Source organism: Phyllobates terribilis, unplaced genomic scaffold (assembly GCF_046119375.1).
Source record: "Phyllobates terribilis strain yellow unplaced genomic scaffold, ASM4611937v1 Scaffold_7__3_contigs__length_470593459, whole genome shotgun sequence".
NCBI classification, from domain to species: domain Eukaryota; kingdom Metazoa; phylum Chordata; class Amphibia; order Anura; family Dendrobatidae; genus Phyllobates; species Phyllobates terribilis.
Genome location: NW_027362767.1, coordinates 218,595,156 through 218,720,326, shown reverse-complemented (window position 1 = coordinate 218,720,326; position 125,171 = coordinate 218,595,156). Strand labels below are relative to the sequence as shown.

At 46.2% G+C, this 125,171-nt stretch overlaps 1 protein-coding gene across 1 annotated transcript; it reads right to left on the bottom strand.

Annotated features, from left to right (window-relative positions):
• Positions 1–12,584: 12,584 nt before the first annotated feature.
• Positions 12,585–98,737, bottom strand: LOC141154193 (keratin, type I cytoskeletal 18-like). Its single transcript, XM_073639741.1, has 9 exons — positions 98,584–98,737; positions 79,721–80,055; positions 70,448–70,530; positions 67,965–68,121; positions 61,849–62,013; positions 61,592–61,717; positions 32,738–32,949; positions 14,392–14,420; positions 12,585–13,015 (listed from the first exon to the last, which is right to left on the bottom strand). Exons 2-9 carry the CDS (start codon positions 80,036–80,038, stop codon positions 12,894–12,896), a joined length of 1,212 nt encoding a protein of 403 aa, XP_073495842.1. The 5' UTR covers positions 80,039–80,055; positions 98,584–98,737; the 3' UTR covers positions 12,585–12,893.
• Positions 98,738–125,171: the final 26,434 nt, after the last annotated feature.

The following is a 125,171-nucleotide window of genomic DNA, read 5'->3' as shown; positions in this document are numbered from 1 at the left end:
CACAAATATCGGAATAAAAATAAACCCTTTCTTTCCTTGTAGGTTAATTCTACATGAAGGAAAACAACTAAGAATAATGTAGAATGTATTACATGAAAAGCCGGCAATTCAGCAGCAGCATACACCGGTACCCGACAATTTAGAACAGAAAGAATAGAGCATCACACATAGATTAGATAGATAGAAACATGTCAGTCACATATATAATAAGTACAGTGACAGTGTTGGTTACTGTACTTGTCATTTAGTGTTAAAGGATTTATTAAAAAAAATAATAGTGTTTTCATGCACCGTCTCTTAAAAAAAGCCGGCTGGCAATTTAGCAGCGGCATAGACCAGTACCCGACAATTTAGAATAGAAAGAATAGAGAATCACACATAGATTAGATAGATAGAAACATGTCAGTCACATATATAATAAGTACAGTGACAGTGTTGGTTACTGTACTTGTCATTTAGTGTTAAAATAAAGGATTTATTAAAAAAAAAATTGGCGTGGGGTTCCCCGTAATTTTAATCTCTAGCGGAGGTTAAGCAAACGGCTGGGGCAGATGTTTGAAACCTGGGAAGGGGGTAATACCCACGGAGCTTCCCAGGCTACTAATATCAGCCCCCAGCTGAATACCTAGCCTTTACTAGCTATTAAAAAGGGGGACCCCGAAAAAAATGACGTAGGGTCCTCCCTATTTTAATAGCTAGCAAAGACTAGGCAGACAGCTGGGGGCTGATATTAATAGCCCAGGAAGGGTGCCATGAATATTGGCCCCCTCCCAGGCTAGAAACACCAGCCGTCAGCCGCCCCAGAAATGGCGCATTCATAGGATGCGCCAATTCTGGCACTTAGCCTCGCTCTTCCCACTGCCCTGTAGCAGTGGCAGTGGGGTAATAGGGCTGGGGTTGATGTCAGCTTATAATGCCAGGTGACATCAAGCCCAGGTTAGTAATGGAGAGGCGTCTATAACACACCCCCATTACTAACCCCATAGTCAAAGTTAAAAAAAAACACAAACACCCAAAATAAAGTCCTTTGATTGAAATAAACACACAATTCTTTATTGTTCTAAATTAAACCATACCTACCATCACGCCCATTCCAGCTGAAGCCAACGATCTCCTGCAATAAAAGTAAAATAATAAAGCAACCTCATCCTTATCTTTCCATGGTTCCCACGACGGCTAAGGTTATAAGCTGTCATCAACCCCAACCCTATTACCCCACTGCCACCGCTACAGGGCAGTGGGAAGAGCGAGGCTAAGTGCCAGAATTGGCGCATCCTATGGATGCGCCATTTCTGGGGCGGCTGACGGCTGGTGTTTCTAGCCTGGGAGGGGGCCAATATTTATGGCACCCTTCCTGGGCTATTAATATCAGCCCCCAGCTGTCTGCCTAGCCTTTGCTAGCTATTAAAATAGGGGGGACCCCACGTCATTTTTTGGGGGGTCCCCCATTTTAATAGCTAGTAAAGGCTAGGTATTCAGCTGGGGGCTGATATTAGTAGCCTGGGAAGCTCCGTGGGTATTACCCCCTTCCCAGGCTTCAAACATCTGCCCCAGCCGTCTGCTTAACCTCCACTAGAGACTAAAATTACGGGGAACCCCACGCCAATTTTTTTTTTAATAAATCCTTTATTTTAACACTAAATGACAAGTACAGTAAGCAACACTGTCTCTGTACTTATTATATATGTGACTAACATGTTTCTATCTATCTAATCTATATGTGATGCCCTATTCTTTCTGTTCTAAATTGTCAGGTACCGGTGTATGCCGCTGCTGAATTGCCGGCCGGCTTTTTTAAAGAGATGGTGCATGAAAACACTATTATTTTTTTTAATAAATCCTTTAACACTAAATGACAAGTACAGTAAGCTGAGCGCTGCCATCCAGCTTGTCATCCTTCAGAGACACTGCAGAGCGTAGGCATTATGGGAACTTCCGATTCCGGTATTCGATATTATAAAAGTATCAGAACTCCGATACCGCGAATATCGGTCAATACCCGATATTTCAGTATCGGAATGCTCAACGCTATTCGTGACACCTGTGGTATGCGGCAAAAGGGAGCCGCCGCTGCGGAGCAGGTCCTCTGGAGTTGATGTTAGTTCAGCAGAGTTGGTTCAGCTCTCCACAGACAGAGCTTAGCTCCAGGGCAGGAAGTAGTGATTTTATAGATGTTGCTGTGCAGATTAGAGCAGGGGATGATGGCGCAGCAGTAATAATTCACAGAGACAGTGGGGAGCAGTCTTACGGATTTACTCACAGTTCTCACTTTGCTCCTGGCTACAACTGCAGATCATAACTTCCCACATCGTTCTGTGCTTACTCAGGGAGGGGTTCAGCCAACCCTCAGGTACCTCCAGAGTACATAACGGGACCCCCTTCTGTGTGTTCCTTCTGGCCGCTTCCCTGTACCTCACACCCAGTGTCCCAAGCCAGTGACCGTGGACCTTGTCGGGCGACGTCTTCTCTGTCCCCTGGGTCCTCTATGGCCACCTTTTCGGTGAGTTAGATGTGGCTTTTGGGCTGCAGCGCCTGAAATGCTGCACCCTCCGGTTTCTTAGTTGAATATTGTAATTCTCACTAGTTAGGGGCCGGTCCGCTCTGCGACCCGATCCCTCCACCGCCTGGCAGATTCGGGCGTACGGGTGGCCTCCAGCACTGCCCGTACCCCTGGGATCCTTTCTCCACTCCTGGTGCCTTCTCTCTGCTCCTGTTCCTTCCTTCTTTCTCTCCTTCTCCTGGGCCTCCTCACTCAGGCCCCTGCTTCCCTGAGCAGAGCTCCTACAGAGCTCCTGCTCCCACTACTTCTCCTCTCAGATTGATCTGTCCTTTCAAGATAGCTTCCCCTTTTTATACCACTTCTTACTGAGCTCCCCTGAACTTCTTCCTCCACCCACACCCACTACATGGTTCCCCCTACTTTGGTTCCCCCCCACTCCAGCCAGGGACAGGGCTTAGCAGAGGAGTAGTGCATCTTGCCCCTCCAGCCGGTCTGGAGTAGTGTAGTGTTGGATGCATGTGTTAGGGTCCCGGGCAGTACTCCCTCCTCACCTGAAAGTGAGATACCACACCTCTGGGTGAGATGCAGTACCTCTGTGGCGACTGAACCCTCAGGGGCGCCACACACATACCCTTATAAACACCCTGCCGCACATGTCGCAGGGTGGAACTCTGTAGTGAGTAATGCCACAGAGGATACACAATGTTAATGCACCATACTTTTCAGCACTCTGCATCCACGGTCTGTGAGTTTCCTAAACTTTTCCAGGAGGAAGCAGGGACCTAGACAGAAAAGGGCCCCTGCGTAAAAACTGTATATGGGCCCTATGCAGTTTAAAAGCTCCTAATAATGCATCCCTTCATGTGTCCATCACAGTGGCTCCTTGCTGCTTTGTTGGTGGAAGTGGGCCTCCTTAGCTCTGTGGCCGGTAACATGATTAAGGGGTTTACTACCTAAAACGTGTTGTTTTATCCATTACCATGGCATTTTAAACTCACCGACTGAAGTGTTTTCTATTTTACACCAATAAAGAAGAGTTTTGTATTTTCATGGAGCTGGATTCTTCTTCTTATGTAATTATCCACATCCAAGGCACGGACGCCTCTGCACCGGATCTTCAAACAGTGCATGCGGGTGAGCTGGACTCTCTCCTTCCCGCACCAATAGTGCGTGCGCCCCAAAATAGGAGGCCCCCATACATGTTACATAGTCGACTGTTATCTAATGCATATGGGGGTCTTTAGGGTTTTTTCATGTAAATTTTGAATGCAAAAGTCAAGAGTAGGTTTTTTTTTACGGGAGTCTGTCATTCATGATCCAATCCTGGCTCTGCCTTCAAAAACTGCATAAATAAATATTAACGTGAAAAGCCACTTTTCGGCGGAGGTCCCATTGATGCATGTAGTACTTTTCTAAGGTACATCTATTAAGAAGTCGCTTCTCTAAGCTACGGCTACACGCCGAAATGTGTCGCAGGGCACTCAATTCACAATGTCACATTGCGGTATGGCATCTGGTGATGTCCTGTGGGGTCGCATTGAGACCTCCTGCAACTTGCAAAGGTGTTTGATCCTGTGGTACACAAAACTCACTTGCTAGTCACATGCGAATGTGATTTGGCCATTTTTGTTCACAGCAAAATTTACACATGTAGCCACAGCCTGAAAGTTGCATTGGCTTTGCAAAAATTAATTGCAAATTGCTAGCACAGTGTAAATGCTTCATGGTTTTAGGCCATTAACCCTGCGCCTGACTCCAGCCTCTATGGAGATAACTGTGCTCCTGCTTGCAATGGGTGTGACGGAAACACCTAAGCGCAACAATTAAAAGGTATATCCGTGTTCTGTTGTCCATATACTGTCATGGGGGGGTTAATTTCTGGCCGCTGTTATTACCGCCATATGATGACCATATAGTGGTAGATACCAGCCATATGAGATTACAGTACAGTTATAGATGGTGACTTACACTTCCCGTCTTTTCCATCTGGCCCAGACCGACATGACGACTTCTCCAGCCACAACTCATCTGCAGAGATTACAACAAAGACACATCTGACTTCTTGCATTTCCAGTCCCGTCCCCATCTATCCCCAACCCACAAACTCCTCATCCTGCTGATACCCCAATACTGAGCCGCTGCTGCCATGTGTCCCTATTACTGATCCTCTTAGTGTCCCACATAATAATGCCCACCATTGAGTACCTTAAAAAGTAAAATGCCTCTTTTGTGCCCTGTGGATGGTAAAATTGCCCCCTAGAAAATATTAATGCCATGTGCAAATGTTCTAGAAAACCATGCCAATATTTTGTCCCTAGAAAGTAATAATGCCCCCAGTGTGCCCATTTGACATTCACAATACCGTGAGTGCCCCTATAACAATTATGTTTCTTAAGTGCCCACTTAACATTTAATAATGTCCCGAGTCCCCCCATATATAGTTATTCTCTAAACAGCATGTTGGGCCCACAGCTCCCTATACACAGCATGATGGGCCACACAGTAGCATCTCATATGACAGCTCTCAGTAGCCCCCACTGTATGATGGACCCCAGTAGGCCAATGTCACGCAAGGTGTAGAAAAGACTAAGTGACACAAAGGGAAGGGGGCCAAGACTCTAGGGAAAGGGGGGAGTGGAGACCTCCTAGGCTGACCTGATATCTCCCTGACTCCCCTAAACGCCCCTATATTGGTTCCGCACCAATCGCCGCACAGGAACCTAGCCCTGTCTTTCCCTGGCATTTGGACCTGGCTAGGGAAGGAGGGGATGAGCGCTAGTCGATCCCCACTAGCAACTAAAGGCAACAAGGGGGAACAAACAAGGGAAAACAGCTTAGCTTTAGTCAACTCCAGAGAGATGCGCACATGTCCTCCTAGCACCACAGAGGAAGAAGTACTGCTCTTGCTCAAGCCTTCACAAGGGGTCATGTGAGTAATGCCGGCACCTCCATCTAGCAAACAGCAGGTATTTAAACACCTAAGCCTGGTAGTCAATTAGCAGGAGGACGGTAGCCGCATAGTCCTCGAAAGAGACGGATCTAGGAAGATGTCTGCAATGTCAAACAATGATCTCCTGCAGGGTGACTGTCTGTCACATCTGACACACCCATGACAGCCATCTACTGTATCATGGCCTTCAGTAGCCCCACCACACTGCATAATAGCCCCTAGTAGTCCCACCACTGTATGATGGCCTTCATTAGCCCCCCCACACTGAATGATGGCCCACAGTAGTCCTCCTACACTGCATGATGGCCCCCAGTAGTCTCTCCACACTGTAAGATGGCCCCCAGTAGTCCTGCCATACTGTATTGGTGGCCCCCCAGTAGTCCCTCCACACTGTATGAATGGCCGCTGAGTAGTCACCCCACTGTATGATGCCCCTCAGTAGACCAGTAGCTCCCCCACACTGTATGGATGGCCCCCAGTAGTCGAGTAGCTCCCCCACACTGTATGGATGGCCCCCAAGAGTCCCCCAACGAGCACAATTAAAATTAAAAAAAACATCTTATACTCGCCTAACCATGGATCCTGAGGAGTCCACTGGCAGACAGGACCAAGTCGTGGGCAGACCAACACTGTGATGTCATCTCGCCGGGGCACCCATGTCTTCATCATGTCGCCCCGCCTCATCTGTGTGTCTCCATGCTTTTCTGTAGATTGCAGTCTTAAATCAACCTGCGGCCGACAGAACGTGGAGCGGTAGTGCAGGGAGACCATGCTGCCTGCTCCCCCGCAGAGTCTACCTGTATCGGTGCACTGCACATGTCGAAACAGTTGAGAGTGGCGATAGCTCTGAGTGGCTCCTCAGGGCCCGGGGCACGCACACCCTCTGCCCCCCTGTAGCTACGGTGCTGCTACAGATAAAAATTATTTTGTGATTTCTGTCTTGCCATATGCACTACCCATAATGTACTGCCGAGATATTTGTTGATGCTTTTGGTTAAAAGTATCCTCAACTCTCAGACCACCTTCCCACGGAAAGTATTTACTGCAGATTTCCCATCCCTCAACGAGATATCACAACACTATTTACTCCTACATATCAGATATCATTGTGAAGATGGTGCAAAATGAAACTTCATTTCTTTGTAGCTACTTAAACGGAATATGTCAGCGGGTTTTTGTTATGTAATCTGAGAGCAGCATAATGTAGGGGCAGAGATCCTGATTCCTGGGATGTGTCACTTACTGGGCAGTTTGTTTCAATAAAATCAGTTTTTTTATCAGCAGGAGATTATCACTGCAGGACTAGGTGTCTCATGCCATGTAGTCTTCCTGCTGTGTAACTCCGCCCCCATCACTGATTAGCAGCTTTCTGCCTATGCACATTGACAGCTTTCTGTGTACAATCAGTGGTGTGGGCGGGGTTATACACAGCTCAGCATTCAGAGAACTGCTGAATCTGCAGCAGAGGAAACATGGATTGTATCAAAACTACAGCAAACAGCAATGCAAGTGATATATTGCTGGAATCAGGGTCTCAGAATAATGGTGCTCTCATGTTACATAGCAAAATCCTGGTGGCAGATCCATTTAAGGGTAAGGAAACAGAGCTCCATTCACTTGTATTGCACTGCAATATAGCAGCAACATATAGCAACCTATGACCTCAGGCCTGTGAAGTCACCGTGTAGCCCTAATATAAGCCCAACCCGTCCTAAATATTTGTAGATGTCCCTATATGCAAATCGCCGCTTTTAAAGGGATGAAGAAATTAAGGTCTGCCGCTCTCACCTGGGTGGTGTGTGGTGCTGCCGCAGTGACTAGTCACAGTCTCCTCAATATTAGCATGCCCAATCTGTCTTGCCCGGCGAGTGAAATCAGCGCTAGTCATGCTGAGCGGGACGGCAATCAAAAGTCTTTTTATTGGATATTGTCTAGTTTGGAGTTGATTCCATCAGGAGCCTCGTGACAGTGACATGCACTTTTTTTTTCTGCTAGGAGCTTTTCAGAACTTTTTCAGGAAAAGAAAAGTTTAAAAAAAAATATCATATGATCTGCAAAGTGAATTTCCTATAGCAATAAATAGGAAGAGTTTTCCAAGTGTTTTTGAAGTGATTTAAAAAAAAAAAAATAAGGATTTGGGGGCAGATCCGCTTAAAATGAAATCCTCAAAAAACGCTCATTTTTCATGAGTTTTTGGACCAGAAATTTTCCAACTTTTGAATCAAAACTTGAGGTTTTTGAACTCTACGTGTTTTTTGGAGAGTTTCCGCTCCTAAAGCTCCTGAAAAAGCTCAGTGTGAATACATCCGAAGGTTAAGTTCCCACAATGAGTTTTTGATGCTGTGTATTTTCACTGTGCAAAAAATGCATCTTTTTACAGTTCCAGCAGAGTGGATGGGATTTATACAGCTCTCACGCTCACTCTGCTTTTTTTTATGCCGTGTAAACTGAGCTGTGGTGCCTGTTTGAAATTCGCAACATGTCAATTTCTCTTGCGGGTGCGCCGAGTTTTATGTTCTCCCCATAGAATTACATTAGATGGGGAAAATCCCCAGGTAAATAACGCATATGCATTGCAAAGAATGTAATAATGTTGTGGAAACCCCTTTCCTAGGAGAGCTAATTTGGGGTGAGATTCAAGGGGTCTCCAGATTCGCCGGCGCTGGTCAAATTAGGAGCGATGTATCGGAGACAGGTGAATACTAGGAGTCATCGGTCTGTGTTCAAAAGCTTTATCTGTCTCATATACCAAATTGGGGACTTTTAAAAATGGCATAACTAGAATCCGATGGGCCCCGATGCAAAATTTGGACCTGCTCCCCCTCACCCACCTCCCTGCAGATGTATGGGCCCTTGTAGAAACCTATAGACACGTTCACACGTACAGTATTTGGTCAGTATTTTACATCAGTATTTGTAAGCCAAAACCAGGAGTGGGTGATAAATACAAAAGTGGTGACGTGTTTCTATTATACTTTTCCTCTGATTGTTCCACTACTGGTTTTGGCTACAAATACTGATGTAAAATACTGACCAAATACCGAACGTGGATTAAATCTTATAAAGACATATGTGTTCGCCCCCATCTTCATCATGTAGTAATGTCCCCCATCCTGACCCCTTCCTGGTATATACAGTATGTGACGCGCCCCCTGGGCCGTGGGGTACTCGGCAGCCGGGTCTCTGGTTGCTGGGGGACATCACGGTGGCTGGCCCGGTCCGTGACCCAGGGCGGTCAGTAAAAAGGGGGGTATTTATAAGGGATTTAAAGTGTTCGTGATGCCACCTGTGGAATGCAGCCAAGGGGTGCCGCCGCTGCGGAGCAGTCCTCTGGAGCTGGTGTTACGGCAGCAGGGATGGTGTGGCTCTCCACAGGTAGAGCTGGCTCCAGGGCAGCGTAGGGTGTAATGGATGGTGGTGCAGGGGAGATGGGACCCAGCCGGGTCAGAGGAAGAACAGACACACACACCGGGGCTAGTTTCAGTACCTTTACTGATGATGGTAGTCAGGTACGGTCCGGGGTACTTGTAGGTGGTGTGCACTTCTGGTCCTGCTCCCCAGTGAGCGGGTGTAAGGCCTCCTCTCTGTATCTTCCTGTCTCTCTCCCTGGAGCTTCTGACCTGCCTGGAACAGGGTCTAGCTTCCTTGATGTTTCTCTCACCCGTCTTGCTTGGCGGCGAGGGCTTTCCCACTGGTTACCACGATCCCTGGACGCTGGGGCCTTCGTGGTACCTAGTCCTCTGAGTGTGCGCTATTCACGGGTGGACTGAGGAATATGAAATCCTCCTCAGTATGCCGGATTCCCTACTGGGCATAGAGATCTCAATAGGCTCGGGCCCGGTGCCCGGCTTGCAACAGGGGATGAACCCTCTGTGGTTCCTCTGTCCCTCATGGCTCTTCTCTTCCTTCTTGCCTTCTAGCCCACTCTAGGCTCTCACTAGCCAGACTAGCCCGCAGCTTGGGCCTAGCCTGGCTTTCAGCCACACAGACTTCAGCTTGTCTGGTGCTGCAGCATCGTGTCACACTGCTTCCCACTGACTGACTTCCTGAACTCCACCCCCCAGTATATATATACCTGACAGGGCACCATCTAGTGGACTTGGGTGGAGGTGTCTGCATGTATTGAGGCCACTGGGGAGAATCCCATCTGTGCAACACCAAGGAGTTCTGTGACAGCCTGCAGCCACAGGGCGTCACATATGTCCCACAACCTGGTATATATGTCCCCCTTCTTGGCATATATGTCCCTCATCCTGTTTCCCTTCCTGGTATATGTCCCCTGTTCTGCCTCTGCATAAAAAACAAAAAAATCCCAAACTATTCTACTCACCTTCCTCCGATCCCATGATGTGCGGCGTCCTCTTCTGTAGCTGGTTCAGAGGCTGGCAGCTGACATAGCCAATCCTGGGATGCCGATGTTAGCAGCTTGCCTCTGATTGGCCGGTGGTGACATAGGCAATCCTGGGATGCCGATGTTAGCAGCTTGCCTCTGATTGGCCAGTGGTGACATAGGCAATCCTGGGATGCCGATGTTAGCAGCTTGCCTCTGATTGGCCAGTGGTGACATAGGCAATCCTGGGATGCCGATGTTAGCAGCTTGCCTCTGATTGGCCGGTGGTGACATAGGCAATCCTGGGATGCCGATGTTAGCAGCTTGCCTCTGATTGGCCAGTGGTGACATAGGCAATCCTGGGTTGCCGATGTTAGCAGATTGCCTCTGATTGGCCGGTGGTGACATAGGCAATCCTGGGATGCCGATGTTAGCAGCTTGCCTCTGATTGGCCGGTGGTGACATAGGCAATCCTGGGATGCCGATGTTAGCAGCTTGCCTCTGATTGGCCGGTGGTGACATAGGCAATCCTGGGATGCCGATGTTAGCAGCTTGCCTCTGATTGGCCAGTGGTGACATAGGCAATCCTGGGATGCCGATGTTAGCAGCTTGCCTCTGATTGGCCGGTGGTGACATAGGCAATCCTGGGATGCCGATGTTAGCAGCTTGCCTCTGATTGGCCGGTGGTGACATAGGCAATCCTGGGATGCCGATGTTAGCAGCTTGCCTCTGATTGGCCGGTGGTGACATAGGCAATCCTGGGATGCCGATGTTAGCAGCTTGCCTCTGATTGGCCGGTGGTGACATAGGCAATCCTGGGATGCCGATGTTAGCAGCTTGCCTCTGATTGGCCGGTGGTGACATAGGCAATCCTGGGATGCCGATGTTAGCAGCTTGCCTCTGATTGGCCGGTGGTGACATAGGCAATCCTGGAATGCCGATGTTAGCAGCTTGCCTCTGATTGGCCGGTGGTGACATAGGCAATCCTGGAATGCCGATGTTAGCAGCTTGCCTCTGATTGGCCGGTGGTGACATAGGCAATCCTGGGATGCCGATGTTAGCAGCTTGCCTCTGATTGGCCGGTGGTGACATAGGCAATCCTGGGATGCCGATGTTAGCAGCTTGCCTCTGATTGGCCAGTGGTGACATAGGCAATCCTGGGATGCCGATTTTAGCAGCTTGCCTCTGATTGGCCGGTGGTGTATATTGCTGTGCAGGGAGTCCTTGGACTTACATCCAGCTGAAGTAGGCGCTGGCATCGGTTGTCCCTCCTCCCGCACAGGCGCTGTCGCAGTCGCTCCCTCTGTGACCGCGATTGTTACGCTCCTGCTCAGAGAAATAGGGGATTTTGAGTACATTACCTAAAAAGCATATATAAGTTAGCAGGTCAAAAGTTGTAAATCATGGATTCTGCTAACTATCCCAAGAACTATGCTGGGTCTACATGTCTTCAGCAGTTTTTCAACAAAGCCAACTCTCTGTCTTGTTGTTTTTATGAACAAGACTTACAAAGCTAATACATACATTTATCTATATACCAATAAGAGACAGGAACCGTCGCCTCAAAACCAAGTTAAAAATGTGCGTAAAAGAACACTCAAAAATAGTAACCTAATTTACCTTTTAGGTGCAGAAATGGTGCAGGAAATCTGTAACATAAAAAACTCACCAAATACTGATCTTGGGAACGTAGCCTAATGGTGGGTCCACGCGCCCGATTCCTCCACATTCGAGAAAAACAGTCCTATTATTCTGATCAGGCTTTGATCAAAGTTTGGTCAAAATGTCATCAGTTTTTCTTGGATGTGGAGAGAAAAATAAAAAAAAGTTTCTCCACTTTCTCCTTTCTTTCAGTCCATGAAAATCGGATTTATCTGAGGGTGGTCCGATTTGTTTCACGGACTCCTTGCCGAGTGTTGGATCAAAATTGGACATGTCTCTGACTTTTTTCATGGTCCGAAGATAAAAATCGGACATGTGCACGGCCTCCTAGAATATCATAGGTACAAGTGCTATCGGTGGTTTGCACTTGTCCAAGAAAATAAGTGCATGACCCCTTACAAACACATCGCCCAGATCTCCTTTGTGTCATCAGAATTGGGGTAAATGTATCACAGATCCGATTCTGATGCACCACAGGAGATGCGGGTGTCGTGTCCATAATATGGGAGCAAAAAGCACCAGCGCTACAGCAGTCTGAGAGCGGACTACGTCCATATTCACACACATTTGTTGCAATAACTTATTTGATTGTCACAATCATCTAAATGCAGCTTCCATAAATCCATGCACCTGCTCCAGGAACAACCCCATCCAAATGTATGAAATGGATTTACCAGATGCACAAATCTCTGCAGCGTATTTGCAATATGTGAACATCCTCCCAAACTAAACATTGCTCCCCAGCTCCAGAGTCATTTTTGATGCCGAACACCACACCGGTATTGATAAACGGCAGAAATTTTTTTTTTATAAGATATTTTTTTATTCGTATAAGACTAATAGATTTGTAAAGGCAGAAAAACAATCATTTTTTAAATTAATTCCGTTATAATTGTGGCCCAAGCAACCTGCTAATATGACATATTTCCACATACCCCAGGGGGCCAACAAATATCAGCATTTCAAAAGACACCGAAAATTATCTTAAAATTCTTCACTTCCCAGACGCTTTACTTTTACTTGGACAGTCAGACCCATTATCGCATTCTTTACACTTAACATGGACATGCAATATTCACATTTCATGTCTTGGATCCGGGTGTTATTTGCAGCACTTACAGGGGATTTGCCAGGGATTTAGATTGCATCACATATAAAAAAAAAAAAATAAGAGATTGGTCCAAAATAATTTCAGAGATATGTCCTGCTGGTGGGTCAGATGTAGAAATGCAAAACTTACTCCACCCGATCCGTAGAGAGCACTGATGGTGAAGTACTAATATTAATGCACATAATGAACCTTGCCGGTAATGAATATCACATTGTGTCACTGCATGTAACAATCCTGCGGAAAATAACCTATAGATCTCGTATTGCTCTGTGAGCAGTTAGTTGACATCAAAAGAAAATAAACCGACACATTTGCTTGGCATTGATGATGATGATGATGATCATTTCAAGTTTTTTTCGGCATGCTCGTATTCTTCCACCTCGCTGGATTCACCCACAATCTTTCCATCCACAAGAGTTTGTGTCACTGTCTTTACAATTTTTTTGGTTCTGATATCTGGTTCTGAAAAAGAGAAAGACAAGTTCAGACAAAGATCCGATCACTGACCGATGGATGTCAATGTTTGCCGAGAAATAGATCAATCATTGTTGACATCATTGTTGACAATGACAACTGTCTTTTGGGATGAAAGAGGATGGGGTTTATGTAAACCCTGCCCAAAAGTGGATATTCTGGGTAACCACCAATGGGCATTCCCCAATGATTGGCAACTCTGCATAGAGTATTGGAAATGTAGAAAAACATCTTCATTGGAAAATACCAGCAGTGTTGCCGAATGCTTCTGCTCTCGTGATATCGGCCATAGATTGGTCACAATTTAGGGTTAGAGAAGCTTCACGCATGCCAATCAGCTAATGGCCAGAGTGGCTATATTCTAGTGAGGGCCATTAGCGTTGATCAAGCACTCAAATACTAGAGTGCTCGGTACTCGAATCGAGCATGTTGGACGCTCGGACGGGCTCGACTCGCGAGCATCTTTGTCTCTCCGAGAATCGAGAAGTCGCCCATCACTAATGGCCATACACATGCAATAGCTTTCTGCTCAACACTTTCTCGCGGCTCCCCCATTCACATAAACGTTTGGCACGAATGAGTGTTCATGTGTTTTCAATGAGAAGAGCAGAGAAAGTAGCTTGTGAAAGCTCTGGCAGTGGCTTTTCTACCAAAGAACAAAAAGGGTTGGATGTCTAACCCCTTCCCAACATCTACCATATATGTATGGCTCACGTCAAGGGCGGGTGTATGGAGCTATACCCAGCATCTGCCTGTAACAGCAGCGATCGGAGCTAAGCTCTGGTTGCCGCTGTTGTCCTGTTAAATGTTGCTGTCAATAACTAACGGCAGCATTTAAGTCAAAATCAAAGGGGTGACATTTTGGGACCCTCCATGAGGCAATAGCAAGGTGCCCATGGGTTGGTACTTCTGTGAAACTCACAGACTGGGCTTCAAAGGAGATTGTGATTTTAGCTGTCTACTGCCGTATGGTAGTATATATACAGTAACAAGCAATCAGATGATCACAGGTTTAGGGCTCCTAAGGGGACTCAAAAAAAAGGAAAAAGTTTTATAAATATAAAAAAAATAAATAAAAAGAACATAAAAACTCAAATTACCCTCCTTTAAAAATAAAGATGTTAAAAAAATAATTAGCATGTGTAAAAATACAATCACTTATTGAAATCTAGAATTATTTAACCCATGCGGTAAATGTCATAAAGCAAAAGAAAAGATCAAACCAACAGAATTGTGATTTTTTTTTTTGCTCTGGTTTTGGCTTACAAATACCGATGTAAAATACTGACCAAATACTGAACGTGTGAACATGGCCTAATAGTTGGCGCTCATATCTAATACCATTCCATATATATTTTACTTACGTCTTGGCTCGGGTACGATGATTTTCTCACTGAAAAGTAATAAAAGCAGCTGTTAGAACAAACTAGACCAAACAGTCGCCAAAATTAAAAGTTTAAGCTACAATACCTGCTGAGCAGCAATGAAAGCCTTGTTCATAGGTATATGAACCCCTAATACTCATCTGGACTGAATTAACCCTTTTAACCCCAGGCCAATTTTTACAATTCTGACCAATGTGACTTTAGATTAGGTAATAACTCTGGAACGCTTGAGATCCCACTGATTCTGAGATTGTTTTTTCGTGACCTATTGTACTTCGTGATAGAGGTATAATTTATTTGATATGACTTTATTTTTGTTTGTGAAAAAATCGGAAATTTGGCAAAATTATGAAAATTTTGCAATTTTCAAACTTTTAATTTTTATGCCTTTAAATCAGAGAGATATGTCACACAAAATAGTTAATAAATAACATTTCCCACATGTCTACTTTACATCAGCACAATTTTGAAACATAATTTTTTGTTGTTAGGAAGTTATAAGAGTTAAAAGAAGTGTTGAACGAGCACTAAAATGCTCGGGTGCTCGAAGCTCGGGCCGAGCTCGCCGTGATACTCGGGTGCTCGACCCGAGCAACGAGCCCAATGTTAGCCTATGGGAGACCCGAGCATTTTTGCGGAGGCACCCCCGGCAGTCTGTAGAAAGCCTAAAAAGTGCCCAAAATGATAGTGACAGTGCTCAAAAGACATGGTGACAGCATGGGCATCGCCCCAGGAAGCATTTCTGACCCCCAGGTCACTGCTGTCAACAACGTGGTCAGAGGTATTAAGCCACTTTTACGGGCTCACAATAAAACGTTCAAAAACGAAACCGAAACTGTTTTCCTGTGAAATATGTTAAGGAACATCCTTTCCAGGGTAAAGACTTGTGTATAAGGTAAAATAAATAACCAAAAACAAAAATACTCATCTACACCTTGGGCTATGTTCACAAGTAGCATTTTTTATGCGTTTTTGCACTTTTGTATTGCTTTCAACCGTGACAAATGCATTCACCGGGAAATGTCATTTTAGCATTTTACAATCTTATCTGGCCATGTGCTGTGTGACACATGCATACAGTGCTGAAAAGACATGGGGACAGCATGGGGAAGACCCTTGGAAGCATCTCTGACTCCCAGGTCACTGCTTTAAAGTGTGCCCATCAGAAGTGGAAGAGATCAGAAGATACAGACTTGCAACTATCCCCGTGCAAGTCCTTGTCCCAGGGCAGTGTTCAATTGCACCTCCCCCATTCCTTGCAATGCAAGTGCAAGTATGCAGCCTGCCACCCACCCACCCCCAGGCTGCAATACCATACTGCTAGCTTGCACTTGAAATGGGGCCTTTTAGTTTGGAGGAAGCCGAAGCTGGCCACTACCTCATGGCTGCTTTGGCAGCGAGGTATCCATACTCAGTCCCCAGCCGCCCGGCAGCAGGGTGTCCACGCTCGGTCCCCAGCCGCCAGGGGGCGGCCGGGTGTCCATACTCGGTTCCCAGCCACCCCGCGGCCGGGTGTCCACACACGGTCCCCAGCCGCCTAGGGGCGGCCGGGTTTCCATAAACGGTCCCCAGCCGCCCCTATTTCTCCTTGGAACTTCCCCCCACACTTTTCTTAGCCCGGCCTGCCTTAGGGCAGCATTGGACAAGCCCACCAGAGAACCAGACTCCTCCAGTGGGCCCTGGCTTCTCCATCAGGGGAGTTGAGAGTGCCAAGGTGAGGAGCATGATGATGATGATAGAAGTTAGCATCTGCTTTGTTTTCTTGGAATGCAAGTGTGGCACCCCAGGGGTCTGGTTTTCCACAGTAATGTAATGTTATGTCTGAGAGCAGGTGGGAGGTCCTTTGGTCAGGGATCCTGTGCATGCCACACCTCCTGCCCAGTCTTGGGAGGGGAAGAACTTCCCCTGTATAAACCCTGGGCTGAGGCAGGGTTAGTCAGTCAAGGAGAGTAGAGACAAGAAACAGCAGAAGCAATACTACTACGAGTCAGGGGCTGGCAGCTGCAGAGCTCGCCCTGACTGAGAAGCTTTCTTACCGGACCCGGCGTCCGAGGCTGTGGGGACTAACTCTTACCCAGCAGCAGAAGCCGACCGGCAGGGGATTTCAGGTCCTCAGGCCCAGAAACCCGAAGGCACGGTCACACGCGTGGGACCAGCACCGCCATCGTGGAGCGGAAGCCATTAGAAGGCCCCGAGTCACCGGCCATACGGGTGAGCACCACACGGTACACTCAGGGACGTGGGCTACTTATATCCGCTTCTAGCAAGGTAGCCAGAAGAGTACAGTCAGTTTGGGAGGCCTACAACTCCGCCTGGCCAGGGGAGATCCCATCTGCTCAAGGACTGACCAGTCCCCATTCACTAGCAAGTACTCCGGGAGGGTCTATCGTTGTTACCAGTAAAGACCCTGAATTACACCGCACCGTCTCTGAGTGGTTCCTGCTACCCCCATCATCCACATCTGCTGCCCTGAGGCCATACCCCTCCCGTTGGGGGTTATACCATCTACGCTGCACCATCCATCCACCGGCCTCAGCGGACTGTCCTGCAGCGGCAGCTCCATAGCTGCATTCAACGGGTGGCGTAGTCGTCCTACATCTACCGCTGTTACATCGCCGCTCAGTTTGACTCCCTGGGCACGGACCGGGTCACCGCCACGAGACTACAACCCTCAAGAGATCCGGCTCTGGGTAAGCTCCCGCGTGCGCAACGCAGCGCGACACAGGCCCAGGGGCGCGTCAACTTTGGCGTAGTCGGCAGGATCTCGTGCCCGCAACACCCGGGTACTGCGTGCCTGAAGAAAAGAACAAGTTTACCTCAAAAAGAAGTCTCCCGCCGGTCCCGGAGGGTCCCCGCCATCGGACTCCATCACAGATCGATTCCCGCCGGTTGTCCGCCATTAACAGCTTTCTCCCGCCATCTGCAGAGTTTCCCGCCACTGGGAGACGATTCCCGCCATTTCCAAAGGTTTCCCGCCTTGGAAGAGCGGACGCCATTATGGGCGTGCCAGAGGGTGGCAAGAGGCCGCCTCCCATCGTGGGCCAGGACCGAACATGGCGCCAAAAGTGGAAACCGCCCCCACCAACAGAGACTGTGATGCTAGAGGTGTCTGTCAGCGTGAAAGAACTGCCCCTGGAGCTGACAATCACCAAGTGGCCCCGGGACCGCCCTCGAAGTGGGAGGACTGAGAACAAGAGAGCAAAGATGGGTGTCGCCTGGAGCAGTCTGGAGAGAGCGCACCCGGAGACAAGAAGCCTGGAGCAGAGTCCAGAGAGAGCCTACCCGGAGATGGAGGGAGAGCCAGGCAGCACCGACCCAGTGGTCAGGAGCCTGATGCGGGCCGCCACTCCAGGCAGCACCGACCCAGTGGTCAGGAGCCTGTTGCCGGTCGCCACTCCAGAAGGCCTGCTGGAGACAGCGGGAGGAGAGCAGAGCAGCACCGACCCGTTGGTCAGGAGCCTGCTAGAAGCAACGACCCCACTAGGCTTAGTGGAGGTCTTGGCACAGCTCCCCCGAGATCGGGAGTGTGCACAGACTGCGCTGGAGGGCCTCGCACGGAGGATGGCCCGGGTGCAGCGAGAGACGTTAGCAGAATGGAGCCGTGAGATGGCCCAGCAGACCGAGACTCGTCAGCGGAGCACGCCACCCGAGACGAGGAGACAGACCGCCTCTGAGGATGGCGCAGGAGGACTGAAGGCCGGAGACGGCGCCGAGAAGGGAGCCGAACGAAAGGAGGCAGGTAAAGGGGACGTCTCTACCCCAAACCGGGAAACCGCGTGCCTGCCCCAGCTCCCCGTCGCAGAGCCCGAAGTACCCCCTGCCGTGCCCGTCGCTGCAACGTCACCGCTGCAGACTAGGCCTCAAACGGGAGCCGCGACCCCTGTGACGTCACACGCCTCGACCCCGAGCGTGACCAAGCAGGAAGTACCTCCAGCCTGGTCGCAAGGCCTAGTACCCCCGGGCGCCGCAATACCAACAGCGCCCCCTACCTCCGCGGAGCCACCGGCCTGGCCGCAGGGCCGAGTAACCACGGGCGCCGCCGTTCTTACGGTGCCCTTTGCCTTTAGGGTGCCCCAAGCCTGGTCGCAAGGCCTGGTCGACCCGGGCGCCACTACCATCAACGCGCCCTCAGCATCTAGAGTGCAGCACCTGGGTGAAAATCTATTTGCCCAGCATACGTGCCCGGATGGGCAGCCCTTCATATGGCCCCAGGAGTACATTCAGCTGGAACTCCAGAGAGCAAGACCCCTAGACGAGCCCCTGATTCCGGCTCCGAAGCCTGTAAAGAGGACCTCGCCCCCGCTGGAGGAGGAGCTGCGGTGTGAGGAGGAGCAAGAGGACCCGGACGGGTCTGAAGCTAAAGTTAATCACAAAGAAAGAGCAGGAGGACGTCGTCGTTGAGTACAGCAGAGTAGAAGCTGTATATAGTTGCCCGTCGGGGCACAGTGAACTGTTGCTGCTAAAATAGTCCCCGTTGGGACCAGAGAATTGAACTGTTACCCGTATTTCCCTTAATCCCACTGACCGAGGACTGAGAGCGGTCGATCCTTCCTAATACCTGGCCGAGGACTGAGAGCGGCCATATCCCCTTGTATATAGTTGCGCTTCCTAAAGCGCCCCCTACCGGTTTTATAGGAAACCGTGTTTCTTCAAGAGACTGTCGCACTTTACCCGGTCACAAGTTGCACCGTGACCGGAGGTACCAGAAGACAAGAAAGTTTATATGAAAAGTTTATGCTGATATATATGATGTTTTATATGTTTTATATGTTTAAGTTTATGAAAAAAAAAATTGTATGTTTTGGATGTTGTTTATATCTTACAGCCCGAGGACGTGCTGTGATTTACCAGGGGGGAATGTAGCACCCTGAGGATTCGGCTGCTACAGGGGTATTGCACCTCAACCCAGAGGTGTGATATTCCACTCCCGGGTAAGGATGGAGTGTGGAACTGAGCTCAGTTAGCTGCATGCACTACACACATCCCATTTCCGGAGGGCAGACCAACGGTACTCCCACTTAGAAATGTGCAGGTACGATCGAGTCTGTCCTTGGCTGGAGTGGGAGGGGGGTGGTACATCCCAGTAGTGTAGGGGCAGATAGGGGGAGCAGCCTGGGTAAAGGTAGGAGCTCATTGGGTGCTGGTCACCTGAGCTCACACATAGAGGGAGTATATAAGGTGGGCACCATCTAAGATCAGGGTCAGTCTGAGAGAAGTCAGTCAGTAAGTCTTTGCAGAGCAGTGGAAGAGAGCAGAAGAGCAAAGCAGCCCCAGCCCAAGAGTGAGAGAGGAGAGCAAGAAAGACCCAGAGGGGGAGAAAGAAGGAACTCTGAGACCCCAAATACAATCACAGGTGAAGAGTTGGCAACAGGGTACCGGATCCCAAACTGGTGGGGGCTACAGCATACCTCAGCCAGAGACCGGAGGCCGTGGGCAGCATCTGCCACGGCCACCCACCAAATCCACCCGGAAGGCAGACCACGCATAGGGTCAGGGAACCCAGAGTCAAGGGTTACCAACAGAAGGCCCGAGGGAGCCGGACATAGGTGGATCCCTGGTGGGGAAGGCCAGAGACGAGGACAGGACAGAACGGGAGCTCAGAACCACGCTCCAGAACTACTTGGGGGTTGGCCGAGTCCAGGACCTGGTGGACGCAGCACGGCTCGGGTGGTCACTCAAGGCCGGAGTGACCGGAACATCTGCAGTAAGTAAAGAACCCTGAACTGCACAACCCGACTCTGACTCTCATTACCATCATCCCTGCACTTCCACAACCACCATCCTCTGCACCTGACCCCCTGAGGCTATACCCCTCCCGTTGGGGGTTATACTACCTAAGCTGCACAAACACCATCAGCCTCAGCGGACCCTGCTGCAGCGGCGGCCGTAGTGACCGCAATTCAACGGGTGGCGTAGTCGACATAAAGAACTTTAGTAACATCAGTAAGGACTGCCACACACTGAGCTTGACACCCTGGGCACGGACCGGGTCACAGCCACTCGGAGACTACAACCCCCATCTGATCCGACTCCGGGTATTCCCTTAAAGAATATGGCCCAGGGGGCGCGTCACAAGCGCATGTATGTAGTAGCGGCTAGGCCTGAGGTGGTCAGCGTTTTGGCGCATATCCTACCTCCTCCCATGATTGCTGGATGTTTTCCTGCTACTATCCCAGTTCTATGACTCCCGTTAAAACAAAGCTTCAGGTGATGAATGATGGATGAGGTGGTGGCAAAGGAGAAAGAGCAGGAGGAACAGGGACCATTCACATCAATATCAGGCCAGTCAACCACACATGTCTTGTAGGATATGTTTTCTGTACCAAAAGGAGCAGTTCGGCTACACAGTTATAGGGCATGCAGTGAGTGCAATGCCTACCAAAAATTTCGAGGCACTCCAATGCCCCTTGGAAGTGACATGGAGGTCAGAGGGCCTTAACTAAACCGTTTTTCCATTTATAGCAACTGGGTCTCCTGTACACTGTTGGCCTAAGCAGTGAATGGAAGGCTTTCCAAAAATTATGAGGAACTGTAATGCCCCTTGAAACAGACGAGGATTACAGCATACTAAAAACCTTCTACCCATTATTGGGGAGTGGGTCTCCCTTAGTGTTCGCCTATGCATTAAAAAGGAAAAGCTGACTAAAATTAGGAGGAAATGCAATGCCCGTTGGAAGAATGGTGGAGTTCGCAGTGGAATAAAAAGACAATATCAATGCCCCTTGAAAAAGTGGTGGAGGTCGCAGTAGCTTAACAAGACAGTTTTAATGCCCCTTGGAAGAGACGTGGAGGTCGCAGTGGACTAAAAAGACAATATCAATGCCCCTGGGAAAAGTGGTGGAGGTCGCAGTAGCTTAACAAGACGGTTTTAATGCCCCTTGGAAGAGACGTGGAGGTCGCAGTAGCTTAACAAGACGGTTTTAATGCTCCTTGGAAGAGACGTGGAGGTTGCAGTAGCTTAACAAGACGGTTTTAATGCCCCTTGAAAGAGACGTGGAGGTCGCAGTAGCTTAACAAGAAGGTTTTAATGCCCCTTGGAAGAGACGTGGAGGTCTCAGTAGCTTAACAAGACGGTTTTAATGCCCCTGGGAAAAATGGTGGAGGTTGCAGTAGCTTAACAAGACAGTTTTAATGCTCCTTGGAAGAATGGTGGAGGTCGCAATAGCTTAACAAGACGGTTTTAATGCCCCTTGGAAGAATGGTGGAGGTCGCAGTAGCTTAACAAGACGGTTTTAATGCCCCTGGGAAAAGAGGTGGAGGTCGCAGTGGAATAAAAAGACAATATCAATGCCCCTGGGAAAAGTGGTGGAGGTCAGAGTAGCTTAATAGACGGTTTTCATGCCCCTTGGAAAAATGGTGGAGGTCGCAGTGGAATAAAAAGACAATATCAATGCCCCTGGGAAAAGTGGTGGAGGTCACAGTAGCTTAACAAGACGGTTTTCATGCCCCTTACAAGAGCCATGCAGTACAGCATATTAAAAACATTATTCCCATTATTGGGGAGTGGGCTCCCATAGTCTTTGCCTATGCCTTCCAAGCAAAAGCTTCCAAAAATTAGGACGTAGGAACTTGCAATGCTGGCAACACGGACCACGGTCACCCTGGTGGTATAGTGGTGGTGGAGGCTGAGGATAAGGAGAAGAGCAAAATACAGCCAAAATGAGGAAGGGTATACCCATGTGTGGGTGTGAAGCGGTGCATGGGAATACACCTCCCGAAATAACACAGTGGATTTGACTTTATGTTACTCTGCTGTCATTTGGTGGTGATGAGAAGTCTGGCCCAATCCAGCCCTTGTTCATTTTGATAAGGGTCAGCTTGTCAGCATTGTCAGTTGACAGGCGAGTGCGCTTATCAGTTATAATTCCCCCAGCGGCACTAAAAACACGCTCCGATAACACGCTAGCGGCAGGGCAGACCAGGACCTACAAGGCGTACAGAGCGAGTTCATTCCAAGTGTCCAGCTTGGATACCCAATAATTAAAAGGCACAGAGGAATCATGGAGGACGCTAGTACGGTCGGCAAGGTACTCCCTCACCATCTTTTGAAACTTTCCACTCCTTGTGAGAGTACCCCGTGCCTCAGGGCCTGTAAGCTGGGAGGGTCTCAGAAAACTGTCCCAGAATGTTGACAGTGTTCCCCTGCCTCTGCTGGATTGGAGTTGCGTCTCTCTCGCCTGTACTCCTTGGTTGGTCAACGAACTGTGACCTCTGCCGCTAGCGTGTTCAGATGGGAATTTTTTAACAGTTCTGCAGCAAGGGCCTTCTGGTACTGCCCTATTTTTGTAGACCTCTGCACCTCAGGAATAAGAGAGTGAAAGTTCTCCTTGTAGCGGGGGTCTGAAAGGGTCACCAACCAGTAATGACTGTCACCCAACATTTTGACAACGCGAGGGTCACGGTTAAGGCAGCGTAACATAAAGTCAGCCATGCGTGCCAGACTGGTAACGGGCAAGACTTCCGTGTCCTCACCAAGATGACGACTGACCATGCTCTCCACCTCCTCCTCCTCCTCCCCCCTGTCCTCAGGCCACCCACGCTGAACCGACGGTATGACAGTTGTACAGGTACTACCGTCTACAGTGCATGATACCAGCTCCTGTTCTTTCTCCTCCTCCTCCTCCTCTCCCTCATTGTCCTCCAATGCTTGTTGGGATGAGATGAGGCTGGGCTGTGTGTAATCACCCATTATGGGTTCTTGATCCATCTCATCATGCTCTGGCTGCAATGCCTCCTCTTTAATTCTCTGCAGAGAGCGTTGCAAAAGACAGACAAGTGGGATGCTGACGCTAATGATGGCGTCATCGCCACTCACCATCTTGGTGGACTCCTCAGGATGGTACATATGTCAGACATCCAGGTCCACTCCTGAGGTCTTATGTGTGGAGTCTGACCTGAATATCAAAGGCCTTGTTGCAGCTGGTACTCCACAACTGCTCTCTTCTGCTCACAAATCCTTTGCAACATATGGAGGGTAGAGTTCCAACGAGTGGGGACATCACACACCAGTCGGTGTGCCGGAAGCTGCAAACGCTCCTGCAACACAGCAAGGGCAGCGGAAGCTGTAGCCCACTTCCGAAAATGACCTGACAGGCGGCGTACTTTGACGAGCAGATCTGGCAACTCAGGGTACGATTTAAGAAACCGCTGAACCACGAGGTTAAGCACATGAGCCAGTCATGGTACGTGTGTGATCTCGCCTCGCCTCAGAGCCGCCACCAGGTTACGGCCATTGTCACACACGACCATGCCTGGATGTAGGTTCAGCGGTCTCAGCCACAGATCTGCCTGCTCTTTCACAGCTGTCCACAACTCACAAGCAGTGTGAGGTTTATCACCTAAGCTTATGAGTTTCAGCACAGCCTGTTGCCGCTTGGCTGAGGCAGTACTGCAGTGCTTCCAGCTTGTAACTGATGTGGTGATATCTGAGATGGGGGCTGAACATGAGGAGGAGGATGATGCGCAGGAGCTGTACATTGTGAGGGCAACTCTGACTGACATAGGGCCCGCAATCCTAGGTGTGGGGAGGATGTGTTACGTCCCAAGGTCCGACTGGGTCCTGGCTTCCACTATGTTTACCCAGTGTGCCGTCAGGGAGATGTACTGTCTCTGCCCACAAGCACTTGTCCACGTGTCCGTTGTCAGGTGGACTCTCCCAGTAACTGCATTGTTGAGGGCACGGCAGATGTTTTGGGACACGTGCTTGTGTAGTGCGGGGATGGCACACTGGGCAAAATAGTGTCGGCTGGGGACCGAGTACCGAGGGACGGCCACCGCCATAAGGTTGCGGAAGGATTCCCTCTCCACCAGCCTAAAAGGCAGCATTTCCAACGCAAGCAGTCGTGAAATGTGTGAATTTAGGACTGTGGCCTGTGGGGCACTGGCTGCGAATTTGCGCTTTCGTTCAAAGCTCTGGGATATGGACAATTGAATGCTGCGGTGGGACGTGGACGTGGATGTTGATGCTGTTTCTTGAGAATCTGCCATAACAAGTGAAGACTGAGAGGAGGGGGCATCTTTGTATGCAGTATGGACAGGGGATTGCCTTGCACACACAACTGGGGGTTCTATTACACGCACAACAGTGGAAGAAGCAGTGGTGACACCCGCTGACACTGGTCGTGGACCCTGGGGTTCGCCCCATAAAGTCGTGTGCTTTGCTGCCATGTGCCTGATCATGCTGGTGGTGGTCAGGCTGGTAGTTTCGTCACCCCTGCTGATGCTGGCATGTCAGGTGCTACAAATGGCCTTTTTGGGGTTATCAGCAGAGTCTTTAAAAAAATTCCAGACTCTGGAAGACCTACCGCTTGTACTTGCAATGTCCCTCGTGTTGGTGTTACGGGGAACTGTTGCCCGCCTTCTGTGTGCGGCCACCACACTGCTTCTTCCTGCCTGTTGGGGTACTCTGCCTCCCTCCCCCTGTGTGCTGCTGGCCTCGCTCTGCGTGTCCTCCTGCCACGTTGGGTCAGTTACTAGATCATCCACCACCTCCTCCTCTTCCACTTCCGCACAACGGTCCTCCTCATTTCGTGGCAATTGTGTCTCGTCATCGTCCACCTCTTGTGACAAATTGCCAGCGTCGACTTCCTGTGGCCGTGGCTGTTCAAATATTTGAGCATCGCTACATGGGATCTCCTCTTCCACCACTTCAAGCGGAGCAGGCGAGGGGCACAAATATGGAAATGGACCAGTGAAAAGCTCTTCAGAGTGTTCAAGTGTGGGATCAGTTTCTGTCTGACGACACTCGGCATGGTGGGAGGAAGGAGCATCAGGGTGAGGAGGAGCATGCGGTCGAGACTCACGGCTACTAAAACTTGACCGTGTGGAAGACAGACCGGAGGTGGTGGTGCCCAGGTAACTGGAAGTATTATCTGCTATCTAATTAATAACCTGTTCACACTGATCAGTTCGCAGTACTGGTGTTGTAGTGTGCTTCCCTAGTAATTCGGTCAAGAAGTGGGAGTGAGAAGATGTGGCTGTTGGTTGTGGCACATTTTCACCTTGGCCACAGCCCTGTCCTCTACTCACATCATCACCAGAACGTCCAGTTCCACGTCCCTTGCCACGCGCCTTGCCCATTGTAAATGAAGTAAAATAGCTTACACTCGCACTATCAATGGAAAAAGGGTAATAAAAAGGAGATTAGAACCGTGGAAGAGGAAAACCACAGTTCTATTCCTCTGGCCTACACCAGACTCTTTTAAACAGATATATTGGTGTCTGACCAGTCAGGGAGACACTATTACAGTTTTTTTTTCGGCAAAAAATGCCAAAAGCAGGATAATACAGAGATTTGACCCGTGGAACTGCAAAACCACAGTTCTATTTTTATGGCCTTCACCAGACTCTTTTAAACAGATATATTGGTGTCTGACCAGTCAGGGAGACACTATTACAGTTTTTTTTACGGCAAAAAATGGCAAAAGCAGGATAATACAAAGATTTGAACCGTGGAACTGCAAAACCACAGTTATAGTTATGTGGCGTACACCAGAATCTTTTAAACAGATATATTGGTGTCTGACAAGTCAGGGAGACACTATTACAGGTTTTTTTTACGGCAAAAAATGCCAAAAGCAGGATAATACAGAGATTTGACCCGTGGAACTGCAAAACCACAGTTATAGTTATGTGGCGTACACCAGACTCTTTTAAACAGATATATTTGTGTCTGAACAGTCAGGGAGACACTATTACAGGTTTTTTTTTACGGCAAAAAATGCCAAAAGCAGGATAATACAGAGATTTAACCCGTGGAACTGCAAAACCACAGTTCTATTTTTCTGGCCTACACCAGACTCTTTTAAACAGATATATTGGTGTCTGAACAGTCACAGACACACTCAATTTTTTTTTTTGGGGGGGGGGATACCAAAAGGTTAATAAGACGCGTATTTGTACAGTCTGACTGAGGAAAAAAAAATACAGGATTTAGATGAAAAAAAAAAAAGTTTTTCCTGGCCCATGAGACCGGGGTGATAAGTCTAGCAATTTGACCTGCAGGAGCACACAGGACTGTAATGCAGCATTTGTTGGTATAACCACTGCGTCTCCTATACAGCCTGCCTGCCTGATATCTGGGATGGATATTAGTCCTGAGAAGGACTGTTTGTTTGATTTGGCAGGCTTTAGAGACCCTACACTAACTATTTCGCACTATATATCTCTCCTTAACTCAGCAACACTCTCCCTACACCGTCTGATCCGGAGCGACTGTGTCCAAGATGGCGGCGCCCGGTTTTAAATACTCGAGGTGACGCTGTGCGGCCAGCCAATCACTGTAATGCCCACAGCCAACATGGCTGCGGCATTACAGTGACTGGCTGGCAATCCCTGCATGTTTATTGGCTCTGTAAAGAGCGGCAAACTTGCAGGGCGGAGACCCGAGCTCCCGCCCGAGTAACCCGGAAATGCTCGGTGCTCGCCGAACATCCCAATTAGTGAGATGCTCGGGCGAGTAACGAGCAGTGTCGAGCATGCTCGCTCAACACTAGTTAAAAGTTGACCCGTGATTTCTCATTTTTACAACAAAATTTACAAAACCATTTTTTTAGGGACCACATCATATTTGAAGTGATTTTGAGGGGTCTATATTACAGAAAATACCCAAAAGTGACACCATTCTAAAAACTGCACCCCTCAAGGTGCTCAAAACCACATTCAAGAACTTTATTAACCCTTCAGGTGCTTCACAGGATTTAATGGAATGTGGAAGAAAACAGTGAACATTTAACTTTTTTTCACAAAATGTTTACTTTAGATCCAATTTTTTTTATTTTCACAAGGGTAACAGGAGAAAATAGACCCCAAAATTTGTTGTGCAATTTCTCCTGAGCATGTTGATACCCCATATTTTAGGGAAAACCACTGTTTGGGCGCAGGGCTTGGAATAGAAAGAGCGCCATTTGAATTCTTGAATGTAAAATTTGCTGGAATCATTAGCGGACGCCATATCGGGTTGGAAGCCCGCTATATTTCTGTTAACAAATGATGGACCTGAGTGGGGGCTTTTTTGTGGATTGAGTTGAAGCGTTTGTTGGGAACATTTTACATAACATTTTGGATCACATTTATCGGGCGTTCTATGCTGAGCACTTACATCGGGGTTTCCATCTAATTCTCCAAGTGACGTGATTCAGATGAAATCCCCGAAGGTTCTATTCACTATAATGAGGCAACAGAGTTACTCTGTACTCCATCTGGCCTCTTTTCAGTGTTGTCCTTCTTTTCAGAGGTGCACAAAACTGCAGTGGACGGCACTTTTATGTACGCCTAAAATGACACCACCGAATCATAGGCCAGACGGTGTCCACAGTGCCTCCATCTGCATCATTATACATTATAGGGAATCTTCCACTGGGGGTTCCGTCTGAATCACATATTTCAGAGATTTACATGGAAAACCCGATGTAAGCGCTCAGTGTAGAGCGCAGGATAAATGTGAGCAGAGCCTTACTGCGATCTTTGGGAGGCAGAATGAACAAATCAATAGCAAGTGAAGAATTGGTTTTATTTATTTTTTACGCCTTTCCTCGTGCGGTATAAGTGATTAGATGACTTTATTCTTTGGGTCGGTGCGATTACAGCGATACCAGATTTATATTGGGTTTTTATGTTTGACTGCTGTCACACACTAAAAAATGCTTTTTATTGCAAAAACAAGTTACCGTATATACTCGAGTATAAGCTGACCCGAATATAAGCCGAGGCACCTAATTTTACCACAAAAAACTGGGAAAACTTATTGACTAGAGTATAAGCCTAGGGTGGGAAATGCTGCAGCTACTGGTAAATCTCCCCATCCTGGTAAGTATTGCCCACTCATCACCAATCCTGGTATGCATGGCCCCCTCATCCCCAATCCTGGTATGCATGGTACCCCTCACCCCCAATCCTGGTATGCATGGCCCCATCATCCCCAATCCTGGTTTGTATGGCCCCATCATCGCCAATCCTGGTATGCATGGTACCCCTCATCCCCAATACTGGTATGCATGGCCCCATCATCCCCAACCCTGGTATGTATGGCCCCATCATCCCCAATCCTGGTATGCATGGCTCCCCTCATCCCCAATCCTGGTAATCATGACCTTATCATCCCCAATCCTCGTATGCAGTGCCCCATCATCCCCAATCCTGGTATGCATGGCTCCCCTCAACCCAATCCTGGTATGCATGGGCCCCTCATCCCCCAATCCTGGCATGTATCGCCCACTCATCCCCAATCCTGGTATGTGTGCCCCCTTCATCCCCAATCCTGGTATGCAAGACCTCATCATCCCCAATCCTGGTATGAATGGCCCCATCATCCCCACGCTGGGACTGTGTGCGTGGAGAAGAGTGAATATACCTGTTCTTTAATGGCCGCAGGGGCTCAGCTGTCTTGTGTGCCCGCTACTAAAGAGGATTTCAGGATTTAAAGCTAAGTTACAGAGTGAGGCATCATGTGTATTAAGTATTGATAAAAAAATACAATCCTGTGCTTATAGTTTTACAGAAAATGGATGTGGTGTAACCAGCCACTAGGACTACTAAGGCGTGGAGAAGGGTGAATATGCATTCTCTTTAGTAGCGGGCACAGAGGATCACTGAACTGCAGCGGTAGCCCTGTGCGCCCGATATTAAAGAAATGAATATTCACCCCTCTTTACTCCCCTGGGCGTGGAGAAGGGTGAATATTCATTCCCCTTTAGCAGTGGGCACACGTGGTAGCTGCTGCAGCCGGCTACTGCGTGTGCCCTGCTCCTCCACCGCTGCAACCCTGTCCCCTACACTATCCACCACCGGAATGTATTTACTCGAGTATATACCCGAGTATAAGCCGAGGGGGGCTTTTTCAGCCTAAAAAATGGGCTGAATAAGTCGGCATATACTTGAGTATATACGGTAATTATTTTTACATATTTTGGCCGACAGAGTCATGTGAGGGCTTGTTTTTTGCGAGACGAGTTGACGTTTTTATTGGTATCATTTTCGAGCGCATACATTTTTTTGATCGCTTTCTATTCCGATTCTTGGGAGGCAGAATGAACAAAAGCCAGCAATTCAAGAATTGTTTTTTTTTTGTTTTTTTTATCTTTCCGCGTGTGGTAGAATTGATAAGGCAGATTTATTCTTCGCGTCAGCATGATTACAATGATACAACATTTATATGATTTTTTTATGTTTTGTTGCTTTTACACAATAAAAACTATTTTATGGAAAAAATAATTATTTTTGTATCGCTTTATTCTGAGAACTATAACTTTATTATTTTTCTGCGGATGAAGCTGTATGGCGGCTTGTTTTTCGTGGGACAAGATGAAGTTTTCAGCGGATTTTTATTTACATTCATATTTTTGATTGCGTTTTATTGCACTTTTTGTTCGGCGGTATGATGGTAAAGCACAGTTTTTTGCCTCGTTTTTTTTTTTTTTCACATTTTACGGTGTTCACTAAAGGGGTTTACTACTGGGACAGTTTTATAAGTCGGGTCGTTACGGACGTGACGATACCAAATATGTAAAAAAAAAAAATAAATAGTTTTAGATAAATAAATGCATTTATTGGATTTATATTTTTTCTTTTTTTTTGGTCTTTATTTTGGAATTTTTTCAAAATATTTTTACAATTTTTAATAATTTTTTTAAACTTTTTTACATTGTCCCAGGATGGGACATCATCTTTACACTGACAGTTCGCTGATCTAATACTCTTCAATGCTTCTGCACTGCAGAGCATCAGAGCAGCGTCTGACAAGTAAGAGGAGACGTCTCAGCTCCTCCTCTGAGCATGAGCTGACAGGCCACCGTCCCTGAGTGACCCTGCGGCCATCTTTCGGCCCGGGTTCACCATGTAGACCGTTGGTACAATGCGATCACATTTGCGTTGTGCTAATGAGAGCAGACAGGGAGCGGTTTGTGGGAACGCAGCTCCCACAGTGCCATACATATATGGCTCATGTCGGGAAGGGGCTAAAGAGTAACCATCATTTTATTTCATAAATCAATAGTGCACATGAAAATAAGAAACTTTGTAATAAATTTATCAGAGAAATCTGTTTCTTTCTCCTCCTGGACGGATTTTTCTTTTTCAAAATTCTCGATTCTCAGGTAAAATCTGTCTTCAGTGAATATGTATTTTGCTATGACTGAGATAGGAGATGAGCAATTGGTGCTTGTAAAGTTTTATGGAGAAATGTATTTGTGGCATCCCTGCGGGTTCAGTCGCCACAGAGGTACTGCATCTCACCCAGAGGTGTGGTATCTCACTCTCAGGTAAGGATGAAGTGCTGCCCGGGACCCAACCACCTGCATTCATTACACTTCACTTCAGAGGGAAGGGCGAGATTGCTCCTAAGGGAGAGCACAGTCCCTGGTCCCTAGCTGGAGGGTGGAACCATGTAGTGGGTGTGGGTGGAGGAAGAGGAACAGGGGAGCACTTCAGCAGTGGTATAAAAAGGGGGAGCCATCTTGTAAGAACAGGTCAGACAATGAGAGGAGGAGTAGTGGGAGCAGGAGCTCTGCTCAGGAGGAGCGGGCCTGAGTGAGAGAGGCCCAGGAGGTGAGACTGACTGAAGAGAGGAGAGGAGCAGGAAGGAAGGCTTCAGAAGGAAAGAGGGGATCCTAGGGGTACGGGAAGTTCTGGGAATTGCAATATTCAGCTAGAAACTGGAGGCTTCTACATTTCCAGGGTGTAGTTGTCACAGCCGCAATTAATCACCAAAAAGGTAGCCACACAGGATCCAGGGAAGTCCAGGTTGCCCTCCAAGATCTGAGGTTACCGGCTTGGGACACTGTTTGCGAGGCGCAGGATAGGAGGGGGAGAGCCAGCGCAGGAAGACGACTGAGAAAGGCACACAGAAAGGGGTCCCGTTAAGTGCTCTTGAATTACCTGAGGGTTTGCTGAATCCCTCCCGTGGTGAACGCAGGACGACGTGGGTGGTTATAATCTGAAGTTGTAACCAGGAGCAACGTGATAATCGTGAGTAAACCCTGAAGACTGCACCCCACTGTCTCTGTGAATTATTGCTGCGCCATCATCCCCTGCACCACATTGCACAACAACAGCTACCTCAACATTAACCATCACAGCACCACCCTGGAGCTTAGCTCTGCCTGTGGAGAGCTGAACCAACTCAGCAACGTCATCATCAGCTCCAGAGGACCTGCTCCGCAGCGGCGGCCCCTTATAGCCGCATACCACAGGTGGCGTCACGAACATTAAATATAAAAACTATAAATCCCCTTTTATTGACCGCCCTGGGTCACGGAGCGGGTCACTGCCACAGTGACATCTCCCCTAGCAACGACCGGCCCGGCTACCGAGTACCCCACGGCCCAGGGGGCGCGTCATATTCCTGTAGAATGTCTAGCTCCTCCCTCCATAGAATTTTAAAAGCATGAATTGCCATCTAATATCTCACTCATGGGAAAATCTGTCTGACAGATTTTACCTGAGAACCAAAAAATATTTAGATTTGAGAGTCCTCAGTGGTTGATACCTTTTAATGGCTAACTGAAAAGATGGTAACTAGCAACAAGCTTTCGAGACTACTCAGGCCTCTTTTCGAAAGCTTGCAACTGGTTACCATCTTTTCAGTTACCCATTAAAAGGTATCAACCACCGAGGACTCTCAAATCTAAATATTTTTCTATCTATTGGCTAACATGGTACAAAATATATATATATATATATATATATATATATATATATATATATATTAATTTTTCTTTCCCTGTACCTGAGAATTGAGAATTTTTAAAATGACTGATCAGTCCTGATGGAGGAAGAAGCAGATTTGTCTGATAAGATATATTATAAAGTTGCTTATTTTCCTGTGTGCTATTGATGTATGAAGTAAAAATTAAAATGATGGTTATTCTTTAATTTGCCCTGTGGTGGTAAAGTAGGGGAATTGGGCACTAAGTTCATCCATATATTAAAGGTGATTACTGGGGGTCTCAGCAGGGGGACCGCTGGACGGGGAAGTCTTTCTTGGGTTCTACTGATCATTCATCAGTCAGTAGGACCAAGCCATGGGTCCTCGTGAAGAATTATGCTTCTCATTAGATAGGCATGTAGTGTGGATGCAATGTTCCACTATTAATTATTAGTAGTCACAATTGAATCTGAGCTGTGAATATACCCACAAGAAAGAACACTCAGAAGAATGTCAGCGTGGAGCGCCCAGACACCAAGGACAGGTCAGGAATGTGGGGCCGGTGTGTGCAGAGAGGGGGTCACATATTACACAGGCTTGTGACATTCTCAGAATGTCATAATTAATCACTGGCTTCATTCATCTGATAAAAAAACGCAATCCATCACCTCCACGAACACTTACTCTCCATCCAGCAGACGTCTGTACTCAGCGATTTCGGCTTCCAGAGTTTCCTTAATCTTCCACAGCGCCTCATATTCCAGTTTATTATTTTGTATGGTCTTTAATATCTCAGAAAGCTCCTGCTCCACTCCTCTTATATTGCCCTGAAGTCTTTCCAGTTCTTTCTTATACCGCAGCTCCGTTTCATCAAGGTCTCGCTTTAGTGCATTCACCTGCAATACAATGGGGTCATCTTAGCCTCGACTGTACATTATAGAAAGAGAAGACATCATAAACAGCAGCAAAAATAGGAAAGTGTAAACTCATCATTTGTGGAATAATCTCATATAAATTGCTGGAAATGATCAGGATTTTTGAGGTCACCAAAGAGTGCTGTCATTTTGACCCCTGAAGAATCACATAACAGTATCAGACACAAAGTATCTCCCTTCTGTCTAACTTGCTGTCCACTGCCTGTTGTCAAGTTAATCCATCTCAAGCAGAGACACAGATTGCGAGAAACAAGTTTTTCTCCCTCTACTCTTGCTCTCCTGTCTGCAGAACTGCATACAAGCAAAGCAGAGAAGTACAGGCAGAACATTCCAAGATGGCAGGAGCAATGTATGGTCGGATGTGAGGGAAGGGATGTTCCTGCACCTATAGTGCTGGTAGAATACTGATGATGAAGAAGAACAACTGACCAATTAAAAATGGGGGATTGTAAATTAGTATGTGCACCAAAATCAAGACAAGTCTTGGACATGTGAGACTAGAATGAGCACCAAAAGGCAATTTTTACTTGTGGAGTATGAGGAGAGCAAGATCATGCAGATTTTGTGTACAGTAGGTAAGGAAGTCATTGCACAATATCAGGTGCAATGCGTCTTAGAAAAGAAGTTCCACACCATACCCATTTTTTGAAGCCATGGACCATTCCAGGTCAATCAAGCAATGAATGACGCAGGAGGAGAAATTTCCTGCAAAAACTGCAAAAGGTGATGGGTAGCACCACTTATTTCTGTGTGATCATCAGGTGCCGATATCGGAATGATTGTAAGCTCTTGTGAATAGTAGAATAATGTGTTAATCTGTAGTACCCTCTGATTTGTAAAGAAGGTGTTTTATATATATATATATATATATACTGTATATAAAGTACAGACCAAAAGTTTGGACACACCTTCTCATTTAAAGATTTTTCTGTATTTTCATAACTATGAAAATTGTACATTTACACTGAAGGCATCAAAACTATGAATTAACACATGTGGAATTATATACTTAACAAAAAAGTGTGAAACAACTGAAAATATGTCTTATATTCTAGGTTCTTCAAAGTTGCCACCTTTTGCTTTGATGACTGCTTTGCACACTCTTGGTATTCTCTTGATGAGCTTCAAGAGGTAGTCACTGGAAATGGTTTTCACTTCACAGGTGTGCCCTGTCAGGTTTAATAAGTGGGATTTCTTGCCTTATAAATGGGGTTGGGACCATCAGTTGTGTTGTGCAGAAGTCTGGTGGATACACAGCTGATAGTCCTACTGAATAGACTGTTAGCTGCTTTTTTCTAGCCATAATACAAATTCTAAGTAAAGAAAAACGAGTGGCCATCATTACTTTAAGAAATTAAGGTCAGTCAGTGGGAAAAATTGGGAAAACTTTGAAAGTGTCCCCAAGTGCAGTTGCAAAAACCATCAAGTGCTACAAAGAAACTGGCTCACATGAGGACCGCCCCAGGAAAGGAAGACCAAGAGTCACCTCTGCTTCTGAGGATAAGTTTATCCGAGTCACCAGCCTCAGAAATCGCAGGTTAACAGCAGCTCAGAATAGAGACCAGGTCAATGCCACACAGAGTTCTAGCAGCAGACACATCTCTTCAACAACTGTTAAGAGGAGACTTTGTGCAGCAGGCCTTCATGGTAAAATAGCTGCTAGGAAACCACTGCTAAGGACAGGCAACAAGCAGAAGAGACTTGTTTGGGCTAAAGAACACAAGGAATGGACATTAGACCAGTGGAAATCTGTGCTTTGGTCTGATGAGTCCAAATTTGAGATCTTTGGTCCCACCCACCGTGTCTTTGTGCTACGCCGAAAAGGTGAATGGATGGACACTACATGCCTGGTTCCCACCGTGAAGCATGGAGGAGGAGGTGTGATGGTGTGGGGGTGCTTTGCTGGTGACACTTTTGGGGATTTATCCAAAATTGAAGGCATACTGAACCAGCATGGCTACCACAGCATCTTGCAGCGGCATGCTATTCCATCCGGTTTGCGTTTAGTTGGACTATCATTTATTTTTCAACAGGACAATGACCCCAAACACACCTCCAGGCTGTGTAAGGGCTATTTGACCAAGAACGAGAGTGATGGGGTGCTACGCCAGACGACCTGGCCTCCACAGTCACCAGACCTGAACCCAATCGAGATGGTTTGGGGTGAGCTGGACCGCAGAGTGAAGGCAAAAGGGCCAACAAGTGCTAAGCATCTCTTGGAACTCCTTCAAGATTGTTGGAAGACCATTTCCGGTTACTACCTCTTGAAGCTCATCAAGAGAATGCCAAGAGTGTGCAAAGCAATCATCAAAGCAAAAGGTGGCTACTTTGAAGAACCTAGAATATAAGACATATTTTCAGTTCTTTCACACTTTTTTGTTAACTATATAATTCCACATGTGTTAATTCATAGTTTTGATGCCTTCAGTGTGAATGTACAATTTTCATAGTTTTGAAAATACAGAAAAATCTTTAAATGAGAAGGTGTGTCCAAACTTTTGGTCTGTACTGTATACATACATGTGACGCCTCTTCTCGGAAGCCCTTTTGTTTACCCTGGGAGATGGGGGACACGGAGTCGGGTCCTGTGATGGAGAGATGGGGTGCAGCCGTACCCCGAACCCGACCCGTGCTCAGGGCCGTCACATTGAAAGGATCGTATGGGCTTATCCGGGTTGAGTGGCTGATTTACGACTACGCCACCTGTGGCACCTGGTGAAGGCCACCAGCGCCGCTGCAGTCCGCTGGGGCATGGTGTTATGACGGCCAGAGTTATTACTACTCCCCACAGGCGGAGCAGGGCCTCAGGGCAGAGGGACAGGATGGAGGGGGTAGTAGTAGAGGAGAACGGGCTCCGCGTCGCGCGGTGTAGCGCAGAACAAACAGTCCGGAGGCCATAGGGGTGAACTTCCAAGGCTTTACTCACATTAGAGATGGCAGAAGAAAGGCGACTCCCTGCTCCCCGTGGAATCCTGCGGTCACCAGGGACGGGGGTCCGACAACCTCCGAGCAAGTCCAGCGTTCAATCGGGACCTTGCAGCAGAGTGTTCCTGAACTACAGACCGAATCCTTTCCTGTCCGTGTGTGTGGATAGGCCGGGTCTCCCTCTGAACTCCTCTCAGAACAAGGGTACTGGTGGCAGCTCCGCTCCTTCCGATACCCGGTGGGATCCTCAGGGCCTACCGGGCTTTCCTGACCAGGACATGGAGTAGCAAGGTCGGGTGTCAGGGGCCAGTACCCCTCTTGCAGCCGGACTCCCTCTGAATATATCAGGTTGGCGAGGACAGGTGGCGTATACCGCTCCGTCTGCATCCTCCCTGGGATCCATTTGCTGTGGAGCTACACTCTTAAGTTCTGGGTCTTCTTGGTCGTGGTCCTCGACCAGGTTGAGACATTCCATGTCTGCAACTTGCCCCTCGTCCCAAGGCCGGGGTACGAGGGCTGTGTCCCCATCTGCTACAGGTCCACACAGGATCCACTTTCAGGGTAGGAGATCACAGTACATGACAGCCAGGTAAGTTGACTAACCAGGACCGTCAAAGAACTAAACTACAAGGACCAGACTAAGGACCAAGAACCAAGATGGCTCTTTATTAAATATGAAATTTACAGTGTCACAAGATTGTGAGTCCTCCACCCTCACCCACTAACTGGTTCCCCTAACTCTTGGTTCCCCAGTCTCCCTGTAACCAGGAGGGCAGCACCTAGTGCATACTAGCCCCCTCTGGTGGAGAAATGTGGTGTTGGATGCAAAGGTTGGATCCGACCATCACACTGTTCTTACCTCAGAGGAGGAACACTACACTCCATTAGAGAAGTGCAGCATCCCTGTGGCGGTCGAAACCTCAGGGGCGCCACATACACTGCTCAAAAAAATAAAGGGAACACTTAAACAACAGAATATAACTCCAAGTAAATCAAACTTCTGTGAAATCAAACTGTCCACTTAGGAAGCAACATTGATTGACAATCAATTTCACATGCTGTTGTGCAAATGGAATAGACAATAGATGGAAATTATTGGCAATTATCAAGACACCCTCAATAAAGGAGTGGTTCTGCAGGTGGGGACCACAGACCACATCTCAGTACCAATGCTTTCTGGCTGATGTTTTGGTCACTTTTGAATGTTGGTTGTGCTTTCACACTCATGATTAGTGTTGAGCCACCCCCGTAGTGTTCGAGTTCGGTTTGGTTCGTCGAACACCCGTGGGTTCGCCGAACTGTTCGTCGAACTGTTCGTCGAACACCTTCGAACACCGTTAAAACCAATGGCAGGCAAACAAAAACACATAGAAACACATAGAAAACACCTTCAAAGGTGTCCAAAAGCTGACAAACTGCTCAGAAGACACAACTAACACATGGAAAAGTGACAAGTACATATAGTCATGCGAAAAGAAAAGAGGTGGAGGAGTAAAAGGAGGGGGAGACACAGATATAGGCATGTCATGCCCTTCTAAAATCCAAAAAGTGAGAAGCCGACACGTTCAGTCCGCTCCTGCCCGTGCCACCTCCTTGTCGCCGGGTTTGTGCCAGAGCCGCGGTGAACCCTGACGGCCAGCCCCCCTCTCCCAATACTGGTGCCTGTCCGCTGGTGGGTCGAGCGAGACCCCCTGTGGTGGAGGCAGCTCTAAGCTTTTTAATTTAAATTGTCTCTCTAATTTGAATGAATACACTTTAAATCCATTTACAAGGATCTATTGGAGGGCAAGTCTCATGCCAGCAGCCGCGTAATTCCAGCTCCAGTAGCGTCCACTAAAGCTGCTGCAGTTAAAAAGCTTTTATAAGGATCGAGCTCGGCTGTCCACCGCAAGGCATCCTACTGCCAGTCCCAGCCCCTATGCCTTGGGGTGCCTCCTGATGCTCTTCACTGAGTATCCCGTGGTCCCGAAGCATTTCCTTTGAAAAAATTAAGTGTCCAAACTACAGGTGGTGTAGCTTGCTTAACAGCCGGGATAATCCACTGACTAGCAGACACTGCTACTAGGCACAAAGTATTTCCTGGGCTAGATGCAGTTAAAAATTTGTAATTAGATACTCTCGTTGGATGCTGAGAAAGCATTCCATAGAGTCTCCTGGCACGCTGTAACATACCTGGCGGCGTCCTTGCATGGTGGTCCATCTCCCACTGTGCAAGAGCGCGCACTTGATCTCCAGTCCAGAATGTCTCTCTGGCTTCCCTCCATGCTGTCTGTTTGTGTCTGTTTCTGCTGCTTAAGGGCGGCGCCCGATCACTTCCTGCTTTATGTACCTGCTGTGGGTCACACCCCTTGTGCGTCCTCAGCCTATTGCTGTCTGTCACCTGGTATATAGCTCAGCTGCTCCCATCTATCCCTGCCTGAGCATAGTGTTTCATTCAGTGTGTGCTTTCACTCTGAAGGTGCCAGGTCCCGTTCTTTGTCTCCTGTCTTGCGGTATCAGTTCCTGTGTCTGAACTGAGTCCTGTCTATGTCTCCTGCCTTGCGGTATCAGTTCCCGTGTCTGAACTGAGTCCTGTCTATGTCTCCTGCCTTGCGGTATCAGTTCCCGTGTCTGAGCTGAGTCCTGTCTTTGTCTCCTGCCTTGCGGTATCAGTTCCCGTGTCTGAACTGAGTCCTGTCTGTGTACTGTTGCCTGCTGCCTTTCCTGGAGGCTGTATTTCCAGTCCTGTCTGAACACGCTCCTAGCCTGTTCCTCCCGCCTTCTAGGGGCCGATTACCTAGATCCGTTCCTGTATCTTGTCTGTCCTGTCTGAATACGCTCCTTGCCTGTTCGTCCCGCCTCTCTGGGGGCCGATTACCCAGACCTGCTCCTGTATCTTGTCTGTCCTGTCTGAACACGCTCCTTGCCTGTTCGTCCCGCCTCTCTGGGGGCTGTATTCCCAGACCTGCTCCTGTGTCCCGCTCCTGTGTCGGTCTCGTCCGTACACTCAGTTCCAGTCTGTACTCTCTCCTATCTTTCATCTGTCTTTTCTCTATGTCTGTTCCTTTCCTTTTTCTGCAGAGTCTGAACTCGTACCTAACTCCTGCCTGTTGTCTCTGTACTCCCGTTTGTGAGTTTGTGGTCCACTCGCTACTTCACTGCAAGTACCCTGTGGGTGTCTGGCTCTGCCTTTCCCTTCCGGTCTGTTCCGTGGGAACAGAGCCCTGTCCCCCCTACTCAGCCTTGCCTGCTCTGACTCCTTTGCTCACCGCTCCGGCGGTTCTAGCCTGCTCTGACTCCTTTGCTCACCACTCCGGCGGTTCTAGCCTGCTCTGACTCCTTTGCTCACCGCTCCGGCGGTTCTAGTCTGTTCTGACTCCTTTGCTTACCGCTCCGGCGGTTCTAGCCTGCTCTGACTCCTTTGCTCGCTGCTCCGGCAGCCTTGCTCCGCTCTGACCCTTTTGCTCGCGGCTCCGGCAGTCTCGCTCCACTCTTGCTCACCACTCCAGGCGGCCTCGTCCTGCTTTACTCTTGCTCACTGCTCCAGCAGTCTCGCTCAGCTCTGATCCTTTGTTCACCGCTCCTGGTGGCCTTGTCCTGCTCTACTCTTGCTCACCGCTCCAGGCGGCCTTGTCCTGCCGTGTTCTCGCTCACCTCTCTGGGCGGCCTCACTCTGCTGTGTTTGTCCGCCACATCTGTGGTTCTGTTCCTGAGTCCCAGTGTGTACTGGGTCCTATCCCGCCAGTGTCCCTACCTGCTAGTGCCTCCCTGTCTGCACTCTAGCTGTGCTTGCCAGTACCCCTCTGCCTGTATTGTTCCTGAGTCCCAGTGTGTACTGGGTCCTATCCCGCCTGTGTTCCTACCTGCTAGTGCCTCCCTGTCTGCACTCTAGCTGTGCTTGCCTGTACCCCCCTGCCTGCATACCCGCCTGCCTGCATACCAGTCGTGCCTGCCTATACCCACCAGTCTGTGTGCCAGCCTACCAGTCTGTTCCTGTATTCCCCTGTGTGGGTCAACAGCCGTGTCCGGGGTCTGTCCTGGAGTAGCACCTGGTCCCTCTGCTCGGTTCCTCCTTGGTGCACTGGCGTCGTATGCCGTCGTGCGACCCTGGTCGGATCGGGTGAATACCTAGTTAAGCCCCTCCAGGCATTCACTCTCCGGCACGGTCCAGTGGAATCACTACAATCACACGCACACGCCGCTCAGCCCGGGCGTGTGCATAACACACGCCATATATGATTCTCTTAAAAAGCTTGGGGTAGGGGTCTAGGGGACCCTTTTATAGCCAAAATCACGGCCCTGTATCACAATACGTCACCTAGGCTGAAGATAAATGGAACTGTAGCACCCTGAGGGCTCGGTTGCTACAGAGGTATTGCACCTCACCCAGAGGTGTGATATCTCACTCTCAGGTAAGGATGGAGTGTGGATCAGGACCCGACACCTGCATGCATTACACCACATTGCCGTGGGGCAGGGCGACCAATATGCCTCTGAGATGGGCACGACAGTCCCTGTCCCTGGCTGGAGTGGGGGGAGGGAACACTGAGGAAGGGGAACCCTGTAGTGCAGGAGCAGGGAGGAAGCAGTTCCTGGGTGCATTGAGAAGGGAGTATAAAAGGTGGGCACCATCTTAGTTCAGTGCAGAGAAGTCTGAGCAGAAGTGGCAGGGAGCAGGGGCTCTGCATGAGCTCTGCTCCGGAGGCGGGCCTAGTAACAGAGGCCCAGGCCTGGAAGAGGGAATAGGAAGGAAGAGGAGCGGAGAAGGCTCCAGGAACGAGGAATGAAGGGATCCCAGGGGTGCGGACGGGCAAGTCGCCACCGCACGCCCGAATCCACCTACGTGGAGGGGTCAGGCCAAAGGGGGAGACCGGTCCCCGAAACTAGTGGAGGCAGGAAACGACCCTCAGCTAGAAACCGGAGGCTGTGACATTTTATGTGGCGCAGCCCCTCGCTACACCCGCTAGGAAGGCACTACATAGGGTCAGGGAAACTGGCGCCAAGTTTACCAAGAGGAGGCCCGAGGCAGCCGGACAGAAGGGTTGGTAAGAAAGGCCAGACAAAGGACACACAAAGGGGGTCCTGTGAAGCGCTCCAAAGTTATCTGGGAGTTGTCTGAGCCCCTCACCTGGTGAGCACAGTACGACGTGGGCAGCCGTTACCTGCAGACGTGGTCTGGATAATAAGAACTGTGAGAAAAGGCCCTGGACTGCATCACTGACTCCGTGTCGTTACTGCTGCTGCCCTGCACCATCACCCCCATCCTCCGCATACACTGCCCTGAGGCTATACTCCTCCCGTGGGGAGTTATGCTACGCTCTGCTGCACCCACAACACCAGCCTCAGCGGTCTGCCCTGCAGCGGCGGTTCACTCTGACCGCAATCCACGGGTGGCGTAGTCGGACATTTAAACATCAAAACCACATAAATAGTTCCGCCACTGGTTTGACCACCCTGAGCCACGGAACCGGGCCGCCGCCACGAAGACTACAACCACCAGCATCCACCAAAAAGGGTCCGGCTCCGGGTGTCCCAAGGCCCAGGGGGTGCATCAGAACATTTTCATCACCTTTCACAATCACCAATGGGACAAGGCAGGGATGTCCTCTGTCCCCTCTCTTATACATCCTAGTGACGGAGCACCTGCTCTCATCAATTCGCCATAACCCCAATATTAGGTGGATTGAGGTGGGAGGCACCGAGTACAAGTGCTCTCTATTTGCTGATGATGTCCTAGTATATATCACTCAATCACATATATCCATCCATGCTGTTATGGCTGAAATAGATCACTTTGTTACATGGTCAAATTTTAAAATCAATGCAGCGAAGTCTGAGGCCCTCGATGTCTCCCTCCCCAAATCCATATAGGATTCCATCCAGTCCAACTTTCCCTTTGCCTGGCCCTCACAGGGTATCAAATACTTAGGAATTCCTATTCATAGAGACCTGTCCCATCTATGTTATCTTAATTTTGGGCCCTTTATTGAACAACTCCATACAGACCACGGTTGGAAAGTTAGAACTGTAAGATTCACTACGTGAACCACTGGTGTTTTGTGGAAAACCACATGTACACTGTGTTCCAAATTATTATGCAAAAAGTGTTTAGGAGTGATAAGGGAAGAATTTGTTTGTCAGTTAAACTCATTGATGGTGATGTGTGTCAGGGCTCTTTATATCACTGTAAGCAATTGCAGACACCTGTGCTAATTAGTTTGGCAGGTGTGTCCAATGAAAGGCAAGACTACTTAAGAAGGCTGTCTCACATTATTAAGCAGCCTACATTTTCTGCCAAAATGGGAAAGAAAAAGGATGTGTCGGCTGCTGAGAAGCAACAAATTGTGGAGTGTTTAGGTCAAGGCATGACTACAATCAACATTGTGCGATGATCAGGATGAAGTGTCTTGGCAATCAAGAAGTATGTAGCTGATTCACAGTACACACGTGTGCGTGCTGATAAGGGCAAATTGAGGACTCTTTCCTACAGGCAATTACGTCAGGTTAAAAGAGCAGCGGCAAAAAAGACTTGTCATAGCAGCAGACAAGTTTTTGAAGCTGCTGGTGCCTCCAACGTCCCCCGAACAACAAGATGCAGGGTCCTTCAGAGGTTTGCAGCTGTGCATACGCCATCCTGTCGACCTCCTCTATCCACTTCACACAAGCAGAAACGGCTCCAGTGAGCCAAACATTACATGAAGACTGATTTCAAAACTGTTTTGTTCACGGATGAGTGCCGTGCAGCGCTCGATGGTCCAGATGGATGGAGTGGAGGATGGCTGGTTGATGGACACCCCACGCAAACACGGCTACAGCGCCAACAAGGAGGAGGTGGAGTAATGTTTTGGGCTGGAATCATGGGGAGAGAGATTGTCGGCCCCTTTAGGATCCCTGAAGGCGCTAAAGATGAACTCCATAATGTATGTGGATTTTCTCAAACAGCACTTCCTGCCATGGTTCAAGAAGAAGAACCGTGTATTTCACAGCAAGATCATTTTTTTTGCATGATAATGCAACATCTCATGCTGCACATAAAACATCTGCATCTCTGGCTGATATGGGCATAAAAGGGGACAAACTTATAGTGTGACCCCCATGCTCCCCTGACCTCTACCCCATTCAGAACCTCTGGAGCATCATCAAAAGGAGTGTCTATGATGGCGGGAGGCAGTTCACATCTAAGCAACAGCTCTGGGAGGGTATTCTGTCCTCATGCAAAACAATTGAAGCAGAAACCATCCAAAACCTGACAAATTCAATGGACGAGAGAGTTCAGAAGCTCCTTTCAAACAAGGGGTCCTATGTGAAAATGTAACATCACCTAGAATAAAGTTTTGAGTTGAAAACTGTTTGATTTCAGTTTCTAATAACCTGCTAATGCTTATAATTTCAAAAATGACCATTTTTTTGGTCTTTATTAAAATGAAAAGGTTGATCGTAAAGTTTGGGGGATCTAAGAGTGTGGCAACCCAGTAGTCATGATTACTTCGAATTCTGACAATATGAGGGTCATGTTGCAGGTAGTGCAGCAAGAAGGCACTTATGTGTCTTGCGCATCTCGGAGCCCCAAAATTATTTTCCGGGCTAGATGCAGCTAAAAATTATTATTAATTTTAAATCTGGTGGAGCTTAGTATAGATGGCCTAATAGGATCAGTGCTGCACACTGCTACAAAGCCCAAATTATTTTCCAGTCAAGATACAGATAAACATGATTAGTAATTTTAAATCTGGTGGAGCTTATTATAGATGGCCTAATAGAATCAGTGCTGCACACTGCTACAAAGCCCAAATTATTTTCCAGCCAAGATACAGATAAACATGATTAGTAATTTGAAAGCTTAAAACGGTTGGTAGGGTGATTTTAACCAATCATCAAGCTTTTACTCTCCCCAGGATGACACGGGGTAGAAAAGTCGTTTCGGATCCATGATTTGTTCATCTTTATGAACGTGAGTCTGTCTACATTATCAGTGGAGAGCCGCGTGCGCTTATCTGTCAGCACACCACCAGCAGCGCTGAACACACGTTCAGACAGAACGCTGGCTGCGGGGCATGACAAGATCTCCAAGGCGTAAGTGGCTAGCTCCGGCCATTTATCCAGATTGGAAGCCCAAAAAGAGAAAGGGTCCAGTGACACAGTCATGGCTTCAATGTTTACTTGGAGATACTCCTGTACCATCGTCTCTAGGCGTTGACTATGTGTCAGACTTCTTGTCTCCTGTGGCCTTGCAAAGGATGGGCTAAAAAAGTGGTGAAATGATTCCGCAAAATTGATGTTACCAGCAGATACTGTGGTTCTGTTACGGTTTGAGTGCTGAACACTTGACGGTCCCACGGTTGGCAAGTTGGAACTGTGAGATTCACTACGTGCACCACTGGTGTTTTGTGGAAAAGCACATGTAAGATTCTGCAACAGTCTCTGCTGATACTCCTGCATGCGTGCATCCCTTTCTATGGCAGGAATAATTTCTGCAAATTTACTTTTGTACCGGGGATCTAACAGTGTGGCAACCCAGTAGTCAGGATTATTTCTAATTCTCACAATTCGAGGGTCATGTTGCAGGTAGTGCAGCAAGAAGGCACTCATGTGTGTTGCGCATCCAGGAGCACCAAGTCCCTGTTGTGTTGGTGGCGAGGTAACAATCATGCTTCCTTCCTCTGTCCTCTCCCCCCAACCTCGCACAACAGAAATGTGATCAAGGTCTCCCTCATCTGATGAGTCTTCCATCAGTTCGTCCTCCACTTCTTCCTGGGCTCCTGCACCTTCCTCACTAGTTTGGCTGCTACCATGCGCCCTGGTAAAACCATCTCCCCCACCCTCACATGCCTGCCGCCTTGGTGCTGCCGACCGTCTGGACCTTGCAGATGTTAGCCCTTCCGCATACAACTCCTCCTCCTCTACTTCCTCCACCTCCTCTTGTGCCACCACCTGACTCCGAATTCTGTTTAACATGTGCTCCAGCATGTAAATCACCGGAATAGTCATGCTGATAATGGCATCGTCAGCACTAAACATCTTCGTCGCCATTTCAAAACTGTGCAGAAGGGTGCATAGGTCCCTGATCTGAGACCACTCCTCCAGCGTGATTTGCCCCACCTCTGGATCTCGTTGGCCCAGGCTATACGTCAGAACGTATTGCACCAGGGCTTGTCGGTGTTGCCACAGTCGCTGCAACATGTGCAGAGTTGAATTCCACCGGGTAGGCACATCGCATTTTAGCCGGTGAAGTGGCAGGCCCAACGACTTCTGTAGAGATGTAAGTCGCTGAGCTGCGGGATGCGAACGGCGGAAGTGAGCACACAGCGACCGTGCCCTCTGCAGAAGGCCATCTAGTCTGGGATAGTGGGCTAAAAATTGCTGGACAAGCAGGTTCAACACGTGAGCCATACAAGGCACGTGTGTGACATTGCCCCGGCAAAGGGCCGCACCCAGGTTTGCAGCATTGTCGCACACGGCCTTCCCTGGTTTCAGGTCCAGTGGAGACAACCATTCATGAAATTGGTTCTCCAGAGCTGACCACAACTCCTCAGCTGTGTGACTCACATTTCCCAGACATTTCAAAGTAAAAACCGCCTGATGACGTTGAGCCCTACTGCCAGCATAGTAAGGAAGTGTGCAGGATCCCTTCTGCGCAGTTAGAAAGCTTGTGGCATGACCAGACAGGCTTTGGGTGCAGGTGGAAGACCGAGAGGAGGTTGAGGAGGCAGAAGCAGTGGAGGAACTTTGACATAAAGAGGATTGACGCACAACTCGTGGGGACGGCAAGACTTGGACAGCAGCCCCTTGTCCTGCTGTCACCATAGTTACCCAGTGCCCAGTCAGCGACATGTAACGCCCCTGTCCATGCCTACTCGTCCAAGTGTCTGTGGTGAAATGCACCCTGTCACACACAGAGTTTCTCAAAGAAGCGGTGATGTTGTGTGCGACATGCTGGTGGAGCGCAGGCACACCTTTCTTTGAGAAGTAGTGCCGACTGGGCATCTGGTACTGGGGCACTGCGACGGACATAAGGTCTCGAAAATCCTCTGTGTCCACCAGGCGGAAAGGCAGCATTTCTGTAGCCAAGAGCTTGCAGATGGTGAAATTCAACCTCTTAGCTTTCTCATGGCTAGGAGGAAATGGTCTTTTACTTGTCCACATCTGAGGGACCGAGGGCTGGCTATTGTGCTTAGACCGGGTTGATAAGGGTGTCCCCGGCAAACTGCCGGTCTGTGAGGAAGATGCAGGCGGACATGTTAGGTTGCCTTGATCCAAAGGTGGTGCTATCGATGTCGGACAGCGCTCAACACCAGCTGGTGTTACCACCTCCAAAGAAAATGATGACCTGCCAATCACGCTGGCTGTTGCGGGTAAAGAGGTGGCAGGTCTGCGCCCCAAAACAGGTGTGACTGCTGTCCCCCCAGTCACAGAGGATGAAGAGGCCGCGGATGCACAAGATATGGCAGACGGTGGTTGGCCCGGCCGGCTAGGCCGCATTGTAGCACACTGAGCTTCCCACTGCAACTTATGCTTCATGTCCATGTGCCGGTTCATGCATGAAGTACTCAAACTATGTATTTTTTGGCCTCTACTTAGCTTTTGCTGACAAATGTTACAGATAACACGAGTTGGGTCATCTTTATCGATCTGAAAAAATGCCCAGGCTATGCAAGGCTTAGCACCCATGCGACCTGAAGAGCCACCACGACTTGTGGTGAGAGGCAGAGTTGTGTTTGAGGATGCAGTTGTTGACGTGCTTCCAGTACTACGTCTCTGTCCAGGAAGGCGCAACCTGACCTCGTCGTCACTAGCATCTTCCTCCACCTCCTCTGCTGACCTCATCTCTTGGCTGACTGTGGGTTGACAGTAAGTGGGATCTCCAACCTCATCATCATCACCCTGTGCGTTATCACACCCGTCGTCCTCAGAGCCAACCTGTTCCTGCCCTGACAAAAAACTAAAGTTGTCGCTCCAATCAGGTATTTGAGTCTCATCATCGTCTTCCTCATTGTCTCCACCAACAGGAGTTACAGTTTGGGAATGAGGGTCTACATTATGGTCAGAACCTTCTGCGTCTGGTCCTGGATCCGACTCATAAAGATTCTGGGCATCAGTGCAGATCATTTCCTCGTCTGGATTCACAGAAGCGCTGGAGCCGACCTCTGATTCCCAGGCTATAGTATGAGTAAACAGCTCTGCAGACTCAACCATCTGTTCTACCTCATACTCAGACGGGCAGCTGGAGATTTGGGAGCTGTGAGGAAGCAAGTGCGATTGGGGTGACACCTTTGAGGACTGGAGTATTTGTGATGTTGAAGTTGATGTGGAGGAGAGCCCACTTAAAGGAGCACTTGATATCCGTTGAAGCACCTGCTGTTTTTGTGCCTCATCTGGAATTTGTAGCGATTGGCGTGGCCGTAAGAAAGGGATCTTATCACATTGTCCGCTAAAAGAAGTAGACATTTTAGTTTGGCTGGAAGATGGTCTTTCTTCTGCAGATGTTACTGTTGCTTTAACACCTACCCCACGGACACAACCTTTTTTCCCCTTCCCAACACGCCTATTCCCCTTTCCACCAGCAGCAGGCCTTTTTCCACTCATTTTGGTGGTTAACTAATTCACAACTCTGGAGTTGTTTGCACAAAAAAACAATGGATGGGAACCGAGCACAGCTGAGTGGCCAAACTGTGGTATTAGGCCAAAACTATTGGCTGGGTTAGATGCAGAAAAAATTATATTCAATTTGCAACCTGATGGAGGTCAGTATAGGTGGACTAATAGAACAAGTCCCACACACAGCTAGAAGCCCAAATATTTTTTCAGAGGTAGATGCAGAAAAAAAATGTATTCAGTTTGCAACCTGATGGAGGTCAGTATAGATGGACTAATAGAACAAGTCCTACACACAGCTAGAAGCCCAAATATTTTTTCAGAGGTAGATGCAGAAAAAAAATATATTCAGTTTGCAACCTGATGGAGGTCAGTATAGATGGACTAATGGAGAAAGTCCCACACACTGCTAGAAGGCCAAATATTTTTTCAGAGCTAGATGCAGAAAAAAATTATATTCAGTTTGCAACCTGATGGAGGTCAGTATAGATGGACTAATAGAACAAGTCCCACACACAGCTAGAAGGCCAAATATTTTTTCAGAGGTAGATGCAGATAAAAATTATTTTTAATTTGCAACCTGATGGAGGTCAGTATAGATGGACTAATAGAGAAAGTCCCACACACTGCTAGAAGGCCAAATATTTTTTCAGAGGTAGATGCAGATAAAAATTATTTTTAATTTGCAACCTGATGGAGGTCAGTATAGATGGACTAATAGAGAAAGTCCCACACACTGCTAGAAGGCCAAATATTTTTTCAGAGCTAGATGCAGAAAAAAATTATATTCAGTTTGCAACCTGATGGAGGTCAGTATAGATGGACTAATAGAACAAGTCCCACACACAGCTAGAAGGCCAAATATTTTTTTCAGAGCTAGATGCAGACAAAAAATTATTTTGAATTTGCAACCTGATGGAGGTCAGTATAGATGGACTAATAGAGAAAGTCCCACACACTGCTAGAAGGCCAAATATTTTTTCAGAGCTAGATGCAGAAAAAAATTATATTCAGTTTGCAACCTGATGGAGGTCAGTATAGATGGACTAATAGAACAAGTCCCACACACAGCTAGAAGGCCAAATATTTTTTCAGAGGTAGATGCAGATAAAAATTATTTTTAATTTGCAACCTGATGGAGGTCAGTATAGATGGACTAATAGAGAAAGTCCCACACACTGCTAGAAGGCCAAATATTTTTTCAGAGGTAGATGCAGATAAAAATTATTTTTAATTTGCAACCTGATGGAGGTCAGTATAGATGGACTAATAGAGAAAGTCCCACACACTGCTAGAAGGCCAAATATTTTTTCAGAGCTAGATGCAGAAAAAAATTATATTCAGTTTGCAACCTGATGGAGGTCAGTATAGATGGACTAATAGAACAAGTCCCACACACAGCTAGAAGGCCAAATATTTTTTTCAGAGCTAGATGCAGACAAAAAATTATTTTGAATTTGCAACCTGATGGAGGTCAGTATAGATGGACTAATAGAGAAAGTCCCACACACTGCTAGAAGGCCAAATATTTTTTCAGAGCTAGATGCAGACAAAAAATTATTTTGAATTTGCAACCTGATGGAGGTCAGTATAGATGGACTAATAGAGAAAGTCCCACACACTGCTAGAAGGCCAAATATTTTTTCAGAGCTAGATGCAGAAAAAAATTATATTCAGTTTGCAACCTGATGGAGGTCAGTATAGATAGACTAATAGAACAAGTCCCACACACTGCTAGAAGCCCAAATATTTTTTCAGAGGTAGATGCAGATAAAAATTATTTTTAATTTGCAACCTGATGGAGGTCAGTATAGATGGACTAATAGAGAAAGTCCCACACACTGCTAGAAGGCCAAATATTTTTTCAGAGCTAGATGCAGACAAAAAATTATTTTGAATTTGCAGCGTGATGGAGGTCAGTATAGATGGACTAATAGAGAAAGTCCCACACACAGCTAGGAGCCCAAATATTTTTTCAGAGGTAGATGCAGATAAAAATTATTTTTAATTTGCAACCTGATGGAGGTCAGTATAGATGGACTAATAGAGAAAGTCCCACACACTGCTAGAAGGCCAAATATTTTTTCAGAGCTAGATGCAGAAAAAAATTATATTCAATTTGCAACCTGCTGGAGGTCAGTATAGATGGACTAATAGAATGATGCTATGCCCAAAAGATTTTACTTCACTAGGTGCAGTAAAAAAATTGGTATTCTATACACAGGTGGTATATCTTGCAACACAGATAGGCTACTCCACTGATTAACACACTCTGCAATAGGCCAAAAAGGATTAGCTTTGCTAGATTCAGCCAAATGCTGTGAAAAAAACTTGCACAGCACTGGCACAGACCTGCCTGGAAAAAACTGATAGGAACTGATGTAACCTAGTCCTGAAAAGGACTGCAATTACAATTAGTCTTTACTCCCACAATCTATTTAAGAGCACAGACCTGCCTGATAAAAGTCGTAGGAAATGCTGTAACCTAGTCCTTAAAAGGACTGCAATCACAACTATTCCCTACTCCCAAGCTATCTGTAGATTTGTGCGAAAATTGGCTTGAAATTAACAAGGTATATCGCACACAGCAACAGCGGTGCCGTCTAACACGCAGCTGCAGCAGTGAGAAAATGGTGGCACGGGGAAAATGGCTTGGTCTTATAGGGCAAGGACATGTGACATACACTGCCAATGACACATGCCCTTGCTTGTGTGAAAAAAAGCACTTCGCTCCGTGTGTGCGCTGCTGATAGGCTGACAGATTGCCCATTGTGTTGGATTGTCAATGCAACCCTCTTCTCCCACTCATGACACACTGATAGCAACACCGCAGAAGAAATGCTAGCACAGGCTTCCAGTATCCGTTGTTTCAGATGCTGCACATCTCGTATCTTGATGGTATGGTGTGGTATATGGGGTACAAAGATAGTGGGGCCATTCTTCATCAATGGAAACCTCAATGCCACTGGATATCTGAAATTGCTTCATGATCACATATTGCCCTCTTTATGCACTGAAGATGGCACGTTCCCTGAGTTTTTCCAACAAGATGGTGCACCCCCACATTATGGGTGTTGGGTCCAAGCATTCCTACATGAACAGTTTCCTGGAAAGTGGATTGGTCGTCGTGGGCCAGTTGAATGGCCACCAAGGTCTCCCGATCTGACCCCCTTAGACTTTTATCTTTGGGGTCATCTGAATGCAATTGTATATGCTGTGAAGATACGAGATGTGCAGCATCTGAAAGAACGGATACTGGAAGACTGAGCTAGCATTTCTTCTGCGGTGTTGCTATCAGTGTGTCAAGAGTGGGAGAAGAGGGTTGCATTGACAATCCAACACAATGGGCAGCACTTTGAAAACATTTTATAAGTGGTCATAAACTTGTAAATAACTCATGAAAGAATAAAGCTACATTAAAACCAAGCACACCATTGTTTTTCTTATGAAATTCTCAATAAGTTTGATGTGTCACATGACCCTCTTCTCATTGAAAAAAATAAAGTTGGATCCAAAATGGCCGACTTCAAAATGGCCACCATTGTCACCACCCATCTGGAAAAGTTTTCCCCCTCCCATATACTAATGTGCCACAAACAGGAAGTTGATATCACCAACCATTCCCATTTTATTTAGGTGTATCCAGATAAATGGCCCACCCTATATATATATATATATACACAGTGCCTACAAGTAGTATTCAACCCCCTGCAGATTTAGCTGGTTTGATAAGATGCAAATAAGTTAGAGCCTTCAAACTGCAAACGAGAGTAGGTTTTATGAACAGAAGCATAAATCTTACAAACCAAAAAGTTATGTTGCTCAGTTGAATTTTATTAAATTTTAAACATAGAAGTGTGGGTCAATTATTATACAACCCCTATGTTTAATATTTTGTGGAATAACCCTTGTTTGCAATTACAGCTAATAATCGTCTTTTATAAGACCTGATCAGGCCGGCACAGGTCTGTGGAGTTATCTTGGCCCACTCCTCCATGCAGATCTTCTCCAAGTTATCTAGGTTCTTTGGGTGTCTCATGTGGACTTTATTCTTGAGCTCCTTCCACAAGTTTTCAATTGGGTTAAGGTCAGGAGACTGACTAGGCCACTCCAACACCTTGACTTTTTCCCTTTTGAACCAGGCCTTGGTTTTCTTGGCTGTGTGCTTTGGGTCGTTGTCTTGTTGGAAGATGAAATTACGACCCATCTTAAGATCCTTGATGGAGGAGCGGAGGTTCTTGGCCAAAATCTCCAGGTAGGCCGTGCTATCCATCTTCCCATGGATGCGGACCAGATGGCCAGGCCCCTTGGCTGAGAAACAGCCCCACAGCATGATGCTGCCACCACCATGCTTGACTGTAGGGATAGTATTCTTGGGGTCGTATGCAGTGCCATCCAGTCTCCAAACGTCACGTGTGTGGTTGGCACCAAAGATCTCGATCTTGGTCTCATCAGACCATAGAACCTTGAACCAGTCTGTCTCAGAGTCCTCCAAGTGATCATGAGCAAACTGTAGACGAGCCTTGACATGACGCTTTGAAAGTAAAGGTACCTTACGGGCTCGTCTGGAACGGAGACCATTGCGGTGGAGTACGTTACTTATGGTATTGACTAAAACCAATGTCCCCACTGCCATGATATCTTCCCGGAGCTCCTTCCTTGTTGTCCTTGGGTTAGCCTTGACTCTTCGGACAAGCCTGGCCTCGGCACGGGAGGACACTTTCAAAGGCTGTCCAGGCCGTGGAAGGCTAACAGTAGTTCCATAAGCCTTCCACTTACGGATGATGCTCCCAACAGTGGAGACAGGTAGGCCCAACTCCTTGGAAAGGGTTTTGTACCCCTTGCCAGCCTTGTGACCCTCCACGATCTTGTCTCTGATGGCCTTGGAATGCTCCTTTGTCTTTCCCATGTTGACCATGTCTGAGTGCTGTTCACAAGTTTGGGGAGGGTCTTAAATAGTCAGAAAAGGCTGGCAAAAGAGATCTTTAATCCACACATGTGAAGCTCATTATTCTTGGTGCCTGAACTACTTCTTAATACTTTAGGGGGACCAAACAGAATTCTTGTGGTTTGAGGGGTTGAATAATAAATGACACTCTGAAATAACTTTAAACGTTTTTAAAAAAAAAAAAAAAAAAAAAAATTTGCTGCAGTGCATTTCCCACTTCCAGGCTGATCTACAGTACAAATGTCACAATGCCAAGTTAATTCCGCATGTGTCAACCAGATAAATCTGCAGGGGGTTGAATACTACTTGTAGGCACTGTATATATATATATATATATATATATATATATATATATATATATATATATATATATATATATATATATAGTACAGACCAAAGGTTTGGACACACCTTCTAATTTAAAGATTTTTCTGTATTTTCATGACTATGAAAATTGTACATTCACACTGAAGGCATCAAAACTATGAATTAACACATGTGGAATTATATACTTAACAAAAAAGTGTGAAACAAATGAAAATATGTCTAATATTCTAGGTTCTTCAAAGTAGCCATGCTTTGCTTTGATGACTGCTTTGCACACTCTTGGCATTCTCTTGATGAGCTTCAAGAGGTAGTCACCGGAAATGGTCTTCCAACAATCTTGAAAGAGTTCCCAGAGATGCTTAGCACTTGTTGGCCATTTTGCCTTCACTCTGCGGTCCAGCTCACCCCAAACCATCTCGATTGGGTTCAGGTCTGGTGACTGTGGAGGCCAGGTCATCTGGCGTAGCACCCCATCACTCTTCCTCTTGGTCAAATAGCCCTTACACAGCCTGGGGGTGTGTTTGGGGTCATTGTCCTGTTGAAAAATAAATGATGGTCCAACTAAACGCAAACCGGATGGAATAGCATGCCGCTGCAAGATGCTGTGGTAGCCATGCTGGTTCAGTATGCCTTCAATTTTGAACAAATCCCCAAAAGTGTCACCAGTCCAGTCCAGTCCGTTCACCTTTTCTGCGTCGCACAAAGACACGGTGGTTGCAACCAAAGATCTCAAATTTGGATTCATCAGACCAAAGCACAGATTTCCACTGGTCTAATGTCCATTCCTTGTGTTCTTTAGCCCAAACAAGTCTCTTCTGCTGGTTGCCTGTCCTTAGCAGTGGTTTCCTAGCAGCTATTTTACCATGAAGGCCTGCTGCACAAAGTCTCCTCTTAACAGTTGTTGTAGAGATGTGTCTGCTGCTAGAACTCTGTGTGGCATTGACCTGGTCTCTAATCTGAGCTGCTGTTAACCTGCGATTTCTGAGGCTGGTGACTCGGATAAACTTATCCTCAGAAGCAGAGGTGACTCTTGGTCTTCCTTTCCTGGGGCGGTCCTCATGTGAACCAGTTTCTTTGTAGCGCTTGATGGTTTTTGCAACTGCACTTGGGGACACTTTCAAAGTTTTCCCAATTTTTCGGACTAACTGACCTTCATTTCTTAAAGTAATGATGGCCACTCATTTTTCTTTACTTAGCTGCTTTTTTCTTGCCATAATACAAATTCTAACAGTCTATTCAGTAGGACTATCAGCTGTGTATCCACCTAACTTCTGCACAACACAACTGATGGTCCCAACCCCATTTATAAGGCAAGAAGTCCCACTTATTAAACCTGACAGGGCACACCTGTGAAGTGAAAACCATTTCCGGTGACTACCTCTTGAAGCTCAACAAGAGAATGCCAGGAGTGTGCAAAGCAGTCATCAAAGCAAAAGGTGGCTACTTTGAAGAACCAAGAATATAAGAGATATTTTCAGTTGTTTCACACTTTTTTGTTAAGTATATAATTCCACATGTGTTAATTTATAGTTTGATGCCTTCAGTGTTTTATGTACAATTTTCATAGTCATGAAAATACAGAAAAATCTTTAAATGAGAAGGTGTGTCCAAACTTTTGGTCTGTACTGTATATATATATATATATTACAGTACAGACCAAAAGTTTGGACACACCTCATTTAAAGATTTTTCTGTATTTTCTTGAATATGAAAATTGTACGTTCACATTGAAGGCATCAAAACTATGAATTAACACATGTGGAATTATATACTTAACAAAAAAGTGTGAAACAACTGAAAATATGTTTTATATTCTAGGTTCTTCAAAGTAGCCACCTTTTGCTTTGATGACTGCTTTCTGCGGTCCAGCTCACCCCAAACCATCTCGATTGGGTTCAGGTCTGGTGACTGTGGAGGCCCAGTCATCTGGCGTAGCACCCAATCACTCTCCTCCTTGGTCAAATCGCCCTTACACAGCCTGGAGGTGTGTTTGGGGTCATTGTCCTGTTGAAAAAGAAATGATGGTCGAACTAAACGCAAACCGGATGGAATTGCATGCCGCTGCAAGATGCTGTGGTAGCCATTCTGGTTCAGTATGCTTTCAATTTTGAATAAATCCCCAACAGTGTCACCAGCAAAGCACCCCCACACCATCACACCTCCTCCTCCATGCTTCATGGTGGGCACCAGGCATGTAGAGTCCATCCGATCACCTTTTCTGCGTTGCACAAAGACACGGTGGGTGGAACCAAAGATCTCAAATTTGGACTCATCAGACCAAAGCACAGATTTCCACTGGTCTAATGTCCATTCCTTGTGTTCTTTAGCCCAAACAAGTCTCTTCTGCTTGTTGCCTGTCCTTAGCAGTGGTTTCCTAGCAGCTATTTTACCATGAAGGCCTGCTGCACAAAGTCTCCTCTTAAAAGTTGTTGAAGAGATGTGTCTGTTGCTAGAACTCTGTGTGGCATTGACTAGGTCTCTAATCTGAGCTGCTGTTAACCTGCGATTTCTGAGGCTGGTGACTCGGATAAACTTATCCTCAGAAGCAGAGGTGACTCTTGGTCTTCCTTTCCTGGGGCGGTCCTCATGTGAGCCAGTTTCTTTATAGCGCTTGATGGTTTTTGCAACTGCACTTGGGGACACTTTCAAAGTTTTCCCAATTTTTCGGACTGACTGACCTTCATTTCTTAAAGCAATGATTTGCCACTCGTTTTTCTTTACTTAGCTGTTTTTTTCTTGCCATAATACAAATTCTAACAGTCTATTCAGTAGGACTATCAGCTGTGTATCTGACACACCCCCTGGGCCGTGGGGTACTCGGTACCGGACCGGTTGTCGTTTAGGAAGATGTCACAGTGGCGGTGACCTGGTCCGTGACCCAGGGCGGTCATTCAACAGGGGAATATTTACAGGGGATTTATGTACAAAGTTCGTGACGCCACCTGTGGTATGCGGCTATGTGGAGCCGCCACTGCGGAGCAGGTCCTCTGGAGCTGATGTCAGTGCAGCAAAGCTGGTGTGGCTCTCCACAGGTAGAGCTTAGCTCCAGGGCAGTGTAGATGGGATAGGTTGTGCTGGGCGTTGTAGTGCAGGGTTTGATGGCGCAGCAATAATCACAGAGACAATGGGGTGCAGTCCTCAGGGTCTTTACTCACGGTTGTTGCAGTCCAAGTTACAGGTACCAGCGTAACTTCCCTCATCGTGCTGCGCTTACTCAGGGAGGGGTTCAGTCCACCCTCAGATATCTCTGGAGTACTTAACGGGACCCCCTTCTGTGTCATCTCTCTGGCCGTCTCCCAGCACCTCATACCAAGTGTCCCAATCCGGTACCTGCGGGCCTTGTCGGGCGACGTCTGTTCCATCCCCTGGGTCCTCTATAGCTACCTTCTTGGTGAGACTGATATGGACTGTTGGCTGCAGGACTTGAAATACTGCAGCCTCCGGTTTCTAGTTGAGACATAGAGTGCTCTGCTAGTTGAGGGACCGGTCCCCTTTGTGTGGCCTGACCCCTCCACCTCCTGGTAGATTCGGGCGTACGGGTGGCCTCCAGCACTGCCCGTACCCCTGGGGTTCCTTCTTCATTCCTGGAGCCCTTCCTGCTCCTCTCTCTTCAGTCCTGGGCCTCTCCTCAGACCCTCTGCCTGAGCAGAGCCCCTGCAGAGCCCTGCTCCATTCCTCTCACTGTAGACTGTTCTCTCTCACTGCTCTGACTGGACTGAACTCTCAAGATGGTTCCCTCTTTTATATCACTCCCTGACAAGTGCTCCCCTGATCTACGTCCTCCACCCACACCCACTACATGGTTACCCCTCACTAGGTTCCCCTCCACTCCAGCCAGGGACCAGGGACTGTGCTCTCCCTTAGGAGCAATCTCGCCCTGCCCTACTGAAGTGGATGTGTTGGATGCAGGTGTTAGAGTTCTGGGCAGCACTCTATCCTTACCTGAGAGTGGGATACCACATCTCTGGGTGAGATGCAGTACCTCTGTGGCGACTGAACCCGCAGGGGCGCCACATACCCCCTTGGTAAAACACAGCACGTCCACGGGCTGTAACAGACTAAAAACAGGGTATATTACAGACATGCAAATTTTTAGAATGCATTCACATATAAGTTTAATCAGCAAAACTTTTTCTTCCCTTTATGGGAGGCACATTACTTGAAAGTTACTGGTTACGCTTTTATCAAAACATTGTAAGAATTTTTTTTAAATAACATTTTTCTTCACATATAAAACATTTTCCAACAGGTTACAGTACGCTCTGCAACCGGGTGTCCATTCTCTTTATCAAGGTGCTAACTAGCAAACATGAGCATGAGGGACCCGTCCCAAAACCCTCAACGTAGGCCCTGGGCGTCGCTGCAGGGCATAGATGAACCAGGTGTTGGACCACATCTTCGGCCATGCCAAACGGGTTTTTGTTCTGAGGTAATTCGTTGTTACATAAAACCAATAAGGGGCACTTTAAGAAGTGCAATTATTTACAATGGAGAGTTTTGGGCTGCTCACAGTCCTCAGCCTACAAGTTCTGGTACCCTTACCGGGTAACTAAATTAACAAAACTTTCTGTACCTTTCCAGGTAACTATGTACAGTTCTGTAAAACAAACAGTTTAAAAGTGAGGCTTCCTCCGGGGAGGAAACTCCTGATTTTTACAGGCTGACCCAGCCGGGTCTTCAGCATGGGGCTGCAGGGACATGTCTCTTCTTCTTGCCACCTGGTATACCTGGAAGGCATACCACCCGCGCTCGCCCTTGTGGCGGGTAAATGTGACATGGTCGCCGGAGTATAGGTCCCGGCCAGGATGCCCCTGTTGGAGGTGGGGTTCTACATCCCGCCGGTTGACAAACACGTCCCTATCAGTTTGGGGCTCCCTTACAAAGCCCCACCCAGCGTCCAAGTCAAACTTAACCACTATCCCCTCCAGACAGGGACTGGGTGTGGTGGACTTTACCTGGCGGGCCCGGGCCTTGGCTGCCATGTTTCGGGCCTCCATATGCTCCCACTGCACCTGCCGGTCATAACGCTCCTTTTCCAACTGCAGGAGCTCCCTCCTGCAGTGCTTTTCCCTCTGGAGGGCCTGCGTCTCCCTCGGGAACCCCATGAGGTCCCCTTCCCGGTCGTCCCACCGGAACTCCTCTCCTCCTGGGCAGGCGACCGGGGGTGCAGGGGTGGGCGTCAAGCCGCACCCAGTGTCCAAGTCAAACTTAACCACTATCCCCTCCAGACGGGGACTGGGTGTGGTGGACTTTACCTGGCGGGCCCGGGCCTTGGCTGCCATGTTTCGGGCCTCCATATGCTCCCACTGCACCTGCCGGTTATAACGCTCCTTTTCCAACTGCAGGAGCTCCCTCCTGCAGTGCTTTTCCCTCCGGAGGGCCTGGGCCTGCGTCTCCCTCGGGAACCCCATGAGGTCCCCTTCCCGGTCGTCCCACCGGAATTCCTCTCCTCCTGGGCAGGCGACCGGGGGTGCAGGCGTGGGCGTCAGATGGAGTCCCCCCTGGACGGCATTCCTGGCGGACCAGTCATAGGTGGGGCCTCCGTATGCCCACTCAGGTGCGAGGGCTGGTGGCTCCGGTAGGGGGCCCAGGAGCAGGTCAGCTGAGCAGGCGCCCGGGTATGGGGATTCCGCCAGGGGGTTGAGGAGTGGATCGGCGGAGCAGGCCAGGTGGTATGGGGATTCCGCCAGGGGATCGCGGAGCTGGTCGGCGGAGCAAGCGCCCAGGTACAGAGATTCCTCCAGGGGCTCCAGGAACTGGTCGGCGGAGCAGGCACCCGATGTAGTAGACTCTGGGCTTAGGAGCAAGTCGGGAGCGTGCGCGCCCGGGTATGGAGGCGCCGCCAGGGGGCCCAGGAGCAAGTCAGCGCGGTCTGCGCCCGGGACAGGGAAACTCTTCCTACCTGCTCCTGCGGCCGCTCCTGGACTGCTCTCCTCCTCCTGGTCCTGGTTAGGCTCCGCCGGGGCTGAGGCGCTGCCGGTGGACTATATGTGGTTGCTGTCGTCTCGCTTTCATCTTTTCCAGCACCTCTCTCTTCCAGCTGGCGATGGCTGCTTGCTGGGCCTCTCCCACCCGCCGACTTAGCTCACACATTTCGGCGTGGAGGAACTCTGCGTCCTCCAGGGACAGTTTACTGATCACCTCTCCCAAGGTAAGAGGTGTCTCGTCTTGCTGCAGGCCGCAGGCTGGAGTTCCAGGCTCACCTCTTTCCATCTTGCCTGCCAGGTGTGGTCTGTCTGGTCTACTTAAGACCACACCCTGTCTCCCAGTCTTCTTCTTTTTTCCTCTCCCCTTTCGGGGGCGGTCCCATGGCTGCTTGCTGTCGGCCACACCTGGGGGCAGCTCCCCCACCTTGATGGACACATCCACGTTCATGCTCACTGCTGCTTGGGGCGTGCTCCATTTTTGGCGCCATTCTGGGACACGGCCCACGATGGGAGGCAGTCTCTTGTTGTCTTTTGGTTCGCACATAATGGCTCCCGTTCTTCTGGGGCGGGCGCCACATTCAGTATGAAAAACACAGTCTCTAGGCGCACAATACCCAGTGATAATGAGTGGGTTCATATCCTGTTCATGACGCCAAGTATGACGCGCCCCCTGGGCCGTGGGGTACTCGGTGCCGGGCCGGTGGTGCTAGGGGAGATGTCACAGTGGCGGTGACCCGGTCCGTTACCCAGGGCAGTCAGTAAAAAGGGGATTTTATAGTTTTTATGTACAAAGTTCATGACGTCACCTGTGGTATGCGGCTATGTGGAGCCGCCGCTGCGGAGCAGGTCCTCTGGAGCTGATGTCAATGCAGCAAAGCTGGTGTGGCTTTCCACAGGTAGAGCTTAGCTCCAGGGCAGTGTAGATGGGATAGGTTGTGCTGGGTGTTGTAGTGCAGGGTTTGATGGCGCAGCAATAATCACAGAGACAATGGGGTGCAGTCCTCAGGGTCTTTACTCACGGTTGTTGCAGTCCAAGTTACAGGTACCAGCGTAACTTCCCTCATCGTGCTGCGCTTACTCAGGGAGGGGTTCAGTCCACCCTCAGATATCTCCGGAGTACTTAACGGGACCCCCTTCTGTGTCCTCTCTCTGGCCGTCTCCCTGCACCTCATACCTAGTGTCCCAATCCGGTACCTGCGGGCCTTGGCGGGTGACGTCTGTTCCATCCCCTGGGTCCTCTATAGCTACCTTCTTGGTGAGACTGATATGGACTGTTGGCTGCAGGACTTGAAATACTGCAGCCTCCGGTTTCTAGTTGAGACATAGAGTGCTCTGCTAGTTGAGGGACCGGTCCCCTTTGTGTGGCCTGACCCCTCCACCTCCTGGTAGATTCGGGCGTACGGTGGCCTTCAGCACTGCCCGTACCCCTGGGGTCCCTTCTTCATTCCTGGAGCCCTTCCTGCTCCTCTCTCTTCAGTCCTGGGCCTCTCCTCAGGCCCTCTGCCTGAGCAGAGCCCCTGCAGAGCCCTGCTCCATTCCTCTCACTGTAGACTGTTCTCTCTCACTGCTCTGACTGGACTGAACTCTCAAGATGGTTTCCTCTTTTATATCACTCCCTGACAAGTGCTCACCCTGATCTACGTCCTCCACCCACACCCACTACATGGTTCCCCCTCACTAGGTTCCCCTCCACTCCAGCCAGGGACCAGGGACTGTGCTCTCCCTTAGGAGCAATCTCGCCCTGCCCTACTGAAGTGGATGTGTTGGATGCAGGTGTTAGAGTTCTGGGCAGCACTCTATCCTTACCTGAGAGTGGGATACCACATCTCTGGGTGAGATGCAGTACCTCTGTGGCGACTGAACCCGCAGGGGCGCCACATATCCACCAGACTTCTGCACAACACAACTGATGGTCCCAACCCCATTTATAAGGCAAGAAATCCCACTTATTAAACCTGACAGGGCACACCTGTGAAGTGAAAACCATTTCCAGTGACTACCTCTTGAAGCTCATCAAGAGAATGCCAAGAGTGTGCAAAGCAGTCATCAAAGCAAAAGGTGGCTACTTTGAAGAACCTAGAATATAAGACATATTTTCAGTTGTTTCACACTTTTTTGTTAAGTATATAATTCCACATGTGTTAATTCATAGTTTTGATGCCTTCAGTGCGAATGTACAATTTTCAAAGTCATGAAAATACAGAAAAATCTTTAAATGAGAAGGTGTGTCCAAACTTTTGGTCTGTACTGTATATATATATATATATATATATATATATATATATAGTAGGGATTCACACTCTCAGGTAAGCATTAGGCATCGTTCACACAGGCAGTGCAGTTTGGTCTAAACAGGTGCAGTTTTTTTGCTTTCATAAAACTCCAAGGGATCCAAAACCAGCCTCTTCTGGGCACAAAGGTATCACAGCTAATAAACAGTTCATTCAGCATAAACATATATGTCAGTGCGGGCTGGAGAAGTACAGTCCTACCAGTCTCAGTATCACCTTCAGCCTGAGCTCCAGCAACTTCCAGCGCCAAACAGAAGTGTTCAACTCCATGCACAGTTGACACTGAACAGGCTGCAGCTTCCTCACATTACTCTACAGTTCCAACACACAGACTGCTCAGTTTTTTTAGCTGACCCGTTCAGTCTCCAATTGGAGAGAGATACCTTGGCTTGTCTCTCTCCATCTACAGCTCACATTTTGGCTGGTCACTCACCAGCTCCAACACACTAGACTCTGCTCAACATCCAGCAGACTGACACAAGATGAACCCATTTCCTGGTTCTTAGGCAAAGCTAGCCAGGTGCTTCTAATCAAGACATCAAGACCTGCAGTGCTAGGATTTAATCCAGTCTTACCTTGCTCTGCTACAGTATATACACACCCCTGATAATCACCTGACTTCCGGCAGTCTCTAGTTCCAGCTGCAGTCCTTGTAACACAGTTCTCTTCTCTCGTACTTCATCTTGTGCTCTCCTAATGTCTTCATCGTCTTTTGCGATTTGTATGTTTACCGCTTCATACTGCAAAATAAATGACAGACTTACATTCCACAGGAGCCGCACGATGACGTGTTGTATTAGGCACATGGCCATTCACATGCTGCACTGGTGGGCTGCCGTCCATTCTGACCCCATATGTGTATAAATCCTACCTGGGTCTGGAACAGGGCATCTGATTCCTCCTTATTTTTCTTTATTATAGCCTCATACTGTGCACGGACTTCAGACAAGACGGACGTGAGATCAGGTCCCTGAACCGCATCAACAGCAACTTCAACTTTTCCTCTTTCGAGTTTCTCTCTGAGAGCAGCAAGATCCTGCGTGGCACAATGTATGTCAGGTCATATGCAACATAAGTCAATTCAAGCCTTTCATTCTAGAAATCTTACCCAATGCAAATGCATCAAAAGCCCGTGTCTTTTATACATCCAGTGCATTATGCTAAATTATAATTACTGTCTCATAAATCATTTCTAACCATTTTTCTGATACAGAGGTCCAAGTCCCCTGCATGGCTATAGAGATAAAGGGAACTTGTCTGCCATTTCAGGCTGGCAAAACCACTGGCAGCATGAAATCTAGACAGGTTGTATTATTACAGAAAGAGGTTGTTTTTTTCTTAAACACAAACACAGATGAAACACAAGCCAGCCGGCAAGCGGGAGAAAAGTCTGCTTCTCCACTTTTGGCTCAACTTGATTGACAGGTCTCTTCTAGTGTTGAGCGAGTATGTCTCATTAACCCTTTCGGCGAGCATGCTCGGGTACTCGCCGAGTATTTTGGCGTGCTCGGCATTTCTTTTACTGTCTCCGCGGCTCAAAGTGTCACGGCTGTTAGACAGCTGTGACACATGCAGGGATTGCCTGTTTGACAGGCAATCCCTGCATGTGTCACAGCTGTCAAACAGGCAATCCCTGCATGTGTCACAGCTGTCTAACAGCCATGACACTTTGAGCCGCGGCGACAGTAAAAGAAATGCCGAGCATGCCAAAATACTCGGTGAGCACCCGAGCATGCTCGCTGAAAGGGTTAATGAGACATACTCGCTCAACACTAGTCTCTTCCCATTTACTGCCTCTTTTGTAATGACAGAGCCTTCTTAGTTTTTTATTATGAGTGGTGTTCAAAAAGTATAAAATGTCAGTCGGGTACCCATTAACTGCTAAAACTGGAGATGTCTGACCTGCCATTAGGGAGATTTAGAAGCTTATTGCAAACCAGACAACTCAGTCTCATTCCATAGATAATGTGATAAGTATCTGATCAGCAAATAATTTTATTTAAAATTATGTTTTACCCCTCAAAAAACACTCCAAAGTGTTGTCCAGTAGGCATCTCACTTTTATCTAACTTGCTGCACACTGCCTGTCAAGTGTGATCCGTCTGAAGGAAATGAGGGTGGGTCTTTATCTCTCTGCTCTTGCTCTCCTATCTGTAAAACTACATATAGCCAAAACAGAGAGATGGGCTTTCAGTTCAGATCAGGCAGAACATTGAACAACGGAAGGAATAATGCATGCTGGGATGTGAGGGAAGGGATGTTCCTGCAACTATAGTGCTGGTAGAATACTAATGAAGTAGAATGGCCCACTCAAAAAGAGGGGATGGCAAGTCGGAAAGCATAAAGAACAGGACAGTTGCCGGACATGTTAAACAAAGCTCCATTGTAGTCCACCTTACCCTATTCTGTCTCTGGTATCTGTGAATAGCAGTAAAGTGACCGCTATTCACAGGCGCCGGGTACTCACGACAATGCTCATCATCGTCGCTGGCTCCCACTGCTCTCAGTGAGACCCGGCCACTCTGATGAGCGTCAGTCGCTACTTGCTGCCTGTGAATAGCGGTCACTTCACTGCTATTCACAGACGTCTGAGACAGAATCAGGGAACGTGGTCTACGGTGAAGCTCCTTGGGAACATTTTGGGTAATAAATTGGTGTTTTTTTTCTGTGTGTGTGTTTTAATTTTTGATTACCAGGTTAGTAATAGGGGTGTCTGATAGACACCTCTCCATTACTAACCCCAGGGCTTGATGCCAGATGTGATTTTTGACAAAGCACAGCTGTCATCAACTCCAACTACCATTACCACGATTGCCGCCGCACCAGGGCAATTGGGAAGAGATGGGCAAAGTGCCACAATTGGCGCATCTCATGTGATTCTGAGATGACTGCGGGCTGGCATTTTTAGGCTGGGAAGGGCCCAGATCACCAGGGACCTTCCCAGCCTGATAATATCAGCTCGCAGCTGTCTGCTTTACCTTGGCTGGTTATAAAAAATAGGAAGGAGATATGTCACACAAAATAGTTAATAAATAACATTTCCCACATGTCTACTTTACATTAGCACAATTTTAGAACCAAATTTTTTTTTGTTACGAAGTTATAATGGTTAAAAGTTGACCAGCGATTTCTCATTCTTCCAACAAAATTTACAAAACCATTTTTTTAGGGACCACATCACATTTGAAGTGACTTTGATGGGTCTGTCTATGACAGAAAATCCCCAAAAGTGGAAACATTCTAAAATCTGCACCCCTCAAGGTGCTCAAAACCATATTCAAGAAGTTTATTAACCCTTCAGGTGCTTCACAGGAATAAAAATGAACATTTAACTTTTTTTCAGAAAAGTTTTAATTTAGACCCAAATTTTTTATTTTTGCAAGGGTAAGAGGAAAATAAGGACCCCAAAAATTTGTTGTGCAATTTCTCCTGGGGGGGAAAAAACACTATTTGGGCTCATGGCAGGGCCCGGAAGGGAAGGAGCCCCATTTGACTTTTTGAATGTAAAATTTGTTTGAATAATTAGCGGACACCATGTCGCGTTTGGGGAGCCCCTGAATGCCTAAACTGTGGAAGCCCCCCACAAGTGACAACATTTTGGAAACTAGACCCCCTCAGGGAACTTATCCAGAGTTGTAGTGAGCACCTTGAACCCCCAGGTGCTTCACAGAAAATTATAACGTTGACTTGTAAAAATAAAAAAATCACATTTTTTACACAAAAATGTTATTTTAGCCCAAAAAAAATATTTTCACAAGGGTAACAAGAGAAAGTGGACCCTAAAATTAGTTGTGCAATTTCTCCAGAGCACACAGATACCCTATATGTGGTCGAAAACTACTTTTTAGGCACAGTGCAAAGCTCAGAAGGGAAGAAGCGCCATATTGGAGTTTATATTTTGCTGGGCTGTCACATTGGCAGAGTACCTAAGGTGCCAGAACAACAGAACTCCCTATAAGAGAGCCCATTTTACAAACTACACCTCTCAATGAATTTATCTAGGGGTGCAGTGATCATATTGACACCACATGTGCCTCACAGAATTTTATACCATTGGGCGGTGAAGAAAGAATAATTAAATTTTTACCACCAAAGTTTTGTTTTAGCCCCAGATTTTACATTTTCACATTGGGAAATGGCACCAAAATTTGTCACACGATTTCTGCTGAATGTAGTTATACCTCATATGTGGCTGCACAGTACTGCTTAGCCACACAGTGAGACTCGGGAGGGACGGAGCGCTATCTGCCTCCTGGAGCTCAGATTTTTCTAGAATAGTTTGCGGACTCCATATACAGAGATCCTAAGTGCTAGAAAAGCAGAATCCCCCCTTTAAGTGACCCCATTTTGGAAATTATACCCCTTTGGGAATTTATCTACAGGTGTAGTGAGGATTTTAACTACATGGGTGTTTTCTAGAAACAAGCAACAGTGGATGTTGCTAAGTGAAGATTGCAAACTGCCGTTGTAGTGACCAGTACGCTGTAGTGACCAGTACGCTGTAGTGATCAGTACATTGTAGTGACCAGTACATTATGCCCAGCTCGTTCTTTTGGAGACATGCACCCGTAAATTAGGCAGGCTCTCATCGCTACAGGAATGCCAAACATGTGGATGCTAACTGCAGTTTAGACACACACTGGAGCTCAGAAGAGAGGGGGGCATTTGGATTTGGGAGCGCAGAATTTGCTGGATTTCTTTTGGAGGGCGAGGAGCCATTTCAGTTTTCCAGAGCCTTTGTGCTACCAGTAATGTGGAAGCTCCTATATTTTTGTTAACAGATTACAGACCTGAGTGGGGACTAGCTTTTTTTATGAATGGAGTTGAAGCTTTATTGGGAACATTTTACATAACATTTTGGATCACGTTTATCCTGCGCTCTACGCTGAGCACTTATATCAGGGTTTCCATCTAAATCTCCGAGTGACGTGATTCAGATGAAACCCCAAGGGATCCATTCATTATAATGAGGCAGCAGAGTTACTCTGGACTTCATTTGTCCTCTGTTTAGTGGTGTCCTTTTTTTCAGAGGTTCACAAAACTGTGGCCAACGGCACTTTTATGCACGCCTAATAAAAAGACTGACACCTCCGGATCATAGGTCATACAGCGTCCACAGTGCCTCCATCTGCCTCACTATAGGGAATCTTCCACCGTGGGTTCTGTGTGAATCATGTATTTCACAGATTTACACGGAAACCCTGGTGCAAGTGCTCAGGGCAGAGCGCAGGATAAGTGGGAGCTGAGCCTTACCGCTATCTTTGGGAGGCAGAAAGAACCAATCAACAGCATGTAAAGAATTGGTTTAATTTATTTTTTACACCATTCCTCTTGCAGTATAAGTGATTAGACGACTTTATTATTTGGGTCGGTGCGATTACAGAGATACCAGATTCATATCAGGTTTTTATGTTTGACAGCTGTCACACACTAAAAGATGCTTTTTATTGTGAAAACAAGTTTTTGCATCGCCATATTTTGAGAACTATAATTTTTCCATATTTCGGCCGACAGAGTCATGTGAGGGCTTGTTTTTTGCGGGACGAGTTGACATTTCTATTGGTTCCATTTTCGGGCACGTGGCATTTTTTGATCGCTTTCTATTCCATTTTTTGGGAGGCAAAATGAACAATAACTTACAATTCAGGAATTGTTTTTTGGGGATTTTTTTATGCCATTCTGCGTATGGTGAAATTGATAAGGCGGCGTTGTTCTTCGGGTCAGTACGATTACAGCGATACTACATTTATATTGTTTTTTTTATGTTTTGCCGCTTTTACACAATAAAAACTATTTATAGAAAAAATTATTATTTTGGCATCGCTTTATTCTGAGAGCTGTAACTTTACTTTTTGCGGGACAAGATGACGTTTTCAGCGGTACCATATTTATTTACATTTGTCTTTTTGATCGCGTTTTGTTCCACTTTTTGTTTGGCGGTATGATGATAAAGCATTGTTTTTTACCTAGTTTTTCATTTATTTTTTTACAGTGTTTACTGAAGGAGTTAACTAGTGGGACAGTTTTATAGGTTGGGTCCTTACGGACCAAATAGGTGTACTTTTTGTTTATTTTTTTTTTACATAGATCAGTTTATTTATTGGATCTGAATTATCTATGGAGACGATGTGTTATGCCGATGAAAGCAAACAGGGAGCCCACTCCCTCTGCAATGCCCTGCGATGTCGCTGTCACTGTTGACAGCGGCATCAGAGGGGTTAAATGCCCGTGATCAGTGCTAGCACAGATCGTGAGCATTGCTGTGGGGTGTCAGCTCTCACATAGAGCTGACACCTGCATGTGATCGCGGCGGCGCTCGGCGTGAGCCCGCGCGATAACTGCGCCGTACATATACTGCTCTTTGCAGGAACACAGCTCCCGCAGAGCAGTACATGTACGGCGCATGTCGGGAAGGGGTTAAAAGAGTAACCGTTGTTTTAATTTTTCTTTCACAAATCAATGTAAAGTGCTGCGGAATATGTTGGCGTTATAGAAATAAAAATTATTATTATTATCATAGTACATGTGAAAATAAGCAACTCTGTAATGTATCTTATCAGAGAAGTCAGCTTCTTTCTCCTCCTGGATTTATCTTTCATTCTCAGTTCATGGATAAAATCGGAAATAGGAAATGACAGTTGGTGCTTATAACATTGTATGGAGGGGGAAGTAGAAGGGAGGAGCTAGATGCAGACACCTCCCCTCATCATAGAATCTTATAAGCACCAACTGTCTCATCTCAAAAATAGGATAATCCGTCTTCTTCACGGATTTTACAGTTTTTACCCCTGAATTGAGATTGTAAGACAAGTCCAAGAGGATAAAGAAGCAGATTTCTCTGATAAGACATATTACAAAGTTTCTTATTTTCATGAGTTCAGTTGATTTATGAAATAAAAATTCAAACGGCTTTCACTTTTTAACAATTCTACCCCCAGTTAGCTATAGTAGAAGATGGAATGCTTCTTAGTAAATGATTAACGGTACCTGCGTGTGGTCGTTCTTTAAGGTCAGCAGCTCGCTCTGCAGGCTCTCTACATCCACTCTCAGGCCGTCATTTATAACTACATGATCTTCCTTTGCTTTTCGCAGCGAGTTCATATCTCGTTCCGCAGACTGACGTAAGGCCGATTCTGTGCCCCACCTAATAAAAGTACAATGTCCGTATTCATTGTGAAGGTACAATACATAGCTGTGCAGATTATCACCACTTCAAGGCATACCTGATGGGGATTAAAACGAATTTGCCTTAATAAAGCAGGTCCGCTTACTTTATAGCTTGGTATGGGGTTCATTTACTTTCGATACAGTTATTAAAAGAAGCTTAGTCCCAGTGCTTCTGCTGTGAGCTAATAAAATATTCTGCTGTAGAAAGCAGAAAATGATTGGAGAATTGCAAAATGAGTACTTGTCATAGATTCATTCTGTGTATATATATATACATTGTGTCTGTGACATTTCTCCAATTCATTTCCGTTTTCTACACGTGTGAAAAAAATGCTGCAAAAAAAAAAGATTATTTAAAAAATACAAGTGTTAGGGTATGTGCACAAGTTAAATATTTGGCGCATAAATTTCTGAATCTCGTGTTTTTGCTGCGTTTTTTTACTTGCGTTTTTTGGTGCAGATTTTTCCTCACTTATTAGTTTGGGTGAAATCTGCAGCAAAAATGCTGAAAGAATTGACATTATGCAGATATAAATCTGCACCAAATCCGCAGGTCACAAATAAGCAACGTGGTGGGCATGAGACTTCAGGAATCTCATTCATTTTGCTGGCATCAGGAAATCCTGCACTGAAAAAAAATGATGCAAAAACGCAACGTGTGCACACAGCCTTAATGGTTTATTTTTATCAATTAACAAAATAAAGTAAATGTAGTGTCAGTGAACAAAAGAGAAATCTAAGTCGCAACAATATTTGGTGACCGCCCTTTGCCTTCAAACAGCAACATTTCTACTAGGTACACTTGTACTTGCACACAATTTTTGAAGGATCTCGGCAGGAGGTTGTTCCAAACATCTTGGAGAACTGACCACAGATCTTCTGTGGATGTCGCTTGTGCAAATCCTTCTGCCTCTTCATGAGATCCCAGACAGACTGAATGATGTGAGATCAGGTCTCTGTGGGGCCGGATCATCACTTCCAGGACTCCTAGATCTTAATGACATTGGCTGTATGGTTGGAGTCGTTGTCTGGCAGCAGAATACATTTGGAGCCAATCAGATGTTTCCTTCATGGCATTGCATGATATGATATTGCCCTGTATTTATCAGCATTGAAGATGTGGTAGTGATGCGACCCCCACAGAGCCCTGATCTTATATCATTCAGTCTGTCTGGGATTACATGAAAAGACAGAAGAATTTGCACAAGCGACATCCACAGAAGATCTGTGGTTAGTTCTCTAAGATGTTTGAAACAACCTCCCAGTAGACTTCTTTTCAAAACTTTGTGCAAGTGCCTAAGAGAATGTGTGATGTTTAGAAGGCAAAGGGCGGTCATGGCAAATATTGATGTGATTAAAATTTCTTTTTGTTCATTCACTTTTAATTTTATTGATAAAAATAAAATATTAACACTTGTATTTTGAAAGCACTCCTACTTTGCAGCATTTTTTCTACACCTGCCTGAAACTTTTGCACAGTACTGTATATATGTGAATACACTGTATATGGAGCGCATTAAAGATTCTCCTTGCATCTTTACAGATTCTCAGAGAAAACTGGGAGGACCATAGGATGCCACTTGTGTCTGTGAACCATCTTACAGTGCATAGCCTCTAGGGCTGAGTTTAGGGTGCGCACAACTAGGCCATTGCATAGGGCCTTCATTGTCTATGGGGATTTCTGAGGACAAGATTCCCAGGAGCAATCTAAAGCCATCAAACATATTTAATTGTGGATGATGGTAATATGGAAGTTGAATCGTAGTATTATACAGGATCTACAGGGGCATCTCACTAAATTAGAATATCATCAAAAAGTTAATTTATTTCAGTTCTTCAATACAAAAAGTGAAACTCCTATATTATATAGAGTCATTACACACAGAGGGATCTATTATATAGAGTCATTACACACGGAGGGATCTATTATATAGAGTCATTACACACATAGTGATCTATTTCATGTGTTTATTTCTGTTAATGTTGATGATTATGGCTTAAAGCCAATGAAAACACAAAAGTCATTATCTAAGTAAATTAGAATAATTCAAAAAAACACCTGCAAAGGCTTCCTAAGCGTTTAAAAAGGTCCCTTAGTCTGTTTCAGTAGGCTCCACAATCATGGGGAAGACTGCTGACTTGACAGATGTCACCATTGTCTTGGTGCTGTATATGGTAGTATTGTTGTATTTTGGCGGCTACTATGAGCTTTTTTGCCTGTGGTCCATGGTCCCAATTTCAATAAAACCAGCCCTGATTGCGGGTATGAGCGTTCAGATATTCTGTCCATTTCTTATACTTACTTCTCCTTGAAGTCATCTGCAGCCAGTTTACTGTTATCAATAGCCAGTAAGAGCTTTGTATTCTCGGAGACTGAATCTGTAATCTAAAGGTATAAGATTTTTAGAGTTTTACATATAATTGTTCACTTAAGTTAAAAAAAAATAACTTTTCAGAAATCAATAGTATAGTCAAATGTAACGCACTTTGTAATATATTTTCTCAGAGAAATAAGCTTCTTTCTCCACCTATGAGCCACCCTTTTTCCTCCCCTCCTCTCCTAATCATTGACTCAGAAAAACAGCTAAAATCCTTCTTGTTTGTATCTTTCAAAGCTGCTGCTGTTCCTGAACATGTTACATCATAGCAGTTCGCCTCCACTCACCAGCTCAGAGACAACTGAAAATTAGAGATAGAGTCTGCAGAGCGGTAAAACCGGTGAAAAATACAGGATACAAATCATATAATGTTATTTCTTATATACTCAGACGTGACAGCTTATTTTGAGAAGTCCCCTGAAATGACAGGTACGGTTTTAAAAACATTTCCTCTTAAAAAAAGAAATATTGTGAACGGACAGAATTCTATAGAGATGATAATCCGGGTTTAACAAATTCTGGATTTCCTATGGCCAGAACAATGCGGATAGGGGCTGCCGGACACATTTTACCCCCTGATTTCTTTTGTATGATTCGTATTGTCACTGACCCCATTATTGAAACCTGAGCTAACCAAAGCGCAGAGCAGAAAATGCATCACATAGAAGAAATGAATATAACTTTACATACTAGTAAAAAAACGATTTTTTACTCTTTCCATCTCCTATCACACTGCCTTCTCATGAAATTAGGAATAATGCTGGGGTGACGACAGTAACTGAACGGACACTGTGTAATATGTAAATGCCGCACATAATATGTAAATGTCATAGAAATAATGGAAAATAAGAATAATATGCACTGCGGGGTATGTTCACCTAAATGTCTTAAGTGAATTCTCTGATATAAATATTAATAAGAGCGGCTCCATGTATAGGATGAGGTGGCCACTTTGCCACGGGTGGCATCTTCCATGATGGCATTTTGACCATATACAGTCCATTCCTGCACTTTTCTACCTTCAATTTGGAAGGACAGGACTTTTGTAAGTTTTTGCCTTTTTAATATTCTACTAGAAGTAACTCTTAGGCTATGCGCCCACAATGCGGATTTAATGCGTTTCCGCGGCTGCATTTCCGCAGCGAAAAAGCATTAAAAACGCATGTTAAGTTGTCTGCTATGCTTCCCAATGATAATCCGCCTGTGCTGTGCACATGCTGCGGAAATTTCCGCTGTGGATTATCATTGCGGAAAAATACGCAGCACAACCATTAACTTTGCGGAATCGCGGCAAAATCGCCTCCATTGACTTGCATTGAACCACATGCATACAAGTATGCATGCGGATGTTATGCGATTCAATGCGCGGATGGTACCCGGGTCTGGAGAAGAGGAGACTCTCCTCCGGCCCCGGGTACCATAGTACCTGTAGTTAAAAAAGAATTAAAATAAAAAATAAACATATACTCACCTTCTGATGACCCCCTGTCTGCTCCCGGCGGCTGCTGGCTCTTCGGCTGCTCGCAGTGGTGTATAAGGACCTTCCATGACGTCATTTAGCCATGTGACAGGTCACGTGACCGCTGATGTCGGCGGTCGCTTGACCTGTCACATGACTAAATGACGTCATGGAAGGTCCTTTTTAGAGCACCGCGAGCCGCCGAAGACATCAGACGCACCAGAGGAGACCGGGGGCCATCAGAAGGTGAGTTTAATGTGTTTTTTTATTTTTCAACATTTTTATTCTTTTTTTTTATTATTATTGATGCTGCATTTGCAGCATCGTAACTTGGTCACACTATATAAAACCATGCCGGTTGCATGGATTTATATAGTATGATTAAGTTGTCAAGCACTTTTCCAAGTGATGCTAAAATCGCTTGGAAAAGCGCTTGACAACTCGCATGCAGAAATGCATGTGAAGAACGCTTCACAAACGCTTCTACCTGGCAGAAAAAACGCATGTACAATCCGCATGTACAATCTGCATGTACAATCCGCATGCGTTTTTTCTGCCAGGGAGATGCAGAAACGCTCCGCAGCATTTCTGCATCGTGGGCACTTAGCCTTAATTTGGGTTCTCTACAACTGCTCCATCATAAAAACAGCACATGTATTTGCTCTGTTGACAGGTGGTATTTTTTGGGGCACTATCGGGGGCACTTGGTTACTATACATTGTTATTAATTTGGTGCTGCTGGGGAGATATGTTATCCACACTACAGAATTTATTTTTCTTGGGCATAATATAGTTGTTGCATGGTGGCATTTCTTTGGCTCTGCTATAGAGTTCATATGGGCACTGCATGGTAGCATTTGTACACTGGTAAAGTCCTGGCATCACCATTCATTAGCTGGTGAGATGAGGCTCGACTGTGACGCTGAGCCACTTTTCACGGCCAAGCCTTGAGACAGGGTAGTCAAGGAATCCAAGGTCAAAAGCCAGGAGGGTACGTCATAAACAGAGGGAAGAGGCAGAGGTGTAGTCAGGTAACGTTCCGTAGATCAGAAAGCCAGGAGGATAGCGGATCAGAGCAGAAGGGGTTAAACAGACGGATGGTCAGAACGAGGTCCAAAGTCAGGCATCAGAAGATCAAAACACAGAACACAAGGCACAGAGAGCAAACCTCACACAAGCCGAGTGGGAGTAACAGCCCAGTTAAGCAGCCGGGCAGTCACCTAGGAAAGGGAACACCAGGAGATAGCCAGCACCTCTCAGTCTCAGATTGGACAGCCGAGCTGTCAATCAATACACTATAGTACTAACAGCTTCAGCACGCCCCTGTACAAGAGTGGACGGCTGAGCTGTCAGTAACTGCAGCCCAGACACACTGAGAGGTGGAACCGTGACAATGAGTAGAAAAAGTTTGAGAGACTCTGTTTTAAATGGTCAGAAGTAAAGAGATTTAATAAAGGCCATTAGCTCATCACATTATTCCTCTCCATTAGACAGATATACATTGACGCACAATTACTAGGACTGACCTATTTTATTGTATTAAGTGTTTTCACCCAAATCTTTGCTATTTTCATTGACTCTTCCCAACCGATGTGACAACACTATATTTCCTTGGAGACTCTGGCCATTTATTTAGCCATTTTCTAAATTTGACATGAAAAGTGACACATTTTACCGCTAAAGTGTTTCGCATTTTGTGGCACTGTTTACATTGGCATGAATGTGGAAACGACTCCTTCATATACAGTAGGTGTTGAGAGTACTATTTCTACAATTTTGGGCACTAGGTAATTGCCAGGAGATATAGTACTATGCAAAACTTTTAGTCGATTTTGAAAAAAATGCCACAAAGTAAGAATGCTTTCAAAAATAGAAGTGTTCGTTTTTTTTTCCATTAATTAACAAAATGCAAAATGAATGAACAAAGAAGGAATCTTAATCACATCAATATTTGGTGGGACTAAGCCATCAGAACTGCATCAAAGTTTCCATTCTTCTATGTATACTTACCCAAAGTTTATGAAGTAACTCAGCAGGGAGGTTGTTCCAAACACCTTGGAGAACTGACCCCAGATCTTCTGTGGATATCACTTGTGCAAATCCTTCTGTCTCTTCGTGTGATCCCAGACAGACTGGATGATGTGAGATCAGGGCTCTGTGGGGGCCGGATCATCATTTCCAGGACTCATTGTTCTTCTTCATGCTGAAGATGGTTCTTAACATTGGCTGTATTTGTCGTTGTTCTGCTGCAGAATTAATTTGGAGCCAATCAGATGCTTCCCTGAAGGTACTGCATGATGGCTGCTCACTCCCTCTTGATTACGTATACGTACGAATGCAGGGACAGTGACGCCAGTGCTGATTGGGCGAAGGGCTCACATGACGTAACAACTACACGTGAGCCCTGGGAATGTGAGTGTCGAAACCATTGGAACGGTGCCGGCACGCAAGGTTTGTACAAGTGTTTTTATTTTAACCGGGGCAAACATTCAGAGTGAGAACGGGTTGTCCTAGTAGTAGTTTGCCCTTTAATGCTTTCCAAATGACATAACTCAATTTGCTTAAATGCAGCCCCAAACTTGCAAGGACCCTCCACTGAGCGTCACTGCTGCCTGCAGACTCTCATTATTGTGCCACTCTCCAGCCCTTCAGCAAACAAACTACTGTCAGAATTCCTGTTGTCCTTCTACAGTTTGACCACTAATGGCTGCTATTGTTCACCTTAATAATTGTGTTGCAATCCCTAAGATGGCAGATTCTGAACCTGTGGGATCCATCTTGTTTCCTGTTTGGGCCTACTTAAAGCCGCATGGATCTCTCACTCATTGCTTGAGTATTATGTCTAGCTGTTAGTCTAGCTCCAGTCTCCAGCTCCTGAACATTCTTACTCAGACTGTTCTCACCTATCTACGGATTGTTTCCTACAACTCGTTTTGCTAACTCCAAGGACTTCTACTACTGCTTGCTGTTCCTGCTCCTTTGGCCACTGGTTTCCAGCAGTAGTACAGTCATGGCCAAAAGTATTGAGAATGAGACAAATAGTAATTTTTCCAAAGTTTACTGCTTCATTTTTTTGTAATGGCAATTTGCATATACTCCTGAATGTCAAAGAGTGATCAGCTTAACAGCAATTACTGTACTTGCAAATTCAATATTTGCCCAGAAAATGAACTTTAACCCCCAAAACACATTTCAACATCATTGCAGTCCTGCCTTAAAAGGAGCAGCTAACATCGTTTTAGTGATTGATCCATTAACACAGGTGTGGGTGTTGATGAGGACAGGGCTGGCGATCAATCAGTCATGATTAAGTAAGAATGACATCACTGGACACTTTATAAGGAGGCTGGTTCTTGGTATCATTGTTTCTCTTCAGTTAACCATGGTTATCTCTAAAGAAACACGTGAAGCCATCATTGCACTGCACAAAAATGGCCTAACAGGGAAGAGTATCGCAGCTACAAAGATTGCACCTCAGTCAACAATCTATCGCATCATCAAGAACTTCAAGGAGAGAGCTTCCATTGTTGTCAAAAAGGCTCCAGTGCGCCCAAGAAAGACCAGCAAGCGCCAGGACCGTATCTTAAAACTGTTTCAGCTGCGGGATCGGACTACCAGCAGTGCCGAGCTTGCTCAGGAATGGCAGCAGGCTGGTGTGAGTGTTTCTGCACGCACTGTGAGGCGGAGACTCTTTGAGCAAGGGCTGGTTTCAAGGAGGTCAGCAAAGAAGCCACTTCTCTCCAGAAAAAACATCAGGGACCGACTGATATTCTGCAAAAGGTACAGGGAGTGGACTACTAAGGACTGGGGCAAAGTCATTTTCTCTGATGAATCCCCTTTTCGATTGTTTGGGACATCAGGAAAACAGCTTATTCGGAGAAGAAGAGGTGAGCGCTACCACCAGTCTTGTCTCATGCCAACTGTAAAGCATCCTGAAACCATTCATGTGTGGGGTTGCTTCTCAGCCAAGGGAGTCGGTTCACTCACAGTCTTGCCTAAAAACACAGCCATGAATAAAGAATGGTACTAGAATGTCCTCCAAGAGCAACTTCTCCCAACCGTCCAAGAGCAGTTTGGCGCCCAACAATGCCTTTTCCAGCATGATGGAGCACCTTGCCATAAAGCAAAGGTGATAACTAAATGGCTCATGGAACAAAACATAGAGATTTTGGGTCCATGGCCTGGAAACTACCCAGATCTTAATCCCATTGAGAACTTGTGGTCAATCATCAAGAGACGGGTGGACAAACAAAAACCAACAAATTCTGGCAAAATGCAAGCATTGATTATGCAAGAATGGACTGCTATCAGTCAGGATTTGGTCCAAAAGTTGATTGAGAGCATGCCAGGGAGAATTACAGAGGTCTTGAAGAAGAAGGGGCAACACTGCAAATATTGACTTGCTGCATTAACTCATTCTAACTGTCAATATAACCTATTGGTACTCATAATATGATTGCAATTATATTTCTGTATGTGATATAAACATCAGGCAAACACTAATAAAAACCAGAGGCCAGCAGATCATGTGAAAATATAATTTTGGTGTCATTCTCAATACTTTTGGCCATGACTGTACACCAGTATCGTAATAACTACTTTCTGTTATAGCCAAACTGTCACGATTCCCCTGCTCAGTGAGTGATTGTTTTGCTGTCCTAAGGAAACTGGGTCATGCCGAGCTGTCAGTGTTTTGATTGACAGATCGACTGTCCAATCTTGTGATGGGCGTGCTGAGCTGTTGGTTCTGGGATTGACAGGTTCACTGTCAAATCTGGGACTGGGAGGTGCAGGACTTTCTCCAGGTATTCTCTGTTCTGGAGATTGTCTAAGCTATTTAACTGAGTTGTTGGCCTCTGATCCCTGCCAGATGTATTTTGTGCTTCCTGGTGAGTGTTTGCCTGATTCTGTTGTTCTGAATTCTGATCTTTCTCTGCCTGACCCTTGCACCGTATTCTGATTATCCCTTAGTCTTGTCCTTTTGCGTTGATCCGCTATCTCCTGATATTTTGACCCCAGACCGTGACCTGACTTACGTCTTTGTCTTTTCCTTTGGGTTTCTACGTTCTCTCTTGGTACTGACCCCAGAACATCTGACTTCTCTGCCTCACGGTCTGTCCGTCTTTTGACTCATCAGCCACATCACCTACTGCAATTTTTCCGCACCCCAGTTCCTATGTTTTCATGCATAGTTGAGCCTCTTGGCCTTGTTTCCATGTGGAAGATAGCTTTTGGCCGCAATTCTTCCAAAAAGACCACTTCTGGCGAAACTTCTTGGATCAGTAGATGGGGGGAGCTGGGTCCCGCTGATTACTGCCAGTTCTGAGCTAATGACACTGCTGGACATCTTCCCATTTCAAAGGGAAGTAAGCATGATGTGTCTTTCATCAACTGCACTCATTTTCCTTGGCTGACCACTGGGTCTATGCTCCTGAACACTGCCCATTTACTGCAGCATCTTCAAAGGAGCTAAAACTGAAAACTGCTTTGAAATTTTTGCTTAGAGGGGCCTTGCTGATGCAGTATAACTACCTTGTGTCTTAACTGTGAAACCGTCTTCTACAACCTCACCCATAGAGCTGTGTCTGGCTGTTACTCACCCAGTTTTAAGCCTCCTACACAGCTGTTTCTGTTTCAGTTAATGTTTCAACCTACATATGAAAATGACGCTCATTATCACTCATTTGGTATAACTGGTTACTCATACACCTGACTATAATCCTACAAAATACCTAGAAGAATTGATGCTGTTTTGAAGGCAAAGGACGGTCACACCAAATATTGATCTGATTTACTTTTCTCTTTTGTTCTTTCACTTTGCATTTTGCTATTTGATAAAAAAAAAAATAAACTATTATCACTTTTATTTTTGAGAGCATTCTTACTTTGCAGCATTTTTTCCACACCTGCCAAAAACTTTTGCACAGTACTGTATATATTTAGTTTTGCACCTTCATGAACGTCCATAGGACCAATTGGATATTTTGTGTACACTTTAGGTATAGTCTTGACATAGAAAAGTAGGTAAACACACCTGTCGCTGTTAATGCAAACATACCATAAAGTAGTAAATTGCAGGAAACTAATGGGCCGGGAGAGGTACAGAGTGACGCTGTGCCTCCTTGTCAGCTAAAGTCTGACCATGGCGAATACATTCTGTCACATAAAATAATGACACTGTAACAGTGGAATGGAGCAGACGTCTAATATTTGTAATCTAAAGAGTCAGAGGAGTCAGACATTATTTTATTTTATTCTGTATGGAAAAGAAACACTAAAATTTAGAAGCGAAGCTTCAACCACATTCACACCGCAGTATCCTGGTCAGTTTTCTGCATCAGTATTTGTAAGATAAAACCAGGCGTGGAACCTACACTGTGGGATATAGTATAGTGGACAGATCTGCACCTCTTTCTATTAATACACACTGTCCTCAGTAAACAGAGATACAAATGATTCATAACTTAGTAACTTAGTAACCCAGGGGTGTAGGAGTATTTCCATTGTATAAAAAAAGGTTTTCTGTCAAATATTTGCTTCCAGACCTTGATCTTTGTTTTGTTCATGTTTAAGGTTGATTTGAGATGTCTATGGATATGCAGGGGAGCAGCTATAGAGGGTATAGAGGTTTCAGTCATTCCTACACCAAGAAGAAGGCCAATATTAATGCACCATGTAAATGCAATGTGATGGTAGACAGTCCAGTAGGGCGTAAATGAATGTCCAACCTTGAATGCCATTTAATTACTATTTTCTAAACAGGTTAAATATTGTTTAACATATCTTTATATGGTTCGGGCGTTTTTTTCATTCTAGTTCATAATTCTATGCATAGAGACATTTAATAGACAACAGTCGGGCTGCCTGCAGCAACCACTAGAGGGAGCTAAGGAGCTTATTGCATACAGTGTGTGCATAAATCTCAATAATAACATAGTACGCAGAGCTCTCCTACGTCCCCCTAGTGGTGATTGCAGGTAGCTAATGTTATTTTTCTGCTATATGTCAATGTAAAAAAATGGAGAAATATGTTAATAAGCGCAAAATGTTAGATCTAAAAATGACGTGGTGCTGATTTATTTTAAAGGGGTTTATTGGTTTCGGAAACAGTTTGTTTGAAAAACCAAACAACCTGCACCTTACTCACTGTTCCTGGGTCCAGCTCTGAGTCTTCCCAGCTACTCCCGGTGTCTGTCATTGTCTGCAGCACTGACGTCACATCGGTAGGGCTGCAGCCGATCAGTGAGCTCAGCGGTTCTGCCTGAGTTAACGACACAAGATGCTAAGCTCACTGATTGGCACTATCGACATGACGTCAGCGCTGCAGGTAATAGACACTGGGAGCAGCGGCAGTGGTGGACCCGGGGAGGGTGCTTTAGGCGCTTTTTTTTTTTTTTCTAACATATACTGCACCTGTGGACACAGGTTTGACAAGACCATAAAAGCCCTTTAAGGCACTGTCTCGAAGGAGCTATTAGAGTAAAATGTATATTTTTTTATGATGTATAAAGGTATTTTTCAGAAAAAGATGGATTTTGTAAAAAAAAAAGCTGTGAATGGCAAGGCTGGGTTCACATCTGCACTTGCACTAAACATTTCTAGTTTTTTGTTCCATGATAGGGGGGAAAAATGACGATGTGCCGGATCTGTCAACATTGACTATAATGGGGTCCGTTCAGGTTCTGTCATGGCGTTCGCTGATATTATGTACATCACAGTTAGGCTTCTTCATGTCTTACCTGCTTTTTGAGGGTATTAATCAGAGTGAAGTAATCGCTGTAGTCTTTCTTCACTGCGGCACCTTCTGATAATTTCTCTCGGATCTGGATTTCCAATTGTTTATTTGACTTTTCCAGGGCATTGACCTTCTCCAAGTAACTGGCCAGTCGATTGTTGAGGTTCTGCATCATCTCCTTCTCATTTGATCCATGAGCAGCGAGTGAAGAACTGAGAACGTGAATTGGAGAGTCAAGCCAAGGTCTTCCATTGTAAGTGACGTTGGCTGAGGAGGTCCGAAGCTTGGAGGGACTTCCGCGCAGAGAACACAGGGTGGCCATAAGAGCTTGTATGAACTCTGAATAATCAAAAGAGCAATGAGTAAAAGTGAAACATATGAATAGATGATGCAAGGCACACAGTAAGGATTTAACGAGGCTTCTGGGGAATTCCAAGTTTGTGGTCCCAGACATTGGTTCTCAGAACAATGAGTCAACGCCTTCAAAAAAGCATCAAATCCCCTTCAGTATTGGTTACAGATTGTAAAGTTCAGGATCTCAGACAAAGACCTTCTTTGAAAGTTCATTTGATCTTAATCATAATTTATAACTAAATCATAAAATCACCCAATAAAACTAATGGCTATTCCGTAATAGTTTTGTGTCTGTGGTTTTGTTCATAGTTTTGCATTAGTCACCTTATTCCAAGAACTGGTGATCGTCCCTAGCCCCGGAGACCTCCACCCCATCGATGTTAACTGGCGCCAAATACATTTTTTTAAAACATGTTTAGTTCAGTCTGCTAGTCATGCTAATATGAATAATGGATTAGTCGTCCATCTTTGAGATTTTTCTTTTTTTTTACCTAAATGCATGTATTTGAGGCTAAAAATAATTTTAGTAATTCGGTGTCAATAATAATGTTGCACCGTTTGGCTTTTATATAGGTTGTTTGTGTTTCAACTTTGATGTGGTCTATGGTCATAAATCAGCTGATGAAATGAAAGATTTACAAACTGACTAATGGATTCTCAGTTAACTCACTCTGCAACCAGCAATAGACAGTGTAACACAGAGGCTATTGAAGGCAAACGGTGCAAAAATTTTGATGAAACCCTATTGCAAAAATAATTTTTTAGCCCCCAGTTACATGCATTTAAGTACAACAAAATATCTCCAAAGGTGGACAACCCCTTATACCATATATTTCATATTGAAACTAATGTGTTACTTTATTGAAACCATGACCTTGCCAACATTTAAATCAGGAAAATAAATTTCCAATTTAAATACTTATTTATGATTTCAGCTGAACTTTGATGTGGTCATAAATCAACACAGAGGAGCTCAGAAACAGACATACAATAGTTACAAACTTCCGGTCAGAAGGAGCTCACCAACAAATTTTCAGCATGGTGTTACTGTAATAGGTGCAGGGGTTGGAATCGCATTGGGGCCCCGGAGCCTAGGGGGGGCACTTTGGCCCATATGAAAAGACTATTAATATTGAAGACCTGCTATAGTTGGGGGCCCTGTTGGAGATTTTGCATTGGGGCTAACGAGTTTCAAGTTACACCACTGATTCTCAGGTAACTTATTCTGCAGCCGACAATGTATCAAGAAACAAAAAGCCTGTAAAAGCCAAAAGTTGCCAACTTTTTAATTAAACCCAATTGCAAAAATGAATTTTAGCCCAAAATATATGTATCTAAAGTAAAAAAATGAATAAAAAAAAATTGCCCCAAAGTTGTCCATATTCTTTAACTTAAAATGATTTTGTTATTTATATCCTTTTGCTTATAGTGCTAACATATTCCATAGCGCTGTACAGAGTGGCTCCGAGTCAGTACACAATAATACATTATTGCTACACATGACTACAACATGAATCTCCTGTTACCAAGGTAGTACATATCACCGTTCCTGACCTCTATTCTTATCTATAGCCTTGAGTCCATTGTTCGATGGCAGCTTGTCAAGTAAGAATACTAGTTTTTCACCGGCTGTATTCACCAGCTCAGTTGTCCGTTTTGTGACCATTTTCCTCATTGTTCCCCCACGCACAGTCAGTTTATATGACATTTTGGTCTTACCATAGGATGTCACTGTGGTTACTTGCGTATCCATATGAATAAGCTTCCCCTAAAGAATCCTGTATGCATTTATATTGCTGCTTCCAGTAATAAAACTCCATCTTTTGTTGATGAAGACAAAAGCATGAAACTAAAAATTTAGCATTTAGCTCACTGACACACTTTGTGGCAAAGATGAGAATTTACATCCACTTCTGGAATGGCCAAACCCCTCCAAAGTATTATCATTTAGCACTTAAAGGGGTCCTGTCATCATGTTAAAAATTGCTAGTTTTTCCATGTATTTTATTCCCACTGCTCCCCTGAGTATTCAGTTTTTATTTTTTTTTTTAAATCCGCCATACAGTCCCAGAAATATGAGCCTTTTTATTTAGTGCTATTTTTGGTCTTCAAAAAGGGGGCGTGGCTCACAGGATGATCATGCAGAGCAGCCTAAAGACACGCCCCCTAAGGAACCTGAGATCAACGCCCCCTTGTAAAGTCCATAAAAATCAGCACTAAATAAAAAGACCCAAAGTCAGCCATGTTTAAAATTTTCTTCCAACAGTCACTAATCCAAGAACAATCTTTTTGTAAAATAACATTTCCAGAAAGATTGTTCATCCTTTGCCTGGTGTCATGTTTGAAGGAATCTCCCTGTCACGGGTGTGTGAGGGGTGATAGACATTCGCCCTGCAGTTGGTTGCAGGAGATCTCTACGTTTGGCATTACAGACATCTTTTTAGAGGCTGTTTCTAGGACCCAGCGGCTACCTCCCTCTGGCTAATTGACACTCTACCTGGGTGTATGAATACCTGCTGTGTTTCAGAGGGAGGTGCCGGCGATATTCATTACTACTTCTGAAAGCTTTAGCAAGAGCAGTACTTCGTCCTCTCTGGAGCTTGAGGACGTGTGCGAATTTGTCTGGAGTTCATCTAAAGCTAAGCAATTTTCCCCTGCTTGTCCACCCCTGTTGTCTATAGTGCTTAGTGGAGATCGACTAGTGCTTATCTCCTCCCTTCCCCTTATCCATATGCCAGGGAAAGACAGGGTGAGGCACACGTGCGGCAATTGGTGAAGAGTCAATACAGGGACCTTAGGGGAGACAGGGTGACTCTAGATCAACCTAGGAGGTCTCCACTTCCCCCCTTTCCCTAGAGTCTGGGCTCCCTTTCCCTCTTCCCTTTGTGTTGCACTAAGTCTTTCCCACACCTTGCATGACACTCCCCTGCCGATATATGCTCTGCTTTATCTCAATAATAGTTCTGTAGTTTTTTTTATGCCTCAGAATAGCTGAAGCCACCAAAGTTAAAGGGGTTCCTTGCTTTGAAAAATCCTTTTGGAAAACAGGGGGGTGATTGATTGCTCGTTACATTGCAAAATCAAAGCATTGCCTCTGCAACCCATCTGCATCACCCTAATCACATTGCTGAATGGCCAATGGGTGTCCAAATCGGCGAGTTACCCTGATCCCGCCACTTAAATATTGCTGCAAATTATTGACTGCAGCATATAAGGGGTTAAACAGCAGAAAACAGAGCTAGTTCTGATCGCTGCTGTCAGTAACTAGTATAATACAGCCAGCACCACTCATTTCCATTCAGTCCCTTGATTTATTATTCATCAGCAAGTGTGATCACTTTGGCAGCAGTGTGCGCTACTACCTGAATACTCAGGCAGCGGGAAGCCGTCTGAGCCAACCTGAGAAGCCTAGGGTGATGAGGTCAGAGGTGGCAGCCCCACAGGCCCGAGAGTAGAGAGAGACGGCTGCATCAGAGGGAAGGTGCGCTGACTGGCACTGTAACCAGGACAGGTGAGTAACAGTTGTAAAGAGGACTGGACCAAAATTTCTCCAGAACGAGATTGATAAAGTCAAAAAGAAAACAATTGCTTCAAGTTTTTGCTACTGAAGGTGATTCTACAAGCTACCAATTCATGGGGTGTAAATATTTTTTAACACATTGCGTCTGCATTTTGGTCTAGTTTTTGTTAAATGGTGTAATTTGTCAGGTGCTATTGTTCATGTGTGGTTGCATTTGCCTCATTGTAAGATCTTCTAAGGACCAGATAGTATTTTAAGTATGTCTTGAGCATTCTAATTTTCACTACAGGCAGGATAATAATGACAGATAACACCGTTCATGTAATAAATAACACAGGATCCACCGATAACAATAGATGTCACAGCTCAACTCCTCCCTGTCACACACAGTGTGGGAAAGACTAAGTGTAACACGAAGGGATGAGGGGAAGGAAGCCCAGACACTAGGGAAAGGGGGAGTGGCGACCCCTAGGCATATCTAATAACACCCTGCCTACCCTACCGTCCCTTTATTGGTGCCACACCAATCGTGAGCAGGAAACCTAAGCCCTGTATATCCATCCCTAGAGCAAGGCCTTAGATAGGGAGGGGTGGTGAGCACTGGTCAGGCCCCACTAAAAACTTAAGACAACAAGAGAGATAAACAAAGGGGGAAAACTTGGCTTGAGCAGACAGCAGAGAGATAACACCAAAGGTCCTCCAAGGGCACCAGAGAGGAAGCTAGCCGACTGCTATAACTCCAAGCCTTCACAAGGGAAAAATGAGAATATCACCAGTGACTCCCTGAAGCAGACTGAGAGTTTATAAACACCCAGACAAAGGTGTGTCAATCAGAGCAGGAGGGAGGTTGCTGCTGGGTTCAAAAGTCAGAAGGATTAAGAAGGTGTATGCAATTCCAAATGCAGTGACCTTCTGAAGCCAGATGCAGAGCTACTGTCTGTTACATCTGACACACCCGTGACAGTACCCCCCCTTCTACAAGTGGCCTCCAGACACTCAGGACCAGGTTTTTCAGGATAAAAGGTGTGGAATGAACGAACCAGCCTGGAGGCATTCACCTCTGATGCAGAAACCCACATCCTTTACTCTGGACCATAGCCCTTCCAGTGCACCAAATATTGTAGAGAGTGACATTGGAGACGAGAATCTACAATCCTCGAAATCTGAAACTCCAGATTACCATCAACCATTATTGTGGGTGGCGGTAAGGGTGAGGACTCAAGAGGTTCAACATATTTCTTGAGCAGAGACCTGTGAAAGACATTGTGGATCTTAAGGGCCTGAGATAGCTCAAGACAAAACGCTGCTGGGTTTATGACGGCGGTTATTTTATATGGACCAATAAATCTAGGTCAGAGCTTCCAAGAAGGAACCTTCAACTTTATATTCCTGGTAGACACCCACACGAAGTCATTCACATTCAGGCCCAGACCTGCCAGTCTTAAGTTTGTACCTGTCTCCCATTATCTTCAAATTACTCAGAATGCCCTGCCACACCGAGGAGAGCGACAAAGCAAAACGTTCCTCCTCAGGAACTCTCGAAGCCCCTCTCCCACTAAAAGTACCAAACTGTGGATGGAACCCGTATACACCAAAGAACGGTGACCGGCCAGTAGATTCTTGACGATGATTATTCATAGCAAATTCTGCCAGTGGTAAGTAGGCTGCCCAATCCTCCTGATTTTCAGAGATAAAACACCTGAGATAAGTCTCCAAATTCTGATTGACACGCTCGATCTGTCCATTCGACTGAGGATGGAAGGCAGTGAAAAAGGACAGCTGCACCCCCAGTCGAGAACAGAATGCTTTCCAGAACTTGGGGGAACCAACTGGGTTCCCCTATCTGACACCACATGGAAGGGAACCCCGTGAAGCTTCACAATCTCATTTATAAACACCTGAGCAAGTGTCTTGGCATTCGGAAGTGCCGGTAATGTGACAAAATTAACCATTTTACTGAACCCATCTACTACCACCAAAACCACAGTTTTCCTGCAGATACCGTTAGGTCAGTAATAAAATCCACAGACAAGTGTGTCCATGTCCTTGTAGGAATCAGTAGTGGAAGAAGAGTACCAGACGGATGGGTATGTGATACTTTAGAACGCGTGCAAATACTACAAGCAGCTACGTGTTCAATCACATCCCGATGCAACCCCAGCCACCAAAAACGATGAGAAAGGAGGTCCGCAGTTTCCTTACTACCTGGATGCCCAGCAAGCACAGAGTTGTGATGTTCCTTAATTACTTTGCTGTGCAGATTAGATGGTACAAATAACCTTCCTGAAGGGCAGGAGGCAGGGACGTCCCCCTGGGCTTCCAACACCTCACCCTCCAGTTCAGGGTACAATGCCGAAATGACTACTCCCTTCTGCTAAATTGGGGCAGGGTTCTCATGGTCACTGCTACCAGGGAAGCTTCGGGACAGAGCATCAGCCTTGACATTTTTGACCCCTGGACGGTGTAAGGCAGCGCTAGTCATCATGCTGGGGGACACTCGCTTCACCGGGTCAATTAAAGCACACATGCATCGTTTTCCAGTATTTCACAATCCAGCAGTTTATTATAAGTCATAACTGCTCATAAACATAGTCCATCTCAGTGGTTCACCGGCATGTTTTACACACACAACTTCCAAGAGCCTCTCCAGTGGCATACATGCCCATGTGGCTCTAGTTACAGCCTTCAGCAAAATCACTAGTCAACATCCATATAATGCAGTGTTTTACCTTTGCCAGGTTTTAGCTGCTTCAGTCAGATTTGTTCTGCCACAACTGTGGCTTTACGGCCTCCCAGATGGGGGTCTCCAGCCCTCGTACCTTCAAAGGCTACTGGTATGATGTCTCACGTAACATCCAGTCTCTGCCTTCCAAGCCTCTTGCCCTCCAAGGCTACTGGCATCGCTTACACATAAGGAACCAGACTCTGCCTTTCAGGCTTCACCAGGCTTCACTAGGCCTCATGAGGCCTCACACTAGGCCTCTCACAATCTCTCCCTGTTTCAAACTACCAGGGTTTATATATCTTCCAATGCACACAGGACCTGTGCTGATGTCACAGTCATGTGATCAGTCACCTGAGGGAGAGGTACATGGTCAGGCAAAACACACCCCCTGGACCATTATAGTAATGCTGCAAGTCGCTGCATTACAACGGAAAGTGACAACAAAATTGAACCTAGTAAAAAACAGAGACCATCTAACTTGCCTAGAGTTGAGACGTTTAGCCGATTGAAGATATCACAGGTTCTTATGGTCAGTAATAACAGTAATAGGATGGACAGATGGACAGCCTCCTCCAGCCAATGTCACCATGCCAACTTAATTGCCAAAAGCTCCCTATTACCCATGTCATAATTTCTCTCAGCCGAAAATAATTTCTTAGAAAAGAAAGCGCATGGACGCCATTTACAAGGGGACGAACCCTGAGACAGCACAGCCCCAACCCCCACTTCCGATGCATCAACTTCCACAATAAAGGATTGGGAAATATTGGGTTGACTGAATATACAGTAAGTATTCAGACTCTTTGCTCAGACACTCATATTTAAGTCACATGCTGTCCATTTCCTTGTGATCCTCCTTGAGATGGTTCTACTCCTTCATTGGAGTCCAGCTGTGTTTAATTAAACTGATAGGACTTGATTTGGAAAGGCACACACCTGTCTATATAAGACCTCACAGCTCACAGTGCATGTCAGACCAAATGAGAATCATGAGCTCAAAGAAACTGTCCAAGGAGCCCAGAGACAGAATTGTGGCAAGGCACAGATCTGGCCAAGTTACAAAAGAATTTCTGCATTACTCAAGGTTCCTAAGAGCACAGTGGCCTCCATAATCCTTAAATGGAAGACATTTGGGACCACCAGAAGTCTTCCTAGACATGGCCATCCAGCCAAACTGAGCAATCGGTGGAGAAGAGCCTTGGTGAGAGAGGTAAAGAAGAACCCCAATATCACTGTGGCTGAGCTCCAGAGATGCAGTAGGGAGATGGGAGAAAGTTCCATAAAGTCAACTATCACTGCAGCCCTCCCAGACTATGAGAAATAAGATTCTCTGGTCTGATGAGACGAAGATAGAACTTTTTGGAAATAATTCTAAGCGGTATGTGTGGAGAAACCAGGAACTGCTCATCACCTGCCCAATACAATCCCAACAGTGAAACATGCTGGTGGCAGCATCATACTATGGGGGTGTTTTTCAGCTGCAGGGACAGGATGACTGGTTGCAATTGAAGGAAACATGAATGCGGCCAAGTACAGAGATATTGTGGATGAAAACCTCTTCCAGAGTGCTCTGGACCTCAGACTTGGCCAAAGGTTCACCTTCCAACAAGACAATGACCCTAAGCACACAGCTAAAATAACAAAGGAGTGGCTTCAGAACAACTCTGTGACCATTCTTGACTGGCCCAGCTAGAGCCCTGACCTGAACCCAATTGAGCATCTCAGGAGAAACCTGAAAATGGCTGTGATATTTCAGTTTTTCTTTTTTAATAAATTTGCAAAAATTTCTACATTTCTGTTTTTTTTTCAGTCAAGATAGGGTGCAGAGTGTACTTTAATGAGAAAAAAATGAACTTTTTAGAATTTACCAAATGGCTGCAATGAAACAAAAAGTGAAAAATTTAAAGGGGTCGGAATTCTTTCCATACCCACTGTATATACCAGGATGGACCCTGGATGGATGACATATATACAAGGATTAACCCCAGATGGGGGACATATATACCAGGGTGGGGGACATTTATACCAGGATGAACCTTGGATAGTTATTACATCATAACAGGATGTGCCCTGGATGGGGGACATATATACCAGGATGAACCCGGATGGGGGACATATATACCAGGATGGACCCAGATGAGGGACATATATACCAGGGTGGAGGATATATACCAGGATGGGCCCAGGATGAAGGACATATATACCAGGATGGGGTACATATATACTAGGATGGACTCTGGATGTGGGACAGAAATACCAGGATGGGGGACATATACAGTATAACAGGATGGACTCTGGATGGATGACATATATACCAGGATGAACCCCGGATGGGGGACATATATACCAGGGTGGGGGACATATATACCAGGATGAACCATGGAAGGGGGACATATATACCAGGATGGGGGATATATATACCAGGATAGACCCTGGATGGGGGACATATATACCAGGATGGGGGATATATATATTATTATTATTTATTGTTATAGCGCCATTTATTCCATGGAGCTTTACATGTGAAAAAGGGATATACAGTACATACAAAAACAATTACAATAATCTTGAGCAAAAAGTGATGGTGACTGGTACATGAGGAGTGAGGACCCTGCCCGCGAGGGCTCACAGTCTGCAAGGAATGGGTGTGGATACAGTAGGTGGGAGCAGAGCTAGTCGTGCAGTGGTATGGTGGAGCGATGGTTACTGCAGGTTGTAGGCTTGTCGGAAGAGGTGGGTCTTCAGGTTCCTTTTGAAGGTTTCCACGGTAGGCGAGAGTCTGAAATGTTGGGGTAGAGAGTTCCAGGGTAGGGGGGATGCATGGGAGAAATCTTGTATGCGATTGTGGGAAGAAGAGATGAGGGGAGTAGAGCAGGAGATCTTGTGAGGATTGGAGGTTGCGGACAGGTATGTACCGGGAGACTAGGTCACAGATATATGGAGGAGACAGGTTGTGGATGGCTTTGTATGCCGTGGTTAGAGTTTTGAACTGAAGTCTCTGGGTAATAGGGAGCCAGTGAAGGGATTGACAGAGAGGAGAGGCCGGGGAATAGAGGGGGGGCAGGTGGATTAGTCGGGCAGCAGAGTTTAGGATAGATTGGAGGGGTGCAAGAGTGTTGGAAGGGAGGCCACAGAACAGGAGGTTGCAGTAGTCGAGGCGGGAGATGATGAGGGTGTGCACTAGTGTTTTTGCAGATTCGTGGTTGAGGAATGTGCGGATCCGGGAGATATTTTTGAGTTGGAGTCAGCAGGAAGTGGAAAGGGCTTGGATATGTGGTTTGATGGAGAGATCAGAGTCCAGGGTTACTCCAAGGCAGCGAGCTTGCAGGACTGGGGAGAGTAAACAGCCATTGACGTTGATAGATAGGTCAGGTGGGGGGGGATAAATGAGATGGTGGAAAGATGATGAATTCAGTTTTATCCATGTTAAGTTTTAGAAATCTAGCAGAGAAGAAGGATGAAATAGCGGACAGACATTGTGGGATTCTGGTTAGTAAGGTGTTGATATCAGGTCCAGAGAGGTAGATCTGTGTTTCATCAGCATAGAGGTGATACTGAAAGCCATGAGACTCTATGAGCTGTCCCAGGCCGAAGGTGTAGATGGAGAAGAGCAGGGGTCCTAGAACTGAACCTTGTGGGACACCGACAGATAGGGGGCGAGATGAGGGGGTGGTGTGTGAGTGGGAGACACTAAATGTCCTGTCTGTTAGGTATGAGAAGATCCAAGATAGGGCCAAGTCTATGATGCCAAGAGATGAGACAGTCTGTAGTAACAGGGAATGGTCCACTGTATTGAAGGCAGATGACAGGTCCAGGAGGAGGAGGACAGAGTAGTGTCGCTTTGATTTGGCGGTTAGTAGGTCATTGGTGACTTTAGTCAGGGCAGTTTCAATACAATGGTGCAGGCGGAAGCCAGATTGGAGGTGGTCAAAGAACAGGATGAGAGATGGGAGGGCAGTTCAAAGTGGACATGTTGTTCCAGTAGTTTTGAGGCATAGGGGAGAAGTGATATGGGGCGGTAGCTTGTCAGAGAGGATGGGTCAAGGGAGGGCTTTTTGAGGATGGGTGTGATTGAGGCATGTTTGAAGCATGAGGGGAAGGCACCAGTTGTTAGTGAAAGGTTGAAAAGGTGGGTTAGGGTTGGCATGAAGGTAGTGGTAAGGTTGGGGATGAGGTGGGACGGGATTGGGTCAAGTTCACAGGTGGTGAGGTGTGATTTGGAGAGTAAAGAGGAAAATTGATCTTCCATATACCAGGATGGGCCTAGAATGGGGGACATATACTGTATACCAGGATGGACCCTGGATGGGGGACATATATACCAGGATGGACCCTGGATGGGGGACATATATACCAGGATGGACCATGGAAGGGGAACATATATACTAGGATGGGGGATATATATACCAGGATAGACCCTGGATGGGGGACATAAATACCAGGATGGGAGACATATATACCAGGATGGGCCTAGGATGAGGGACATATATACCAGAATGGGATATATATATATATATATATATATATATATATATACCAGGATGGTCACTGGATGGGGGACATATATACCAGGATGTGAGACATATATATCAGGATGGACCCTGGATGGGGGACATATATACCAGGATGGTGGATATATACCAGGATGGACCCTGGATGGGGGACTTATATACCAGGATGGACCCTGGATGGGGGACATATATACCTGGATGGGGGACTTATATACCAGGATGAACCCCGGATGGTTATTACATTATTACAGGATGTGCCTTGGATGGGCGCCATATATACCAGGATGGACCATGGAAGGGGGACATATATACTAGGATGGGGGATATATATACCAGGATAGACCCTGGATGGGGGACATAAATACCAGGATGGGAGACATATATACCAGGATGGGCCTAGGATGAGGGACATATATACCAGAATGGGGGATATATATATACCAGGATGGACACGGGATGGGGGACATATATACCAGGATGTGAGACATATATATCAGGATGGACCCTGGATGGGGGACATATATACCAGAATGCTGGATATATATACCAGGATGGACCCTGGAGGGGGACATATATTACAGGATTGTAATATATTACATACAGGGTGGTCCAAAAGTAGGTGGACAGAAAGTGCAATAAGGTTATGAAGGGGGAGATTTATCAAACATGGCGTAAACTGAAACTGGCTCAGTTGCCCTTAGCAACCAATTAGATTCCACTTTTCATTCCTCACAGACTCTTTGGAAAATGAAAGGTGATATCTGATTGGTTGCTAAGGGCAACTGAGCCAGTTTCACAGATCTAGTTTTCACAGATAGATCTCCCCCAAATCAGTTTTCTTTTCAGATAATTCAGATAACACATAATGGCAAATAATTTAAATTATCGATCAAAGAAAATGGATTTTAACAGAGTATTGGAAATCTCAAAATGCTGAAACCGTTAGAGCAAATTGGGATGAAACATTTTGTACTCAAGCCCCAAAGAGACAAACCATTTACCGCATCCGTGACAAATTCAATGCCACTGGCTCAATCCTTAATGCTCCAAAAACTGCTCGACCCAAAACAGTCTGTACAGAAGATAATAAACAACTTGTTGCTGAAACATTTTTTCAGAGTCCAAAAAAGTCCACAGAAGAGCCTCTTTGGAATTGGGAATTTCACGAGCTTCTATCATGCGAATCCTGAAATCTATTGGGTGGAAAGCTTATCGTCCACGTCTAAGTCATGGGATATTGGAGGATGATCCAGACAGGCGGCTGCAACTTAGTGTTTGATAAATCTCCCCCTTCATAACCTTATTACACTTTCTGTCCACCTACTTTTGGACCACCCTGTATATAACAAATTTTGCTCTGGGGCCAATCAGACTCCAGTTACGCCACTGGATGCAGGCAGGCAGGAGGTCGCTCACAGGGATCCAGTCTAGCAGCCACAGACTACAGCCCTGGCTACAGGACCAGTGTCCTACCAATTTATTTACTCATCTCTAATTCTATTCCCTTTTAAACATTTTAAAATGAGGACAATATATAGACTAATTTTACCTGAGACAACAGTGACACTATAAGCTCCTCGGGCTTTTAGATTCCTCCACTGCAGAAAAGTCATAATAAAAGCACAAAGACCTAAGATCCATGTAATCATACATGAAACATGAACCCCCCCTGTAATCTGTAGCTATGGGGTTTCTCATGGCTTGGCTTACGCTGGAGTTGCACACAATGGCTATTGTAATAACCTACAACATTTATTCTGCATATTTCGTAAGTTATCTGCTTCTACCCCAAGGGCAACAACCACCTGTTCATAGCATCAACCGTAACAGTATATTTCCACTGTGACGGCATGTGCAAACATTTACTGTATATTTCCCATGCTATATGGTTTCATGTGTAGTCCCTGGTTAGAGCCAATACAATAGACAGAGAGACACGGAAGGATTGTCTGCTGGAAAAAATGACTGTATTCTATTCTATCTACAGTGAAACCAAACCTCTATGAAACTATCACCCAAAATTTGAGTAAAAAGTGGTCTTCTACACGGGTGGAAGTGCTGGAAGAGGAACGATATACGGGATGTGAGGAAACTGACAATCCAGCATAGATGGGACATGGGCTATCTACTCTACTCTATCTCATATCTATCTATCTATCTATCTATATGTATCTATCTATCTATTATCTATCTATCATCTATTATCTATCTACTATCTATCTATTATCTATCTATCTATCTATTAGCTGCAAAAATGGAGCAGCGCCATATATTCTAAATCCGGGTGCAAGGCCCCCACACAAATATCCATTTGTAAAAGCAATACAGGCAAAAAAAGGCAGGCAGCACTCCAACAAAAAATTTTGTGAGAAATGTGGACTTTATTAGCCCATATGGTGTGGCAACGTTTCGGTTGTGACCAACCTTTGTCAAGCTATCTATGTATTATCTATCTAATATCTATCTATGTATCTATCTATATACAGTTGAAACCAGAAGTTTACATACTATATAAAAAGACACATCCTCATGTTTTTCTCAATATCTGACATGAAATCAGAATAAACCTTTCCCATTTTAGGTCAATTAGGATTACCATCATTTTTAATATTTGCCAAATGCCAGAATAATGAGAGAGAGAGAATGTTTTAAGGCATTTTTATTACTTACTGCAAAGTCAAAAGTTTCCATACATTTCATTAGTATTTGGTACCATTGCCCTTAAACTGAATGACTTGGGTAAAACGTTTGGGATCTCCTTCCACAAGCTTCTCACAATAGTTGGTCAGAATTTGGGCCCATTCCTCCTGACAAAACTGGTGTAACTGATCCAGGTTTGTAGGTCGTCTTGCTCGCAGCCTTTTCAGCTTTGCCCAAAAATTTTCAATAGGATTGAGATCAGGGCTTTGTGATGGCCACTCCAAAACATTGACTTTGCTATCCTTAAGCCACTTTGTTACCATTTTGGCAGTATGCTTCGGGTCATAGTCCATTTGGAAGACCCATTTCCGCACAAAGCTTTAACTTCCTGGCTGATGTCTTCAGAAATTGCTTCATTATTGCTACATAATCTTCTTTTCTCATGATGCCATCTATTTGTGAAGTGCACCAGTCCCTCCTGCAGCAAAACAAACGCACAACATGATGCTGCCACCCCTGTGTTTCACAGTTGGGATGGTGTTCTTAGGCTTCCAAGCTTCTCCCTTTTTCCTCCCAACATAATGATGGTCATTATGCCCAAAATGTTCAATTTTAGTTTCATCAGACCACAGGACATGTCTCCAAAAATGAAGGTCTTTGTTCCTGTGTGCATTTGCAAACATTAATCTGGCTTTCTTATGTTTCTTTTGGAGTAATGGCTTCTTCCTGGCAGAGTGGCCTTTCAGCCCATGTTGATACAGTACTCGTTTCACTGTGGATATTGACACAATCTTACCAGCTTCCACCGTCATCTTCACAAGGTCTTTTGCTTTTGTCCTTGGGTTGATATGTACATGTCGGACCAAAGCACATTCATCTCTGGAACACAGAAGCCATCTTCTTCCTGAGCAGTATGATGGCTGGACATTCCCATCTTGTTTGTATTTGCATATAATTGTTTGTACAGTTGAATGAGGCACCTACAGGTATCTTGAAATTGTACCCAAGGATGAGCCAGACTTGCGCAAGTCCACAATTCTCTTCCTGATATCTTGGCTGATTTCTTTAGACTTTCTCATGATGCTACACAAAGAAGCAGTGTGGTTCAGGTGTGCATTAGAATACATCCACAGGTGTGTCGCTAACTCAGATGTTGCCAAAAAACCTATCAGAAGCTTCCAAACACATTACATCGCTGTTATGCACACGCCCGGACTGACTGGCGTGTGCGGGTGTTGTGGTTCCACTGGACCATGAACCAAAGAGTGCCTGGAGGGGCATGACTAAGTATCTGGCCGATCCGACCAAGATGGCACGACGGCATACGACGCCAGTGCACCAGGGAGAAACCGGGCAGAGGGACCAGGTGCTACTCCAGGTCAAACTCCGGACACGGGGGTTGACCCACACAGGGATTACTGGAACAGGCTGGTTAGGCTGGCGCACAGACTGGAGGGTATAGGCAGGCACGACTGGTATGCAGGCAGGCGGGTAAAGGCAAGCGCAGCTAGAGTGCAGACAGGGAGGCACTAGCAGGTAGGAACACAGGCGGGATAGGACCCAGTACACACTGGGACTCAGGAACAATACAGGCAGAGGGGTACAGGCAAGCACAGCTAGAGTGCAGACAGGGAGGCACTATCAGGTAGGAACACAGGCGGGATAGGACCCAGTACACACTGGGACTCAGGAACAGGCAGGTTAGGCTGGCACAGACTGGTGGATGTAAGCAAACACGGCAGGTATGCAGATGGGTGGATACAGGCGAGTATGCAGGCAGGGAGGTACTGGCCGAAAGGATGGGCTGGAGCACAGAAAGGTTAAGACCCAGTACAGACTGGGTCACAGAACCGCAAATGCGGTAGACAACCACAGCAGAGAGGGAACGCCCGAAGCGGTGGGCAAGAACAGAGCAGGACGGGGCTGCAGGAGCAGCGAGCACAAGCAGGGCAGGACAGGACTGCCGGAGCAGCAGGCAGAAGCAGGGCAGGACAGGACTGCCGGAGCAGCGGGCAGAAGCAGGGCAGGACAGGACTGCCGGAGCAGCGGGCAGAAGTAGGGCAGGACAGGACTGCCGGAGCAGCGGGCAGAAGCAGGGCAGGACAGGACTGCCGGAGCAGTGAGCAAAAGGGTCAGAGCGGAGCAAGGCTGCCGGAGCAGTGAGCAAAAGGGTCAGAGCGGAGCAAGGCTGCGGAGCAGTGAGCAAGGAGTCAGAGCAGGCTAGAACCGCCGGAGCGGTAAGCAAAGGAGTCAGAGCAGACTAGAACCGCCGGAGCGGTGAGCAAAGGAGTCAGAGCAGGCTAGAACCGCCGGAGCGGTGAGCAAAGGAGTCAGAGCAGGCTAGGCTGAGTAGGGGGGACAGGGCTCTGTTCACACGGAACAGACAGGAAGGGAAAGGCAGAGCCAGACACCCACAGGGTACTAGCAGAGAAGTAGCGAGTGGACCACAAACTCACAAACGGGAGTACAGAGACAACAAGCAGGAGTTAGGTACGAGTTCAGACTCTGCAGAAAAAGGAAGGGAACGGACATAGAGGCAAAACAGGTAAAGGATAGGAGAGAGTTCAGACTGGAACTGAGTGTACGGAAGAGACCGACACTGCAGCGGAATACAGGAGCGGGTCTGGGAATACGGCCCCCAGAGAGGCAGGACGAACAGGCAAGGAGCGTGTTCAGACAGGACAGACAAGATACAGGAGCGGGTCTAGGTAATCGGCCCCTAGAAGGCGGGAGGAACAGGCTAGGAGCGTGTTCAGACAGGTCAGACAAGATACAGGAACGGGTCTAGGTAATCGGCCCCTAGAAGGCAGGAGGAACAGGCTAGGAGCGTGTTCAGACAGGCCTGGAAATACAGCCTCCAGGATAGGCAGACAAGAGAACACAGAACGGGACCTGGCACCTTCAGAGTGCAAGCACACACTGAATGAAACACTATGCTCAGGCAGGAATAGATGGGAGCAGCTGAGCTATATACCAGGTGACAGACAGCAATAGGCTGAGGACGCACAAGGGGTGTGACCCACAGCAGGTACAAAAAGCAGGAAGTGATCGGGCGCCGCCCTTAAGCAGCAGAAACAGACACAAACAGACAGCATGGAGGGAAGCCAGAGAGACATTCTGGACTGGAGATCAAGTGCGCGCTCTTGCACAGTGGGAGATGGACCACCATGCAAGGACGCCACCAGGTATGTTACAATCATCATATGGGCAGTCCAGAATTGTTTAAAGGCATAGTAATCTTAGTGTATGTGAAGTTTTTTGACTTTGCAGTAATAAAAAACGGGAAAGGTTATTTACAATAAGCTCTGAAGGCAGATTCTTAGGGAGATCTATGTCCGGCCCATAGATCTTAACAGCTCATTTACATATTAAGAAAAATGTGGATTACTCTAGAATAAAACATTGGATTGTAGATATCAAGGTGTCATTTTATTCATTTTTCTGTGACCTACATGCCCATATAGACGGCTTAGGAGGGTTGATCCTACTGCCAGATTCCCTTTAAATAGTAGCGATTGGAGCTAGGTCCATTAGAAGCAGGTGCAGGCTGTAAAGCACAGCCTGCACCCAACCTGAATTGAGCAGGCTCACCTTCTGAGCCTTCCCTATACTATGTGACCTGTACACAACATGTGCCCTACATGTATGGCTCATGTCAGAAAGGGGTTAGCATATTTTTTAATATAGTGACCCTTTTCTGTATGAAAGCCACCATTAGACACATCAGACTACTGTCAGCCAAACCAGCTGATTACATAAGGGAAAAAAAATGGTTGGACATGCTGAATGCTACTAACCAATCCCTTGGATCTTGGAATAGCTGACTTTCCCTGCCCATTGAAAACACATGGACGCTCAGCCTAGTCAAGAAAGCATGTATAGGGGACTGGAGGCTTAGTAGAGAAATATCCAAGGAAAAAGATTGAGAAATTAAATTGTGAACTAGGCTATAGAGTGCTATGGAATATATTGGCGCTATATAAGCAACATGAAATAAATGAATAAAACAGCAACATTAGGGTAAAATACAGAGGTTACAATACACTTCTGATTTACCTACAAACTGTTCTTTACTATTAAAAGACATAATGATATATTTGTTATGAAATTGCAAATAAAACACAAAAAAGAGTAAGTAATAATAGAAATGTAATAATAGAAATGTAACAATAGAAAAATAGTAATAGAGATGTAATAGAAACGTAATAGAAACGTCATAATAAAAATATAATTGTGGAAATGTAATAATAGAAAAAACAATAAAAATGGAAATGTAGTAATAGAAATGTAATAATAGAAGCATAATAATATAAATGTAATAATGAAAAAATACTAAAAATGGAAACATAATAATAGAAATGTCCTAATAGAAAAATAATAATAATAATAATAATGGAAACATAGTAATAGAGGCATAAAAATACAAATGTAATAATAGAAACGTAATAGAAATGTAGACATAGAAATGTAGTGATAGAAATATAAAAGAAACCCATAATAGAAATGTAGTCAAAGAAATGTAATAATAGAAACTTAATAATAAAAACTTAATAATAGAAAAAGAATAATAATGGAAACTTACTAGAAACATAATATAAATGTAATAGAAACGTCATAATATAAATGTAATATTAATAGAAATGTGATAATAGAAACGTAGTAACAGAAACGTAATAGAAACATCATAATAGATATATAATAATAATAGAAATGTAATAATAGAAATGTAGATATAGAAAAATAATAATAATGGACACGTAGTAATAGAAACATAGTAATAGAAATGTAATAACATAAACGTAGCATTAGAAACAACACAATAGAAATCTAATAAAAATGGAAATGTAATAATAGAAATGTAATAATAAAAATGTCATAAAATCAAACAAATCAATTAACGTTAACATTAATGGAACATGAGAATGCCAATCTATGCTGTAAATTACCCTGAAATACAACTGTCAGTACAGAAAAGTAGACAATTGGCTATTGATTCAGTATAATAAAGCATTCATGTGAGCAATTAGTAAGGAATGAGGATGCATCAGGTCAGACACTTGTGGCACCGCGCCACGCCACACCGCAGACAGTATATGGAGCAATGTCGTCTACTGTACCTTGCTGCAGACAGACCCAGGACTGAGCTCTGCTGCGCCCTCTGCGCTTTATACAGAGACGGGGCTGGGGGGAGGGAGGAGGACAGGAGGACGGCAGCTTATTGAGTCATTCACAGCTACCTGCAACATGTTTTTCACTAAAGACTTTATTTGGCAACCATACAGTAACAAGTACCCTATACAGTAAAAGTGACAGCCATGACTGTACATGTATAGGTACATATTATATACAGCACGTTAGTGGGACGGACGATGAAAAAAGATAAATAGGAGTACGGAACACACCCTTGTGAACACATAAGAAGATAACTAAAAATATAGATATGTACATAAAAGACACGCCAACATACAGAGAGCAGGATGTATTTACAGCCCGTGCCACCCTGGACGGTGCCGAGTTACCCAGGAGCAATATTGTACATACAGTCCACACCCCGCCGCTCACTTGCCTTAAAAATTATATCCACGAAGAGGAGAATTAGTTGTAAAATTAGGAATTTTAATGTAAAGTCTGTGCTTGTTTTCATTTGGGGTTTGCTATGAAGATTGTAAGGTTGTTGTCCCCGAATTTATTGGGACTCACTGACAACGCAATAGGGTTTACAACTGAAGCCTTTGTGACGTCGTGGAATCCCCATGAAGGTGACAGATGGCCCCTCGTCTTTTCTAACCACTTAGATGCTGTGATCACTGTTAACCATAGCATATAAAGGGTTAAGCTGCCGCAATCAGAGCTAGCTCCAATCGCAGCAGCTAATGGCATGTATAAAAAGGAAAAAGTAGAAATTGGCTCACCAAGGGTAGGTAAAATGCCTGAATTGAGGTGCAGTGCATGGAGACTCCAGTCCGGCTGGAGTCTCCATGACTTTTAAATGCCGTGGGCATGACGGGGAAGGATGAATGGAGGAAACACAGGTCTACGCAGTTCGAGCTTAACTGCTCTTAGTCCTGACTGTCAGGTGTCTGCTTTATGAAACAGCTAGCATCTATCATGTAAGGAGCAAAATCAGTGCATGAGCCAGATCCATGCAAATTCTGTGGACTTCTGTCCTACATATTGTTATGATAGAGTAGCAAATCACTCAGAAAAATAGATAACACACTAAAAACTGCAACTGACCCTGCCGGTTCCTGTACAGACTAGAGATCCTGACCCCGTAGTCCCTGGTGGTTACTGCATGAGCTGAAATAGCCCTAACCACAGACTAGATGATGGCAAATGGAACCTATATTGCCTGAAAGGCCATCGAGAGCTTCACGTTCCTCCTAAAGAACCGGAGGGCAGAGCAGAGTGCAAATTACCTACAGAAGGGAAAGTGTGCTGAAATAGAAAGAGATCCCAGAGTGAGTAATAAACTACAAATTACAAAATAAAGGATTAAGTATGTACTGTTAGAGAATATGCCACATACTTCCTGAAAAGAAACAGAAGATAGGTGCAGGTAAAGAACACAATCAGCAGAGAAATAAACCCTAGCTGATCTTTCACAGACTGGCTTAAACTACAGCAGTTGTCAGAATTCCTGTTGTCCTTCTACAGTTTGACTACTAGTGGCTGCTATTGTTCACCTTAATAATTGTACTGTAATCCCAGTCCTTACCACTGTGTTCTCCAATTGCCCTTTACTAAGATGGCAGGTTCTGAACCTGTGAGACCCATCTTGTTTCCTGTTTGGGCCTACTTAAAGAAGCATGGATCTCTCACTCATTGTTTGAGTATTGTGTCTAGCTGTTAGCCTAGTTCCAGTCTCCAGCTCCTTAACATTCTTACCCAGACTGTTCTCACCTATCTTCTGATTGTTTCCTACTACTCCTTTGCTAACTCCAAGAACTTCTACTTCCGCTTGCTGTTCCTGCTTGTGCTCTTTCGGTCGCTGGTTTCCAGCAGTACTACACCAGTATTGTAACAGCAGTATGGCTGGACATCCAAATGAGACTATCACCAGCAGGAAATACCAGCAGGGGGAAAGTATATAAAGCCGCACCTGAAAGGTGATAGGGTAGACAAATGAGTAAATGAAAACATCTTTTACCTTAAAAATACTGAAGCAAGGATAACAGAAACTAAACAACCAGAGAAAAAGTGTATCTGCTGTAGCTGGGCGGACAGAGAAGACAACCGCAAAACACATACTCCAGGGTTGAAACCCAGACGCATGATACATATATGGTGGGTGGACAACAGGAAACGGGTGGGGCTGTTTGGCACCAGGACCCCCAGTTTGTAGGCACAATAGCAGCCACCTGAAAATTTGCCATCTCTTTCAAGAGAATTTCCTGAAATTTGCAATTTCATGTGAATTTAAATATTTTGAGATCCAATTCACAGTTCACAAGAAAAACAACTTGCCCACAAGCAGGTTCCTCTCTCTCTTTTAGAGTGTAACCTCGTATGGTCAATGGGTTCCTCTCTCTCTCCTATAGAGTGTAAGCTCTTATGGTCAGCAGGGTTCTCTTTCTCCTGTAGAGTGCACGCTCTTATGGTCAGTGGGGTCCTCTCTCTTCTGTAGAGTGTAAGCTCCTATGATCAGCGGGGTCCTCTCTCTACTGTACATTGTAAGCTCTTATAATCAGCAGGGTCCTCTCTCTCCTGCAGAGTGTCAGCTCTTATGGTCAGCGGGGTCCTCTCACTTCTGTAGAGTGTAAGCTCTTATGATCTTCGGGGTCCTCTCTCTCCTGTAGAGTGTAAGCTCTTATGGTCAGCAGGGTCCTCTCTCTTCAGTAGCTTGTAAGCTCTTATGGTCAGCGGGGTCCTCTCTTTCTCTCTTGTAGAGTATGAGTTCTTATGGTCATCGGGGTCCTCTCTCTCTTCTGTAGAGTGTAAGCTCTTATGGTAGGCGGAGTCATATATATCTCTCTCTCTCCTGAAGAGTGTAAGCTCTTATGATCAGCGGGGTCCTCTTTCTCCCGTATAGTGTAAGCTTGTATGGTCATCAATGTCCTCTCTCTCCTGCATAGTGTAAGCTCTTAAAGTCAGTGGGGTCCTCTCCCTCTCGCCTATAGAGTGTAAGCTCTTATGGTCAGCGGGGTCCTCTCTCTTCTGTAGAGTGCAAGTTCTTATGGTCAGCGGGGTCCTCTCTCTCCTGTAGAGTGTATGCTTATAGTCAGCAGGGTCATCTCTCTCCTGTAGAGTGTAAGCTCTTATAGTCAGTGAGGTCCTCTCTCTCTCTTCTGCAGAGTGTAAGCTCTTATGGTCAGCAGGGTCCTCTCTGTCTCCTGTAGAGTATAAGCTCTTACGGTCAGCGGGGTCCTCTTTCTCCTGTAGAGTGTAAGCTCTTATGATCAGTGGGGTTCTCTCTCTCTCTCATAGAGTGTAAGCTCTAATGGTCAGTGGGGTTCTCTCTCTCTCATAGAGTGTAAGCTCTTATGGTCAGTGGGGTCCTCTCTCTCCTGTACAGTGTAAGCTCTTATGGTCAGCGGGGTCCTCTCTCTCCTGTACAGTGTAAGCTCTTATGGTCAGCAAGGTCCTCTCTCTCTCCTGTAGAGTGTAAGCTCTTATGGTCAGTGGGGTCTTCTCTCTCCTGTAGAGTGTAAGCTCTTCTGGTCAGTGGGGTCTTCTCTCTCCTGTAGAGTGTAAGCTCTTCTGGTCAGTGGAGTCTTCTCTCTCCTGTAGAGTGTAAACTCTTATGGTCAGCGGGGTTCTCTCTCTCTCTCCTGTAGAGTGTAATCTGTTATGGTCAGCGCGGTCCTCTCTCTCCTGTAGAGTGTAAGCTCTTATGGTCAGTGGGGTCTTCTCTCCCTCCTGTAGAGTGTAAGCTCTTATGGTCAGTGGGGTCCTCTCTCTCTATCCTGTAGAGTGTAAGCTCTTATGGTCAGTGGGGTCCTCTCCCTCTCTTCTGTAGCGTGTAAGCTTTTATGATCAGCGGGGTCCTCTCTCCTGTAGAGTGTAAGCTCTTATGGTCAGTGGGGTCCTCTCTCTCTCTCTTCTGTAGAGTGTAAGCTTTTATGATCAGCGGTGTCATCTCACTCTATGCTCCCCCATGGGTATTTTCTGAGCAATTACAATTACAAGTTTTCCAGTATTGAGATTTGGGCAAATTTATTTGCAGCAAATCAATTTTTTGGGAGAAAGTTTGATGAAGTTGGCAAATTCGAATTTCAAAAGATCGGTTCATTTCTACTGATGACCCTTTCCCTAGGAAATATTTAATATCAGATCAGTGGGGTTTCAAACTAATCACCCACCAAGCACCCACCCATCGGCACTTTTTCGGAAGGAAGCTGCCGGGGTCGAAATAGGTCATACACCCTAACACAAATAGGAGTATATTACCGCACCACCGATGGGGAGAGGTGCTCGAGTAGGGGCCTAACCCGTAATGTAGTAAATAACCTCGGCACTCAAGGTATATTAAATGTGAAAGTTTATTACAATCATGGTCCAATCCCAAAAAAACAGTAGACATTTCGGCCAGTCAGTGGCCTTCATCAATACAATCTATAAACATAAATGGACACCATAGATTATAATATGAAATTACAAAAATAAAGGAACAGATCAAAATTGCATAGTGATCATACGCCGGCATTGAGAACATGCATAAAACATAGCATAATAACAGTGAGGAAGCTTCAAAAGTGACACATACCAGGTGTGGATTGGAGTGAATCCAGAGAAACAGGCAAGTGTCACTGGGAGTACAGGTAAGTCCTGTGGGAGGATGTAAGTCAAAGTGAGTAACCAGAGCTCACAATACTAATAGGGGGTGCCGCATACTGTCCTATTGGGGTGTACCTGTGCGTCCTGGAAGTGGTCCTATGATTCCAACGCGGAGTCCACCGCTAGTTGTGGGAGGAGTGACCTCATGGGTTCGAAATTGCCGCTATTTATAAGCCCTAAGGTTGGGGAGGGCGTGATTGACGTCGCCAGTGAGGTGAGTGGAACGCACCCAGCAACGTTGCTGTATGTGTGTGCGTTCCACGGAGAACGGGAAGTGACGTTTCCGGAAGTGACGTCACCGGATACGCGAAAACCGGAAGTCAAGTGCGTTCCACGTATAAGGACTTGCGTTCCACCAGGGAAAAGGAAGAGGAGGGGAGCTTGAGAAGCGATTTTTACAAAGCAGATATGTGGAGAACAAATCGCTTAGACAGGGTGCATTGTGCTTGGGTGGTCCTGTGTCCAGGTGGCAGGATGAGACATGTGGAGGTGACATCAGATGAATATACAAAGAATATGTTTATCTGAAACAAAGTGCACAATCATTAGAAGAATATCAATAGTGTATCACATAAATAGTATAACCAATCACTGTGTTTCAAATAAAGGATAATAGGTCGTAATCTCTGTTGAGGCCCCTGGGGGTAAGGGATTGTAATTCGTGTATCCAAAACGCCTCCCTCTGTTTGAGAAGGCGTACACGATCTCCGCCCCTACGCGGTGTTGAAACCTGCTCTAGTATTTGGAATTTGAGTTGTGAGATTTGATGACCTGCTGAGTGGAAATGGAATGGAATGGGTAATAACAGGTTCTTGCAGCGGATAGTTGATTTATGTTTAGAGATACGATCTCTAATCGGTTGCGTAGTTTCCCCAACGTAAATAAGACCGCATGGACATTTAATCAGGTAGACAATGAATGACGTGTCACATGTGAAATAGTCCTTGACCTTATATCTCTTCCCAGACAGTGGGTGGTGAACAGTATCACCTTGTAACACATTGTTACATTGTCTACATTGCAGGCAGGGAAAGGTACCGGTTCTGGGGTTCTGGAGGAACCTCTGTCTAGGACCTAAATTCTGGCTTCCTATGTCTGCCCGTATAAGGCTATCTCTCAGGTTTGTGGATCGTTTGAAGCACGGTAAGAATGGTGTCTGAAAAGAGGGGATGTCTGGATAACCTGTACTCAAGATGCCCCAGTGTCGTCTGATAGCTTTATGGATTAAATATGCATATGGGTGATAGGTATGTACAAAAGGGATGCGGTCTCTCATAGGCGGATTAGGACGCTTAAGTTTTTGGAGGTTCGGATTCCAAATGGATGTGGGATATCCCCTTTGTACAAATTTGTCCTTCATCTCCTCTAATCTTGTTTGTTTAAGATGATCGTCAGTGACGATTCTTTCAATTCTTTTGAATTGCGACTGGGGAATGGAGCGTTTCATAGTCATTGGATGATTGCTAGTGAAATGTAATAGGCTGTTGCGATCAGTGGATTTAGAGAACAGGTCTGTGGTGAGGTTGCCATATTGATCTTTCATAACCTTGGTGTCCAGGAAGCTCACATGATCCGGGTCATGGGTCAATGTGAAGTTGAGGTTGGGCCAGGCTGTATTGATATCCAAAAAGAATGTCATTAGGGAGTCTTGTGGGCCCACCCATATGCAAAAAATGTCGTCTATATATCTTTTCCAGACGATTGCAAATTGTTGAAATAGTGCATGGGGATAGACGACATCTTGTTCAAAAGCGGACATATAGCAATTTGCATATGGGGGGCCACATTGGACCCCATTGCGGTCCCCCTGACTTGGAGGTAATATGTATCTTGGAATAAAAAGAAATTCTGCGTGAGAACTATGTGTAGGAGGTCAATGCAAAGGTTGGAAACCCTGGAGTCGATATGAGAAGATTCTAGTAAGCGTTGGGCCGTAATGATTCCATGTTCATGTGGTATGGAGGTATACAGGTCTTTTACATCCAGAGATACTAGTATTGCTTTGGATGGAACCTGTCCAATGTCGCGTAGGCTCTGTAGAAAAGCCCCTGTGTCAAGGAGGTAAGACGGACTGCGTTGGGTTAACGGTGTCAGGGCCTTCTCTAAAAAGATTGAGAGGGGGGAGAGTAATGAGTCCATTGAGGCTACTATAGGCCTGCCCGGAGGATGTTGAAGATTCTTGTGTATTTTTGGCAGGATATAAAAAACGGGGATGGTGGAAAATTTTTTAATCAAAAATGTACTCGTCTTGGAGTCAATTACTCCCGCCCTCTGATAATTCTCTACGGTTGTTCGAATAAGTGTCGTTAAACGTGATGTGGGGTCACATGGTAGGGGACGGTAAGTAGTGGTGTCACCCAATTGTCGTTCTACCTCACTAACATAGTCGATTTTATTCATGATGACAATAGCACCGCCCTTATCGGCAGGTTTGATAATTAAGGATTTATTATCTTTGAGATCCCTCAGAGCCAACTGATCTAATGGTGTAAGATTATGTTGGAAATGGAGTCTACCCCTTTCGCAATCGGTACGGAGTTGTGTAAAAGACCTATCAATGAAACCAATAAAGGTTTCAAGAGCATGGGTGCCGTGTGGTGGTCTATAGTTACTTTTAATACACAAGCCAAATTCCTCGGCTGTAATGAGGGCAGTGTTGTCAGATGTAGTATGGTCTGAAGTAGGTACGGACTTAGAGAAGTGGGCCTTTAATCGTAGTGTACGATAAAAGCGTTGCAATTCCATATCCAATCTAAATGTATTGTATTTACCAGTTGGACAGAATGACAGACCTTTCTGTAATACGGACAGTTGTGGTACACTCAAAGTATATGATGATATATTTACCACCAACGGTTGGCTCTGGATCTCGTGATTCGGGTGCGTCTTCTTCTGTATGTTCGACGAGGTTGGCCTAAAAAAGGAGCAGAGGGAGAATGGTGATCTTGTCTGTCCATCTCTGAACCTGACGTAGAAGCATCTGAGGGGGTTCTGTCGTAATAAGAAGAATTTCTGGTTGAGGAAGAGTAATTTCGCCATTTGTAAACTCTATTCTGAGCGTAGTCTTCGGCGTCGCGGGAAAATTTAGACCTCTTCCTTGCCTCCGTGTCGCGTTGATGGTTTTCAATGTTGACTTTGATTTTATTTTGTAGACCGGTATACTCTTCTGGGGTGGTTGAAGACTGAAGCTGGCTTTCTATATTCCTGATATCCTCTTTTGTTGTAACTATTGCCTTATTCAAAAAATCAACAGTTAATACCATCAAATCGAATGAACACTTGGGATGCGCTGGGTTTTCAAATATTCAACAAGGGTAGCGCAATGTAGTTCCTGATTAATGAGCTGGCGGCGTTCCTTTTCAAGGTCCCTTCCTCTGGTCTCTTTAGGTGCGGTCTTCAGGAAGTCACTCGAGAGATGAGATTGTGCCAAAATCTGTACTCCCAGTGACACTTGCCTGTTTCTCTGGATTCACCACTCCAATCCACACCTGGTATGTGTCACTTTTGAAGCTTCCTCACTGTTATTATGCTATGTTTTATGCATGTTCTCAATGCCGGCGTATGATCACTATGCAAATTTGATCTGTTCCTTTATTTTTGTAATTTCATATTATAATCTATGGTGTCCATTTATGTTTATAGATTGTATTGATGAAGGCCACTGACTGGCCGAAATGTCTACTGTTTTTTTGGGATTGGACCATGATTGTAATAAACTTTCACATTTAATATACCTTGAGTGCCGAGGTTATTTAATACACCCTAACACCACCCAATCACCTTGAATAGGAGCTGATGTCCAGTTTTTGGCAAAAGCTTCTAGACATTGTAGTTGCTGTACAACTCCTTTCAATGTGTACATTTGGCCACCACCGGAGCTAAAAACTGCTGATAGGAGGCTGTGCCAGGTGCACCTAAGGGTAGGTAGATTAGATGCCTGGACAATCCCGTTAAGAATGGCCCTGTCTGATTTCAGTAAGGGGTTGTGTGGTTTAAATTTTTTTTATAAAAAATGCCTATTGTGGAGTATTGAGTTTAGGATCCTCACATATTGGAGCATAAAGAAGATACAAAACCAGGGGAGGAGTCCTGAGGAGATAATTTGCATATTCCCACTGCATTTTGGGGTAAGTGAAGAGTCTCCGCGAGCTCAAAGAACACTGGATTTTGGCTGTTGGAGCTGAAAAGAGGACATCGGTAAACCGCGCGCCAGTAGGCGCGCGCATTTTGAAGCTTTTTTCACTGTTTTCAGAACATTAACAGTAAGAACATGGAAGAGTCCAGGAGCCATTTGGTGAGCTGCATATCCTGCTACATGTTCACAGACTTGCCAGTGGAAAAGCCAAACTTCACATGCCAGAAATGCAAGCTTGTGTCCCTGTTGGAGGAAAAGTTGCGAAATCTAGAAGAGAGGTTAACTACCTTGAAAATCATTAAGGAAGGTGAAGAGTTCTTAGACAGAGCAGAATTATCTCTTCATGATTCAGAAAGAGAAGAAATTCGAACTGCACCTGATGAAACAGAGGAATGGAAGCATGTGACCCACAGAAGCAGGAGGATCGAGAGGCAGTCAGCACCCATACTGCTCAGGAACCAGTACCAGGCTCTCACGCAGGAGAACCATGAAGAAATACCGCAAAATAAGACTTTGCCAGCAATGAATAACCTTGTAAGCCCTCAGAATCCTCCTGGATGGAGAAAGAAGAATGTTGTGAAGAAAAAACGGAGAGTGGTGGTCATGGGGGATTCCCTGCTAAGAGGAACAGAGGCCGCTATCTGCAGACCAGACATAACCTCAAGAGAAATGTGCTGTCTTCCAGGAGCAAAAATTAAAGATGTGTCTGACAGGATATCAAGACTCTTCAGACCTACAGATCACTACCCATTCCTGCTAATACATGTGGGGACAAATGACACCGCAAGAAAGGACCTGGAAACCATCTGCAGTGACTTTGAAGACTTAGGCAAGAAAGTGAAAGAATTGGGAGCGCAGGTGGTCTTCTCATCCATCCTCCCAGTGGATGGCCATGGAACAATGAGGTGGAATAAGATTCTACAGGTGAACAACTGGCTATGTCGATGGTGCCGTCAACAAGGATTTGGATTTCTGGATCACGGAATGAATTACCTATACGATGGACTACTTGCTAGAGATGGGGTGCACCTTACGAAGACTGGAAAACGTGTATTTGGAAGTCGCCTTGCTACACTCATCAGGAGAGCTTTAAACTAGAACAATGTGGGAAGGGAAGCAAAAGGCCAGAACAAGCCATACAGCTGACAAATACTATTGAGATCTCTGCTACTGGAAGTGGAAAGGAAGAACAAAGACAAAACAATTTAAATAATAAAAATATGGGAGGAAGAGAAACCAATCACAAACTAAAATGTTTTTATACAAATGCACAAAGCATGGGCAACAAACAAGGAGAATTAGAACTACTAATGCAGGAAAAGGAATATGATGTCATTGGAATCACTGAAACTTGGTGGGACGATACACATGATTGGAATACAAGGCTAAAAGGATACAACTTATTTGCAAGAAACAGACTTGATAAACGAGGAGGAGGTGTTGCATTGTATGTTAGAAAAGCGTATATCTGCACAGAGATTGAAGCTTCAGAGACTGGGAGTTCTGTGGAAACTGTTTGGTAAGAATACAAGGAGAGAACAACGGAAAGGACACCATTGTAGGCATTTACTACAGGCCACCTGGGCAAGCTGAAGATATGGATGAACTCTTTATGTATCAAATGACCAAGTTCTCCAAAAAATATGACGTAGTGGTCATGGGAGATTTCAACTATCCAGACATTTGTTGGGAATCTCTCTCAAGTAAAACTAACAGGTCAAGCAAATTCTTATCCTCTCTTGCTGACAACTTTATCTTCCAAAAGGTAGGGGAGAAAACAAGGGGATCTGCTACTTTGGATCTAATCCTTATAAACAGGGAGGAAATGGTTGAGGAGGTAAAGGTGGCTGGGACCCTAGGAGGCAGCGATCATGCTATTATAGAATTTTGGATAACTAGAGGAGGAAGACATGTGAAGACTCAAACTTCAAGGTTAGATTTTAGAAAGGCAGATTTTAAGAGACTCAGAAAGAGAATAGGAGGGATCCAATGGCTGGATGTCCTTAAGGACAAAAATGTCCAGGAAGGATGGGAAATTTTTAAAAATGAGATTCTCAAAGCACAATCGTTAACAATCCCGAAAAGTAGGAAGAATGGGAAGCATTTAAGGAAACCAGGATGGATGAACACAGAACTTAAACACATGCTAAAAAGAAAGAAAGAAATGTTTATTAAATGGAAAGAGGGAGGCATATCTAAAGAAGATTATAATGCAGTCTGCAGATCCTGCAGGGCACGTATCAGGTTAGCTAAAGCTGACAATGAATTAAGGCTTGCAAGAGATGTCAAAAGCAATAAAAAAGGATTTTGGGGGTATGTCAAAAGTAAAAGAAAAGTCAAAGATGCTATAGGATTTTTACAGGATGAAAATGGAGAAATGGTAAGAGAGGATGTTGAGAAGGCCGAACTTTTTAACTCCTATTTTGCATCTGTTTTCTCTCAGAAAGAAAATGTAACATCAACTAATCTTCACTGTCCTTTTAAAGGAATAGAGGAATCCAAGTTATCTGTAAACAGAAAGATTGTGAGGGAATATTTAGCTAACATAAATGAGTTCAAGTCTCCAGGTCCAGATGAATTACACCCCAGAGTACTGAAGGAGATCGTAGAAGAAATTTTAGAACCACTCTCCATAATCTTTGAAAATTCTTGGAGAACAGGAGAAGTCCCAGAAGACTGGAGAAGAGAAAATGTTGTTCCTATCTTCAAAAAAGGGAAGAAGGTGGACCCAGGGAACTATAGGCCGGTGAGTCTGACTTCTATACCAGGAAAGATCTTTGAACAAATTATTAAACAACATGTATGTAAGTACCTGGATAAGAATGAAGTGATTAACCAGAGTCAGCATGGGTTTGTAACTAACAAGTCATGTCAGACTAACTTAATTTCCTTCTATGACAGAATCACTGACTGGGTGGATCAGGGAAATGCTGTAGATATAGTATATCTTGACTTCAGCAAAGCATTTGACAAAGTATCTCACACCATCCTTATTGAAAAAATGACCAAGTATGCAATGGACCAGGCAACTGTTAGGTGGATTCATAACTGGCTTAGTGATCGGACTCAAAGGGTGGTTGTAAATGGCTTCACATCCAGCTGGATGAATGTCTCAAGTGGGGTACCACAGGGCTCCGTCCTGGGACCTGTATTGTTCAACATCTTTATCAATGATTTAGATGAAGGAATTGAGGGTAAACTGATTAAATTTGCTGATGACACAAAGCTAGGAGGGATAGCTAATACTAGAGAAGAGAGAGGGAAGATTCAAAAAGACCTAAATAAACTGGAGCAGTGGGCAGCAACCAACAGAATGGTTTTTAACAGGGAAAAATACAAAGTACTACATCTGGGCAATAAAAATGAAAAAAGCATATACAGAATGGGAGGAATAGAGCTAAGCAACAGTACATGTGAAAAAGACTTAGGTATACTAATAGATCATAGACTGAACATGAGTCAACAGTGTGATGCAGCAGCAAAAAAGGCAAATACAATTCTGGGATGTATTAACAGAAGCATACAGTCTAGATCACGTGAAGTCATTATCGGTCTTTACTCCTCTTTGGTCAGACCTCATCTGGAATACTGTGTACAGTTTTGGGCACCACATTTTAAAAAAGACATAGACAAACTGGAGCAAGTTCAGAGAAAAGCGACCAGAATGGTGACTGGTCTGCAAACCATGTCCTATGAGGAACGGTTGCAGGATTTGGGAATGTTTAGCTTGCAAAAAAGAAGACTGAGAGGAGACTTAATAGCTGTCTACAAATATGTCAAGGGCTGTCACATTGTAGAAGGATCATCTTTATTCTCATTTGCACAAGGAAAGACTAGAAGCAATGGGATGAAACTAAATGGGAGGAGACACAGATTAGATATTAGAAAAAACTTTTTGACAGTTAGGGTGATTAATAAGTGGAACAGGCTGCCACGAGAGGTGGTGAGTTCCCCTTCAATGGACGTCTTCAAACAGAGGCTGGACAGAAATCTGTCTGAGATGATTTAGTGAATCCTGCTTTGAGCAGGGGGTTGGACCAGATGACCCAGGAGGTCCCCTCCAACTCTACCATTCTATGATTCTATGAAAACACAACCTTAACTTTGGGGGACCTGGCATAGCCTTGCATTACACTGACAACCTATTGTATGAACTGTGTAATGCTAAATTTCCTTTAAGTCGGGAAATGAAACAGATAAATTTGTCCAGAGGTTACAGCTAATAGAATAACTGGAAGCTTGTGGGCCCCAATGCAAAGTCTCCAATAGGGTCCACAACTAGCTCGGGTCTTTAATGATGTTGGTCTCATCATATTGGCCAAAGGGACCTTTGGGCCACCAAGACTCCATGACCCAGGTGGGACTGCAACCCCTACACCCTCTATAGTTACAGCCTTGATTAAAGGAGATCCCTGGAGGTCCCAGCTTCAGGACACCATATGATCATCTTATTGTTGGGTCACTTCCTGACATAGAAGGACTATTCTGGGTGGACAATCCTTACAAAGAATGCAAAAACTGCAAAGAAAATTGTAGTGCTGTAGCCTGCAGCACCCAAAAGGGTTAATCTCAGCACTGACAATCTGACCTTGCCAGGGCCTGCCAGTCCTTTCCCAATGGACACAGCAGGCTAAAGGCCATAAATGGCATTCATTATGATTCTGGTTTATGGAGGAAAGTCCTAGGAATATGGCCCCAAGTTGTATTCATAAACAATCCCAACACAAATGGTGTCCCAAATGAGCAACTTATCACCTATCAGGGATGGGTGGGGGTCTCAGTGATGGAAGCACAAGTGATTGCTAAGTCGGGACAATCCCTTTAATATATATGCCCCATTTGTTTATTCAGCAATATCCTAATAACCTGACATGATACATAAATTGCATTAATGGGAAAATCTCATTTGGGTATGTTCACACGATGCAATTGCAATGCATTTTATTGCTGCAAAATCAAGGTAAAAAATTGCAATGTGATTGCACTGTGTGAACCAATGCTTAAAGAGGTTTTACAATCTTCTTTCTTCAGGAGTGCACTGATCACCTGCCTACCAGCTTCATACTTACCGGGTGTCAGAAAAAAATAAGAAATCAATAAGACATCTCCGGAGAAGGGGACATCACCCTCACATTGAACATATGGGATTAATTGTGGCTCCATTGAAGTAGGGGCCTCCTGTGGTTATCAGATAATTACAGCAAAGAGATTTGCTGGGAAGAAGACAAGTCTGAGATCTGTTTACACAGAGGTGGGGAAGTACCTTTACCAGGGATAGAGCTTCCTCTGATCAAAGAATCTTAAACTTTTTGCCTCCAGTGTCCAGATATGAATATTGAGGTTTTGCATCGATCCGATATTTATGGAGGATAGATTTTCAGCGTTGTAGTGAAGGGATGAACAGAACACATTCACTCACATCACCATAGGGCCATTGTAACCCCTCCAACTTAATATTGGCACTATGGATGATGCTATTCAGGTGATGTCTCATCTCTATAAAAAGATAAAATCGCGATAAGAAACATAACGACAATATCTACCACCTGGGACCTTCAGGGGTGAAGATATCCTGTAAGTTGGAGATCTCATAAAATTTTAACAGACCTAGCACACCCCTCAACGAACCCCCAAATGAGCTCATCAAGGGGAGGTATGTGAGGGTAACCTTGAGCTAATAAAAATGAAAGTTTTGGTGTCTGTCTTTGTTCATTTTAGAAGACATAGTTCTCTGTGAAAGTGTTCCATTTTCCCAATCAGAGTGCTTTCCTCCGCTAAGCTCTGAGCCATTCCTGCAACATTAGATTTAATAATTTTCTTTCGTTATTCCTTTTTATGTTATGTAATTCTATATATCGTATTGTTTTTGTTAGAACCTTGCTCTTAGGTTTTTTTTCCTTTGCTGGTCACATGACCTTGTTGGCCTATTTAATCCTGCTCCGCCCTTCTGGCTTTGCTGGACTTCATTGTATATCTACTTTCTAGCTAGCCTGTGCTCTGTGTCTTGCTCTGTTAGTTTGCTTGGTCTACTGACCTCTATGTTCTATATATTTTGTTTGTTCGTCTGTCTGCTACTATTTCTGTTAGGAGGTGTCCCATATTCCTCTCAGTCCTTAGTACTTGTAGGGATTCCTTCCCCACATCTATAGGTCTCTGTACAGACTAGCTTAGGACTTTAGCAGGTCTGATCGCAGGATCAGGTCCCCTGTTACATCGTAGGGATTCAGCTGAGTTCTATCGTAGGGACAGATCTCCTCTCTTTCCTTAGCTCTGGTAGCAGAACATAACAGTAAGTCCAGCCTGCAAATTCTCTAAGGAAAGATTTTTCTGTTCCATCATGGTGTCGGTTCAGGATTTGGCTCATCGCCTGCAGGGACTCTCTCTGGAGGTGGCCGAGCTCCGTCAGCACGTGAGTAGCTGTCCTGGAGCACATTTCTTGGAGCCTAAGGTATGTTTGCCGGATTTATTTTTTGGTGAACACCGAGAATTTTTTTCATTTAAAAATGCTTGCTTATTGTATTTTCGTTTGAGACCTAAGTCCTCTGGGGATGAATCCCAGCGCGTAGGGTTCATAATGTCACTTTTGCGCAAAGAGCCTCAGGAGTGGGCCTTTTCTTTGCAACCTAGTGATACATGCTTCAGATCAGTGGATAGTTTTTTTTCTGCTTTGGGACTATTATATGATGATCCTGACCGTGTCGCATCAGCTGAGACTGAGTTGAGACGTTTAAAACAGGGATCAGGTAATGTGGAAAAATATTGTACTCATTTCCGTCGTTGGTCTACTCAAACAGGGTGGAACGATTCTGCTCTGAAAAGTCTATTTCTTGCTGGGCTCAGTGAAAGGGTTAAAGACCTGCTAATTGCTTATCCTACACCTGAAGATTTGCAACAGGCTATGCAATTAGCTATACGGGTGGATAGAAGACTGCGTGCAAGGGTTAATGAGAGCAAATCCTCTGCTATGTCAGTTTCTGGTTATGAGAATGTGTGTACTAACAGTGGTGAACCGATGGAGATTGGATTGGTGGCACCTCGCTCTCAAGAAAAAGACCGTCGATTTTCTGAAGGCTTGTGTTTCTATTGCGGAAAATCTGGTCATTTGATTAAAGGCTGTGAGCTTCGTATGAAGAAAAAAAAAAAAAAGGTCAGTCACGCCCGTATTGCCTGTTTAAATTCCAAGGGTATATTTTTAGCTGCTTCCACGATTGCTCAGAAAAAATTAATGGAATTTCGGGTGTTTGTTGATTGCGGGTCTACTCTGAATGTAATTGATGGGGGATTCGTGGAAAGACTCAATTTAAAACCTGAACCTTTATCATCCCCCATTGCTGTGGTTTCTGTGGATGGTTCCCCTTTGAAGAATATTACTCTCAAGGTCTGTGAATTTCCTCTCACTATTAATGGTGTTCACCATGAGAAATTGGATTTGGTAGTGTTGAATAACTTGCCTTCTCCAGTAATATTGGGATTGCCCTGGTTAAAATTTCACAATCCTGTACTGGATTGGTCTACCAGTGAAATTAAATCCTGGAGCCATAAATGTTATGACAAGTGTTGTAACGGGCGTGTTGCAGCTTTGGATAGGGGAGAATTGCCTGTTCCTATTCAGGATTTTTGGAGAGTTTTTTCTGAGAAGGAATCGCAGGTTTTGCCTCCCCATAGAGACTATGATTGTTCTATTGAATTTGTCCCTGGAGCGACTCTTCCTAAAAGTCGTTTATTTAACCTTACTTTTCCTGAGAGGAAGGCTTTGGAGGAATACATACAGACAAGTTTGGCCGCCGGTCACATTAGGCCCTCTAAGTCTCCTGTGGCGGTTGGATTTTTTTTTGTAAAAAAAAAGGACGGTGGTTTACGTCCTTGTCTGGATTTTCGTGAGATTAACAAAATTACTGTACGCAATCCTTACCCACTGCCATTGATTCCTGATCTGTTTAACCAGTTAATGGGGGCCAAGTGGTTCTCTAAAATTGACCTTAAGGGGGCATACAATCTGTTGCGCATGAAGGAGGGTGACGAATGGAAGACTGCTTTTAACACTCCTGTGGGTCATTTTGAGAATCTGGTTATGCCTTTTGGTCTTACTAATGCTCCTGCATTTTTTCTGAATCTGATTAATGACATCCTTAGACCTTTGATCGGTAAAAATGTGGTTGTGTATTTGGATGACATTTTGATTTATTCGCCAGATCTGGAGTCTCATTGGCGGAGCGTGCGTGAGGTATTACAGTTATTAATGGACAATTCGCTTTTTGCTAAGCTGGAGAAATGTGAGTTCGCTGTACAGAGAATTAGTTTTTTGGGCTACATTATCTCCAGCAAAGGTTTTGAGATGGATCCGGTTAAGGTTCAGGCTGTGCAGGAATGGCCTAGGCCTATTGGTTTGAAATCGATACAGAGGTTTTTGGGTTTCGCCAATTACTACAGAAAATTCATAAAAAAATTTTCTAGTATTGTCAAACCTCTGACTGATCTCACCAGGAAAGGTGCTGATGCGGTTCAGTGGTCTTCTGAGGCCATTGAAGCTTTTGTGTATCTCAAGGAGAGGTTCACCTCTGCTCCCATCCTTATGCAGCCTGATGTTACTAGGCCGTTTTTGGTTGAGGTTGATGCTTCCTCTGTGGGGGTTGGCGCAGTATTGTCTCAGGATAACGGGGATGGATTACATCCCTGTGCCTTTTTTTCAAAAAAATTTTCGGAGACTGAACTGAATTACGATATTGGTAATCGGGAATTATTGGCTATTAAACTCGCATTTGAACACTGGCGCCACTTCTTGGAAGGTGCGGAATTTCCCGTTCAGGTTCTTACGGATCATAAAAATCTGATATATCTTGATGCTGCCAAGCGCCTGAATGCCCGTCAGGCTAGGTGGGCACTGTTTTTCTCGCGGTTTAATTTCTCCGTTACTTACATCCCTGGTACTAAGAATGTTAAGGCGGATGCCTTGTCTCGCAGTTTTTCTCCCATAGTCGGTGCTGAGAAAGAGGAGAACATTTTACAAGAAGGTGTTGTGATAGCTGCTTTGGACTCCGTTTTGGAAAATGAGATTCTTAAAGCACAGGAGAATGCCCCTTCTAACACTCCTCATGGGAGGTTGTTTGTGCCTGGGACCTTTAGGAGAGATTTGTTTGTTGAGTGTCACGAATCTCGGTTGGCAGGTCATCCCGGAATCTCTGAGACCAAGAGACTGGTGGGTCGCAGTTTTTGGTGGCCTGGATGGCAGAAGGAAGTCATTAAGTGGGTGCGTCAATGTACTATATGTGCTAGATCTAAGTCCTCACATACTCCTGCTGCGGGGTTGCTTTGTCCTTTGGAGGTTCCCAGTGCTCCTTGGACACATTTGGCTATGGACTTTATAACTGACCTTCCCCCCTCTGAGGGTTTTACTGTCATCTGGGTGGTCGTGGACCGTTTTAGCAAGATGTGTCACTTGGTTCCTTTCGTCAAACTGCCCTGCGCTAAAACTCTCGCTAAGGCCTTTGTCAAGGAAATTGTCAGACTTCATGGCGTTCCTACTGACATTGTTTCTGATAGGGGTCCTCAGTTCGTGGCTCGTTTTTGGCGTGCCTTTTGTGATAGGTTGGGAGTTCATTTGTCGTTCTCGTCCGGATATCATCCTGAATCTAATGGCCAGACAGAAAGGAAAAACCAGGATGTTGAGCAGTTCTTGCGTTGTTTTGTGGCAGACAATCAAGAGGGGTGGTCTGAGTTTCTGCCACTTGCTGAATTTGCTCTGAACAATCATACATCTTCTTCTGCTGGTTGTTCGCCTTTTTTTTGTTGTTCTGGGAGACATCCGTCGTTTGGGTCGTTCTCCAAGTTGGGATCTGCCGTGCCTGAGGAGGAGAATTTTTCCGGTGATTTGGAGAGAGTTTGGACGGATGTGCGTGGTAATCTTCAGGAGGCCAACAGAAAATCTAAAGACTACTTTGATAGGAAACGACAGGAGGTTTTGTTCGCTGTTGGTGACATGGTTTGGTTGTCCTCTAGGAATCTGCGGTTGAGGATTCCTTCAAAGAAATTGGGTCCCAAGTTTGTAGGGCCCTTTAAGGTGCTTCAGGTTGTCAACCAATCTGCTGTTAGGTTGGAGGTTCCTACCTCCTGGAGAATTAATCCGGTATTTCATGTCTCTCTGTTGAAAAAAGCTGTTGTATCGGATTGTGACGCCTCTGCCTCTGTTCCTCCGGTGGTGGAGGACGGGGAATATGAAATTTCTCGCATCCTTAACTCTAGACGGTATAGAGGTAGTTTGCAGTATCTTGTGGCCTGGAATGGTTTCGGTCCCGAGGATAACTCTTGGGTGAGGTCGGATGATGTTTCCGCGTCCAGACTTATCAGAGCGTTTCACAGGAGATTTCCTGATAAGCCTGGTCCTAGGGGATCCGGAGGATCCTCTTAGAAGGGGGGGTACTGTTAGAACCTTGCTCTTAGGTTTTTTTTCCTTTGCTGGTCACATGACCTTGTTGGCCTATTTAATCCTGCTCCGCCCTTCTGGCTTTGCTTGACTTCATTGTATATCTACTTTCTAGCTAGCCTGTGCTCTGTGTCTTGCTCTGTTAGTTTGCTTGGTCTACTGACCTCTATGTTCTATATATTTTGTTTGTTCGTCTGTCTGCTACTATTTCTGTTAGGAGGTGTCCCATATTCCTCCCAGTCCTTAGTACTTGTAGGGATTCCTTCCCCACATCTATAGGTCTCCGTACAGACTAGCTTAGGACTTTAGCAGGTCTGATCGCAGGATCAGGTCCCCTGTTACATCGTAGGGATTCAGCTGAGTTCTATCGTAGGGACAGATCTCCTCTCTTTCCTTAGCTCTGGTAGCAGAACATAACAGTTTTGTTCCCATTTTGTAACATCTTTGTATATTTTTTTATAAACTCAAACTACCTTTCTGGATTAAATATATAAAATATAATATCTCTGTTCCTCTTTCTCTGTAAACCGCACCCCTGAATCCATACGCTACCTGTAATGGGTGTCCAATCGGCCTGTATAAACGATTGGTGGTGGCTAGAGATGAGTGAACTTAAAAGTTCAAGGTTCGTACCGGACAGTTAGTATTTGATGTCGAATGCCGAACACAGACTTCTCCTGGAAGACCGTTGCAATGTTCAGAGTTTTGGGGGAAGATCCAAAGTTCAGGTCTCCATTGTTTTCAATGGGGTTCGGGATCTGGTTCAAGTTGGGGTATAGTTCTGGTACCCGAACCAAACTTTGGACTAAAGTTCAGGTCTGGTACTTGAACCCGAACTTCCACGGGTCCGCTCATCCCTAGTGGTGGCAGCTAGCAGTGGCTCCTTTTTTTGTTATTGTGGAGCTGGAGGTGACCCTACCGGGGTATATCTATATTCCATGCATTGGAATCGGAGGTGCATATACCATACGCTAACTGTGAGTTCCCCAATAACCAGCCTAATAGTGGAAGCAGCTGCGACCTCGTCTATCACTCGTCAGCCAATTAGAGTAATTGTTCTGACGATTGGAGGCAGCGGAGTTGCATTTTCCTGACAACTGGTGGCAGTGGTGGGATCTACATGATCTCTCTGGTGTCATCTATGACCAAGTGATTACAGTGGTGGGATCTGTTATCCTTGACACCGGAGGACAGTGTGCTCCTGAAAATTGACAGTTCGGCCAATGTTATGGATTGTGCGCTCTCCCATGCTGGAAGCGGAGTATGAAAATGTGCATCTTGCCTGGGAAATCGGCTATTGCTGATAGACTGCAGAGGTGGCTGGTAACTTAAGCAACAAGCAGTACCCAATAGAATTAGAATCCTTCTGTTCTTGACACTGGAGAGATTTTTTAATAATTTGTAAACTGCAAAGCTCCTTGTTTTTACACACACTTTGCAATTTTACCCATTTACTGAGATGACACGACCCATTTATAGTTTACTACATGTTCTCTGGCATCATTATAGTTATGTAACTCCTAACTGAAGTATTATTATTATTTTTTAGCGCACCATTGATTCCCTGGTGCTGTACATGAGAAGGGATTACATACAAGATACAAATATAAAACACGGTGAGCAAACTAACAATGACAGATGGGTACAGAGGGAAGAGGACCCTGCGCAGTGGCGTACCGCCAATGGCGGCAGATCACGTGACTGCTATGGGGCCGTGAGCCGGGGGGGCCCCATAGCAGTCCAGGGGTGGACATACCGCCGCCAGTGCAGCGGCGCCGGGTTCCCACCATGCAGCTGCACCAAGGGGCCTGCAAGGTGCAGCTGCTCCCTGCACCTGGCGGTCAGTGAGCGATCCCTGGAGCTCTGCCGCTGTCAGGAGGAGAATAGCAGCGGAGCTGGAGGGTTCGTCCTCTGCTTCCTCTCTGACCCAGGCGCGCGCAGCTTGATGACGTCATCATGCAGCGCGCACCTGGGTCAGGGAGAAAGCTGCCGGCAACCAGGAGGATGTTGCAGAGAAGCGAGCTGAGCTAAGTTTTTTTTTTTTTTTTACTGAAACGCTGGGGAGGGGAGGTGGGGGGAGAGCAATGGTGGGATGGTGGGGCTGGGGAGAGCAATAATGGGGCTGATGCCGGGGCTGGGGAGAGGAATGATGGGGCTGGGAAGAGCAATAATGGGGCTGATGGGGCTGGAGAGAGGAATGATGGGGCTGGGGAGAGAAATAATAAGGTTGTTGGGCTGGGGAGAGCAATATTGGGGCTGATGGGGCGGGGGAGAGGAATGATGGGGCTGGGGAGAGGAATGATGGGGCTGGGAAGAGCAATATTGGGGATGATGGGGCTGGGGAGAGGAATAATGGGATGGTGGAGCTGGGGAGAGCAATAATGGGGCTGATGCCGGGGCTGGGGAGAGGAATGATGGGGCTGGGAAGAGCAATAATGGGGCTGATGGGGCTGGAGAGAGGAATGATGGGGCTGGGGAGAGAAATAATAAGGTTGTTGGGCTGGGGAGAGCAATATTGGGGCTGATGGGGCGGGGGAGAGGAATGATGGGGCTGGGGAGAGGAAATGTAGCACCCTGAGGATTCGGCTGCTACAGGGGTATTGCACCTCAACCCAGAGGTGTGATATTCCACTCCCGGGTAAGGAAGGAGTGTGGAACTGAGCTCAGATAGACTGCATGCACTACATACATCCCATTCCAGAGGAGCAGGCCGACGGTACTCCCACTTAGAAATGTGCAGGTACAACCGAGCCTGTTCCTGGCTGGAGTGGGAGGGGGGTGGTACATCCCATGTAGTGTAGGGGCAGATAGGGGGAGCAGTCTGGGTAGTGATAGGAGCTCATTGGGTGCTGGTCACCTGAGCTCACACATAGAGGGATATATAAGGAGGGCACCAACTTAGATCAGGGTCAGACGCTGAGAACAAGTCAGTTGGAGAGGAGAGAGAAGAAAACAGCAGCCCTGGAGAGAGAGAGAGGAGAAAGAAAGAGAAAGACCCAGAGGGGGAAGACTGAAGGGACCCAAGAACCCAAATTAGAGCACCGGGTGAGGAGTCAGCACAAGGGTACCGGAACCCAAGCTGGTGGGGGCAAAAACATCCCTAGCCAGAGACCGGAGGCTGTGGGCAGCATCTGCCACGGCCACCCACTACATCCACCCTGAAGGCATACCACATGGAGGGTCAGGGAACCTAAGGCCAAGGGTTGCCCAACAGAAGGCCCGAGGGAGCTGGACCTAGGTGGATCACTGGTGGGGACGGCTGAAGAAAGGACAGAGGGAGAGCTCAGGGCCACGCTCCGGACTTGTTTGGGGGTTGGCTGGATCCAGGACCTGGTGGACGCAGCACGGCTCGGGTGGTCACTAACAGCTGGAGTGACCGAAACATCCGCAGTAAGTAAACTCCCTTAACTGCACAACCCGAGTCTGTCTTCATTGCCGGCTGCACCGCACCACCACAACCCCCATCCTCTGCGCCTGTCCCCTCTGAGGCTATACCCCTCCCGTTGGGGGTTATCCCACCAAGCTGCACATCCACCATCAGCCTCAGCGGACCCTGCTGCAGCGGCGGCCACAGTGACCGCATTACAACGGGTGGCGTAGTCGACACAAAAGAACTCTTATAACATCAGTAAGGACTGCCACATAACACTTAGCTTGACGCCCTGGGCACGGGACCGGGTCACAGCCGCTCGGAGACTACAACCCCCCATCTGATCCGGTGCCGGGTATTCCCCTCAAAAAGGAATATGTCCCAGGGGGCGCGTCAACTTTGGCGTAGTCGGCAGGATTACGTGCCCGCAACACCCGGGTACTGCGTGCCTGAAGAAAAGTGCAAGTTTACCTCAGAAAGAAGACTCCTGCCGGTTCCGGAGGGTCCACGCCATCGGACTCCATCACCAGTCGTTTCCCGCCGATTGTCCGCCATTTCCAGCTTGTTCCCGCCATCTGCAGAGTTTCCCGCCACTGGGCGACGCTTCCCGCCAAAACCGCAGATTTCCCGCCTTGGAAGAGCAGCGGACGCCATTATGGGCGTGCCAAAGGAGGGCAAGAGGCCACCTCCCATCGTGGGCCAGGACAGAAAATGGCGCCAAAAGTGGAAACCGCCCCCACCAACAGAGACTGTGATGCTGGAGGTGTCTGTCAGCGTGAAAGAACTCCCCCTGGAGCTGACAGTCACCGAGTTGCCCCGGGACCGCCCTCTAAGTGGGAGGAGACGAAAGAGAAGAGAAAAGATGGGTGTCGCTTGGAGCAGTCTGGAGCGAGCGCACCCGGAGGCAGGAAGCCTGGAAAGGAGCAGCAGAAAAGCTCACCCGGAGATGGAAAGAGAGCAGAACAGCACCGGCCCGCTGGCCAGGAGTCTGCTAGAGACCGAGGAAGGAGGGCAGAGCAGCACCGGCCCGCTGGCCAGGAGCCTGCCGGAAGCAGAGCAGAGCAGCACCGACCCGATGGTCAGGAGCCTGCTAGAGTCCACAACCCCGCTAGGTCTAGCGGAGATCCTAGCGCAGCTCCCCCGAGACCGGGAGTGTGCACAAACTGCCCTGGAGGGCCTCGCAAGGAGGATGGCCCGGGTACAGCGCGAGATACTGGCGGAGTGGGGCCGGGAGATGACCCAGCAAGCAAAGACCAGTCAACGGAGCACGCTACCCTGGAAGAGGAAGCAGACCGCCTCTGAGGATGGTGCGGGAGGACCCAAGGCCGGAGACGGCGCCGAGGAGGGAGCCGAACGCATGGAGGCAGGTAAAGGGGACGCTTATACCCCAAGCCGAGAAACCGCCCACCTGCCCCAGCTCCCCGTCACAGAGCCCGGAAGTCCCCCTGCTGTGCCCGTAGCCGCCATGTCACCGCTATGGACTAGGCCCCGACCGGAAGCCGCCGCAGCGACCCCTGTGACGTCACGCGCCCCGACCCGGAGCGTGACAAAGCAGGAATTACCACCAGCCTGGTCGCAAGGCCTAGTACCCCCGGGCGCCGCACCACCAACAGCGCCCCCTACCTCCGCGGAGCCTCCGGCCTGGCCGCAAGGCCAGGTAGTCCAGGGCGCCGCCGTCCTAACGGTGCCCTTCACCTTCCAGGTGCCCCAGGCCTGGCCGCAAGGCCTGGGCAACCCGGGCGCCACCACCACCGCGCCCGCAATACCTAGGGTGCCACATCTGGGAGAGGACCTGTTCGCCCAGCATACGTGCCTGGACGGGTCTGAAGTAACAACCAGCTATAAGCAAAGAGCAGGAGGAAGACGCCGTTGAGTGCGGCAGAGCAGGAGTTGTAAATAGTTACCCAATCGGGGTATAAAGGAACTGAAACTGAAACTGTTGCTGCTAAAATAGTCCCCGTTGGGACCAGTGAACTGTTTTACCCGTTAACCCCTTCATCCTACAGGCTGAGGACTGAGAGCGGCCAACTTCCAACTTCCCTGTATATAGTTGCGCGTCCTAAAGCGCCCCCTACCGGTTTTATAAGAAAACCAGATTTTCTAAGAGACTGTCGCACTTTTCCCGGACACACGTTGCACAGTGTCCGGAGGAGGAACCAGAGACAAGAGAAGTCTACGAGAATGTTTATATAAAAAGTTTTATATATATATAATGTTTATATGTTTTATATGTTCATATGAAAAATTTTGTATGTTTTGGTGTTTTTGTCTTTACAGCCCGAGGACGTGCTGTGATTTACCAGGGGGGAATGTAGCACCCTGAGGATTCGGCTGCTACAGGGGTATTGCACCTCAACCCAGAGGTGTGATATTCCACTCCCGGGTAAGGAAGGAGTGTGGAACTGAGCTCAGATAGACTGCATGCACTACATACATCCCATTCCAGAGGAGCAGGCCGACGGTACTCCCACTTAGAAATGTGCAGGTACAACCGAGCCTGTTCCTGGCTGGAGTGGGAGGGGGGTGGTACATCCCATGTAGTGTAGGGGCAGATAGGGGGAGCAGTCTGGGTAGTGATAGGAGCTCATTGGGTGCTGGTCACCTGAGCTCACACATAGAGGGATATATAAGGAGGGCACCAACTTAGATCAGGGTCAGACGCTGAGAACAAGTCAGTTGGAGAGGAGAGAGAAGAAAACAGCAGCCCTGGAGAGAGAGAGAGGAGAAAGAAAGAGAAAGACCCAGAGGGGGAAGACTGAAGGGACCCAAGAACCCAAATTAGAGCACCGGGTGAGGAGTCAGCACAAGGGTACCGGAACCCAAGCTGGTGGGGGCAAAAACATCCCTAGCCAGAGACCGGAGGCTGTGGGCAGCATCTGCCACGGCCACCCACTACATCCACCCTGAAGGCATACCACATGGAGGGTCAGGGAACCTAAGGCCAAGGGTTGCCCAACAGAAGGCCCGAGGGAGCTGGACCTAGGTGGATCACTGGTGGGGACGGCTGAAGAAAGGACAGAGGGAGAGCTCAGGGCCACGCTCCGGACTTGTTTGGGGGTTGGCTGGATCCAGGACCTGGTGGACGCAGCACGGCTCGGGTGGTCACTAACAGCTGGAGTGACCGAAACATCCGCAGTAAGTAAACTCCCTTAACTGCACAACCCGAGTCTGTCTTCATTGCCGGCTGCACCGCACCACCACAACCCCCATCCTCTGCGCCTGTCCCCTCTGAGGCTATACCCCTCCCGTTGGGGGTTATCCCACCAAGCTGCACATCCACCATCAGCCTCAGCGGACCCTGCTGCAGCGGCGGCCACAGTGACCGCATTACAACGGGTGGCGTAGTCGACACAAAAGAACTCTTATAACATCAGTAAGGACTGCCACATAACACTTAGCTTGACGCCCTGGGCACGGGACCGGGTCACAGCCGCTCGGAGACTACAACCCCCCATCTGATCCGGTGCCGGGTATTCCCCTCAAAAAGGAATATGTCCCAGGGGGCGCGTCAGAATGATGGGGCTGGGAAGAGCAATATTGGGGATGATGGAGCTGGGGAGAGGAATAATGGGATGGTGGAGCTGGGGAGAGCAATGATGGGGCTGGGGAGAGGAATGACGGGGGCTGGGGAGAGCAATGATGGGGATGGTGGGGCTGGGGAGAGCAATAATGGGATGGTGGGGCTGGGGTGAGCAATAATGGGGCTGGGGAGAGGAATAATGGAGATGATGGGGCTGGTGTCACGCTGTCTCTGTGTACTGGAGGTAGGGGGCCTAAGCTGAACCTAAGCTGGGGCCCTGACTAATCCCTCTACCTGGAGGTACTGTTAAAGGTACAGAGGTCCAGGCCGCCAGCGTAACCCCTACCTCCTGAGGATCCCTGCACTTAAGTAATCTAGTCCTGAGAAGGACCCCGATCACAACAAAAGGGGACAGGTAATAATATGCCAACACTCAGTACTTAGACGAACGAGACAGTACAAGGGTAAAACCAAAACCACCTT

Coding starts and splice junctions, on each gene's coding strand:
- LOC141154193 (XM_073639741.1), bottom strand. CDS start 80,038: ATGGCCACCCTGTGTTCTCTGCGCGGAAGTCCCTCCAAGCTTCGGACC. Junction 32,950..61,591: donor TAGAGACTGCCGGAAGTCAG/GTGATTATCAGG, acceptor ATTGTATTGCAG/GTGAATGCACTAAAGCGAGA. Junction 14,421..32,737: donor AGACGTCTGCTGGATGGAGA/GTAAGTGTTCGT, acceptor ATTACTTTTCAG/TGAGAAAATCATCGTACCCG.